At 46.2% G+C, this 144,179-nt stretch overlaps 1 protein-coding gene across 3 annotated transcripts; it reads left to right on the top strand.

Moving 5' to 3' along the window:
* Nucleotides 1–45,669: 45,669 nt before the first annotated feature.
* On the top strand, nucleotides 45,670–126,781 carry RABL6 (RAB, member RAS oncogene family like 6). 3 transcript variants are annotated; one of them, XM_068248953.1, is made up of 16 exons: nucleotides 45,670–45,788; nucleotides 51,882–52,308; nucleotides 74,932–75,066; nucleotides 80,955–81,002; nucleotides 86,110–86,165; nucleotides 88,247–88,338; nucleotides 94,081–94,221; nucleotides 97,692–97,797; nucleotides 101,896–101,999; nucleotides 104,146–104,471; nucleotides 107,362–107,515; nucleotides 112,962–113,159; nucleotides 118,762–118,981; nucleotides 121,051–121,219; nucleotides 121,329–121,384; nucleotides 124,092–126,781. In XM_068248953.1, exons 2-16 carry the CDS (start codon nucleotides 52,179–52,181, stop codon nucleotides 124,287–124,289), a joined length of 2,133 nt encoding a protein of 710 aa, XP_068105054.1. In that variant the 5' UTR covers nucleotides 45,670–45,788; nucleotides 51,882–52,178; the 3' UTR covers nucleotides 124,290–126,781. The 3 variants fall into 3 exon arrangements, with proteins under 3 accessions (XP_068105054.1, XP_068105055.1, XP_068105053.1); XM_068248954.1 differs by lacking the exon at nucleotides 45,670–45,788 and adding an exon at nucleotides 46,414–46,517 and having other exon boundaries at nucleotides 107,365–107,515; XM_068248952.1 differs by lacking the exon at nucleotides 45,670–45,788 and adding an exon at nucleotides 46,414–46,517.
* The last annotated feature ends 17,398 nt before the right edge of the window (nucleotides 126,782–144,179 follow it).

Here is a 144,179-nt window from a genome sequence, read left to right as displayed (position 1 = left end):
TGTGTATGGATGTATTTTCTATGTGTGGACATACTGTACATCAACCTACTTCCTGTTTTGGTGGCCATTTTGTTTGTTTATAAACAAACTTTTCAAAACTGTTTTTAACCACTTTTAATGCGGCGGGGAGTGGCGAAATTGTGACAGAGGGTAATAGGAGATGTCCCCTAACGCACTGGTATGTTTACTTTTGTGCGGTTTTAACAATACAGATTCTCTTTAAGGCAAGTAGTGTGTAGAAAGCAGAAATAAGTTCTATATATGGTCTTTGCATCCATTTGCATCTGTTGTAACAAGCATTTTGGCAATGGACAGGAAGTAAACCTGATTTGGGAGGAGTCCTGAGGCTGGGGATGGATTTTTGATATTGTTGTCATGTTCAACTTCCATTGAAAGCACTAGTGAGAACGTATGTAGTCTGTCTTTATACATTTTCATTGTGTCTATTGGCATACAGTACGTAGTGTACGCTGTGTTCGCAAAAGTCATGCAAGACAGGAGTTTGCATTCCGTTACCACAATAGAGACAGACAATACACTGAAACATGTCTGAAGGAATCCTTTAGATCAGGGCTTTTCAATCACTTTTATCGCCTGCAAAATTGGCAAGTACCACCACTGTGCCTGCGCAGTAGATCTGAACCGATCAGGCTTGGCTGTTTCCGCTGGAGCCCAAGCAGAGAGCCGCTGCTGAGCATGTGCTGACGTCAACAAGGAGATCTTTGGGGGGCTCCAGCACTGGATTCCCTCTACTGAGGGAAAAGGGGAAGCCTATTTAAGATCCAGAGGTAAGTACCACCCAGGACCACTTTCTTCTTACAGGTACACTTTAGGAAAAGAGGAACATATGGGAGGGGAATATCAGACATCAGGAGGCATGGGGGGGGGGGGGGGGGGCAAAGGATTAAAATTAGATTGCTAGCCTACAGTTTTTCAATATAGGTAACTTTTCCAGTTCCTCCCTCCCCTGCTTCAGTATAGGTAGCCTCCCCCCACCCACCAGAGAGCTGGGCAGTGACTCGCCCCAAAATTTAGTTCCCTCACACTTGCTCCTCACTGTGCTGCCCTGCTGAGCATTTCAGACCTCAGATCAGTAGTAACCCGTCCACAGTAAAGAGATAGACAAGCGAATGGTGCAGTGACACCATGTATACGTGTAACGAGCAGTGCACACAGATTTGTACTGAATGCAGAATGTCACTTAATGTGGAAATACTGAAGACCAAAACCAGGGTAAATGTGAAATAAAGTAATGATTTATTTACAAGGACAGGATATATACACAAGTGATGCTGCAATTGGTGCATGAACATAAATACAAATGAATTGTACAACTAGCAATATGATTGCAGGCAATTGTCTTGCGATCAGACATACACAAACCAATAATAATATATACAGTGTGCACACAGTGAACCCCGAACCCTGTCTAACTAAGCTAACTAACTAATATATACACAGGATAATATACAACCAAGCGCAGGACATAAGCAGCAGGCAATAGGTTAGTCAACAAGCCGAGATCAGATACCAGGACATCAAGCAATACAATCAGTGAGCAGAAGAATAGTCAGACAAAGCCAATATCATAAACCAGGGAATCAAACAATCAGGTAACAGGCAGACAGGTTACAGGTAACAGGAAACAGGTATCAGGAAGCAGGTAACAGGAGCAATGACCAGAACACAGGCTCTAGGGCTATCCACATCAATGAACTAGCAACAGTGTTCTGTTGTAGCTGGACTTTTATACTCTGCAGGATGGTCATGTGACCTCTTCCAAGGCTGCAGAGACACAGTTCTTGAATACAGAGACCTCTGCTGGTGGGCAGAGGGAACTTCAGGAGGAATGTACAATGTTCTTGAAATGAGAGGGGACACCTGCTGGTGAACAGAGGAAGTCCATACAGTTCACAAACGTCACCAGCAGGAACAGATCGTGATAGTACCCCCCCCTTGAGGAGCGGCCTCAGGACGCTCCACCAGACTACCAATTCACATCCACCTGGGTCCCAAGAAACATTGGGCGAAAAGGCAGACAGCGGACTGGAGACCGCCAGGCAACAAGGCAAGATACACAGCAGTCTGAAGAACATCAGGAAGGACCAGGAATCAGATGTCATCAGGAACGGCAGCAGGCAGAACCAGGAACCAGATATCAGGAAAGGCAGCAGGCAGAACCAGGAAGCAGATGTCATCAAGCAGGGCAGCAGGCAGAACCAGGAACTGGATGTCATCAGGAAAGGCAGCAAGCAGAACCAGGAACCAAATGTCATCAGAAACGGAAGCAGGCAGGACCAGGAACCAGATATCAGGAAAGGCAGTTGGCAGAACCAGGTAGCAGATGTCATCAAGCAGGGCAGTGGACTAGACACCAGCAGGAAGGACAGCATGTAAACAAGTCTCCAGCCAAACAGTTCAATAGTATACCTCCACCAGGACAACCGATTTGGCTTTAGCAGAGGTCTGCAAAACTGGGCTTTGTTGTCAGAAGTCTGTAGGAGCTGAGGAACAACAAAAGTCTGAGGGTGGGCATCAACAAAAGTCTTTAGAGGGTGGGCATCAAACAAGGTAGCAACAGGCTGGCTAGCTTCAGGCAGGGTGGCAACAGGCTGGCTAGCTTCAGGCAGGGTGGCAACAGGCTGGCTAGCTTCAGGCAGGGTGGCAACAGGCTGGCTAGCTTCAGGCAGGGTGGCAACAGGCTGGCTAGCTTCAGGCAGGGTGGCAACAGGCTGGCTAGCTTCAGGCAGGGTGGCAACAGGCTGGCTAGCTTCAGGCAGGGTGGCAACAGGCTGGCTAGCTTCAGGCAGGGTGGCAACAGGCTGTTTGGCTTCAGGCAGGGTGGCAACAGGCTGTTTGGCTTCAGGCAGGGTGGCAACAGGCTGGCTGGCTTCAGGGGTCTGGACCATTAGCTGAGCGCTTGGCTGGGCCGTTGGCTGAGCACCTTGCTGGGCCGTTGGCTGAGCACCTGGCTGGACCGTTGGTAGACACCCCAATACAGTCTGTGCAAGCTGAAACATATCCTGTGCGGGCTGAAGCAAAGTCTGTGCGGGCTGAAGCAAAGTCTGTGCGGGCTGAAGCAAAGTCTGTGCGGGCTGAAGCAAAGTCTGTGCGGGCTGAAGCAAAGTCTGTGCGGGCTGAAGCAAAGTCTGTGCGGGCTGAAGCAAAGTCTGTGCGGGCTGAAGCAAAGTCTGTGCGGGCTGAAGCAAAACCTGTGCGGGCTGAAGCAAAACTTCCGCTGTACCTGTTGGCAGAGATGCAGCTGGACAGGATGGCTGAGATGCAGCTGGACAGGAGGGCAGAGATGCAGCTGGACAGGAGGGCAAAGATGCACCTGGACAGGCTGGTAAACTGGTTGGCAGTGGCTGGAGCGAAGTGCTGTCCCTTGCAGACTTGGCAGGAGCTGTAGGCTGTGTAGACATGTCAGAAATTGTAGTTTGCAAAGATCTGGCAGGAAGAGATGAAGTTAACCACTGCTGTACCGAAAGTAAGAAGACTGTGAGCTGAATACAGGTTTCTGCAAGCTGGATGCAAAGTTCTGCTGGCAGGATGCAAGAGTCTGCAGGCAGCTGGAGACAAGGTTCTGCAGATGGCTGTATGCAAAGTTCATCAGGCGGCTGGGTGCAACAGTCTGCAGGAGGCTGGATGAGAGGTTCTGCAAGCGGCTGGATGAGAGTTTCTGCAGGCGGCTGGATGAGAGTTTCTGCAGGCGGCTGGAAGCAAGAGTCTGCAGGCGGCTGGAAGCAAGAGTCTGCAGGCGGCTGGAAGCAAGAGTCTGCAGGAAGCTGGAGACAAGGTTCTGCAGATGGCTGTATGCAAAGTTCATCAGGAGGCTGGGTGCAACAGTCTGCAGGAGGCTGGATGAGAGGTTCTGCAGGTGGCTTGATGAAAGGTTCTGCAGGCGGTTGGGTGCAAGAGTCTGCAGGCGGCTGGGTGCAAGAGTCTGCAGGCGGCTGGAAGCAAGAGTCTGCAGGCGGCTGGAAGCAAGAGTCTGCAGGCGGCTGGAAGCAAGAGTCTGCAGGCGGCTGGAAGCAAGAGTCTGCAGGCGGCTGGAAGCAAGAGTCTGCAGGCGGCTGGAAGCAAGAGTCTGCAGGCGGCTGGAAGCAAGAGTCTGCAGGCGGCTGGAAGCAAGAGTCTGCAGGTGGCTGGAAGCAAGGTTCTGCAGGCTTTGGTGTCAAAGTTTGTAAGGTGATTCCACCTGGATCTGGTGCAACAGGTAGTGAATGGTGAATAGATGAAGTTGGGAAGTATTTCCGTTTATGCTTTGCTTTCTTGACAGTTCTCAAAGCGAGAACAGGCTCTTGGTATGTAACTGGATACTGCTTTAACCAAGGTGTAGATCTTTTTGCAGTCTGAAGGGGAACTGACTTGTGATTAGAAGCAGGTTTAGCCACTGAGCACTGTGTGAGCTGGTCATTAGAAATATTAGCAGAAGGAAAGTAAGTGGACAGAACTCTCTCCCATGCATCAATTAAAGGAGAAACAGACCTTTGCATGCACACACCCAAATCAACCAAAGTTTTTGCAGATTTTATACATGCGGAAACAAATTGTTCATCTTTTTGAGCATAATAGCTAATAAAAGACCTCCAATCATCATTCAAATCATTAAACAGACACTCAATTTCCCATTTTCCAAACGGAGGGTCCCAGTCACTTTTAATGGGAGCAGATAGATTACTCTGAACATAGCTTAAAGGGTTAATTGGCTTAATCTGTTGATTAGGCTGATAATAGGTTGTTGTAGCTGGATTTTTAGCTACCAAGATACTTTGCAGAATTTGCAGCAGGGCTTGTACATCAGACACTGAAAAAATATTTTGCTGCACAAAATAATTAATTTGTGAAATTAATTGCTGCAATTCATCATAAGAGTAATCTAAAAACTCTTTATAACAGTGTTTTCTATCCTCCTCTGCAAATATGGCAAAGTAATCTATATCCTGCGGAGTCCAGTTTAACCCCATGGCTGGAACAAATGAACCTTCAGTATTTCCTAGTGACTGTTTTGGCTAGTTCATTCTGTAACGAGCAGTGCACACAGATTTGTACTGAATGCAGAATGTCACTTAATGTGGAAATACTGAAGACCAAAACCAGGGTAAATGTGAAATAAAGTAATGATTTATTTACAAGGACAGGATATATACACAAGTGATGCTGCAATTGGTGCATGAACATAAATACAAATGAATTGTACAACTAGCAATATGATTGCAGGCAATTGTCTTGCGATCAGACATACACAAACCAATAATAATAATATATACAGTGTGCACACAGTGAACCCCGAACCCTGTCTAACTAAGCTAACTAACTAATATATACACAGGATAATATACAACCAAGCGCAGGACATAAGCAGCAGGCAATAGGTTAGTCAACAAGCCGAGATCAGATACCAGGACATCAAGCAATACAATCAGTGAGCAGAAGAATAGTCAGACAAAGCCAATATCATAAACCAGGGAATCAAACAATCAGGTAACAGGCAGACAGGTTACAGGTAACAGGAAACAGGTATCAGGAAGCAGGTAACAGGAGCAATGACCAGAACACAGGCTCTAGGGCTATCCACATCAATGAACTAGCAACAGTGTTCTGTTGTAGCTGGACTTTTATACTCTGCAGGATGGTCATGTGACCTCTTCCAAGGCTGCAGAGACACAGTTCTTGAATACAGAGACCTCTGCTGGTGGGCAGAGGGAACTTCAGGAGGAATGTACAATGTTCTTGAAATGAGAGGGGACACCTGCTGGTGAACAGAGGAAGTCCATACAGTTCACAAACGTCACCAGCAGGAACAGATCGTGATAATACGTCAATTACAAGAACTAAGCAGTTGTGTCACTTCCTGTATTTGAAGTATACCCGCCGTCACTGTGCACCATTCGCCGCCTGGCTCTCTCCTCACTGCTGATCTGAGGTCTGAATTATGCTGCAGGGCAGCACAGTGAGGAGCGAGCAAAGGATAGTCAAACTTTGTGGAGGCAGGACTGGACCTGGACAAGCAGCAGGCAGGCAATTAAGTGGCAGACAAACTTGGAGTGTACCACCTGGCCAACAGCAAAGTTCCACTGCTTTAAGCCCTGCTTTAGATAACATAGAATCCTTCCAAATGTCCATTTATCTGCTTTTTTTTTTATCTCTATTGTTAACATATTATTATTTATATATTGCTGTCAACTTCTGCAGTATATAGTTATGTCACTGACTGTCCTCAGAGGAGCTCACAATCTAATCCTTACCATAGTCATAGTCTGTCCTACTATATTATTATTATGTATTTATATAGCACTGACATCTTTTGCAGCACATTACAGAGTACATAGTCATGTCACTGACTGTCCTCAGGGGACCTCACATTCTAATTTCTACCATATTATTGATGCATAAATGATATAGTGCTGACATCTTCTGTAGCAAAATCGCCAGATGTATGCGCTCCTTTACAGAGTAAAGCAAAAAAAGATATTTAGCGACAGGAAAAACCTGTAAGGTAGGTTAATCATGACTAGTGTCTTTAAGAATGGGAATAACATTTCTCTATGAGTAGTCCAAGACCAGCTCCAGGCTTTTTATTGCCTGAAGGACATTTTCAGTATGCAGTTACCACTCCCCCCCCCCCCCCCCCCCCTTAAGGTCATGTTTCTCCATTCCTCTCTGTCTACATTCAGGAAGACCCGCAAATAAAAAAAACACTACATACAGTATGACTGTGGTAGGGATTAGATTGTGGGCCCCTCTGAGGGACAGTTAAGTGGCGATATATACTCTGTACAGCACTGCGGAAGATGTTGGCGCTATATAATAATAATAATCTGAACATTTGTATAGCGCTTTTCTCCTGTTGGACTCAAAGCGCTCAAGAGCTGCAGCCACTGGGACGCGCTCAGGAGGCCACCCTGCAGTGTTAGGGAGTCTTGCCTTGAACTCCTTACTGAATAGGTACTTGACCTAGCCAGGATCGAACCCTGGTCTCCCATGTCAAAGGCAGAGCCCTTAACCAGTACTCTATTCAGCCACTTATATAAATACTAAATAATAATGAAACATCTGCTGCAACGACTGTGCAGACTTAATTGTTCTATTTATCATGTGCTACTACAGCGCAATTAAATATCTAAACAGACAATACAGCAAAGTCCACGTTATCAGAACTCAGGCAACCGGGAGACACAACTAGCCGGCATTCCTGAGGGGATAGTGGGGACTGTGGTTTGGGAGGTTTTTGTTGGTTTTTTAGGCCCTAAAATACTCGCTGAGTGTTCAGAAACATCCTTTAACTTTGCTGTCCCTCCTAGAGGTTTTCCAGTGTCCGTGCACGGCTCCCGGCATGTCATGTGACCCGACACGGGTCAAGTGACACGCGGGGGTCGTGCGTGGAGGACACCAGAAAGCCGCAACAAGTGACAGGAGACTTAGAAGATGGCGCTTTACACTCTGAAAATAAGCAATTCTTAACGCTACTATGCCACAAAAAATTGATAGCAGAACATCATTGAAACAGTTAAATACAGCACTTTGTCCTGTCATGGAAAGGCTATTCAGCTTGAGATCCACATCCAGACTGGAGATAACAGTATCTTTGTTTACATTCCCATGTTGTAACATTTGTGTGTAAAGAACTGAAAACACTCTCTGAGAAGCTCAATGTGCTTCAGGCACACACACAGCTCAGAACAGCTCACTAGAAAATGTTAATATATAATAAAAAGCAGCTGGAATAAAATGCAATGGCAGCTTTCAGGGCAAGATAAACTACACTTTGGAAACTTGTAATTTGTAGACAGACAATATTACTTGTGCACAAAAACAAGTTTTAGTGCTTTTTGCGGTCGGTTGCTTAGAAGACAACTGTAATGAGAGGGATATAGAGGCTGCCATATTTATTTCCTTTTAAGCAATAACAGTTGCCTGGCAGCCCTGCTGATTCTCTACCTTTAATACTTTTAGCCATAAACCCAGAACAAGCATGAGGCAGATCAGGTGTTTCTGACAATATTGTCAGATATGATTATCTGCATGCTTGTGTCTGGGTGATTCAGACATTACTGCAGCCAAATAGATCAGCAGGACTACCAGGCAGCTGGTATTGTTTAAAAGGAAATAAACATGGCAGCCTCTATATCCTTCTCGTTACAGTTGTCCTATAAGCCAATGTTCCGGAACCCTGTCCTCAAGGCCCACCAACACTGCATGTTTTGTGGAAACCCACAGAGGTAGTTAATCAGCTCATGCGGAGACACTAATTACCTCACATGTGCAGGTTTGTGGTTTCCTGCAAAACATGTACATGGTGGGCCTTGAGGACAGGGTTGGGGAACTATGCATAAGCAACTGCCAAGCACATATATCCAACACCAGGCGTTCCACATACCGAGGACTTTTCTGTATAATCCTGAATATAAGATGTTACTATTTATGTTATTTGCAGACATGAATAGCTCTAGTTAGTAAAGTAGTATCTTAACGTATGATGGAAGAAGGAATGTGTCTGTATATATATCTCTCCCCTTTTGTGTCTTGGAAATCATTATACATTATATTTACAATGTTACTTTTATCACTTTCATTACCAATTCTGTATTTTGTATTCTGTATCATTTTTTGTATCTTGTCACTAATTATGTATCTGGTATATTAGTGTACACCATTGTCTGTGTATTATGTACCCCATGTTTGTTTCCTGCTTTGTACAACGCCATGGAATATGTTGGCGCTTTATAAATCAATAATAATAATAATAATAATACTGTACATACTTGCAGCCATCCCTGTGGCGCTCCGGTTTGACGTATTGGTTTGTGTGTTCATGTGCTTCTTCTGCCTGGTTGAAGTGTATTGAAAAGAAAAAGGTGAAGTTCTCACAGTGGTCTTAGTCACCTGCCACCCGGGTTATAGGTGTAGGAGGCCAGCAGCAGCCAATGGTAGTGGTGGAGGTGGGGTAGCCACAGCCAGAGGCGAGGAGGTCCCTGCCGAAGAAGCGGCAATCGCTGTTTCGTTCCCGGGTGTAGTTGTAGGAAGAGGATGCGGCGCTGCGCCACTCACCTGCAATTAGTGGTTTAGCTATGGGATCACCAGCTACACATCCTTCTTCATCTCTGACTACAGCGACACCTCACGTGACCCGGCAGCACGTACTAACAGGTCACATGATTCACAGCTGTAGCATTGGATACGGGCGGCTAGACGGGTGGCTGGAGATCCCATCGCTGGAACGCTGAGAGCAGGTGAGTCATGTGGCGCTGCATATAGGCTATATTGTATTCAGGAGAGGCACATTTGGGGAGGGCAACCGCCGACCTCTAATTTTTACCACCTGAAGCCTGTGATGCACATTGCTTCATGGAGGACCGGCCCTGCGAGTAGTGCATCAACTATTGCCTTGCCTAGTAGTGTTGGCTGGGTATCCGTGCAGCGTATCCGCCTCCGTAGACACCACAATGAATATTTATATTCCAAACAATGATACTTTCTGGGTATTGGTCAGTCAGGAAGGGAGCGTTTGGTGTCTGCTGATATCTGGGAAACTCCACAGGAAACAATTTCACACTGGGAGCAGTCTCATTCCATTCCTACAAACACATACAGTAGCTACATCATTTTTCCCACTTCCTATCTCTTGTATAATGAACAATCTAAAGGCTTGTACACATATATTGGTCTGTTGGACAACAATCAGGCATGTGTATTCTGTAATAAATATTTGTTGGTTGCTATGGACAACAACACTACACCTTTGTTTGGCACCATATCACAGAACTTGTGATAACTTGACACTCATCACAGCAACAGCAAAGGAGATAGAACTGTTAGACGTCTTCAAAGTTTAAGGAGGTTTTTCGGCAAAACAGATATACAGGTGTGTTAATCAGCAAACTTCGTTAGATGTTCATTACCCCAGCAAAGAAATCAATCTGTAGTAAGTCATCTTAAGCGTTTCATGCTCTTGGTCCATTCCTTGTGAATAGACAAGGCTTTATCGTACGAACATCTATGCTACGTTGTGCTAAGACAGCACTTGGCCTATATACAGCATACAGATTGTAACGATTGGTGTCAGCAACTCAGATTTTTTCTGATTATTGGTGATCTGCAGTATCACCAATAATACAGATGCTATACCCGATTATGTGTGATCTGCAGAATCACCAATAATACTAGTAGAGCTAGACACAGGACACCCAATTTGATATAGTGTTTGGCGCAACAGTAATCTGAGAAGTTATTGTTATAATTTAAGTAGGCCTCAGTTACTTGGCCTGAGTTTTATGTAAAAGGCTTGTCCGCAGTGTATGCCTTTAAAATAAATAGAGGTTTTGTGATGCAGGCAGAGGCATCTCAGGGTCTGCGTGTAGCAGAGGATACACGCAGATACTGAGAACATGTTCCTAAAAGAAGGCCATCGGACTACTCTGACCTTAACACTACACCACAGGAACAGGAAACATTGGCCATATTTACTAAACATCCACGTTCCTGCATATGGGTCAAATGCCTCATTGATTATTAATCAAGTAGGTGTGTATGATGACACCACGAGTGGGTCCACCAATAATCTGGTCTAGGGGGTGGCGAAGATGATGTCATATTTAACTCTTTCCTAGTCGGTATTAAAGGCTGAGGGAGCTATGAGAGCTCTTCTGCTTCTTCCTTCCGCACTAGCTCGCAAGGCCGACTGGGACTTCTAAGCATGTTCTTCCTTTCTGTAATCTGATATAATGTATGCTGTACATAGGTAGTTTAGTGTAACGTAGTTAGGAAGAAGGTACCTGATAGACTTCAGCAGGGAGTCTAATCACGAGCTTGTAACGCAACATGAAGATTGGCATGGCTAGGATATGATGAATGCATCTATCTGTATTCCTGTTTCCTGAATAAATAACGTAAACATTGAAGAAGCCTGAGAAAGTCTAAATCCTGTTTGCGGTGTGGAGAGTCAAGTGATCTCACAGTCTGTGAGACGGTGGTGTCGAAGCAAGGTGATAAAGAACAGTTTATAACAGTGGTGCTGAAACCCTTCCCTGCCTAGCAAAACAGGCAGACAGGGGCCGGGGCCGAAGAAGAAGATTAAAGATATTCCACAGCAAAACAAGCGGAATAGACGGACGCGGACTGTTAAGCTTATCAAGCTGAGACTGATAAGCTGGTGTGAGTGTGTGGGAGCCGAGCACACGGTCTGCAATTCGAGGAAACCAGCGGCGAAACTCGTGGATGTTGAACTTTGACTGTAAGTGCACGCAGTCATAGCCTAAACCGGATCGCAGGTGACTGGAAGGCTCCGAGGCCGGCTGGCAGCTGCCGCTGGAGATCGATCCGCCAGTGTGGGTACACAGAGATGACGCTCAGTAGTTCCAGGGATCTACTCAGTTTCGTGGAGTTGCCACAAGCTGGTCGAATTGGCAGGCGTACGAAGTCCTCTCAGGCAAGTTTGATTTACGTGTTATATGGCGTTATCTGTGTTGTATTTGGTGTTATAACAAGGAGAGGATAATGTGGTCATATGTACATTCTCTGTTAATTGCAGCATGGAGGCTGCGTGCTTTATTTTTTTTTTTTTGTTCCTTCTTCTAGGTTGGTTTTGTTTTTTTTTCTCCCCGTCCAGAGACTGGGAGTGATGCCAGCTGTGTTTTAGCCTAGCAGAGAGCGCCCCACGGAAGAGATAGGGGGGGGGGGGGCGGCTGTCGAGCAGGTGGAGGGGAGAGAAGAAAGAGAGAGATAGCTGAGTAGACAGGAGAGGGGAGTTGAGACAGTTGTAAAACTTAGAAGTAAGTTTTTCTTCGGTGAGCTGGTTTTTTTTCTAAGTAAGTTATAGTTGCAGCTGAGATAATGGGTGAGGTTTTTGTTTGTTTTTCCTCTGTGCGTTTCCAGTCAGAGCTGCTAACATGCTTGTAAATATCTGTATCGGTTATGTTGTTTAGCCAGTTTGTCTGTTGTGCGTTTCAGCAGTACTAGCTGTTAATATGGTTTAGAGTTACGCTGCGCGTTTGAGTAGGTTTGAGTTATGGCAGAGATAAGCTGCAGATGATTTGTGAGGAGAGAGAGGTTTCTACGTTCCTGGGTGATGCTAAGATGTAATATATTTAGCATTGCAGCTGTGACGCGGTTGGTCTCAAGTTTGGCAAGCATCCCAGAGAGTATAGGTAGCGGAAGGCTGACTCTCGGTAAAATGTATCGATGCTGTGTGTAACTATGCATAAAAATGTTTGTTCTGTGTGTATTTTGTTTTCTCTCCTAAGATATAGGAAACGAGAGGCTGCTATGGGAGCAGCCATCTTAGCTGGCAGTCCAGGACTCAAAATGGCGGCAGTGGAGAGAACCCGCCCCCGAGAGTCATGGCCCCCACACGTCATGGCAGGGGGGAGGAGGGGCTGGGGGATCCACGTCACGTCAGGCTGTGCTCGCGGCTCCGGGCAGAGCAGCTGAAAGGGAGGGGGGTAGAAATACAGAGACATGCTACTGTGTGTCTCGGGTCTCAAAGTATTTCCCCAGAGTTTTTCCCTGAGTCCATGGAAAGGAATGCCAGGATACGTGCACCAAGCTATTACTGTCAGATTAGCAGGAGCACAGATAGGAAGAGTGTCCCAGCTAGGTGCAGGGACACACGTAGCAGTGCAGGTCAGGAAAGTGTCTGTACTGAGTTGCTTACGGGATTATTCCTGTAAGTGGGGCACCTTAATGGGTGGTGCAGCATGAGTTCCCAATAGCGTATAGGGGGGGACAGTGCATCAGGGGGGTGCCGGAGGTGGAAAAAAGGGAGTTGACCAATCCGGGTTTCCGTCGCCGCTGCTGCAGAGCGGTAACGTTTTTTTCCGGTTTTTGTCGTGGACAGGGCCAGAGCTTGACTGAGAGGTCTATGCTGGGCTGGGGCTGGTTTTTTTGTGCGTTTTTTTTTTCGTCCACTGATTGGTCAAATATGTTTTTTTCAGCTCCTATCAATTGTAGCACAAAGAACAAAAACTGACCGCAGATCATGGGGCGATTATACAGATGATAGAATTGCCATGTACAGAGTGACAGTGTATCAGTACGGTGTTTGCCATGTGACTACCTACCAAGTGGGCATTCAGGGATCTGCATACAGGCATGTGACGCTGGTATGCTTAGCCCTGCACCCTGTGTAGTTTAAGTGTAAAGTGCCCCTTCCTACAGGGAGGCAGCCATTTTTTTTGGGTAGTCTAGGTAGTGGCACGGCAAACATTGATCAGAGGGTACAACACACAGAACTTCTAGCAGAGCTGGTATCGCGATGAAGTTCTAGATAAGTAGATGCGATAATGAGTAAGAGCATTGCAGGCTCACCTGCAAAGCAGCAACAGGTGTGGCATCCGAAATCTGTGCATGCGACGGCCGCGCATGGACAGATAGGGGGGGATGTGGAGTGAGCTGCAATGGGGTGAGAGCTTCCAAAGGTGAAGCGAGCTTCCAAAGGTGAAGTTCGCGGGAGCATATTTTAAACAGGTAAGTACTGAGGATAGTACTGAGGTAGGGGGGTGAAGTTTAACTCCAATCTACCAATAAGAGTAAACAGAGTTCATGAGAACCATAAAACAACGAGATCAATTACGGTATATATTGATCATTTTAAAGGGTAAAGAGTACAAGCCGCAGGGCAAATCCCAAATCATTAATAAGAATTGATTTGTTTGTATTTCGATTTCAGGTGTTTGGCAATATGGAATTGAGACAGCTGCAGTGCTGGCAGCAAAGATGGAGATGTCAGTCGGATAAGCGAAAGGTTCCAGATGCCAATCTCAGCTTGGAGGAACACGAGATTCCTGAAATCGGAAAGAGACTAAAACACGAGATTCCTGAAATTGGAAAGAGACTAAAACACGAGATTCCTGAAATTGGAAAGAGACTAAAACACGAGATTTCGGAGATCGGAAAGAGACTAACAAAACTGTCTGAGAAAAGCATAATGCAAAGTGCTAATGTTTTTCTTTCCCAAGGTGGTGCTTTTATAATGAAGAGTACTGTGCTGATGGTGATCCTAGGTTGCCATTCCGTCCTAGGAGAACGAAGAGAGGACATTCTCATGTATAATAAGGGGTTAATGAGAATGCAAGGCCCAAACATGTTGATGTTGGGTGACAAAGGTACTGATCCTTTCACACCTCCCTCTGATTGGCACAGATGGACTAAGCAGGGATGGAGGGAAAGAGCACTTGTGCCAGGAGAAAACAAATTTCATGGCACAATGTGGGTGAAAGGTCTGAAGGGTCAGGTGTGCGGGCAGTGGGGATTGAATGGCAGTGTAAATCTGCTATTTAATACCACACTCCCAGAATCGATGCACCGATCCAAAGGTTTGTTAAAAGGTACATTGCAGTACAATGGGTACATGCAAAAGGTGGAGTGTGTGATTCAGGGGTACCTTGTCTTGGTTATGCAGAGTGAGATGGTTCCAGAGTGGAGAGGAACGAGCAGGAGGCGTCAATTCTCTTACCAGAGAGACGCAGGGGACAACATCACACTCTGGAGCTACCAACAGAGAGTGCCTCTGAAACAACTATACACACGTAAAAGCTGGAAAGCCGAGGGTGGGTGGTTCTCGAAACAAGAAGTAAAAATCGAGATCAAGCCACATTTCCAGGTGACAAAGAGGGTGGGGAGAGCGGTCCCGGGGGAGGGAAAGCCCACACAGGGAACCCCATTCACACCACACGGGTCACAACAGGGGACGATATTACACAGTCCATATGCAGCAGCTTATCCTCATGATAGTTGGGTAAGTGAAGAGGTACTCTTAATCGAACGATTGCAGAGAGTACAGTCTTCCCGACCTCAGGTACATAGTGTGCCTCAGGACATAAGGGGGGAAGAGATCCAATCAAGACAGCTGGGGACATATTTTGTCAGCGAGAGATTGGACAAGGGGAGGTATATTACTTTTCCTGGAGAAGGATCTTTTGCATGGCAGCTTCGAGATGTTTGGGTGAACAAATGGAAACGGTGCAACATTCCTTTAGGCACCGCTGCTTCCTTAGTTCCCACCTTAACCCGTGTCTTACACCAGGACCTGAGAGGTCAACCTTTTTTGGTGCTAGACGGGGAGGTGAAGCAAGTAGAGTTGTCCTTATGCGGGCAATTCTTGCAGAAGTACCTGCGTTGGCCGGGGCAAGTCAAATTTAGTGAAGAAGCCTGCAGGCTCAATAACGCAGAATGCGAGACTACCATTCAAAAGATCCACCCTGAAGCCCAACCGATAGTTCCGGTGGCTGAAGGAAAGGTTTGGTTTTTTAACATAAGTTCTAATGATACATTCAAGGTATATTCTCATAATTGTTCCGATAAGGGGGAGTTTCCAAGGGGAACATATTGGGTGAGTGGAGATCCCATATGGATCCTGTCATCCAGGTTGGATGACGTTGTTTTTCAAATTGGTAAGAAAAATCTAAAATTCAAAGTTTCACGGGTAGTTCCCGTCCTGAAAGAGAACACGACATGGGACAAAGGGGAACAGGTTTTGATCCAAGACGACCACATTTTGTTACAAAGGTTAAACAAACAGTACACTAAGTTAGAGGTAAGATTTCACCATGATACAGGTGATCTTCACGAGGTAGAACACAAAAATGAGCAGGTGAGTTCCAGTCTGACCTGGTGGACAAAGGTTCCGGTGATGTTCCAGGGACACTCGGACTGGGCCTCTGCAGTTCCAAAGTTCTTTCTACACCCACTGGTCGTCTGGATGGGGATGACAACGTTAGGCATCATTATCCAGGTGAGGTTGCGGGTTAAAATTACGTAAAAAACACATGAACCTGGTCCAGAGATTGGTGCCTCATAAACAATCTCCTGAACCAATAGTTTAAATTAAGGGATATACAGGGTTACGGGTATAGGTTTAGTAGTACCTGTGATGGAGCTGATTGTATAAAGGCGCTCTTTTAGAAGGCACCTGGCACTGCTCCGTTTTGTAACAACCAAACGAGTTTCACTTTTCTGTGGTCATGCAAGTTTGTGAGTGATACGTAAGTGACGCAAATACTGAGCATGTGGTATAGAGGGACTTAGAAGTAGGGCCTCCCCAGAGAGCCTGGTTACAGGAAGACCAAGAGGTCTTGCTCTCTCTCTTCCAGGGGTAATCGCCTAGAGCAGAGAAGTTGTGTGAGCACGAACATCGAAAAGTGAAACATAAAAGAAAAGAAACCAGGTACTGGGAGGTTCAGACGCGGGGATCTGCGGGTCAAGCCGTTTTAGGGGGGATTGTTATAATTTAAGTAGGCCTCAGTTACTTGGCCTGAGTTTTATGTAAAAGGCTTGTCCGCAGTGTATGCCTTTAAAATAAATAGAGGTTTTGTGATGCAGGCAGAGGCATCTCAGGGTCTGCGTGTAGCAGAGGATACACGCAGATACTGAGAACATGTTCCTAAAAGAAGGCCATCGGACTACTCTGACCTTAACACTACACCACAGGAACAGAAAACATTGGCCATATTTGCTAAACATCCACGTTCCTGCATATGGGTCAAATGCCTCATTGATTATTAATCAAGTAGGTGTAGGTGTGTATGATGACACCACGAGTGGGTCCACCAATAATCTGGTCTAGGGGGTGGCGAAGATGATGTCATATTTAACTCTTTCCTAGTCGGTATTAAAGGCTGAGGGAGCTATGAGAGCTCTTCTGCTTCTTCCTTCCGCACTAGCTCGCAAGGCCGACTGGGACTTCTAAGCATGTTCTTCCTTTCTGTAATCTGATATAATGTATGCTGTACATAGGTAGTTTAGTGTAACGTAGTTAGGAAGAAGGTACCTGATAGACTTCAGCAGGGAGTCTAATCACGAGCTTGTAATGCAACATGAAGATTGGCATGGCTAGGATATGATGAATGTATCTATCTGTATTCCTGTTTCCTGAATAAATAACGTAAACATTGAAGAAGCCTGAGAAAGTCTATATCCTGTTTGCGGTGTGGAGAGTCAAGTGATCTCACAGTCTGTGAGACGGTGGTGTCGAAGCAAGGTGATAAAGAACAGTTTATAACAGTTATCTCCCATGGGGCGGGAGATACAGACACTACTGCAGCCAAGGATTCCCTGAGGAGCAGGGAACCAGACTGCACTGTAGCCAGTGGACCCCTGAGGGGCAGGGTCCCATTGACTGGGCTGCAAAAAGGACAGTTGGTGGAATGAGTGATTATGATGGAACTGCAGCCAAGGATTCCCTGGGGAACAGGGAATCGGATGGTATTGCAGCCAGTGGACACCTGAGGAGCAGGAACCACTGACAGGACTGCCGGAGTTATAACTGGTTGAATGAGAGATATGATTAGACTGCAGCCAGGGACTTCCCGAGGAGTAGGGAATCAGACTGTACTGCAGCCAAGGATTCCCTGAGGGCAGGGAATCAGACTGTACTGCAGCCAGTGGACTCCTTACTGATAGAGACCACTGGCTGAGCTGCAAGATGGTCTCCTGAGGAGCAGGTGACCCTAAACCTGTGCTTGCAGCTGGTGAACACCTGAATAGCAAGTGTCACAGATAGTGCAGTAAGGCTGACCACCCAAGGGTTGGGTGACAGCCAGAAAGGTCAGACAAGCAGAGTCGGCAACACACGGACAGATAAAATACAGAGACGGAAGACTGATTCGATATCCGGGTACAGGCAATGTCGGCAACAGGTAATCAGATAGGCGGAGGTACCGAATCAGTGAGAAGGAGAGTGGTCAGGAAAGCCAGAGATCATAACAAGTAACAGAATATATATCAAAGCTAGTCTTAGGTGTGAGGTCCTTGGTCTCAACACCTGGGAACTAGTCTAACAGATAAACAGTAGCAATGTAGCAATCTCCTAGTCTTAGGTGTAAGGTCCTTGGTCTCAACACCTGGGAACTAGTCTTAACAGCTAATAATACTTTAAAGGTAACACCGGAATCTGACTAAGTGTGAATTCCCAGCACCGGCTGGTTCTAACACACTGTAAGATCTGACTGGGGTCTGAGTGCTCACACGTAAGTTTTCGCAACAGCAGACAACTTGCAACTGACAGGCAAGTCCTATATGTACCTAGAGCGCTCCGCAGCGCCGCCCCAGTCACTCAGCCAATCCGGAACCTAGCTGGAGTCAGCTGATCGGCATGATCAGCTGACTCCCCCTCTACTAGCATAAATGTCCTGTCGCCTGGCGCACGCGCTTAGCTCTCAATCTGTGTACACTAGAAGGACCAGGCGAACTAGCAGCATGTTGCTGCGTGGCAGAAGCCGCCGGCTTGGACGTGGAGATAGCCACTATGCCACTTGTCCACGCGGCGGCATCTCCGCTATTCATTACACAGATAAATGACGTTACAAGATGTTAGAAAGTGAATAGAAGTAGGAGTAACTATAAGAAAGTGAAAGTGAGCTCTGAAGCTCTAGCCTAGATTTATATACTAGCCTCTAAAGAGTTAAATGTGACATCACCCCGCAGGGACGGACCAGTCCCTGCGGGGTGGTGCAATTAGCTAATAAGAGCATGCGATGGATGACGCTGTCCGCGCCTGCTCAGATGGGAAAAGCTAAATATGGCGTTTCTGCCCCAATACCTCGAAAATGAGGTAATATGTCCCAAGACCATTGTTTAATGTATTGTGAGAGTGTTTTCATAACAGTGGCTCATGTTTTCTGGTGCTTGCCGTCAGCTAGTCTGGCATATGCACTGGGTATCTCTTCTACGGCCTTGTAGAAGACACACAGAAAGTTCTACATTGTGCTTCTGTAAATGCCTCTATTTCTCTCCAAGAGAAATCCTCCTTAAAGAGAAACTCTGCAGAGTAATTCATTTTACTAAGACCAGTTATCTAAAGTAACGGATGGCTCCAAATTCAAGCATATCATAATTAAATTCAATTCCAACATATGCGTGGCAACTAGACAAGCAACTGCCCGCTCTGTTACTGACCTTTGCCTGTCTGAGGACCTACCCTGTTGTCGAACCCTTGCTTGTACAAGAACCACCTCTGTTTCCGACCAGGATCTGTCTGAGGATCCGCTCTGTTACCAAACCATTGCTTGTCTACGGAACTGTCTGGCCGTTGGGTTATTGCAGTACCAGACCTGACCTGTGGGAGTGCTCCGGAACCTTCTTGGTCACGTGCCTAGTCATCACGCCATTGGTCCTGCGAGCGCTCGTGTCCCTTGTTCACTGGAGATTCCTGTTCCTAGTCCAGGAACTCCAGTTGATAAGTTGCAAGAGTTGCTGCCCTCAGCACACCGGTCTCCAGCATCTGAGGTGTGTGACAGGGGGGCCCAGTGATTTCTAGCCACACACACACGCACGCACGCACGCACGCACGCACGCACTCACACACACACACACACACACACACACACACACACACACACACACACACACACACACACACACACACTTCAGACCGCTCTTGTAGATTTGCCCATTTTAAAGCTTCAAACACACATAAGGGGACAGTTCAGGAGGGACAGAGTTCAGTACAAAAATGAGAAATATTTTTTAAAATGTGTTTTTTTCTCATAAGAATAAAGGGGTGTCCTTTGGGGTGTGTGGCAGGAGCATTCTGTGCATGCAGTTCAGAAACGGCCACGGGAAGGCGACAGAGGAGGCGAGTGGCACGGACAGCCCAAGCTCACTAGACTGCAACTGAGCCAGTTGCAGACTTTGTAGAGGGTGTGGTACCAATGGAGGCCGAGGAGCTTTCAAAGGAGACAAAAAACCGAGACGGACACAAGGAACCCCTGATAGTGTAGCACGTTGAGGGTATGGGACACTCAACAACAGTATGCGCAGAATACTTACAAGAATAGGTTGCAAGGTCTTCAACAATGTAGGTCACTCTCCAGGAAAAGAATAAGGGGCGTAAGGGCTCCAAGGAACCAACATACACAGCCAACACACCAAGCTGAGGGGCTGATGTTGGATATTACTGGGAAGAAGTAGGCGCCCCAAGATTTGATGTGTGGAAGAGATGATGTCAACTGGATTAAACATAAATAAATAAATAGGCTTACTTCTCAAAGAAGGGGGTAGCCCATATAAGTTAATACATTTTTTTAATAGAAGCCAGACACTTGAATGATAACACATTTTGCGGTGAACAGTCCGCTTCTCCAGATCAAGTATGTCCATAACCGTGAAAATTTACGGGAAATTTTACGTAATCTTAATTAGCAGATTATGATCAACGCCAATTCCAAGTAATTCATCGAACATGCACAACAAAGAAGAGACCCCACAAATAAGAGAAAGAAATCAGCTGGGAAAGGACAGGAGCCCCTTTGGAAATGTCCTCGGTCCTCATAGCTTTACTTGTATCCTGATAAAGAACGTATTACTATACTATGATAAAGGATCCCCTTCTTCCTCCATCTGGGACTTAATGGCAAGGAAGCAGGGATGGTTGTAGTCAGCCAACTTCGCTACGCTGGAAATACGTGTAGTTTTAAGCAACTACGCTTTGCCAAACTACGGCTTCGAAAACAAATATTCGTTTTGTATGCATTTCGTAGAATACGCGTTAAAATACGCAATTACGCGTAGTGCGAAGCATAGTGTATGCGGATACTTATGCCTGTATGCAGAAAATTGTACGCATTCATTTCTGTATAAATGCATATACTGGGAACCCTTCTATGCGTACATTCCCCTTTCCAATGCGTAAATTTGTATGCATACAATCGTATGCGGAAAAGTAGACGCGAGTAACGCATTCGTAGTTCACTACGCAATACACATGTTAACTACGCATAGTGGGCGTAAGCTACGCGTAGCGGTACTTCGCTACGCGTAAATTCGTAAGCGTAGGTTTGAAAATTCGCCTATGAGCTACGATGCGTAGATGCGAACTACGATGCGTAAATTCGCACTGGCGTAGTTTCTGCTCATCCCTGCAAGCAAGAGATCCCAAGCACAGGGGATCCACCATCACCAAGAACATCTCTCCTCCATGAGGACTCCACCTAGCAGCCAGGGGACCGGTGTGCACCTAGGGACTATCACAAGCTGGTTTCTTGGAGGTCCCTTTCCAGCACCACCAGCCATTGTATCCGATGCTCATCCAATGCTCACACGCTGGAAAACTCATCTCTTCATTTCCTTTTACCCTTTACTTCAGTTATAAAATTCATCTTGAGAACTGCAGTGCCATCTAGAGTCTAAATAAAACTATAGCATGCAAGAGATGCAAGATTTGGTATAGGGCAGTGATCTGCAAACTTGTCTCTCCAGCCGTTAAAGGATACCCGAGGTGACATGTGACATGATGAGATAGACGTGTATGTACAGTGCCTAGCACACAAATAACTATGTCATCAAAAACAATGTCCTCACATGGGCACCAGCTGGAGTTTAATTGCCATATTTAATAGCAAGCTTCGCATTCAAGAGACAACATAGTGCAGTAAATGTATCAGCAATACATCACCATTCCAACGGATCGTACCACCCACAGAGACCTGTCGGGTCGACAATTGTTTCGCTAAAGTAGCTTCCTCGTGGACCGCTGCTCTCCGCGGCGGGGATAAGGCAAATAACTATGCTGTGTTCCTTTTTTTTCCTTTCTCTGCCTAAAAGAGTTAAATATCAGGTATGCAAGTGGCTGACTCAGTCCTGACTCAGACAGGAAGTGACTACAGTGTGACCCTCACTGATAAGAAATTCCCCTTTTTACCTCTTTCTTGCTCTCAGAAGCCATTTTCTGCTAGGAAAGTGTTTTATAGTTCGAATTTCTTATCAGTAAGGGGTCACACTGTCGTCACTTCCTGTCTGAATCAGGACTGAGTCAGCCACTTACATACCTGATATTTAACTCTTTCACATAGAGAAAGAAAAAAAAGGAACACAGCATAGTTATTTGTGTGCTAGGCACTGTACATACACATGTCTATCTCATCATGTCACATGTCACCTATGGTATCCTTTAAGGAACTACAAGTCCCACAATGCATTGCTGGAGTCTGACAGCCACAGTCATGATTCATTAAGGCAAATGCACTGTAGGACTTGTAGTTCCTTAACAGCTGGAGAGCCAAGTTTGCAGATCACTGGTATAGGCAGGGCCGGTTCAAGTAACAATTGGGCCCTAGGGCAAAATTAGCCTGGGGGGCCCCCAACAGACACCCCCACCCGACCAAAAAGCGTCATTTGAGACCCTTTGATGCAGCCAAATTTTCCTCCTGGGCCCAAGAGCTTGCTGCTGACCCTCCCCCAATCACCTCCCAACTTAAAGAGAACCCGAGGTGGGGTTCTCACCCCTGCACACAGCCAGACCCCATAAATTACAGCCGCGCTGCCGACACGCAGCGTGTCAGCAGTGGCTGTGTTTAGCTTCCGAACGTCAGTCTCCGCTCTCCCCGCCTCCTGTATCGCTCTGGTCCCCGCCCACGTCCCTCCCCTCCACGCTGATTGGAGGGAAGGGATGCGGGCGGGGGCCGGAGCTCTGCAGGAGGCGGGGAAAGAGCGGAGACTGACGTTCGGAAGGTAAACACAGACGCACAGCGCGGCTGTGATTTATGGGGTCTGGCTGAATGCAGGGGGGATTTAGGGGGGATCTGATTAGCAACAGAGGCTGTGCTTGATAGGCAGAGCCAGCCTCTGTATGGGGATTTTGTTGTGAGAACCCCGCCTCGGGTTTTCTTTAACAGACTCTGCAGAGTGCCTGGGGAGCAACAGTTAAGATGGGGAGGGACACCTTGGGGTCCCCTACAGGCTCTGGGGCAACTGCCCATTTTTTCCTATGGTAGCTCCGGCCCTGGGTATAGGGCAATGTTTCTCAATATTATTATAGCAAGCACCCTTTAATTACAGAGTACTCAGAGAGCTCATCATTGGTGACCCATAAAAACTAGGAAAAGAACCCCTAGGAAAGTATAAAGGGCTAAATGAGACCGAAACGCTCTCTCGCTGAAAAGCAACGCTGAATATAAATATATGCAAGAGAAAAAAAAAACAATCAGCACCAACAAGTTTTTAAAGAGACTGAAGTGAACAAAAATTGCTATTTTACCTGGTAATTTGCTTCAGTACTCTCAGTAGGGGTAAACCGCCGTATCCCTGAGCCAAAACGAGGGCTTTAGATGCCCCAATTCCCTGGGGGACAATGCGGGCAGCGCTTCCTGAAAGAGGCAGAGCTTTCTGCTGTAGCTCTGCCTCTACTGATGTCAATCGCCTCTCCCCTCCCCTCTAAGTCTTCCTTCACAGAGAGGGGCGGGGAGAGGCGGAGACCCGTATGGCGATTGACGTCAGTAGAGGCAGAGCTACAGCTCAAAGCTCCGCCTCCCCGGGCAGCAAAATCCACAACCAAGAAAGTCGTGGATGTTTTCCGTGGGATTTGGGGGGTATAAAGCCCTCGTTTTGGCTCGGGGATGCGGTGGTTTACCTCTACTGAGAGTACTGAAGCGAACTATGAGGGGAAAATAGCAATTTTTGTTCGCTTCAGAGTCTCTTTAATACTATGGAGTCAGCAGACAATGTCCCAAAATATAAACCTAAAAGGCAGAAGGCAGTTCCAAGTGTAAACTGCTTTTATTCAATAAAAACTGTAGTAGAATAGTATTAAACACATAAAACAAGCACTGAGGTACAGGGTTCAAAACAATGGGTACTCCTGGTAGTAGTTTATGCGTGTGTGTTGGCCAAAACATGGGATTCATTGATGACGTGTTCGCGGTGTGGAATGGGTCTTTAGGCTCACTCATGGCTTTTCATGAAGCACTTAATGCGTCCTATCCAAACATTCGATTCGAAATCGTACACGAACAATTGGATATAACATTTCTCGATACCGTTATTAACCTATTTTGGTTCTTGGACGTAGAAACTACGTCCAGGAACCATGCACGCTACCGCGCGCTCCCGGCCCGCAGTTCGTTAGCCAGGCAATCAGTCAATCGGGCTATGGTGCCCGATCACTGATTGCTCTCCCCCGCTGAAAAAGCAACAGCTTCTCTCGGAAGCTGCGCCTTTTCTGGCTGTTACCTCCCCCATGCGTCGCTCTAAGCGTGTGTTACGCTTAGAGTGACGTCATGTAAACAAACTCATGGCCGCCATCTTGTGGCCAAAAAGTAATACTACAACTAAAAGTAAAAAAAAAAATGAAAATAACACACATTTACATTATAAACCTATTGTTTACCTCCCACCCTCCCAAAACTACCCAAATAAAATGTTTACTATAAAAAAATTAAAAAACATTCTGGGGTTGACAATAAGAAAGAGAAGGGATTGCTACTGCCATTTGTATGCCAGTACCATGGGCTTTCAAATAAAATCATGGCGTGTATTAAAAGACACTGGCATATTCTTGGCAGCACGTACCCTGAGATACAGGAATTCCACTCACCTCCGAATCCAGCATATAGGCGTAATGAAACCATTGGGATGAGGTTGGTGCGAGACAACTTTTTGCCTACAGCAAAGCATAGAGAAACATTTCTGGGTACTAAACGCATGGGGTCATACCAATGCTTAACATGCAGTGAGTGCCAACATATGGTTAAGGGTTCCACCTTCCTTGAGAAATACCAGATCCGACACTTCTTGACCTGCCAGAGCTCCTATGTTGTTTATTTACTTTTTTGCCCTTGTGGCTTTTCATACGTGGGAGAAACCACACAAAAGGTACGCGATCGCATCGCACAGCATAGGAGCAGGTCTAAAACTTTGAATCTTCCAGTGCCACGACACTGGAGATCATTGGGACATAGGGACAGTGACCTTAAATTCATGGTCATTGACCATGTGCCTAAGCAACACAGGGGAGGGGACAGAGTTCTCCTACTCAAAAAACGTGAAGTAATGTGGATCCACAAACTTGGGACATTGTCCCCTGATGGATTGAATAAAGATTTCGACTTACATTTGTTTTTATAATTCCCCCTCTAGGTGTACACATATCGCTTGATCACCACTGAATCTGGACACATGGATCTGTATCGATATTGATGTTGAACTTTATACATATGAGATAAGTGTGAAATCAACACTATTTGCATTGATCTATTGGATAGTGGGTTTATCCCACATGTTATGATGTAATTTCCTGCCATTCATGATATGATCGGGGCTTTTGGGTATATATACTACCTGTCTTTCACTTGTATTTTGACATTGATAAAGGCTGGGGACAGCCGAAACTGTTTGCCGTGTATGTTATCACGTTTGCTCAAATAAAAAGAAGAGCGGTGTGCAGCAACTCCACATCTGTTGATTATATATATATATATATATATATATATATATATATATATATATATATACGCACACAAAATATACATACAAATATACAACAGGAAGTAGTACAGGAGGGAACAAACAAGCTCAAGTTCAGGACGAAATACAAGGTTCAGCAGCCAATTATCAGATACACACTTAGTATAAGGCAGTGATCGTAAACAAAGTCAAGCAAGATATAGGTTCAGCAACAAGGTAATCAGATCAGGTACAAGTAACAGGAGTGTCCAGAATACTTAGGCCTGGGAGCAGCGAAGTTCTGGAAACTGGCTGAAGCAAAGAGCAGCCTTTATATAGTCCAAGTAATCAGTGTGATTGGCAAACACAGGATGCAGCTGGTGGACTAAGGGCTGGTTCACTTCACACTTGTTTTAAGATCGTATCCATGGGATACGTTTCTAAAGCTCTGCAGAAACGCTGGAAGTGGATCCTACGTTAAAAATAGGACCCACTCGTGCATAAACACGGATCCGTTTTGCACGGAAGGAAACGTTGTGGAGAGTCCGTTTTTGACACTTTTCCCTGGACTGGACTGGAAAACGTGTCCAATGCAAGCCTATGAGAATGGACTCAGTAGACCGACAACCTCCACCACACCCTAGCGAGAAACACTCACCGTGTGGAAAGACCTACTGGCAGGTCAGATGAAGCCTCGGGACCGTTCCCTGGTCATCCCCCACCACTATGGCAATATGTGGTATCCTTCCCGATGTGCAGCCCTCTTCCTTAGCAACAGTTAGAGGCCTCTAATGAGTCACGTATGACAAAACGTAGCGCAGAGCCTAGACTTGGAAGAGACTAGCACAATGCACGTGGGAGGCGCCGTGTCCCTGAGCGAAGGAGGAGGTGGATGACTGAGCACGCGGCGGTCACCGGACTCCACCAGTATAGAGGGTTTGTTTCTGCCAACCTGCACACATAACGGGGGAGAGCCTGCTGATAAAACTCTATGCCTATGTTTTTAACTTGGAATTTGCAAGTGCAATCTATATATATATAATAGACTAAGTGCCTCAACCTTCAAACAAGAAGAAGAAGTACTTTGCATGAGAAAATGTATGCGTGCTCAAACATAGTGTTGGGCGAACACCTAGATGTTCGGGTTCGCGAACGTTCGCCGAACATCGCCGCGATGTTCGGGTGTTCGCGCCGAACTCCGAACATAATGGAAGTTAATGGGGACCCGAACTTTCGTGCTTTGTAAAGCTTCCTTACATGCTACATACCCCAAATTAGCAGGGTATGTGCACCTTGGGAGTGGGTACAAGAGGAAAAAAAATATTTGAAAAAGAGCTTATAGTTTTTGAGAAAATTGATTGTAAAGTTTCAAAGGAAAAACTGTCTTTTAAATGTGGAAAATGTCATGTTTCTTTGCACAGGTAACATGCTTTTTGTTGCCATGCAGTCATAAATGTAATACAGAGAAGAGGTTCCAGGAAAAGGGACCGGTAACGCTAACCCAGCAGCAGCAGCACACGTGATGGAACAGGAGCAGGCGCAGGAGGAGAAGGCCATGCTTTTTGAGACACAACAACCCAGGCCTTGCATGAGGACAAGAAGCGTGCGGATAGCATGCTTTTTACCGCCATGCAGTCATAAATGTAATAAAGATAAGAGGTTCAATAAACAGGGACCGGGCGTCAACGCTAACCCAGCAGCAGCAGACGTGATGGAACAGGAGGAGGCGCAGGAGGAGAAGGCCACGCTTTCAGGTGCAACTCAGGCCTTGCATGAGGACAAAAAAATGTGTGCGCAAAGCAATGCAATGAGTAGTTTTCAGGACACAATGGGCTATTCGGAGGAGCTATTCCCACCCCCACAATCTTCTACCTGTGAAAGGTCAATGGAACAGCCACAAATGTTGTGCCCGGATTCACAACCTTTTTCTGTGGAAAATGCACCTCGCACTGAAATGCAAGGCGAGGCCGAGGATGAACATGACGTCAACAACTCAACATGACGCAAAATGGGGGCGGAACAGAAAGCTGCTTTCAATGTTTTGAAGGCCTTAATTGCCTCCGGTGGCCAGTTAGATGCATCATTCATCACACCCAAATCCCAGAGCAATGTGTGCAGGAATTTGAATCGCAGGAGGTGTACCGAGATCATCTGGACAAGTGACAAGTGACCAAGTGACAAGTGACAAAGTGAAAAGTGACAAAGTGACCAGTGACAAAGTGACAAAATGACAAAGTGACAAAATGACAAAGTGACAAGTGACAAAATGACAAAGTGACAAGTGACAAAGTGACAAGTGACAAAGTGACAAGTGACAAAATGACAAAGTGACCAGTGACAAAGTGACAACTGAGAGGTTGTTCTGGGGAGCTCCACTGCACTCAGTCGCATATGAGGAGAGGTCTCGTCGGGACTGCTGATCCTCCTCAGCTTGCTCAAAGCCTTGAGGGTTCCTGAAGATCCTCTGCTTGGAGTTCGCCGGGGTTCAGCTTGGTGTCGGGGTCGGCGGCGTCCTCCTCACTCCAACGTGGCAGATCTTCTGTTGAAGGAAAAAAAAAAACCATTGTTAAAAGTCCAGTACCGCTTCTGAAGGACTCACCAAGAGATGCAGGAGCGCTTCAATCTAGCGCACCATCGCTCGCTGGGTGATGTCCCTCCCTACGCGCTGGAATTCTACGCTGCACATGCTAGCACGCTTTTGCGCAGTGCCGAGGCGCATTCCAGCAGCTAGCTACCAAGCTTCTGTGGATCTGATTGGGCCACCATGTTGGATCTCTGCCAAGTCCTCCAAAATTTTGAGCAATCCACGTTGCGTGACTGAGCAGTGACAACTCTACAGTCAGCATTACAATACCACTGCTGTGTTTACTGAAGAAATCAATGTTGAAGATGGAAACCGCTGGCATGATGCAAGTGGGGGATTCTGAAGATGAAAACGATCAGCGTGATGATACCAACATCAGGCAACCTGCCTCAGGAAACGCTGGTCCCAGCTATGACAAAGAACAGGACGAGGAACAGCTGGAGTTGGAGCAGGAATTGGATGCCCCCACTGCCGAGGGACAGAGCGGTGCACGTTGGACTTCCACAATTTAGCGGGAATGGACAGCAGAAGAGGAAGAAAGTGATGCTGGTGACGAATATGGTGCATCACAACAATCACAACGCTCACAAGAACATGAAGACAGAGGAGTCTGGCAGGACTCTCTGACACACATGGCTCAATTCATGCTAGACTGCATTGAACGCGGCCCGCGCATTATTCACTATTCATTATTATTCATTACTCTGGAATCTGGACAACACCAATTACTGGGTTTATACCCAGTTTATACAAACACAATGTTGAAAAACTGATTGAAGAAAGTGTCAGACAGGTCAAAAATGGAACAATTCCAGCAGGCCCTTGAGGATGGAGACTTTAGAGAGGAGATTGACATCCTCCTCCTCCTCTAGCCAGTTGTACGCCGACAGACTGACTTCAGCAAACCCAGGAGGACCAGGAGGGCAGCAAAGAACACAAGCTGCTGCTAGTGCCCAAAAGGGAATGGTATTGGCAGTGTCCTTGGAGTGGGAACATTTTCTGACACCCATGCAGCAGCCCACAGAACAGCAATCGGGCAGTTCCACGTCCTCCAACACCAATCGCCTGGAGAAGATGGTCAAGGTCCAGGACTACATGTCAGATGGCGTAGCTGTGTTGAACAATCCATCTGCAGACAGACGGTGAGTGTGACAGGCAGCACAGAAGGACCATGGCAACTCACTCATAGTACCACAGTTAGTGCTGCCCAAAAAATTATATGGATCCGTGGACCCGGGCACTGCGGGCAGTACTGGGAAGTGGGAACGCAGATTTTAGTACCTAAACACACGATACAACATGTTTTCCGGGGTCGGACTCTGAGGCACATACAGATGGTCCCGATCATCATCCTCATCATACAACTCTTCTCCTGAGTCTGACCCACCCACCACCTCTGCCACCCCAACATCCCCAGACACAGACCCCTCATCGTCCTCAACATTAACTTGGGATGCTGGCCTGAGCCAGACCTCCTCCTCCACATCAGGCCCCATCATCTCCTCAATGGCAGCCCTCATTAATCGCTCTGGCGACGGACCGATGGACACAACGTTCTCCTCCGGGGAGGGCTGCTGCTGACCACTGGCTGCTGGGGTGGATGTTATAGCTTGCGTGGGGCGTTGGCTGTTGCTGTTGTTGGGAGTGCTGCTCACAGCGGAGGTCTCTGAGGAACTCATGGTGAGCTCATATAGTGGTTGGCGGTGAGTGGAGTATTACTGATCCCAGCAATATACACACTGACTGGCAGAGTACGCAATGCTATATAGTCTGGCTGAGCGGTGTACACAGAGTGGCAGTACACACAATGCTATATAGTCTGGCTGAGCGGTGTACACAGAGTGGCAGTACACACAATGCTATATAGTCTGGCTGAGCGGTGTACACAGAGTGGCAGTACACACAATGCTATATAGTCTGGCTGAGCGGTGTACACAGAGTGGCAGTACACACAATGCTATATAGTCTGGCTGAGCCGTGTACACAGAGTGGCAGTACACACAATGCTATATAGTCTGGCTGAGCGGTGTACACAGAGTGGCAGTACACACAATGCTATATAGTCTGGCTGAGCGGTGTACACAGAGTGGCAGTACACACAATGCTATATAGTCTGGCTGAGCGGTGTACACAGAGTGGCAGTACACACAATGCTATATAGTCTGGCTGAGCGGTGTACACAGAGTGGCAGTACACACAATGCTATATAGTCTGGCTGAGCGGTGTACACAGAGTGGCAGTACACACAATGTTATATAGTCTGGCTGAGCCGTGTACACAGAGTGGCAGTACACACAATGCTATATAGTCTGGCTGAGCGGTGTACACAGAGTGGCAGTAAACAATGCTATATAGTCTGGCTGAGCGGTATACACAGAGTGGCAGTACACACAATGCTATATAGTCTGGCTGAGCCGTGTACACAGAGTGGCAGTACACACAATGCTATATAGTCTGGCTGAGCGGTGTACACAGAGTGGCAGTACACACAATGCTATATAGTCTGGCTGAGCGGTGTACACAGAGTGGCAGTACACACAATGCTATATAGTCTGGCTGAGCGGTGTACACAGAGTGGCAGTACACACAATGCTATATAGTCTGGCTGAGCCGTGTACACAGAGTGGCAGTAAACAATGCTATATAGTCTGGCTGAGCGGTATACACAGAGTGGCAGTACACACAATGCTATATAGTCTGGCTGAGCCGTGTACACAGAGTGGCAGTACACACAATGCTATATAGTCTGGCTGAGCGGTGTACACAGAGTGGCAGTAAACACAATGCTATATATAGCGTGGCTGAGCGAGGTACACAGTGGCATTACACACAATGCTATATAGTCTGGCTGAGCGGTGTACACAGAGTGGCAGTAAACACAATGCTATATATAGTGTGGCTGAGCGAGGTACACAGTGGCAGTAAACAATGGTATATATAGTGTGGCTGAGCGAGCGGTGTACTACTGTTCCCAGCAGCGACACACAATGACTGGGGGGGACCCTGGCTAGCGTGGCTGGAGAGCGAACTACCCTGCCTGCCTATCCAAAGCTAAACCCACAGACAAATGGCGGAGATATGACGTGGTTCGGGTATTTATTTACCCGAACCACGTGACCCGTTCGGCCAATCAGAGCGCGTTCGGGGTCCGAACCACGTGACCCGTTCGGCCAATCACAGCGCTAGCCGAACGTTCGGGGAACGTTCGGCCATGTGCTCTTAGTTCGGCCATGTGGCTGAACGGTTTGGCCGAGCACCATCAGGTGTTCGGCCGAACTCGAACATCACCCGAACAGGGTGATGTTCTGCAGAACCCGAACAGTGGCGAACACCGTTCGCCCAACACTACTCAAACACCAAGTTTAAGGCCTCTTTTCCACGGACTGTTGAGCTGTGTGCTCAGCAAGCAGTTACCAGGCAGCAGTGAGCAGATACCAGGCAGCAACAAGCAGTTACCAGGCAGCAGCAAGCAGTTATCAGGCAGCAGTGAGCAGATACCAGGCAGCAACAAGCAGTTACCAGGCAGCAGCAAGCAGTTACCAGGCAGCAGTGAGCAGATACCAGGCAGCAACAAGCAGTTACCAGGCAGCAGCAAGCAGATACCAGGCAGCAGCAAGCAGATACCAGGCAGCAGCAAGCAGTTACCAGGCAGCAGTGAGCAGATACCAGGCAGCAACAAGCAGTTACCAGGCAGCAGTGAGCAGTTACCAGGCAGCAGCAAGCAGTTACCAGGCAGCAGCAAGCAGTTACCAGGCAGCAGCAAGCAGTTGTGAGAGTTTGAGAGCCATTTCACTGCCTATTCACAGTCCATGGAAAAGTCCTTACCCTAGCAAGTCTGACATTGCAAATCTGGCCTAATTGGCTATTCATGAGGCAATGCTCATGCAAATGCATGCACAAACCAATACCACAAAGCAGTCACCCTGCTACATGCTACATTAGCACTATCCGGCTTAGTGCACACCAGAGCGGTTCGGCAGCGTTTTGCGATCCACTTGCGGCTGCGGATACGCTTGGGTAATGTATTTCAATGGGCTGGTGCACACCAGAGCGGGAAGCGTTTTGCTGAAACGCATACTCCCGAGGTGAGGCATTTTTTGGATTGCGGAGGCGTTTCTGCCTCCAATGTAAAGTATAGGAAAAACGCAAACCGCTCTGAAAAACGGCAGTTCAGAGCGGTTTTGCAGGCGTTTTTGTTACAGAAGCTGTTCAGTAACAGCTTTACTGTAACAATATATGAAATCTACTACACCAAAAACGCTTTACAAAACCGCAAAATGCTAGGTGAAATGCTACAGAAAAATAAGAAAAAGCGTTTCAAAATCTGCTAGCATTTTGCGGATCTGCTAGCAATTTTTGGTGTGCTCCAGGCCTCCAGGAGTGCCACGGGGAGGATTCCCAATGCCCCCTTTTTATACAACTGGGGGGACCGCAGGGTCCCAGGCTCTCTCACTGCCAAGTGTGGCCAGCGCCGGGGAGAGCCGTCTGCACCCACCTCCCAATATTAAAAACAGGCACTTACCTTAACGTCCATTGCGTTCTGCTACATGCGCATTAATTTGGGGGCACCACATGAGAAAGGAGAGAAGCATGGGTCACCCCGAGCTTTAGAGCTCAGGGCTGGCTCACATACAGCACTCCAGAGGGGGGGGGGGGGGGGGGAGGACAGGCGCACTCACTCCAGGGTTCACACCACCGGAGCAAGCCATCCACCACCTGCCTTCAAAGGATACAAACTGCACAAAATGCTTTCCATGAGAAAATTAATGCGCATGTAGCAGAACCCAATGGACGTTAAGGTAAGTGGCTGTTTTTAATATTAGGAGGTGGGTGCGGACGGCTCTCCCCAGCGCTGGCCACGCTTGGGGGGGGGAAGAGGGGGCGGCTGCGCCACCCAGCCTCCCACTCCGGGGTGCCGCTGTGGTTCCCAGGCAGCGAGAGAGCACTTTGCAGGATTGGTTTTTTGACGCTGCATAGTTTGGCATGCGAAAGCAAATGCATATTTGCATGAGCATTGCCTCATGAATAGCCAATTAGGCCAGATTTGGAAAGCCAGACTTGCTAGGGTTAAACTTGGTGTTTGAGCACGCAAAATTTTTCTCATGGAAAGCATTTTTTGCAGTTGTATCCTTTGGAGGCAGGTGGTGGATGGCTTGCTCTGGTGGTGTGAGCCCTGGAGTGAGTTGTCTGCGCCTGTCCTCCCCCCACCCCGGAGTGTTGTATGTGAGCCAGCCCTGAGCTCTAAAGCTCGGGGTGACCCATGCTTCACTCCTTTCTCATGTGGTGCCCCCAAGTTAATGTGCATGTTGCAGAACGCAATGGACGTTAAGGTAAGTGCCTGTTTTTAATATTGGGAGGTGGGTGCGGATGGCTCTCCCCGGCGCTGACCACAGTTGGGGGGGGGGGGGTGCAGCTGCGTCACCCAGCCTCCCCCTCCGGGGTGCCGCTGTGGTTCCCAGGCAGTAAGAGAGCCTGGGACCCCGCAGTCCCCCGGTTGTATGGGGGCATTCGGAATCCTCCCCGTGGCGCTCCTGGATAGTGCTAATGTAGCATGAACTAATACCCGCAGGGCGATCGCTTTGCGGTATTGGTTTTTGGACCCTGCATAGTTTGGCATGCGAAAGCAAATGCATATTGCATGAGCATTGCCTCATGAATAGCCAATTAGGCCGGATTTGCAAAGCCAGACTTGCTAGGGTTAAACTTGGTGTTTGAGCACGCATACATTTTCTCATGGAAAGCCTACTTCTTCTTGCTTCAAGGTTGAGGCACGTACTCTATTAGATAGATAGATGCGGCGTATGCTACGACGCGGGTTGGCTAGTAGAATTTTAATTTTTTAATTAAAGTAACAGTAGTACACTATTATGAGGCCTTTTTATTGAGGTATTGCTGCTAAGGAAGAGGTCTGCACACTGGGAAGGATACCACATATTGCCATAGTGGTGGGGGACAACCAGGGAACGGTCCCAAGGCTTTATCTGACCAGCCAGCAGGTCTTTCCATACGGTGAGTGTTTCTCCCTAGGGTGTGGTGGAGACTGTGGGCTTGATTCACAAAGCCGAGCTAACTGTTTAGCATGGGTGTGCTAAACAGTTAGCATGTGAAGTGCCGTTCACGGACTTTTGCGCGCACAAAGTGCAACAATTTGCATGCACAAAAGTCCGTGATCGCGCAAATCGCGGCACTTTGCGCACGCAAAAGTCCGCGAACGGCACTTCACGTGCTAACTGTTTAGCACACCCATGCTAAACAGTTAGCGCGGCTTTGTGAATCAAGCCCTGTCTGTCTACGGAACCCAGGCCTGTTCACACTGCACGCGTTTCCAGCCGCGTTTTGGAAACGCGTGCAGGAGGCCGACACGCATGACATCAGACAGTGCATAGAGTGCACTGTCTGATGTTCACACTGCATGCGTTCCGGACCTGTGCAGTCCGGGAACGCATGCTGCACGCAGATTTTGACAAAACGCGTGGCTGTCCCATTCACTTTTCAGTGATGGGATCAGCCACGCAACGCACACAAACGCGGATGGCCATGCGTTCGTACGCGTTGCGGTCCGCACGCGTTCCGCATGCATGGCCATCCGCATTTGTGATCTGAACGGGCCGGGGCTATGAATGTGGCATATGCTGGAATTGTTGAAAAGCAGTTGTGAACACTATGGGCCTGATTCACAAAGCGGTGCTAACAGTTAGCCCGCTTGTGAAAAGCCCTTTATCACGCCTAAACTCAGTTTAGGCATAAGTTTAGGTGTGATAAGTTTAGGTGTGATAAGTTTAGGCATGATAAGTTTAAGCACCAACTGGGTTAGCACCGCAGTGCACAGCTTATCAAATGTTTTGCGCTAGCAAAGTCTGGTGCACTTCGCATAGAGTTTAATGGCGCTGCTTTGCGTGCGGGACTTTGCACGCGATCTAAACTTATCTAACCTTATCATGCCTAAACTTATCACGCCTAAACTGGCTTTTCACCAGCGTGGTGCAATGGTTATCACGCCTAAAGTCTCTAACTGGGTTAGCACCGCTTTGTGAATCGAGTCCTATCTGTGGCGGAGTAGAAATATTTGAATTTATGAACTGGACTTTACTATATATTTGACTTGAACTGTATTGCACATGTATGGGTATATTGATATATGTGCAGATAATTTGTGTATTTTTGATGCATATTGTTTGTATGCGCACTAAGATTGTATAAGGTGGAAGCGTGAAATTTGGCACCTGACTACCATCTGGTGGCAGGAGTTGGTACTGTGAGTGCCAACCTCTGACATACATTTTATTCCTAAAGCAGAGGCGGCGATCCAGTACAGTTATCCCCACTAAGGCCTCGATTGATCATTGTCTTTGAGATAACTTTTTCTAGTTTGTTAAATTACCGAATTCGAATTTTATCGATTTCTAGTTGTATTCATCAAGGTTTTTTTGCATTCGGTGTGAATTCGATAACCATTCGGTAACGTGTCGATATTTCCATTTTAGAGCGGTAATTTAACACAAGGCCATAAGATTCCCATGGAATTGTGGGTAAAAAGGCAGTCCTTTGAACACTACATAGCAACATTCTGAATAGGGCGTAACACCTGGACCAGGATTCTGGAAGTGGTTTGGGACAATCCCACAATTTCACCAGCTGCGGCTTAAAGGAACCTTTTCTGAAAAAATATATAGTGCAGCTAGCAAATCAGTTAACCCTGACACTGCCTGTGTTCTCTTACAAGATGATTCAAGAGAAATGCAGATGTCCTGTTATAGCAAATAAATCCATTATCTTGCAAATTGATATGGTTCTAGACCTTATTCTTGCCCTTCTGCGCCTTTGAATCACTCTCAGATGATATATAACCACTTCAAATGGCTCCATCTTCTCTGTCAGCAATGATTTGACAGGAATAACGACAGAGCAGTGAAGGAGATAACTAATCCTAACTGTAACGCTAAACCACGCCCACTTTCATTTTTACGAATTGCACTTTCTTCCGTTTTAACGCATCACTACCGAATGATTACCGAATGATTACCGAATGCTCGCTAACAGCTGTAGATAAATTTGATGAATTCTGAAATCAACTTAACGAATTCGGTATTTTACCGAACTGTCGTTAACCAATTCGATAAGTCTTGATGAATCGAGGCCTTAATACCAGAGTGCAGTGTGCCATTGTATACTATGAGAACAGACACTGTCCGCTCTCACTAGGCTAATTGCTGCCTCCACATCGCCCGTTTTGGCCGCATCCCGTCGCTATCATGAAGTCATACTCATGCGTCTCGCCGTCCATCACCGCCGCTCGGTCCATTCTGAAGAGCCTGGAGGTTGATAGAAGCATGGGGATCTCCATTGGGCTGCAACAGACCAATGGGAATCCTCAGCAACAGAGAGAATTCTCATTGGTTCATGCTGAACAAATGAAAATTCTCCCTGTTGCTAGGCAGAATTGGCTTGTTGGGAGTGCTACGCTTCTGCTGGCCTCCAGGCTGTGGAAAGGACCGAGCAACGGGACCAACAGCGGGACGAGCGGTGGCGGTGAGCAGCGACGTGATTGACGCGTGTGCGGACCAGAACGTGCCCTACCATCCAGATCACATCCGTGTCAGATTTTCAGAAAAACTGATCCGTTTGACACGGATCCAAACTGGAAAGGGAGAAGCGTGGACCGATCCTGAGTGTGAATCCGCAGACAGTGCTCCTGAAGCACCCGCAGGCCAGAATGGGAACTGCAAGTCCTTGAGTACAATAGTAACAGGCCACCTGCTGGTGGATGGTGGAAGTCCAGAGTATTCCATCTCAATACTACCACCAGCAGTTAAAAAATTATAGTACATTATTATTATTATTATTATTTATTGTATTTATAAAGCGCCAACATATTACGAAGCGCTGAACATTAATTTAGGTTACAGACAATATTTAGGGGTGACATACAGCAATATGACAATACAGGAATACAAGAAAACCAGATCACACACCATAGCATGAGTACCAGGTAATGCTTAGTCAGTCACTGGATGAAGCATGGAGATTAGGCAAGTTAGGTTCACTCAGATGCATATCATGGGTTCACAGTAATGGAGGTGCAAGATCAGGTAGGACACAAAAGGAGGAGGACCCTGCCCAAAGGCTTACAATCTAGAGGGAGAGGTAAGGACACGAATGGTAGGGGACCAGAGTTCAGCTGTAGGTTTAGAGCACTTGTGAGGGGTGGTAGGCCAGAGTGAAAAGGTGAGTTTTGAGGGCTTTCTTGAAGATGTTGAAGGAGGGGGCTGCCCTAATGGGTGGAGGTAGGGAGTTCCATAGTGTTGGAGCAGCTCTTGAGAAGTCCTGGAGGCGTGCATGGGACTGGGTGATTCAGGGGGCGGTTAGGCGAAGTTCATTGGAAGAGCGGAGTGAGCGGCTAGGTGTGTACCTCTGAGTAAGATCGGAAATGTAGGTTGGACAGGTTTTGTGGACAGATTTGTAGGTCAGACACAGTATCTTGAATCTGATTCTGGACTGGATAGGAAGCCAGTGGAGGGATTCTAGGAGGGGATCCGCCGTGGTGGAGCGATGGGAGCAGTGGATAATTCTGGCTGCCGCATTCATGATGGACTGCAGTGGGGCAGTTCGGGTCATAGGGAGACCAGACAGCAGGGCATTGCAGTAGTCAAGGCGGGAAATTATGAGGGCATGGATGAGGAGTTTGGTGGTGGCAGAGGTCAGGAAAGGGCGAATCTTACAGATGTTACGAAGGTGGAAGTTGCAGGACTTAGTGAGGTTTTGGATGTGGGAAGTGAAGGAGAGTGCGGAGTCCAGGGTGACACCCAGACAGCGGGCTTGAGAGGTAGGGCAAATGGTAGTGTGGTTAACAGTGACATGCACATCTGGGAGGTTCGTGGATGGCTGGGGTGGGAAGATCATAAATTCCGTTTTGTCTAGATTTAGTTTCAGGAACCTAGCGGACATCCAGGAGGAGATGGCTGATAGGCAGGAGGAGACCTTGTCCATGGTAGTGGTGGATATGTCAGGGGTGTGGAGGTAGATCTGGGTGTCATCTGCATACAGATGATAGTTAAAACCCATGGAGGAGATAACCTTGCCAATGGAGGATGTGTATAGGGTGAACAGTAGGGGGCCAAGGACCGAACCTTGGGGGACTCCCACCGAGAGGTGGTTGGGGGTGGAAGAGGACTCATTGAAGACGGTCGTGAAGGTTGGAGAGGTAGGATGAAAGCCAGGACAGGGCGAGATCATGAATGCCCAAGGACTGGAGGGACTGGAGGAGTAGGGGATGATCTACTGTGTCAAAAGCTGCTGACAGGTCAAGGAGGAGGAGAATGGAGTATTTACCTTCAGCTTTAGCTAAGGCAAGGTCGTTGACCACTTTGGTGAGAGCAGTTTCGGTTGAGTGGGCAGGCCGAAATCCAGATTGGAGTGGGTCTAGCAGTGAGTTGGCATTGAGGTACTGGGTCAAGCGTTTGTGAACCAGGCGCTCAAGGAGTTTTGAGGCAAAGGGGAGGAGGGAGATAGGACGGTAGTTGGAGGGTAGCGAAGGGTCGAGGGAGGGTTTCTTGAGCAGGGGTAGTACAGTGGCCTGCTTGAAGTCTGAGGGGAAGGTGCCTGTGGATAGGGAGAGGTTGAACAGGGTAGTGAGGACTGGGGCCAATTCCGTGAAGTGAGGCTGGAGTAAATCGGAAGGGATGGGGTCAAGGGGGGAAGTAGTGGTATGGGAAGTCTGCAGTAGGTGGTTGACTTCCTCGGTCGTAGTAGGAGGGAAGGATGTGAGGGGAGGATAGGGTGGAGGAGGAGCTGGGTGGGAGGGGGTTGGAGGTGAAGATTGAAGATTGGATATTTCCTGGCGGATGGAGACAATTTTGTTGGTGAAGTGGGTGGCTAAATCTGTGGCAGAGAGGGAGGAAACTCCTAACACAACCTATATGGGCTGAGTAGGACATGTGGATCTCCCTCTCTCCATTTTAAGGGAACCTAAACTGAGAAGGATATGGATTTTTCCTCTTAAAATAATACCAGTTGCCTGACTCTCCTGCTGATCCTGTGTCTCTAATACTTTTAGCCACAGCCCCTGAACAAGCATGCAGATCAGGTGCTCTGACTGAAGTCAGACTGGATTAGCTGCATGCTTGTTTCAGGCGTGTAATTCAGCCACTACGGCAGCCAAAGAGATCAGTAGGACTGCCAGGCAACCAGTATTGTTTAATAGGAAACAGCCATATCCCTCTCAATTTAGGTTCCCTTTAGACTACTTACACACCAAGACGTTGCGTTTTAGGGGACGTTATGGTCGCATAACGTGCCCCTAACGCAAAGCATTGTGGTGCGGGAGAGGACGGTAGAGTGAGCCGCGTTAGGCGGCTCTATCCGCATAAGGTCTCCCAGAGTGGCGCTGATTGGCCGGCAGGACCACGTGATGCGGAGCGAGACACTCCGCATCACGTGGTCCCGCCGGCCATTCAGCGGCCGCCAGTGCAGTGCATTTTAAGTAGCCATGTGTGCGGCTACTGTAGCGGCATCTCCCCGCCTCCTCTCCGCCCCCCACTGAGCATGTGCAAACAGTCTAACGCGGCTTTAAGCCGCTAGAACGCACAGCATGCTGCACTTTCACTACAACGTGCAGCGTTACATGTAACGCAACGTGGGCAGTGTGAACAGCCCACTTGTGTTACATTGCTGTTCATTGGGGGAGCGTTACAGGCTGCACTAACGTGCCCCTGTAACGTCCCTGTGTGGAAGCAGCCTTAGGCCTCTTGCACACTGCAAGCAATTCAGATTCAGATTCCGCTTTTGGGTGCGGGTTGCTCACGTATCCAGTCCAGTGAGTCATTTCTTTCTTCCTTTTTCACCTTTACATCTTGATTGAAGAGTCCCCTGGCTGCTCGTCCCTGACACTCACCCGATGTCTGCACTGCATGTCAGTGGCGGGACCTGCTGTGACCGTCACCTCTGCTGTCCTTCGCAGAAGCATCTTTGAAACTCCCACTGGGGCTCTCAATTCGTCTGCTAGGATGGAGCTCCAGCGCCATCTTCAAAGATACTTTTGCAGGGGCTCTAACGAAGACAAAGAAGAGGGCGGGTTGCGGTTAGGGTTGAGCTTTCTGATCGGAACAGTTCCAAGTTCTGATGATCCGCATCGGATTTCGGCCGTTTTGAGTCAAATCACGAAACTCTGAATTTTCATTGTTCCGAATACCGCGTTTCGCAGAAAATTGGCATCAGCAACAGGAATTTTCAGCAAAAATATGCTTAAGACGATGGCCTCTGACGGGAAGTAGCACTTAAAGAGACACTGAAGCGGAAAAAAAATTATGATATTATGATTTGTATGTGTAGTACAGCTAAGAAATAAAACATTAAGATCAGATACATCAGTCTAATTGTTTCCAGTACTGGAAGATTTAAGAAACTCCAGTTGTTATCTCTATACAAAAAAGCCATTAAGCTCTACGACTTTCAAAGTCGTGGAGAGGGCTGTTTTCTGACTTTTATTATCTCAACTGTTAGTTAATTTTTTACTTTTCCTCTGCCAGAGGAGAGGTCATTAGTTCACAGACTGCTCTGAAAGAATCATTTTGAATGCTGAGTGTTGTGTAATCTGCACATATTAGAGAATGATGCAATGTTAGAAAAACACTATATACCTGAAAATAAAAATATGAGAATATTTTCTTTGCTGCTAATCTTCTAGTAATTATTCATAGTACACAACCGATTCATTATATCATATATTTTTTTTCGCTTCAGTGTCTCTTTAACATGGTAAATGAAAATTGGTTACAAAACCAAGAATTTTCGGAGTAAAGTGATGTCTACAAAATGGCCTTAGGGTAATCCCTGGTCTCTGGAGGCCACAGTAAAGTTGCAAAATTAGCGTTTTTCATTCATGAATGGTGGGATAACTGCATCCCCAGCACTGCTCCCCTCGACTCCAGATCCATGTGAGAAGTCACTCCCTCTGTAATTCTAGCGTGGCGTCCGCAGCCTGGGGATTACCCTGCGGCCATTTTGTTGACATTACTGTGTGCTGAAAATTCTTGTTTTTGAAGCCAATTTTCGGGTTTTCAGCCAATGCAATACAAATTACAGCAGCTGTCTAAGGCTATTCAGTGCTAGTATCCTCTGAGGAGCACCCGGCAAACTCCCTTCGCTGAATGGCCATGGACAGCCTCTGCAATCTGGATTGCATTGGCTGGAAACCTGAAATTTGGCTTCCAAAAAAAGAATTTTCGGCACACAGTGACGTCAACCAAATGGCCAATGGGTAATCCCACAGTACAGTAGCAGAATGAGGGGTTTAATAGAAAATGATTGCGGTACATAAAACTTGGGAACTTGGAATTTGCCTGCGGAACACCAAGTTCCAACGGAATGGGAATTTGGCAGTTCCGATCAACCCTAGTGGCGGTCACGGCCGGTCCAGCAGGCAGCGAGCACCCGGAAGCGACGTGCAAGCAGTGCTTGGCATACAGCCTAGTAAGCGGCACAAATGTCTTGCTCCACATCGCAAAGGACGCTGGAGCATCGCTGACTTAGGGACCGTTTCGACTAGCCACAAATTCGCATTGCATTTGGAGCAAACCTGATGCCGATGCAATGCAATGGAGTAGTTTCCATTGCATGCAAATTTTGCAATGCGACCTGGGTAAAGAAACAGATGCATGCTGCAGATATCCGCAGCAGGCATCCGATTCCCATCGGTAGTAACAGACGGCCGGACTTCCAGAAGAAGACAACCGGAAGTCACCCGCGGCTATTTGCGGCGTGATGCGATCGCATCCGGGCAGTGGGAACGGGCCTTTATGCTCTTAACGCGCGGGCATCGCTCAGGTGAAGCAGGCAATTGAATCTGTTGGTAAATCCTGAGTGATGCGAGGTGATAAGAAGCTTACAGTTTTGAGCTTATTATCATTTCGAATTGCATATGGCCCTATGTATCCAACAGGATTTCAGCTTCAGTTTTAGTTTTCCTGCTCCCAAAGAACAGTCAGGGTTATTTTATTTTAAGTGAACCCAAGAAAATAAGATGATGAGATAAACAATTATATTTATCCTCCTACTCCTAAAAATGACGTTTTAAAGTGTCCCAGGTTTTCTTTTATATTTAAACATTTATAAAGTAGGTTGAATGCTTTACTGTCTCTAATTAGTGGCAGCCTATTAAGTGTCCCAGAGTTAGAAAAAGGTCAATAGTTTATGTATTTTATCTCTCCCTGCCCTCAGAAGTTGTATTCTGCCAGGAAAACCTTTATGGCTGTAATTAGCCTATGAGTGATGTTTACTATATTCCTGACAAGATACTGACAAGACAGAAGCTGTCGCTTCCAAGCCTAGAAATTAACGCTTTCAGGCAGCAAAATAAATCAATTAAAACAGCCTGGCTGAAGCTCAGGTACACAAAATCAGATACTTACCTCAAGAGAGGAAAGCCTCAGGATCCTATTGACTTATTTATTTAGGGAAAACTACAGTCCTTCAGAAAAAAGCACTATGGCACAGTCTTGTAGTACAAAGTTGTAGACAGATTTTTTTTTATTGGCACGATACAAAATTCAAAAAATAATTACAAACTTTTTCATTTGTGTGAATAATCTTAATGAACAACAACACAGGAAACTTTCATGAAACCAATAAATATCGTGGTCTGGCTTGACTTTGATGAGCATTGAAAATTTTAGGTTAGGCAACGACACACGTTCGTTTCGTGCTTTTCTTTAAAACCCTTCATCAGGCCACCATATATACAGAAATAATTCTACTAGGCCCAGTCTGTATAGCTGCATGGAGACTGCACTCCCTGTATAGCTGCATGGCTTATTTTTTCAGCTGGCCAAGGGGATAGTGACTTGTGCGTCTGGTTGGTACAGATGGCTCCATTATTCGTGTAATTCTGGCTTTTGCTATAGACTGGGCCTAGTAGAGTTATTTCTGTATATATGGTGGCCTGATGAAGGGCTTAAAGAAAAGTCCGAAACGAACGTGTGTCGTTGCCTAAACTAACATTTTCAGTGCTCATCAAAGTCAAGCCAGACCACGATATTTATTGGTTTCATGAAAGTTTCCTGTGTTATTGTTCACAAGGACTATTCACACGAATGAAAAGGTTTTTAATTATTTTTTGAATTTTGTATCGTGCCAAGAAAAATTTTGTCTACAACTTTGTACTGCAAGACTGTACCATGGTGCTTTTTTCTGACGGACTGTAGTTCTCCCTAAAGAAATAAGTGTATACAGTGGGTGTGGTGGATCACCCATAGGAGGATTTTTATATTTTTTTGCTCTTTCTTTTAAAAGGGCATTCCCAAATATATATTATCAGGATCCTATTGAGGCTTCTCTCTGTATGTTCTAATGTTCCCCGTCACTTAGCATGGTCCCCCGGAAGATTAGCGACAATGCATCGTCACTAATCAGATTGGGGCAGAGCAGCTCCTCTTCCTTATTCCTGCTTCCGTCTTCTTCCGCGTCATGTGACTAGTCGTCACATGACGCGCTGTGTAGTCACAGCGGAAGAAGTGGAAGCCTCTACCGCCGGCTGCAACAGATCATTAGGTATGTATTTGCTCGCGAAAGTGAGTAAAAATTGATCCGAACAATCGTTGATCAGATCCGTTTTTCACTTCCATTTGGCAGTGTGCACAGAGCCATCCGGATCCGGTGAAGCGCAGAGCAGATCCGCTCACCGGATCCGTTTGGCTCAAAAAGCAGATGTGACCTGGGCCTAAGACTTCCCTCTCTTCAGTGTAAGATCTTGTTTTGAACCCAAGCTTCTGCTCGGGTATCCTTTAGTATGGTTTGCACTGTACATACACGTTTATCTCATCATGACACGTCACCTCGGGTACACTTAAAGGATTAACTGATTAGATCTTCATGCAGTCCGAGGGACTCTCAGGCTGGGAGCATAGTAAGCAGAATTTCATGCGTTTTTTTAGGAGTGAACTATTGAAAAACGCATGCAATTCTGCTTAGTGTGCGCCCAGCTTCAGAAGTCTTCTCCAGTGCCACAACTTGAAGGGATCGATTCTTTGGCACACAGCCTTCCTTATAGTCAAACTCTCACAACCAAATGTTACTACTGGAAAAACCATGGCTTTGACCATAAGGACCTTGATTAACAAGGTGACATCTCTACTTTTTGTTACATTGGCCTAAATTCACTAAGATCATGCTGGAGATAATAAGGCAAGAGAAAACTTACCACCACACATCCATCTTGCTTTATTAAGATGTAGAGATGTTGAGATTTTTACACTTCGGTCCTTAAGTTACCTCCTCTGTAGTTATTTTCACATGCAGCCTGTCTTCAGCTTTGGAATTCTGGAGTTATTTTAAGGATTGAAGAGTTAACTTTAGAGATCTCACCTTAACTTATGCCTAATACACACGGTACCATTTTCCGTGCAAGATTGATTGATAAAATCTGTCATGTCCAATATTGCTCCCGATTGTTTCCGCGCTCGATTTCTCATAGCAGTGAATGGAAAAAGATAAGAAAAACAAATGAAGATAAGAGAATTGAGCGCAGAATCGAGTGCAGAATCGTGCCGCAAAAACGATCGGGTCGCAAAATCGCACGGAAAATCTTACCGTGTGTACCCAGCATTAAAGCCAGAAGAGTTAACTTTAGGTTTGCCTGAGGTAAAATGTTTCCTGAAAACTACATGCCTCATCACCATGGTGATCACTCGAGAAACGTTATTAAAGACAGGAGATACGCTTAGTGAATTGAGGCTATTGTCCAAGTTTGTTAGCATTGCCTAAAAATTGTCTGTAAACCGAGTAGGGTTTTCTTTTTATTTTACATATATTTTGTTTGTCTATAGCTGCCCACTGACAATGTACTTTTACCAAATTTCTTCTTACCAAATTAAACTTCTGATCAATTGGATGGTGTTGATGGTGCCAATCGACTACAAACTATTGATTCGACTGTCGTTTTATCCAACCATTTTGTAGTTTCATTTCATCCAAAACGATGAGATTTGTTATTAAATGTATGGGCCCAATTGATGCTTTCGATCTTACTGGAAGGTCAATTGTGCAGTAAAATTGTACCGTTAATGTGCCTCTCTATACTGTTGAAGAGGAGGTAACTCTAGTCTCAGAAATTTTCCAATACAGTGTTAGATGGCTAGTTGCCGTGGAGAAGATGGTATCAGTGTTAGCCAGATAGTTGCCATGGAAACGTTGGTATCAGTGTAGGGTCTGAGCCAACAGCTACGTTTATAAAAATGCACTGAAACACATGCGTTTGAATGTGTTTTAATGCGTTATAACGCATTTAAACGTGCTTCAAAATGCTTAAAAACTAAGCAGTGGGCTCAGGCTTGCCACATAGTTGCCGTGGCGATGATGGTATCAATGTTTGCTAGATAGTTGCCCTGGCAATGATGGTATCGGTGTTAGCCAGATAGTTACCGTGGAGATGATGGTATCAGCGTTAGCCACATAGTTACCGTGGAGATGATGGTATCAGTGTTAGCCAGACAGTCGCCATGGAAATATTTTCTGAAGTACCCCTTTAAGGAAGCCTGAATGTGTGAACATACAGGATGAGCTGGGATTTGTAGTCCCACCTCAGCTGTATATGTCATGGCTGCCTCGGTGTGATGTACATAGAGGCTTCTCATGTATGGGGAATACACATAAGGAAGACATTACCTCTCCTCCATTCATCTTACTGGAGCGTCTGCAGGGAATGCAGAGCTGGGCGGAGCCTCATCACAGCCCCGCCCACATCCAAGGAAGACGTTCCCTCTGATCCATTCATCCTACAGGAGAATCTGCAGGTGAGCGGAGCCTCCGCGCAGCCCCGCCCATGCCGCATAGACGCTGCCCGGGAACATCTGCGCGGCGCATGCGCATATCCCCCGCCAGCTTTGCTCCCGGAGAAGTTCTGTCCTTCCCGGCCTCTGTAGCAGCTGCAGCGGCTCCGCCTCCCTGATAGAGATGGGAAGTTCGGATCTTTTCAATGATCCGGATGATTCGAATCGGATCATTGAAAAGATCCGGATCTTTGATCCGAATCTCGGATCATTTTACTACCGAAGCATTCGGGGTGAGATGACTAGCAGGACAGGAGAAGGGGAGGGGGGTGGACACACAGAGAGAAGGGGAGAAGATGGACAGAGGGCAGGGAATGGACAGAGAAGGGAGGAGGGACGAGCAGAGAGCAGAAATGTTTGTGCACACAATACCCACATGCAGCAATCATATGCTTTACAAGTATTTATTTCACCTATATGCTCATCTGTGTACTTTCCATGCAAACGTCACACAGTGAAGGAAAGCATTCCCAGAAGATAAGTGCAGCTGTGCCGAGTGCAGGAGGATTATATTACGCTGCAATCACACTGTCTGCAAAGTTACTGAGCTGTGCTGAGCCAAAAGCTTCCAATGTGATCACTGTGCAGCACTACGGAACAGACAGCCTATAATGAGCAGCACGTTTCAGCCAGTGTGTGTGCTCTACACATATCTGGCAGTGGCACCCATGTCCCCTCTCTCTCATCTACCTGCTGTCCCTGCAAGGCTGCCTCCCATCCAACAGAGCGATCCCTGCTTCCAGGACCCCGCTGCCCGCTGAGAGGGGGCGTGTCGCTCCTGGCCCCGCCCCTTTTGCGATCCGAATCGTTCATTTTGATGATTCGGATGATCGACTCATTAAATAGATTCGGATCAAAGATCCGAATCGTTCATGATCCGGACAACACTACTCCCTGATGCTCTGGCGATGGGGAAGGAAGATGGCTGTGCAGGGGCTGCGGATGAAGAACAGAGGGACAGAGTAAGAGAGAGGGCTGGGGGAGGGGGCAGGTTACCCGACACGGGTGTGTGGAGAGAGGGAGGCAGTGCGCAGGCGGCAGCAGCTGCATCACGTGACCCAACACCCAGCTGTCACATGTCCCCCCCTCCTCACTGTCACCCCATATTCCCCCCCTCCACGTCACCCCATATACACAGCATCACTTGTGCCATTTACATATATACGTGTCACCCCCATATACACAGCATCAGCTGCCACATGCCACCCCTAGCCTCCTCACTGTCACCCCATATACATAACATCAGCTGTCACATGCCTAGCCTCCTCACTGTCACCCCATGTACATAGCACCAGCTGTTACATGTCACCCCCCCTCCCTCCAGCCTCCTCACTGTCACCCCATATACACAGCATCAGCTGTCACATGTCACCCCCCCAGCCTCCTCACTGTCACCCCATGTAGCTGTCACATGTCACCCCCCCAGCGTCCTCACTGTCACCCCATATACATAGCATCAGCTGCCACATGCCACCCCTAGCCTCCTCACTGTCACCCTATGTACATAACATCAGCTGTCACATGCCTAGCCTCCTCACTGTCACCCCATGTACATAGCATCAGCTGTTACATGTCACCCCCCCCCCCAGCTTCCTCACTGTCACCCCATGTAGCTGTCACATGTCACCCCCAGCTTCCTCACTGTCACCCCATATACATAGCATCAGCTGTCACATGTCACCCCCCTCCCTCCAGCCTCCTCACTGTCACCCGATGTAGGGTTGCAGCGGTATACCGCGGTAATCATACCATGCTCCTGACTCCAGGAGCATGGTATGATTACCATGCACAATGATACCACGGTATACCGCTGCAACCCTAACCCCATGTACATAGCATCAGCTGTTACATGTCACCCCCCTCCCTCCAGCCTCCTCACTGTCACCCCATATACACAGCATCAGCTGTCACATGTCACCCCCCCCTAGCCTCCTCACTGTCACCCCATGTAGCTGTCACATGTCACCCCCCCAGCTTCCTCACTGTCACCCCATATACATAGCATCAGCTGCCACATGCCACCCCTAGCCTCCTCACTGTCACCCTATGTACATAACATCAGCTGTCACATGCCTAGCCTCCTCACTGTCACCCTATGTACATAACATCAGCTGTCACATGCCTAGCCTCCTCACTGTCACCCCATGTACATAGCATCAGCTGTTACATGTCACCCCCCCCCCCCCAGCTTCCTCACTGTCACCCCATGTAGCTGTCACATGTCACCCCCAGCTTCCTCACTGTCACCCCATATACATAGCATCAGCTGTCACATGTCACCCCCCTCCCTCCAGCCTCCTCACTGTCACCCGATGTAGGGTTGCAGCGGTATACCGCGGTAATCATACCATGCTTACCATGCACAATGATACCACGGTATACCGCTGCAACCCTAACCCCATGTACATAGCATCAGCTGTTACATGTCACCCCCCTCCCTCCAGCCTCCTCACTGTCACCCCATATACACAGCATCAGCTATCACATGTCACCACCCCCCCCCCCCCCCCCAGCCTCCTCACTGTCACCCCATATACATAGCATCAGCTGTCACATGCCACACCTAGCCTCCTCACTGTCACCCCATGTACATAGCATCAGCTGTCACATGCCACCCCTAGCCTCCTCACTGTCACCCCATGTACATAGCATCAGCTGTCACATGCCACCCCCTAGCCTCCTCACTGTCACCCCATGTACATAGCATCAGCTGTCACATGTCACCCCCCCCCCCCCCCCCAGCCTCCTCACTGTCACCCCATGTAGCTGTCACATGTCAACCCCCCCCCCCCCCAGCTTCCTCACTGTCACTGCATATACATAGCATCAGCTGTCACATGCCACCCCTAGCCTCCTCACTGTCACCCCATGTACATAGCATCAGCTGTCATGTCACCCCCCAGCCTCCTCACTGTCACCCCATATACACAGCATCAGCTATCACATGTCAGCCCCCCCCCCCCCAGCCTCCTCACTGTCACCCCATGTACATAGCATCAGCTGTCACATGCCACCCCTAGCCTCCTCACTGTCACCCCATGTACATAGCATCAGCTGTCACATGCTACCCCCCTAGCCTCCTCACTGTCACCCCATGTAGCTGTCACATGTCAACCCCCCCCCCCCAGCTTCCTCACTGTCACCCCATATACATAGCATCAGCTGTCACATGTCACCCTCCAGCCTCCTTACTGTCACCCCATGTAGCTGTCAAATGTCACCCCCCCCCCGGCCTCCTCACTGTCACCCCATATACACCGCATCAGCTGTCACATGTCACCCCCCCCTAGCCTCCTCACTGTCACCCCATGTACATAGCATCAGCTGTCATGTCACCCCCCAGCCTCCTTACTGTCACCCCATATACACAGCATCAGTTGTCACATGCCACCCCCCTAGCCTCCTCACTGTCACCCCATATACATAGCATCAGCTGTCACATGCCACCACCCCCCCCCAGCCTCCTCACTGTCACCCCATATACACAACATCACCTCTGCCATTTACTTGTATACGTGTCACCCCATATACACAGCATCCGCTCTCAATGTCACCCCCTTAGTCTCCTCACTGTCACCCCATATACACAGCATCACATGTGCCCTTTACTTGTATACGTGTCACCCCATATACACAGCATCAGCTGTCACATGCCTAGCCTCCTCACTGTCACCCCATGTACACAACATCACCTCCGCTACAACCCACTAGAGCGTTTAGGGAGCGGTTCAAAACGCTAGCGATGTTCCTGAAAGCTCAGCTAATGTTAATGGATAGGCTAAATTCCACTGGAACGTTAGCATTTCTGCAATGTAAAGTATATAAACGCTGCCATAATCGCTCATGAATTGCTTTAAGGCCCCATTCACACCTAAAACCGCAAAACGCCGCGATTAACGCTAGCGTTTTGCGGGAGTTCTTTTTCTGCGGTTAAAGCGGAAAAATCACTGGACACTGCAGCGTTTTGGGAGCGATTGCGATTAGCGGTGCTATGCATGCTAATTGCGATTGCGAATCGCCTGCAAAACGCTGCATGTTACGCAATTACGGTTAACGCTTACCGCAAATGCGGCAGTGAGAACATTGCCATAGACTTACATGGTTTAGCGTTTTTTAAAAACCACTAGCGTTTTGCTCTGTGCAGGAGTCGTGCAATTCCCGCTCAAGTGTGAATGGGGCTTACAGAGTGATTTGCTAGCGTTTTTAAATTACTGCACACTGTAAAAAAAAAAATTACAATTAATTGAAAGGACCAATCGGCATTAGGCCTCTTGCACACTGCATGCATTTCCGATTCAGATTCCACTTTTTAATCGGTTTTTACATCCGATTCAGATTTTTAATCTTTACTGATCCGTTTTTCTGTTAAATGTATTCAGGGAAAATCGGAATTGAAAATCGGAAACGGAATCTGAATCAGAATCGGAAAACGGATTTGCAGTGTGCAGGGAGCCTTAAAAACGCTAATCGCAAAACGTTACACAGTTGCTGGCAAAAAGCATACACTTTTTAAAATCTCTACCAAAATTGGCAGAAAATGAAATCGCTTACACAACGCTCATTAAAAGCGCTAGCGATTGCGATTTGCAGTGGGTTCCAGGCCTCATAGATCTTTGCTTGAGGATGCTCCCAAGGTTCTCAGTAGGACTGAGGTCAGGGGAGGATGGGGGCCATACCATGAGTTTCTCTCCTTTTAAAGAGAACCCGAGGTGTGTTTAAAGAATGTTACCTGCATACAGAGGCTGGATCTGCCTATACAGCCCAGCCTATGTTGCTATCACAAACCCCCCTAAGGTCCCCCTGCACTCTGCAATCCCTCATAAATCACAGCAGTACTGTGAGGCTGTGTTTACATCTGTAGTGTCAGTCTCAGCTGCTCCCCCGCCTCCTGCATAGCTTCGGTCCCTGCCCCCGTCCCTTCCCTCCAATCAGCAGGGAGGGAAGGGATGCAGGCGGGAACTGGAGTTCTGCAGGAGGCGGGGAGAGCAGCAGACTGACACTATAGAGATAAACACAGCCAGCTCTGACAAGCTGTTTGTCAGCAGTGTGGCTGTGATTTATGAGGGATTGCAGAGTGCAGGGGGACCTTAGGGGGGTTTGGGATAGCAACAGAGGCTGGGCAGTATAGGCAGATCCAGCCTCTGTATGCAGATAACATTCTTCAAACCCACCTCGGGTTCTCTTTAAGCTGATAGCAGCCAGTGGTGCAGAGCTATTCCTTGCAGCATGAGATGGTGCATTGTCATGTATGAAGATGAATTTGTCACTGAAAGCAGGGAGTGTCATTCTTTTATATTCAAATTAGAGCAACACTAACATTATTGCATTGCTATTGATTCTATAAGGTTTGCTCCTGCAAGCAATTTGCAGTAATTGTGTTGTATTTATAGGAGTTGTGTCTCCTTATTTATGCTTATACAGGTTTAAATTAAAGTGATAGTTTTGGGGCTCTGAAAAACACTAATAACTAAAAAAAAAAGCTAAATTGCCAAGAGATCTTCTTTAAAGGGATACTGTAGGGGGGAAAATGAGTTGAAGTTACCCGGGGCTTCTAATGGTCCCCCACAGACATCCTGTGCCCGGGCAGCCACTCCCCAATGCCCTGGCCCCGCCTCCGGTTTACTTCTGGAATTTCAGACTTTAAAGTCTGAAAATCACTGCGCCTGCGTTGCCGTGTCCTCGATCCCGCTGATGGTACCAAGAGCGTACTGCGCAGGCACAATATGGTCTGTGCCTCCGCCGTGTGCTCCAGGTGACATCGGGACACGGCAACGCAGGCGTAGTGGTTTTCAGACTTTAAAGTCAGAAATTCCAGAAGTGAACCGGAGGCGGGGCCGGAGCATCGGTGAGTGGCTGCGCGGGCACAGGATGCCTGCGGGGGACCATTAGAAGCCCCGGGTAAGTTCAACTCCTTTTCCCCCGACTCCCCTACAGTATCCCTTTAAGGTGTGTGATAAGGGTACAATTTTTCACTAAATGCGATCGTTCGATGCAATTTGAATGATCGTAAGTAATCTGAAGGCAATTATCGATTTTTTTTTTTTATTTTTTTTTTCACATTTACTGAACGATTCTTTCTTCAAATTCGATCATAGAATCCAACTTTCAGATTGGTTTTATCCTATTTAGCAATCGACCAAAGAATCGTTCCTCATAGATTGTGTTAAAAAATGTTGAATTTTCTATACAATTCGATTGTAAAAATTGCATCGAAAGATCGCATTTGGTGAAAAAAAAATTATACCGTTAATGGGCACATTTAATAAGCTGCTCTTCTATATCGCTATTAATAACAGCTTATTGTTCTTCTGTGATGACTTTTACAGGATCTCAGAGTCAAGCATGAATAAAGATAGTGGAATCTTATGACCACCTCCTGGCCGCTGACGGGTTACTCTCACACGCTTACATAACCTTTCTCTGCTGTGTACTGGAAGCTGGGATACTGGGACTGATCTGTAGAGAAACATGGCTGCCTGCACTGCGACCGATTAGCTGTAAGGCGTTCCCTTTCCTCTCCCTCCTGATATCTCAGCGATCGGAAGTGACGTCTCTCCGGACGTCTCGTGGCAAGCCGTAAGTCTCTGCTGTTGGTTGCGTTGGGACCTTGACCTGAGGCGAAGATGTTTTCGGCGTTGAAGAAATTGGTTGGGTCGGATGTGGCGATCATCAAAGACAAGAACATCCCTGCCGGACTGCAGTCCATGAACCAGGCGCTGCAAAGGCGATTCGCCAAAGGAGTACAGTACAATAGTGAGTACTGCCTGCCTCCTGAGGCTCAGATTCCACTTTTCACTTGTTTTTAGTGCTGAGGCCTCTTCTGTATTGTTCTTAAAGAGGAACTGTCGTGAAAATCTTAAAATTTAAAACACATACAAATAAAAAGTACACTTCTTCCTGAGTAAAATGAGCCGTAAGTTACTTTTCTCCTATGTTGCTGCCACTTACAGTAGGGAGTAGAAATCTGACATTACAGACAGGTTTTGGGCTAGTCCATCTCTCTATAGGGGATTCTCAGCATGGCCTGTATTCTTTATAAAGACACTCCCTGAAAAAGATTTATACAGGTAGTCCCTGGGTTACGAACGACCCACTGATATGAACGCCCGACACGATGACCTCACACAGCCCGGGGACTACCTCTTGTACCCACGTTCCTAATTCAGAGTATGCGCAGCGGAAGGTGCAACAAGTCTCATCTGCTTCCAGGGCGGCTCCGGGCCAATCAGCGGCGTCCTCTCACCCCTCTCACCCCTACGGGCCAATCAGCGGCTTCACTAGCGTCGCGTAATGACGCAATCAGAAGGAGCCGCGGGGGTCTCCTTCTGATTGTGTCATTACGCAACGCTAGTGAAGCCGCCAGGAGGGGTGAGAGGACGCCGCTGATTGGCCCGGAGCCGCCCTGGAAGCAGGTGAGACTTGTTGCGCCTTCTGCTGCGCATACTCTGCATTAGGGGACTCACAAGGGACACAGAGGGGGGCACAAGGGACACAGAGGGGGGCACAAGGGACACAGAGGGGGGCACGAGAGAAACAGTGGGGACACTGGAAGCACAGGGCACAGAGATAGCACAGCGTCCCGACTTAAGGACGGATTCAGGTTAAGAACGAGCCTCCAGTCCCTATCTCGTTCATTAACCGGGGACTACCTGTACAAAGATGATGACCAGCCTCCCTGCTCACTGTACACTTTTTTGGCAGATGGACGGAGCAACTGCCATTCACTAAGTGCATTTTAAAAAATAAAAAAATCCCTGGGAACCCCCCATGAGGAGATGGGCTAGTCTAACACCTGTCGGTTCTGTCAGATTTCTACTACCTTCTGTAAGTGACAGCAACATAGGAGAGAAGTACTTTATGGCTCATTTTACTGTGGAAAAAAATGTACTTCTTAATTGTATATGTTTACATATATTTTAAATTTTAAGATTTTTGTGACAGAGTAACCCAGGATTGAGCTTCATCCCAATCAGTAGCTGATACCCCCTTTTCCATGAGCAATATTTACCTTTTATTAAATAGATCATCGGGGAAGGGAAGGGGGGGCTTGTATGGGTGATATTGCAATGAAACCCCTCCTACAATGTGATGTCATGACCAGGGTCCTGTCTGTTTGCTATCTGTGAACCATGTTGCATTGTAGTAAATAGCAGCTGTTTTCCCCTGCTTAGCAAGCAGTATCTCCCTCTGTACATATGTAAATCTATAAAAAAAGCAACCTTTTTAGCCTATCACATTGTTAGTGGGTGTGGTTATAGATTAGGACAGTTGGTGCTGTCTAGTTTTTGTCCTTGTCAGTAGTAAAGATGATTACCCACAGGCTCATTGTGGATGGAACAATCTGAACAAATTACATGGCGCGAATATCAATCATTTTTTGATGTCTCTTCTATATTTTTAACTTCTCACTTTGCAATGTATTGATTTATTTTTTTCCCCTTTTAATTAAAGGGAACTTTAACTGAGAGGGATATGGAAGTTTCCTTTTAAACGATACATATTGCCTGGCAGTCCTGCTGATCTCTTTGGCTGCAGTAGTGGCTGAATCACACACCTGAAACAAGCATGCAGCTAATCCAGTGTGACTTCAGTCAGAGCACCTGATCTGCATGCTTGTTCAGGGGCTGTGGCTAAAGTATTAAAGCGGTATTGTCACCATAAAAATCAAATTTCAACAGCAACTGGTCTGTGTATTAAGTGATGAAGATGCTAATCCTGCGTTCAAAACTTTTTCTGCTGTTATGGTTTGGAGTTATCACATACATTAGGAGCACTAGCCCTTTAATAGCCATTGCTAAACAGTTGTATGCTGGGGGGTCTTTTTATCTATAATATATTCTTCCTCTTCCCTTTATTTCCCTGCCTAGCTGCCTTGCTGAAACACAATCCTTTGCTCACTTGTGTTTACAAGCAAGGCTGAGGTGACTCAGGGATTGGAGGAGAAAAGAAAAAAAAAGTTAGAGACTCTGTAACAAAAATGTCAGCCTTATTTCTAGCCTACAAGTTCCTATACCTGTTCTAATGTGGTCTGTCTTACTGCAGCCTTTCCTAGTTGCACAGTGGCTGTATTAGCTCTGTTATATAATCTAATCTTCTTTCCTATTACGTCTTTGTTGGCTCAGGCAGGAATGTGCTGCTCTGCTTGTGATAGGATAGAAGCTATACACACCCTCTCCACACCCCCTCCAGGCTCTGTAAGAGTCACACACTGAGCTCCTCTCAGCCTATCACATGCTGGTTAGCAGCCATGTTTTTGATTGTAAACACTGCCTAAAACTGGCAATTACAAGCCAGGATTGCAGCAGGGAGAGACAGAAACAGCGCAGAGGGGCCCAGGAGAACATAATGTATAGAATGGTAAGCTTTTTATTGTAAGAATTTTAGAGTACAGATTCTCTTTAAGGTGTTAAATCCACAATGGATGGATGGATGGATTGATCAGAGAGCAATTTGCTTTTCAGTTACAATTTGTAAGTTTTTTAACCCTTTAATCCTCTATTTAGAACTGGGTTATAATTCTTGATTAAAAACAAACAAACCTGCAAACGATTGCTGGTATTTTGTGTTTCCCCCTGTGTTTCCCCCTGTGTTTCCCCCTGTGTTTCCCCCTGTGTTTCCCCCTGTGTTTCCCCCTGTGTTTCCCCCTGTGTTGCCCCCTGTGTTGCCCCCTGTGTTGCCCCCTGTGTTGCCCCCTGTGTTGCCCCCTGTGTTGCCCCCTGTGTTGCCCCCTGTGTTGCCCCCTGTGTTGCCCCCTGTGTTGCCCCCTGTGTTGCCCCCTGTGTTTCCCCCTGTGTTTCCCCCTGTGTTGCCCCCTGTGTTGCCCCCTGTGTTGCCCCCTGTGGAGTGGAAAGCATCGTGTCTGTTAAATGTTGCATTGGCTGAGGCTGTCATATGAGCCTCATGTGACTGCAGCCATTGAATGCTTTTAGCCTCACGCAAAACTTTGTTCTGGTAGGAAAACACTGCAGCCTTGTTATTTATAAACCATGGAAAATAGGTTTCGCTTCTTCCTGGAAACATCTGCTGATATCTGATCAACATCTGCTGCAAAACTTCAGTTTCAGAGTTTTATTTGTGAAGAGTTTAGACCTGCTGCCTAAAGGTGGCCATGCATCTAGCGAGTGAGCGGCCGATCGACCATCCGATTGCAAAATCACGAACAGGATGAAAATCGATGCCACCACAAGCGTGCCCGATCTATGATTCAATTTTGGGCCAAAATTGATCGATTGTATCAATCAGATATGCCGGGCTGCCGTGGTCTATCAGGTGTGCGGCAGTAAAAGCGTGCAATACTGCAAATAATGAATCCCCCACCCGCTGTCTCTACCAAATGTAATATGTACCCCCCCCCCCCCCCCCCCCACAGTGCTATAAGGCCAGCAGCCACGTTGGGCTCCAGTAATATAGTATGGCACACAGGTTAAGTATCTTAAAGGACAACTGAAGTGGGAAAGATATGGTGGCTGCCATATTTATTTCCTTTTAAACAATACCAGTTGCCTGGCAGCCCTGCTGATCTATTTGGATGCAGTAGTGTTTGAATCGCACCAGAAAAAAGCATGTGGCTAATATGGTCAAATTTGACAATGTCAGAGCACCTGATCGGCTGCATGCTTGTTCAGGGGCTGTGGCTAAAAATATTAGAGGGAGAGGATCAGCAGGACAGCTGGGCAACTGGCTTTGAAAGGTAATAAATATGGCAGCCTCCATAACACTCTTGTTTCAGTTGTCCTTTAAAGAGAACCCGAGATGGGATTTCATTATGTTAGTGGGGCACAGAGGCTGGTTGTGCACACTGAGACCAGCCTCTGTTGCCCCATGGTGTGCCTCCAAGTCCCCCCTGCACGCCGCTATACCCCCCGCAGTGCTGGTGACACACAGCGTGTCGCCAGCACAATGTTTACCTAAGTGCTGTCAGTCAGCGCCTCTCCCCGCCTCCTCCGCATCGGCGCTACCCGCCCGCGTCCCTTCCCTCCCGCTGATAGGAGGGAAGTGACGCGGGCGGGTAGCGCTGATGCGGAGGAGGCGGTGGAGAGGCGCTGACGGACAGCGCTTAGGTAAACATTGTGCTGGTGACGCGCTGCATGTCGCCAGCACCGCGGGGGGTATAGCGGCGTGCAGGGGGGACATGGAGGCACACCATGGGGCAACGGAGGCTGGTCTCAGTGTGCACAACCAGCCTCTGTGCCCCACTAACATAATGAAATCCCACCTCGGGTTCTCTTTAATGCATGGACACCGGGAGGGGGGAGATGCAGCAAGGGGGCAACACAAGGCAGATTCCCAAAAAATTTCATGTTGGAATCAATCGGGAATCGGCCTGCGGTTTTTTGTAGCAAACTGATCTGTCTCTTGATCGATCGACTGCCAAAATTGCTTGAATTTTCTCTATCTTCAGCTAAGGCAGCCTTTTATTATGTATTTACATAGCACTGACATCTTCTGCAGCATGTTACAGAGTACATAGTCATGTCACTAACTGTCCTCAGAGGAGCTCACAATCTAATCCTACCATAGTCATAGTCTAATGTCCTACCATATTATTATTATTATGTATTTACATAGCACTGACATCTTCTGCAGCACGTTATAGAGTACATAGTCATGTTACTGACTGTCTTCAGAGGAGCTCACAATCTCATCCTACCATAGCCATAGTCTAATGTCCTACCATATTATTATTATTATTATTATTATTATTATTATTATTATTATTATGTATTTGTATAGCACTGACATCTTCTGCAGCACATTACAGAGTACATAGTCATGTCACTGACTGTCCTCAGAGGAGATCACAATCGAATCCTACCATAGTCATAGTCTAATGTCCTACCATATTATTATTATTATTATACACTTATATAGCGCTGACATCTTTTGCAGCACATTACAGAGTACATAGTCATGTCACTGACTGTCCTCAGAGGAGCTCACACTCTAATCCTACCATAGCCATAGTCTAATGTCCTACCATATTATTATTATGTATTTATATAGCGCTGGCATCTTTTGCAGCACATTACAGAGTACATAGTCACGTCACTGACTGTCCTCAGAGGAGATCACAATTGAATCCCTACCATAGTCATAGTCTGTCCTATAATGTGAGCGTTGTGGTAAAAAATTGTCATGGCAGTGCACTACGTGAACGCTGTATGCTGCTATGCACTATACTTGCGCTGTATACTTGAATTATGTACGGTTACCTGCTTAACATTACTGTCTGTTATGATTGTTATATTGACTGTGTTTTTTGAGCAACTGCCAAGCCAAATTCCTCACATGTGTAAACTTACTTGGCCAGATAAAATCTGCTGCTTAGTGTATGTGTAAAATGCGACATGCTTGTGTGAGTGGCCCGGAGGCCAGTATTGGAGTGGAACCATTTAACTATTCAGAAGGCCTGGAGGAAATCTAGGCAAACTGCAGACAGACTTGTCCCAGCCCAGTGCTGCTTGCTAATTTTCTCTAAAGTCATTTTCACATCGAAAATTTGATTTTCAATTTCAAAAATATATTTATAAAAATACATTGGGATTGATTCACAAAGGTTACTTATTTTTCACCTTAACTGTAAGGCGTGCTAATGCAGGAGATTAACAAATGAGAGATAATTCATGAGATAAATAGATAAGGAGAGCTAAACCATGATTTAAGTCAGTTAAGGAGAGTTATACAATGAATTATGTCAGTTAACCTCCCCAGGTCTGCCTCACGCCGGTGGGCGTGGCCACGGTGGCAGCCCCAGGACCGCCTTTAACGATCATTGGCGTCAAGTCCTGGGGCTGCAGTTTGCAGGAGATCATGTGCAGGCTGCATGCGCATCTCCTGCTTGGGGGGCGGAGCTCCGCCCCGCCTTCAGTCTCCGTCTAATTAACATGTACAGCGCTGCGATCAGCAGCAGCGCTGTACTGGGGACAGCCGTGTGACTCGGCTATCCCCTCCTGAGGCTGGGGAGTGATCGGCTGTCATAGGCTGATCACGCTGATTGGCTGGCGGGGGGGGGGGGGGGGGAGGGAGGGAGCAGGGTAGACAACATAAAAAATAGGCATTTTTTTTTTTTAAAAGTACTATAAATATTGATAAAAAATAAACAAACACAGGGGCGGTGGTCAGATTCCACCAACAGACAGCTCTGTTGGTGGGGAGAAAAGAGGGGGCGGAATCACTAGTGTGCTATGTTGTGTGGCCCTGCAGCTTGGTCTTAAAGCTGCAGTCGCCAATTTTAACTAAACCTAGCCTTTAGGGGGGGGGGGGGGGGGTCTAGCACTGTGGTCCTGAAGTGGTTAAGGAGAACTAAACCATGATTTAAGTGGCGTGCATGAAGAATGGGCGCCAGGAAAAAAAAAGAACCCAGCTGGATAACAAAATAGCGCTAGTAGATAACGAAATCTTAATAACAATAAATATGGTTGTCAAACTTGGTTAATGATAAACCATGAGTTAAATTAGATAAGGAGAGCTAAGCAATGAGTTAAGTCAGTTAAGGATAGATAAATGATGAGTAAAAGGGAACCTAAACTGGGAAGGATATGGATTTTTCCTTTTAAAATAATACCAGTTGCCTGACTCTCCTGCTGATCCTGTGTCTCTAATGCTTTCAGCCACAGCCCCTGAACAAGCATGCAGATCAGGTGCTCTGACTGAAGTCAGACTGGATTAGCTGCATGCTTGTTTCAGGTCTGTGATTCAGCCACTACTACAGCCAAAAAGATCAGCAGGACTGCCAGGCAACTAGTATTGTTTAAAAGGAAACAGCCATATCCCTCTCAATGTAGGCTCCCATTAATGGGTGCAGGTTGCTCACGTATCCTTCCAGTCCAGTGAGTAATTTATTTCTTCCTTTTTCACCACCAGGCAACTAGTATTGTTTAAAAGAAAACATTTATATCCCTCTCAGTTAAGGTTCCCTTTAAGTCATTTAAGGAGAGATAAATTGTGAGTTAATAAGTAAGGTGAGAGAATTCAACAGAAACACTTTGTGAATCAGGCCTATTGTATTTTTGCAATATGGGCAAAGAAAGTTTTGTTTCCGATGCGGAAATTCACAAAAAACGCAAAATAAAAAAAAATCACAAACGAATTACACAATTATTTTCAAAGGCACTTTTGCTGGAATTTTACATTACTTTCGGGAACATGAATATGCAAAAAGAGTGTCGGCATTTTCACTCATCGCTGTCCCAGCCAAGATTTTAACCTGGGACTCTTCCAAGGAATCGGCTGTGCAAGAAGAGATTCAAAACCAAAAAATAAAGGGAAGAGAAAACATATCTAGAAAAATACAAAATTAATTTTATTTATCAATCTCCACAATATATAAAATGGTTAAAAGACCAAGATCTGGCACACATGAGATTAGCACAAATGAGAAGGCTCTCCCTCCCCTATGACATCAGCATAGTGCCTTTATATATATATATATCTCTATATATATATATATATATATATATATATATATATATATATATATATATATATATATCTCTACATCTCTACATCTCTACATCTCTACATCTCTACATCTCTACATCTCTACATCTCTACATCTCTACATCTCTACATCTCTACATCTCTACATCTCTACATCTCTACATCTCTACATCTCTACATCTCTACATCTCTACATCTCTACATCTCTACATCTCTACATCTCTACATCTCTACATACATACATACATACATACATACATACATACATACATACATATCACACAGTCCAGCTCACGGTCACCTCAGCTCAAATGCACAGTACGCACAGTACACACTCGCAACACACACACACACACACCCCAAATTTTGGTTCTACTCCTGCCAGGCTTAATAACTGGCCAAAGCCTGCCCTGCGGAGTGCAGAGCTAAGGAAGGACTCTACTGTTCACGCAAACTGATACTTGTGGCTGGGCTCAGGACAGTGCACAGCGGGTGAAGGACTGTCACTGGATTGCTACTGGCTGCGCATAGCGGCAAAGTGCCGTAATATCTTCAAAACTGCTGCATTGACGATCACGTGACAGGATCGTCTTTTCCGAATTCGTGAGGCCGTGAGCCGTTACTGTATCTGCACAGCAGTTTCAGGAGAAGCACTGGACTGACCTGCAAGCTGCCCTCTCACCTCACTGACCCATGATCTGTTGTGTTAGGGCGTGCCACCTGGAGTCTTGCGGCAAACAGTTGGTGATCACGCGTTCCTTAGTCTCCAACTTTTTCTCTAGTCTCTCACCTAAATTGACATAATGCAGTAAGGTTTACAAACATGACAGACAATGAATGGCATCATGCTAAAGCTGGATTTGAAGAAAATCGGGAATTGAAATTGCAGTTTCTGACAGAAATCGTGCGATTCAATCTTTTCCTAAAATCGTTCAGGCCTATAGATGCCCATTCGTGGATCGCAATCTATGAACCGACTAGCCGAGCGGAACCTTCTGACTTCAAAGGATTCTCCACACAGATACAATTTCAAATGCTTGCCACCACGTGCGAGTCAGCGCATGATCGTATCTATCATAATGCACTGAGAACACTGCAACTTAACCCTTAGATGTATGTAGGGGTCGAAGCCAGATCTGTCTATCTGTGCCCGATTCAAGCATACGTGTTATAGATGCAAAATGCTATAGAACACCAGGTAACGGTTTTTCAAGTACAATTGTATATGTTGAGGAACAGGTCATAACCGTTAAAATGGAGTGAAAGAGGATCCGCAAGCACAGTGAAGTGATAAAAGCTGGTATTCTTTATTGAAAAAAGCCACAGAAAATGACACAGAAAAGGCCACAAAATGACTGACGCATATCGGGCTCAAAGTTCGCCCTTAATCATAGTCATGCAATTTCTGTAAAGAGGCGGGGACTTTATAGCCGGAGGAGAGGGGAGGGAGACAAAACTCACACCCACTCCACCAGCAAAAGCCGCACACCTCTTAAAGAAACAGAGTACATCTTATAATAAAAATTACTGAATAGAATTATAGAATTATTACAAAAATGCAAAAGCTGTAACAGAGTTATTTTAAAACCGTTACAATGCTTTTTAAACGTTTTAATAACAAATGTATTACACACATTTACATAAACTAACATATAACACAAAGCATAAAAAAAAGGGAGTAAATGAGGTTTTTTACTTAATGTATATTCTGGCGTATTAGACTACTTTTTAACCCTTGAAAATCTTCTGAAAAGGGGTCGTCTTATACGCTGGGTGTCATTGATGCCGGGTGATACGCCCATTCCTGTTACCGCCTCTCAGATCTCGCTGCTGAGGACTGTAGTGAAGCGGCGCAGGTGCACATGTGTGAGATCTGAGAGGCAGAGAAGGAGGCAAATAGGATACAAGGGTAGGCCAGATGGGTGAAAGAGGCGTGTTTTATGGGCACAGCACAATCTTTTCTTCTATACAGGTAGACAAGGAGAGCTGACCAATCCACTTAGAAAGAGTTGACCAATCCAATCAGTCAATCGGCTATATACTGTTATATACTGGGTACCACATACAGTACAGCACCAGTATCTGTTCATACATAGCATCAGTATATGATGTTTTTTTATTTTTTATTTGGTGTGCGTTGGAAGAGCGGTAGTCTTATACGGCGAGTATATCCCAAACTCTATATTTTAAATGGAAAAGTTGGGGGAGTCGTCTTATACGCCCAGTCGTATAGCAGGCATTGCTATCATAGTCCTTGAAACAAAGCATGTGTTCGGTCCTCCCAGGAACGCATGCCTGGAGAAAGTTCCTTGTTGATGGAATTTTGGAAGACCATGTTCGTTGAGAGACCAGACTTTTATAGAATCTGACTTTGTGGGCTGTCTTTCCCTAAAAACTGGGTGTGTATACCCCCTGGTGAAGGTAGGCAAAACTTTTTACAGGCAAAAAAATGAGTTTATCAATAACCTTCGCCATTTCTTTATGGATTGGCCTACAGTGAATCCTAGAGCAGATTTGTAGCCTGCGACCAATGCTTAATAAAATGGCACTAAATATCGATAGGTTAACGTGTGGTCAGAAAACGCTGAATAACTCAGTTTCCATAGCAGCTAGAATGCTAAAATTTAGACGAGTTATAATCCGGTTTTGTGAAACCCGTGGCTATCTTTGTCTTGTGTCTGAGATAATACCTTCTCTAGATATTAAGAACTGAGATTTTCCTATTGTCAAATTAAAAATTTTGGAGGGAGGCTTTGAGAGGGAGGTTATCCGATGCTGCTGGCTCCCAAGAGCACTATTTGCCAGTAACACCTCTATGTGAAATGCTTCCTATTCAGAGTGGGTGATGAGGAGAGAATACAATACAATAACATTTCTATAGCGCTTTTCTCCCATAGGACTCAAAGCGCTCAGGCTCTCTCAGATTCAGTAATTGGTAGTAGGATGAAGTATTCACACAACAAAAGTTATATTTCTGCAAATGCCAAACTGAACAGGTGGGTTTTCAGTCTGGATTTAAACACGTCCAGGGATGGAGCTGTCCTGATCTGTTGAGGTAAGGAGTTCCAAAACAGAGGGGAAGCATGCAAAGAAGGGAGAAAAAAATTGCTTCTTGTACATTAAAAGGTGAAACTGACGGTAGGTTTGCTGGACCATACGGAAATCGGTGGCGAATACGCACGAAGTTCCGTAGTGTTCATCACCGTTAACCCTATGTCTGCTTTCATAAAAGCTGGCAGTAGACACACTACACATTTATTGCAGGATTTCTATTAGCTGTAACAAATGTTTTTCTTCGACCAACCCCTGCAGCCACCCTGTGCCTGCGGCGTCAAACCGATCCTCCGGTCCCTCGCCGCAGCTAAGTTTCATTTTTGCCGATTGATCAGTTGGCGGGCCACTGCGCCTGCGCATCCTTGTACGCGTTCACGTTGGTGAAAGCATCTTGAAAAGGCACAGCTTAAAGGTTATGCTGTTGCTGATTTTTTTGCTGTGCTGTGCAGTGAGCCATGATTCATACAGGCCCTGCCCCCCTCAGAGGTAAACAGAGATAGTGTACACAGCAGGAGATTAAATGTGGAGGTGGAAAACCTTTTCCTGCTACGAATGACATGAGTGACGTCCGCAGTCTGATGCACACACCCTGCAGAGCAAATACCGATACAGTCCACCACACTTTGAGCCCATTCACCTGGCAAGAGCCCATTCACTTGGCAAGCGTCACTAAGTACAGACAGTGTGACACTGGGGGGGATGGGGGGAGTGGCCTTATCGCAGCCTGCAGATGGTAAATAGGAAATACCTCCTATATATATTGCTGAACCTTCTATGATTGGACACATATAAAGGTGCCTTCACACTCCTCTTTTTTTTTTTTTTGTCCGTTTTTGCATGTTTTTTTTTTCATTGCGCCTTCACCGCCGATCTAAGGTCTGAATTATGCACAGAGTTAGCTGCAGGGGGTTCCGCCTTTCTGGGGAATGGGGGCAGAAGCAGGAGAGGTAAATTGTCCGCAACAGCGATGGGGGGGGGGGGGGCGAGCAGCGAGCGCTCCCAGCTCTTATTTTCAGGGATGTCTTATTTCAGGGGAAAAACGGTATGCAAATTCTTGCATTTGATATGCGAACATCTGCTGGCGGGTACTTACCTTGAGAGGGGGAAGCCTCAGGGTCCCAATGAGGCTTTCCCCATCCCTGTAGCTGCAGGCAGTCCAGCGCTGGCTCCCCCGAAGTCTCCGGCAATCCTGGCTCGACAAGGCTTGCTATATTTACCTTCCCTGGCTCCAGCGGGGGCGCTATAGTGGCTCTCAGCACGGAGATGGGCGGAAATAGCTGATCTCTGTCGGGTCCGCTCTATTATGAAGGCGCAGGAGACTTGCGGCTATCTCCACCTATCTCCCAGCGGAGAGTCGATACGGTGCCTGTGCTGGAGACGGGACTGTAAATATTTACATCCCCGCTGTTCAGAGAGGCACAGCGAGACTGCCGTGGGACACAGGAGGACGGGGAAGCCTCGATAGGATCCGGAGGCTTCTCCCACCTGAGGTGAGTACCCCCTAGGGGAACTTTTTTTTAGTTACAGGTTCTCTTTAAAGTAAACCTTAACCCTGGTACATTAAAAAGTTTCACTTACCCGGGGCTTCCCCAAGCCCCCTGCAGCCAGCCGATCCTTGTGTGTCCTAAGCCGCGGTGAGGATCGGAGGACACTCGAGGATCGGCGTGGGCACAGGATGGCTGCAGGGGCTCGGGGAAGCCCCGGAAAAGTGTAACTTTATGTACCAGGGTTAAGGTTCACTTTAATGTTGACTTGCAACTTACGTGATTCATGTGTCCGTTCCCAAAAAAAGCACATGTAGGCAATTTTTTTTCTGCAAAAATCTTTTATGTGAAGTGCGATGCCATTGACTTGCATCAGATGTGTGACAAAAACGAATTTCGGAAACGCGCAGTTTGCATATACTATACATTTTGTCATGTGTGAAGAGGGTCAAAGGAGTATGGTGTTCCCTGCTTTGTTGCCCTCCCTGTAGTATGTTTCCAGCTCTGTTGACCACCCCCTGTTGTATGTTCCCAGCTTTACTTGGGGCCTCCTGTAGTATGTTCCCAGCTTTACTTGGGGCCTCCTGTAGTATGTTCCCAGCTTTGTTTGGGGCCTCCTGTAGTATGTTCCCAGCTTTGTTTGGGGCCTCCTTTAGCTTTGTCTGGGGCCTCCTTTAGCTTTGTCTGGGGCCTCCTGTAGTATGTTCCCAGCTTTGTCTGGGGCCTCCTGTAGTATGTTCCCAACTTTGTCTGGGGCCTCCTGTAGTATGTTCCCAGCTTTGTTTTGGTCCTCCTGTAGTATGATCCCAGCTTTGTTTGGGGCCTCCTGTAGCTTTGTCTGGGGCCTCCTGTAGTATGTTCCCAGCTTTGTTTTGGTCCTCCTGTAGTATGATCCCAGCTTTTTTTTCGGGGCCTCCTGTAGCTTTGTCTGGGGCCTCTTGTAGTATGTTCCCAGCTTTGTTTGGGGCCTCCTGTAGTATGTTCCCAGCTTTGTTTTGGTCCTCCTGTAGTATGATCCCAGCTTTTTTTTCGGGGCCTCCTGTAGCTTTGTCTGGGGCCTCTTGTAGTATGTTCCCAGCTTTGTTTGGGGCCTCCTGTAGTATGTTCCCAGCTTTGTTTTGGTCCTCCTGTAGTATGATCCCAGCTTTTTTTTCGGGGCCTCCTGTAGCTTTGTCTGGGGCCTCTTGTAGTATGTTCCCAGCTTTGTTTGGGGCCTCCTGTAGTATGTTCCCAGCTTTGTCTGGGGCCTCCTGTAGTATGTTCCCAGCTTTGTTTTGGTCCTCCTGTAGTATGATCCCAGCTTTGTTTGGGGCCTCCTGTAGCTTTGTCTGGGGCCTCCTGTAGTATGTTCCCAACTTTGTTTGGGGCCTCCTTTAGCTTTGTCTGGGGCCTCCTGTAGTATGTTCCCAGCTTTGTTTTGGTCCTCCTGTAGTATGATCCCAGCTTTGTTTGGGGCCTCCTTTAGCGTTGTCTGGGGCCTCCTGTAGTATGTTCCCAGCTTTGTTTTGGTCCTCCTGTAGTATGATCCCAGCTTTGTTTGGGGCCTCCTTTAGCTTTGTCTGGGGCCTCCTGTAGTATGTTCCCAGCTTTGTTTTGGTCCTCCTGTAGTATGTTCCCAGCTTTGTTTTGGTCCTCCTGTAGTATGATCCCAGCTTTGTTTGGGGCCTCCTTTAGCTTTGTCTGGGGCCTCCTGTAGTATGTTCCCAGCTTTGTTTTGGTCCTCCTGTAGTATGTTCCCAGCTTTGTTTGGGGCCTCCTTTAGCTTTGTCTGGGGCCTCCTGTAGTATGTTCCCAGCTTTGTTTTGGTCCTCCTGTAGTATGATCCCAGCTTTGTTTGGGGCCTCCTGCAGCTTTGTCTGGGGCCTCCTGTAGTATGTTCCCAGCTTTGTTTGTGGCCTCCTGTAACTTTGTCTGGGGCCTCCTGTAGCTTTTGTCTGGGGCCTCCTGTAGTATGTTCCCAGCTATGTTTGGGGCCTCCTGTAGCTTTGTTGGGCGCTGAGTATTGCAATCCCAGCTTGCTTAAAAACCATAAACAGAGTATGAGACTACTTGTGATTGCTGACAGTTTGGCGTCTGCATTGTGACTGGTAGATCATCAGCAACTTCTGAAGGCAAATGCAAGAGATGACAAACTAGCTGGTTATAGCTGTACACATACGTAGGTATAACATTTTTCTACATCGACTCCCAGAGACCTGGAGTAGCAACGTCCGTGTAACCAGATCCGAGTCTCTGTGAAGGTTCCCACTTATCCAGGCCACAGAGTCTACAGAGGAAGGCTGCATTATTCTCCTTTGGACAGACCTGAATTACTAGTTTTCATGTTAACTGGCCTCTTATCTTTACAGAATGTCATTCAGCACTCAGGATGTGATATTATTACAATTGTTAAATCCTGCTATTGCTTTTTTCTTAAAACACTGCTGGATAAATAGAACACATCAATGGCTTTGTCAACAGCTGTAAAACTGAATGTAGCGGTTTGTCTGATGACTGTCAGTGGCAATGAAGCGGAATTCACCACACTGGTACCTCCGCAATGGACATCAGTGCTGGAAGAGGAACTTTCACCCAGGACTGAACTTCATCCCAGTCAGTAGCTGATACCCCCTTTCCCATGACAAATCTTTACCTTTTCTCAAATAGATCATCAGGGGAGTCTGTATGGCTGATAATGTGGTGAAACCCCTCCCACAGTGTGATGTCATGGCCACGGTCCTGACAGTTTCCTGTCTGTGAACCTTATTGCAATTTGGTAAATGACGCCGGCTTCCAACTTACAAGCAAGCAGTACCTTCCTCTATACGCTCACCACATGAACTAATTACATGGCGAATATCAATCATTCCTTCATCTTCTGTTTTTTAACTTCTGATTTTGGGATGTATCAATTGTTTTCCCCCCTTCTGCTATCTTTCAGTAAAGTTCCTCTTTAACCCCTTCCCGACTGCCTAAGGCAGATAGGCGTTGTGAAAGTTGCAATGTCAAGAGCGTTGGGCGGAGACTAGCGGGGATCGCACGCACTTCCCCGCTTTAGTTGTGGAGCAGCCTGCTAGCTCGCGATTGAAAGGGGGGGGGGGGCTGTAAGTAGAAGAAAAATAACAAAATTTTATAAAAAGAAAAATTTACTTTGCAGCAGCAATCAGATGCCACCTACAGAAAGCTTTGTTGGTGGCAACAAAAGGGAGGCAGATCCATTTCTGTGCTGAGTTGTATGGCTCTGCAGCGTGCTGTTAAAGGGAACCTGAAGCAAGTAAAATGATTTAAAACAAACACATGACGTAGCTGCAAATAAATATAACATACTACCTCGCCGTCAGTTCCTATCAGAGGCTCACCATTTGCTTCTTAAAGCGGATCCGAGATGAAAAACTAACTATAACAAGTAACTTGTCTATATATCTTATCTAAAGTTTAGATCGTTTACACAGCAAATCTAGCTGCAAACAGCTTCAATAGAATATGATTATTTTTTTCCTGTGATACAATGACAGCAGCCATGTTGTTTGTAAACATTACACAGAGGCAGGCTTATCTGCGTCTTCAGCACTCAGCCTGTGAAAAAAACCTAATACCCCTCCTCCTCCCTCCTCCCCTCTGCCTCTGAAATCTCTGGCTGGTAATACCTCCCCCTCCTCCTGCCCAGACTGAGCTCCCATAAGCCCTTGCTACTGTCTGAAAATGCCAAGGCTCTCTGAAAAACTGTGGGTGAGGCTTGTTTAGTTTATAGGGAATTAGAGTGTTAAAACAAAAACAAAAAAGTATTTGGCTTTAGGCCTTATAAACTATATGAAAGGAACACAATTATACAATGAGTAAAAGTTCATCTTGGATCCACTTTAAGGGGCCCATACACTGGGTCGATTTCAGCCATCGATCGATATATAGAATCGACAGATCAGAAATCGATTTTATCAAATACCCCATTCAATGGATTTGATCTATCTGACAGGATGGAAGATCTAGATCGGTCTGCTGGTAGCAGATCAATGGCCCATAGAGTTGCATTGTATCTAATGGTCCAATAATGCATTTAGATCGATTTCCAATAATTTCATTCTGAAAATCTGTTCCTAGTGTGTGGCACACATCAGATAGATTCCTGTCAGATTGGACTTGACAGGCATCTGACAGAAATCTAGCTAATGGTCAGATCTGCTGCAAATCTATAAGTGTATGGCCACCTTTACAGCAGGACTGTGGAGTCGGAGCAATTTTGGGTGCCTGGAGTCGGGAAAAAATGCTCCGACTCCTAATGAATTTGTAACTGTAATTAAAATAGAAAATATGATAAAATGTTCCATTTCTCAGATAATAGTCATTAAAAATACAGTATATACAGTAATAGCTGTGCTTAGTCCACAAAAATGAAATAAACCAATTAAAATTAGTTACTTGTGCTGCTTCAATAAAGCAGTCCCCGTATTTTTAAAGTCAGATATACATATCTGATTGTGACTGTATATATGATGTGTACACAGTAATCTCTTATATATACTAAATAACATCTATGCTGTAAGAATAAAGCCTGATGTGTAGCTGTGTCACTAATAGAGATGGTCAATGAGATGGAAATAATTCTGCACTGATGCTGATTTATGCAAATGTATGCACTCCTTTGCTGATGAAATCAAATAATTTGATATGTTAAAATTTGGTTTGGTGACTATGAATTAAAGGGTACCTGAGGCGAATTAAACGAAAAGCTTTATACATACCTGGGGCTTCCTCCAGCCCCCTTCAGGCCATTCAGTCCCTCGCTGTCCTCCTCCGCCACCTGGATCTTCTGCTATGAGTCCTGGTACTTGAGCCAGTCAGAGCAGTCTGGCTACGTGCCACTTCCACAGCCTGGAGCGTTCTGCACCTGCACAATAGTGCTGCACAGGTGTAGTACGCTCCTGGCGGCGGAGTGTGTGCATGCGCACTACACCAGACTGGCTCAAGTACCTGGACTCATAGCAGAAGATCCAGGTGGCGGAGGAGGACAGCGAGGGACTGATTTGCCTGAAGGGGGCTGGAGGAAGCCCCAGGTATGTATAAAACTTTAATTTCATCTGTCTCAGGTTTACTTTATTACATAGTAGTACTATACTCTACATATGCACTTCCCACAGAGCTGCAGGGAATCCACTGAGAATGTTGTGCACATTGAACAGAGAGGTGTTGTCTGTCACCCATAAACCTTGTTCAGATTGTGCATGAAGAATGTGTAATAGAGGAAGAATCTCCTCATTCCCCTGCAGAGTATCTGCACATCACTCTTACATGTACCCACAGTTTCATTGCCTAGGGCCTGATAGATGTTCTTTGTTCCGGTCTGTACCTTTTACAAGTACTCTTACCAAGGACTAGTTTTAGTCTAAAGGGAATAAATATAGTAGTCTACATATCCTTCTCACTTCAGTTGTCTTGTAAAATTCCTAAGCGTTGGCAGTTAAGAGACAAATTTCACGTTACATACTGTTAATCAACAAAATTGTAATATGCAAATTAGGAGTCGGAGTCGGAGGAATCCTAAACTGAGTAGTCGGAGTCAGGTGGTGGATTTTTGGACCGACTCCACAGCCCTGCTTTACAGTGATCCCTTCCAATTCTGACAATATTTTGTCAGACTTGAAATATAGCAGTTGCTGTCAGTTATATATCAACTGTTGTCAGTTACAAATGAATGTGCAAGGCAATGTCCATGTTTCCCTATGGCTCAAGTAGGCGATATAACAGTTGAACAGTGTGCTGACCAGGAAGCTGTTAGGGGGTAATGGCCATTTTCAAAATGGAGGACAGAAAATTCAGTTGATTACAGTGGACAAATGGGACGCAGGAGAGGAGAAAGAGATTGATGAGGAGACTACACAGGAGGCAAATATGATATGTTTAGGTTTATTTTGACTTTTCAGTTCAGGTTCTCTTTAAAGCTGCAGAGCACTCAATTGTAAAAAAATTGCCTGGTCACTAGCGGGGTGTAAGCCTGTGGTCCTTAACCTCCCTAGCGTTCTGGACGAGCTGAGCTTCATTTTCAGTTATACAGGTTTTTTTTTTTTTTTTTTTTTTTAATAACATTGCATCGTTCTGTGACATTTGCAGTTTAGAAACCACACTCTGTATGTTAAGCTATAAAACAAGGCAGAAATAATAAGCCTTTGAACTTTCCTGCTGTAAAACCTTCTCATAGTTGTCTCTCACGTTTTATTGGTTATGTAAGTGCTTTAAAAATCAGGACTGTATTAGCGGGTCGAAGAGCTCAGAGACGCTTTTTTGCATAGATTTTTTTTTTTTACTTTTTTAAAGGTTTATTTTAACTCTTCTTGTACTGGCAAACAACACAAGACTTTTTTTTAATTTGCTACTAATGTTCTATTTCTTAAAGGGACACTATCGATTGACAGGTTTTTTTTTTTTTTTCAATTGAGATAGGAAATGTTTGGGAAGTGCTGCTAAGTGTTGTTGTAAACATCTGAATCCTGTTTACTGTTATCTAATCCCTTTCACACTTTTCTGAGGGCAGTCTGCTGAAATTCTGACCACAGACTCAGCCATGAGGGGAGGGGAGATTCCCTTCACGGTGCACCATTAACCCTATGTGTGCAGAGAGCTCAGTCAGAGACAGGCAGCGCTTTCTCTCACAGAGAGCAGAGGAAATGTATCTTATGTGCAACATAAATATTTGTAATACTGTAGTGTGTGAAACCTGATACCTGTTTTCAAATCTGCTTCAATAATACACCGTTCTTAGCATGTCAGACTGCAGAGATTCATACCTCTGCAAATGAGACATTCCAAACTTAGCTAAGATCTGCACATAATGAATTACAGCTTTTGCCTCTGATATTTAACATGAAAAGTAGGACAATGTTTACACAGCTACTTAGACATTATTTGTACACTGTCATTTTAGAACACATGGTTTGATAGAGTTCCTTTAAAGAGGAGCTGTCAGCCATACTATCTCTGGAAAAAAAAACAAATATAGAAGAAGATAAATACGGTACTTGCTCTACTTACATAACATATGTATTGCACTGTCCACGTTATGATTCCTGTGAATTTTTTTAAAGGAAAAGTAGAGAATCCTATTCTAGACAGTTTTCATATTTACTGTGGCTATTTTGAAGCCAGTCGTGATGTAATATCTGCCCTTAGTCTCCTCTGCCTGATTTGCCCGCCCTTTACTATATAATGTGCATTGTTTCAGCCTGAGAAATTTTGGCCAATCAGAGAGGAACAGAGGTGTGGTAGGGGAAACCAGGAGGGAAAGAGGCTTCAGCCAATCAGGCTGCATTAGTTAAGTCTGAGGGGAAGTAGAGAAGCAAAAAAAGACAATCCAGCATGCCCTGCATCTTCTCTTTTGTGTACCAAATTTTCTGCGTACCAAATAAGAGTCAGGTAAACTGGAGAATAATTTATCAACAAGAAAGGTAATAGAGATTTTAACTTTTGGATTGCCTGGTTAGCATCCTTATTACGTGTTTACCAGACAAAAATAAAGAATTGATTTTTGATTTTATGCCCGACAGTTACTCTTTAACTGTGCTACTCATACAATTCACTGGGCCAGATTTATCAAGAGTGTCTGAGACAAAATATTAGTAGGTTTTTAGAAATCCGTGCAGAACTGTCTCAGACATCCTAAGAAATCACTAGCTAGTGCAGATTCCTTCTTAAACCGTAAGGAATAGAAGGGGCTAGGAAGGTCTCTCAGGCAGTGCAGTGTGTGAGTGCAATTGCTGTTGCTGAGGTAACCAACACACCTGCTGTCAGCAGGCTCTGAGTGAGGGGGGAGGAGCCCTCCACAAATCACATCTAGCCTGCACTATCTGAAGAACTGCTAATGAGCACTTCTTAATCTGCAGCAGTTAAGGAATGGATTTGTACTTTTCTTAACTGTGCACTTTTCTTAACTGTGCAGCTCTAGAAATCCACACTAAACTGCCGCTATTACATAGGCTTTGGGAAGTTTCTTACTATCATTCAGAACTGTTCTTCTGCTGGTTAGAACCGTTTTAGAAGAAAAAACTGTCGGTAATGCGTAGATAAATCTCACCCACTATCTCATCAGTTTATTATCGCTTCAGGTTTGCTTTAAGCCAGTGATAACAGATACCCACGCTTATGTCATCGCCATACTGCTAGCTTTCAGACAGGTCAGACAGTTTTCCCTTTAGCTGTGTAGCTTGGAGATTTAAAGCGTATGTGACATGACGAGATAAACACGGGTACATAGAGTACTAAGTCTACTGTCCTTAGAACGTGCATATGTTGTAAGAGTTAAAGCGGATCCGAGATGAAAAACTAAATATAACAAGTGACTTGTCTATATATCTTATCTAAAGTTTAGATAGTTTACACAGCAAATCTATCTTCAAACAGCTTCAACAGTATATTAATATTTTTTCCTGTGATACAATGGGAGCAGACATGTTTTCTGCTTGTCACTATTACACAATTACACACACAGGCAAGCTTATCCGTATCTAGGCATGCTAATCTGCATATTCTGTGAAAACTCCACTCTTATCTCCTCCATTACACAGGCAACTGATCTGTATCTGCACTGCAGCTCTCAGATTGTGAAAACTCTGCCTCTGAAATCTATAGCTAGTAACACCTTTTTCACCTGCCCAGACTGAAATCCCACAATCCCTTGCAAGCGCCAAGGCACTCCGGAGAAGCTGTGGGTGTGGTTTGTTTAGTTTATAGGAAATTAGGGTATTAAAACAAAACAAGTATTTGGCTTGAGGAATGCCCTATAAACTATATGTAAGGAACACAATTATGCAAGGAGTAAAAGTTCATCTCGGATCCACTTTAATACACCAGGGTTTCATATATGCAAATGTGTACACTGAATGGCAGTGGAATGCAGCCATGGCTCTCCTGGTTGAGCAAACCATTCCTGTGAACAACCAGAGTGCTAAAATCCTCAAAGCTACTTACAGTATTTATTTTTGTTGAAAGCTGAATGAACCAGATCTTGCATCACACTGTGACTGCTGTATCAACTTCAGAGATCATATTTAACCCTGAAAATAAGAGTACAGGAAAGTGCTATATACTATTCCCACTGCACATACCAATTATGCATTATTATTAAAGGAATCATCAGCTAAAATAACAAAAAAAATCTGCTTTACTCGCCTGGGGCTTTCTCCAGCCCCTCGCAGTCGACTGTCCCACGCTGACTGCTCTCCGCCACCATCCCGGTCTCCGCACACGGTGCAGTGGCCGACCTCAAAGTCGTCCTTACTGCGCCTGCGTGAAGCGCTGCTGTCTATCAAGCCCACGTTGTCCACGGCTTACTGTGTAGGCGCAGTAAGGATGACCTCGAGGTTGGCCTCTGCCCCTGTGCGGGGAGCCTGGGACAGCGGCGGAGAGGGGAGCGGTCAGCGTGGGACAGTCGGCTGCAAGGGGCTGGAGAAAGCTCCAGGTGAGTAAAGTAAATTTTTTTTTTTTTAATTTTAGCTGATAATTCCTTTAAGAGGCCCTGTAGTGATGTAGTAGAACGCAGTAAATTATTCAGAATACTCACTTTTATGGTAATTTTCCTGGTTTCAGCAACAGAAACACTTCCTATATCTATATATTCTGTTTATTGTATGTAGCCCAGCCCACCCAGTGATGCTTAGCCTAGGCTTTTAGCTATGCAGAGTTCTCTCAGAGCGTTCTAGGAGAGGAGGCATTATTTTCATTAGCTTTGGTACTTTCAGTAAACAAACGTTCTGTCCCCCATGCAGAGGTAGATGGAGTGGAGTGAGTTTAGTGAATTACATGCATGTCATTAATTAGGAGCCAGAGGGGGCAGCATAGAGCAAGTGGCTACTGGGAGGAGGAGGAGGAGACCACATGCATGTCATGTAATTAGGAGCCAGAGGGGGCAGCATAGAGCAAGTGGCTACTGGGAGGAGGAGGAGGAGACCACATGCATGTCATGTAATTAGGAGCCAGAGGGGGCAGCATAGAGCAAGTGGCTACTGGGAGGAGGAGGGGGAGACCACATGCATGTCATGTAATTAGGAGCCAGAGGGGGCAGAATAGAGCAAGTGGCTGCTGGGAGGAGTCACAATGAGACTAGGTAAGTACTGGTATATTTACGCAGAGCTCAGCTGTGCCACTCTGCATGTGATTGGGAAGAGGGAGGAGGAACTGGCCTGCACAGCCCCTCCCCCCTTATTTCCGCACAATAGTAGGAGCTATTGTTAGGCCCCTGGGCATGTGTCTTGTTACACACTTATATGTACTTTGTAGCTTATTTTGTGTGCCTCTAGCTTCTTCTGTACATCACTGAAGGGGGACACTTAACCGTCCCAGAACCTAACCTCCTAGTGAACCCAGAGAAGTTGGAGATGCATTGGTACGTATGTCTGAGCTGTGCCTGATGTCTTTGATGTCTTCTGTTTTCCAGTGAAGATAGTCATTCGAGGGGACAGGAACACGGGGAAGACCACTCTTTGGCATCGGCTGCAGGGGAAGAAGTTTGTAGAGGAGTACATCCCCACTCAGGAGATCCAGGTCACCAGCATACACTGGAACTACAAGAGTAAGAGAGCCTCCTATCCCTGGCTGCAGTGTGCTAGTGTGTGTCCCCGCTACCCATCATTCTGCCTCTCTCCGCTATTGGGCCTTCAATAAAGACGTGTTCACTTTAACTGACTTCTCATAATATGTCCAATCCTCTTTAAGAGAATTACAAAAAAATTAAATGTGAGCTAATGTGACTGTTAAATGTACTGTCTGTCCCTCTCCCATTACATGTCGTCTCTCACTGACATCATGGCTTCACTTCTTTCTCTTTCCTAATACTGTATCGCATAGTTGTTTTATTTTTCCTTCATCTCTATGCTTTCCCCATACTTTCCCTTCCCTAGCCCTTTACCTACCTTCCCCTTGTCTCTCCTTCTGCTTCCCTTTGCCTTAATTGCTCTTTCCCACACCTTATCTCTCTTCCTTCCCCTTATCTCCTCTTTCCTTCCTTCCCCTTACATCATCTTCCCTTCCTTCCCCTTACATCCTCTTCCCTTCCTTCCCCTTACATCCTCTTCATTTCCTTCTCCTTACATCCTCTTCCCTTACTTCCCCTTACATCCTCTTCCCTTACTTCCCCTTACATCCTCTTCCCTTCCTCCCCCTACATCCTCTTCCCTTCCTTCCACTTACATCCTCTTCCCTCCTTCCCCTTACATCCTCTTCTCTTCTTCCCCTTACACCCTCTTCCTTTCCTTCTCCTTACATCCTCTTCCCTTACATCCTCTTCCCTTCCTTCCCCTTACATCCTCTTCCCTTCCTTCCCCTTACATCCTCTTCCCTTCCTTCCCCTTACATCCTCTTCTCTTCCTTCCCCTTACATCCTCTTCCCTTCCTTCCCCTTACATCCTCTTCCCTTCCTTCCCCTTACATCCTCTTCCCTTCCTTCCTCCTTCCTTCCCCTTACATCCTCTTCCCTTCCTTCCCCTTACATCCTCTTCCCTTCCTTCCCCTTACATCCTCTTCCCTTCCTTCCCCTTACATCCTCTTCCCTTCCTTCTCCTTACATCCTCTTCCCTTCCTTCCCTTACATCCTCTTCCCTTCCTTCCCCTTACATCCTCTTCCCTTACATCCTCTTCCCTTCCTCCCCATACATCCTCTTCCCTTCCTTCCCCTTACATCCTCTTCCCTTCCTCCCCCTTACACCCTCTTCCTTTCCTTCTCCTTACACCCTCTTCCTTTCCTTCTCCTTACATCCTCTTCCCTTCCTTCCCCTTACATCCTCTTCCCTTCCTTCCCCTTACATCCTCTTCCCTTACATCCTCTTCCCTTCCTCCCCATACATCCTCTTCCCTTCCTTCCACTTACATCCTCTTCCCTTCTTCCCCTTACACCCTCTTCCTTTCCTTCTCCTTACATCCTCTTCCCTTACATCCTCTTCCCTTCCTTCCCCTTACATCCTCTTCCCTTACTTCCCCTTACATCCTCTTCCCTTACTTCCCCTTACATCCTCTTCCCTTACTTCCCCTTACATCCTCTTCCCTTACCTCCCCCTACATCCTCTTCCCTTACCTCCCCCTACATCATCTTCCCTTACCTCCCCCTACATCATCTTCCCTTCCTTCCACTTACATCCTCTTCCCTCCTTCCCCTTACATCCTCTTCCCTTCTTCCCCTTACACCCTCTTCCTTTCCTTCTCCTTACATCCTCTTCCCTTCCTTCCCTTTACATCCTCTTTCTTCCCCTTACATCCTCTTCCCTTACATCCCCTTACATCCTCTTCCCTTCTTTCCCCTTACATCCTCTTTCCTTCCTTCCCCTTACATCCTCTTCCCTTACAACCTCTTTCCTTCCTTACCCTTACAACCTCTTTCCTTCCTTACCCTTACAGCCTCTTCCCTTCCTTACTCTTACAGCCTCTTCCCTTCCTTCCCCTTACATCCTCTTCCCTTCCTTCCCCTTACATCCTCTTCCCTTCCTCCCCCTTACATCCTCTTTCCTTCCTTCCCCTTACATCCTCTTCCCTTCCTTCCCCTTACATCCTCTTTCCTTCCTTCCCCTTACATCCTCTTCCCTTCCTTCCCCTTACATCCTCTTTCCTTCCTTCCCCTTACATCCTCTTTCCTTCCTTCCCCTTACATCCTCTTTCCTTCCTTCCCCTTACATCCTCTTCCCTTCCTTCCCCTTACATCCTCTTCCCTTCCTTCCCCTTATCTCCCCCTCCCTTTCTTCCCCTTATCTCCCATTCCATTCCTTCCCCTTATCTCCCCTTCCCTTTCTTCCCCTTATCTCCCATTCCATTCCTTCCCCTTATCTCCCCTTCCCTTTCTTCCCCTTCCCTTCCTTCACCTTATTTCCTCTTCCCTTCCTTCCCCTTCCTTCCCCTTATATCCCTTTCTGGTTCCTTCATTTTATCCTCTATTGACTTTTCTTCTTTCCCATAATCTCACCTTCTGCTTCCCTTTGCCTTAAGTGCTCCTTCCTTCCCTTTCATCCCCTTATCTCCTCTTCCTTTCCTTTCCCTTATTTCCCTTATTTACTCGTCCCTTTCTCCCCCTTATATTCATTTTCCTTCCTGCCTCTTATCTCCTCTTTCTTCTTTCTAATGCTTTCTTATTCTATCTTTGTATATGTGTATATATGTATTTGTTTATATCTTTCCCTTTTTCCCTGAATGCCTGTATACTGTCTGTGCAGAACATAAACCAGGCTGTCTTTTCACTCTCGCACTTTCTTTGTCTCTCTCTCTCTCTTTCTTGCTCTTTGCCTGCTTTTTTTTTCTCTCTCTCCTTTTTGTGTTTGCTGCCTTTTGTACTGTTGCTGACTCTTCTGCCTGTCTTCCAGTTCTCATTCCTGGTGTTGCTGTCTCTGGCTTATCATACTGTGGCCAGAGGCTGGAGATGTCATTCCTTTTCTCTGCCCTCATTGTCCTCATATAGTTTATAGCTGCACACGCACACACCCCTCCCTTTCTCTGTGTATCCCGCTCTCCTCCTGTCCTGTGACACACACACACACACACACACACACACACACACACACACACACACACACACACACACACACACACACACACACACACACACACACACACACACACACACACACACACACACACACACACACACACACACACACACACACACACACACACACACACACACACACACACACACACTCCCCCATCGTCCCGCTTACTTGCTGCATGATATGACAGCACTTATTCAGGCATGGCTGTGTCCCACAGCTGCCGAGTCCCTGGCAGGGCTGTGGAGTCAGTACAAAAATCATCCAACTCTGACGCCTCAGTTTAGGAAAGCACCGACTCCAACTCCAGGTACCCAAAATTGCCTCGACTCCACAGCCCTGGTCCCTGGTGCCCTAACATGTGGGAGAGAAGGAAGATGCTATAGAACTGCTTCTCTGAGTGTCTCCATCTTTTCAGTTGTTTTCCCCTCCTCACCTCAGGTTTAGCTTTTTGTCATGCTTGTAGCCCTCTATAACCAGCCAACACTTCCTGCAGCAATCACTGCGGTATAGGCTTTACAGCTGAACTTCAACAGACAGCTGCGACAAACATAAAAATACACTACATGTGACCTGTTTTACCTGATTAAAAACTTCTGAATGTTTTCAGCCAGTTCTGTCATTCAGCAAGCCTGGGCACACAGCATAGCTGTCTAAGCAGGTGCCTGAGCAGCACACAGCTTATCCTGCGCAAAGCCCCACCTCCCACCAGCTGATTGGTCAGTGCAGTTTGGCAGCGCATAAGTTCAAATTGGCTAAATCCAGAAAAAGTGTTTTGGCACTTGGTTCGGTGTTTAGAGCAAGCATGTCCAAAGTCTGGCCCAGGGGCCAAATGCTGCCCGCCGAGCCTTTTCTGGTGGCTCCCAAAGCTCTCTACAGTTGTTAGTTCCATTTGGCCCGCAGGCCGTAGTGCCAGTGCCGCATGCAGGGGCCACCTTGTGTCGCCTCTCTAATTCCCTCTTTGTTTCCCTGTAGATTATCAGCCACCACTGTAGCAGTAGCAGCCACTGCTTAGCAGCCACCATAGTAGCAGTAGCAGCCATTGATTATCAGCCACCACTGTAGCAGTAGCAGCCATTGATTATCAGCCACCACTGTAGCAGTAGCAGTAGCAGCCACTGATTAGCAGCTGCCACTATGTCAGCAGCTGTAACAGCCACTGATTAGCAGCCACCACTGTAGCGGTAGCAGCCACTGGTTATTTCCCATGGAAATGTTTTCTTTGACAAAATGTCACAGGCCTAGTGTACCTAATGGCAATCAGCAAAATTTGTTTTCAATTTCGCTAGTTTGGGCCCCCTAGCACTCCGAATAACCGCGATATGGCTCTTGGCCTAAAAAGTTTGAACAAACCTGGTTTAGAGCAACACAGCTTCACCAAAACTACTGAAACGTTGAAGTGACAGTGCAAGATCACCCCGTTGTCACACCAGCTGATCCTAAGGAGCTCTGGTTAGGTGCTTGGGGTAGATTGTTTAGACATGGAGGGGAATATTGTATTTTAGGGAGATGTGGGGGATGTTGCTAGGATATAAAGGTGAAATATAATTTTATATGGTGGGGAGAGTATGGGAGAGATCGCTAGGGCATATAGGTGAAATAGTATTTTACATTAGGAAAAAAAATATTTGGTGGGGAGGTAATTGTTAGGACATGGAGAGGTATATAACTTTACATTAGCGGCAGGCTTTATCCCCAGGGTGGGGTGCAAAGTAATTATACACCACTCACTTCCCATTATGCTTTCCCGTTATAGGAAATAAGACTGCTATTGCGAAAAATTTTAAAATATATGTGTGCACATACTTATATGTACATTTCTTCAGAGTACAATGCAATATAAATTACTTTTTTCCTATGTTGCTGTCACTTACAGTAGGTAGTAAAAAGCTGACTGATTTTGGACTAGCCCGTCTCCTCATGGGGAATTCTCGGTATTGCTTTTATTCTTTATAAAAAGCACTCCCTGGAAAGGATCTATACAAAGATGCTGGATGGCCTTCCCACTCATTTGCACATTATTCTGGCAGTTGCAACTGCAGTTCAGTAAGTGCTTTTGTAAATAAAGCTGTGGGAATCTGCCATGAGGAGATGGACTAGTCCTAAACCTGTCAGATCTGTCAGATTTTCACTACTAACTGTAAATGACAGTGATAGGACATTTCTACTCTGGAACAAATGTACATTGATTGTCCCGGTATGCATTTAGAATATATTACCATAGTGATCCTTAAAGAGAAACCGTAACCAAGAACTGAACTTCCTCCCAATCAGTAGCTGATACCCCCTTTCCCATGAGAAATCTTTTCCTTTTCACAAACAGATCATCAGGGGGCTCTGTATGGCTGATATTGTGGTGAAACCCCTCCCACAGTGTGATGTCAGAACAGTGTGATGTCAGAACCATGGTTCTGACATCACACTGTGTGAGCCTTGTTGCATTGTGGGAAATAACAGCTGTTTCTAACTGCCAAAAAAGCAAGCAGCAGCTACTTCCACTGACATAACCTGCCAGCAGTAAAAATGTCACCATGTGATAATTGTCAGAATGTAAATCAGGGAGATAATTATTATTGTAAAAATAAAGCACTTTTTTATTGCATTATTTTCACTGGAATTCCTCTTTAAATCAGGGTTCTGCAGTAAAGGATGCACGTGTGCCTGAATTAACTAAAGAGGAATCTGCTCCTTCTCTCCTCTAGAAGGCAGTTTAGAAACTCTGTCCACTTTCCACTTGATTTTACATTTCAGCTGGAATGTAGAGGATGGGGACATTTTAAAGGAAAAATCCAAGTTGTGAAACCTTTTTCCATGTTTCTTCCACGGTATAGTCAGCTACTTCTATGCTTAAATTAGGACTGTGATAACTGTTGCTTCTGATGCCGTCCCTCAGCTCTTGTAATAGTAACACTGTGCACATTTCTCTGCCCTGCAGCCACTGATGACATTGTGAAGGTGGAAGTGTGGGACGTGGTTGACAAAGGTGAGTTGTATTGGATTTTCTGAATGGTTCATGTTTATCATTCAAAATCTTTTTTTGTACTTCCATTTCTCTCTTATTAGAAACTAGTAGACCTAAGCCCGTTTAAAAACGGGCTCTAGATCTAACTCACCGCCGCATGTCTGTGTGTGCGCAACCGCCCGCCCCCCCCCTGGCCCCATCCTCCCTGGCCCCCCTCCCTGGCCCCGTCCTCCTGCTGTCCCAATGGCTGCACATGCGCAGTAGCCAAAACATACGGGACACAGGGACAGGAGGATGACGCTGGGACAAGTAGGGTTTTATTATATAGGATATCATGTGTAATAATGCCTCTTTAAAGTAAACCTGTAGGGGGAAAAAACTGCCCCTGGGGGTTACTTAAAGAGAATCTGTACTCTAAAATTCTTACAATAAAAAGCATACCATTCTATTCATTATGTTCTTCTGCCCCCCCCCCGTGCTGTTTCTGCCACTCCCTGCTGCAATCCCGGCTTGTAATTGCCAGTTTTATGCAGTGTTTACAAACAAAAGACATGGCTGCTAACCAGAGTGTGATAGGCTGAGAGGAGCTCAGTCTGTGACTCATACCGAGCCTGCAGGGGGCCTGGAGAGGGTGTGTATAGCTTCTATCCTATCACAAGCAGAGCAGCAGATTCCAGCCTGAGTGCCTGAGCTCGACAAAGCCGTCAGAGGAAAGAAGATTAGATTATATAACAGAGATAATACAGCCACTGTGCAACTATGAAAGGCTGCAGTAATCCAGACCACATTAGATCAGGCATAGGAAATTATAGGATAGAAGAAATAAGGCTGAACATTTTGTTACAGAGTCTCTTTAACTCGGTAGGGGGAAAGCCTCTGGATCCTAATGGCGATTCCCCCGTCCTTCTCAGCAGCCCTGATTGCTGCGATTAGCGGCTACAAGTGGAAATTTGTCCGGCAAGGAGTAGGGTGGGTGTGGCTAGTGTTGAGTATCGGTTGCAGGGGTGAGTTGGGCATCAGTTGGGGGGTCGGATAGGCATTTTATAGAGGGGATCGGTTAGGAGTAGGCATCGGTAGAGTGAGGGCTCATGTGAGAACAGGGTTAGATAAAAAGTACCAATATTTTACAACCAGAATTTAATAGAATACAGGTTATTCCACTAGAGGATTTATTTGGTGCCCTTTTTAAATGTTTGCGGTGGTGACGCCCATCAACGCAAATCGGTGAGTTTTAAGAGTGCTGTTATGCTAGGATCACAGTGGTGCGTTGCATATTGCACGCGTTCTAGTGCGTTATGAGTGTGGAATGCAATGAAGACTGGACATAGACTTTACAATAATGCGATCAGTTACAACGCAGTACTGTGAACAACCCCACAGATCTGTATGGGCAGTGAGTTGACGTGCAAAATTATTCTGCAACTCAGCTGAGCAAGGCCTTAAAATGAACCAGAGACGAAGCACCCTCATGTGTTTTACCATATATATCAGTGGGAACATTAGAGAAAACACCTACCCTGCTCTCTGTTTCATCCTTCACTGCTCAGCCTGCTTGTTACCAGCCCTGATGAAATCCCAGACTGAGCATTCAGTCTGGCTTTGCTCAGGAATCATTATAGCTGAGTCTGTCTTCTCTGATATCTTTTCAAGCCCAAGCCTGCCCCCTTCTGGCTCTGCTATAATAACTCCGCTATAATGATTCCTGAGCAAAGCCAGACTGAATGCTTAGTCAGGGATTTTATCAGGGCTGATAACAAGGTGGCTGAGCAGTGAAGGATGAAGCAGAGAGCAGGGTAGGTGTTTTCTCTAATGTTCCCACTGATATACTGTATATGGTAAAATACATGGGCGTGCTTTGTCTCTGGTTCACTTAAAAGGGACACTTAAGCCAAAAAAAAAAAAATGTTTTACTCACCTGGGGCTTCTACCAGCCCCCTGCAGCAGTCCTGTGCCCTCGCAGCCACTCACTAATCCTCTGGTCCCCCGCTGCCAGCTAGCTTCGTTTTTGCCGACAGGCCCGACAGGACTGTCGGCAAAAATTAGCGCTATTGCGGGCCGCAACGCGTACAAAAATACGCGTTGCCGCATATCTATGCGTAGGTAATGCGGCAACGCGTATCTTTGTACGCGTTGCGGCACGCAATAGCGCTAATTACAGACGGGAATGCGGAGAAAGCTACACGTGGCCAGTCCTGACGGGCCTGTCGGCAAAAACGAAACTAGCTAGCAGCGGGGGACCAGAGGATTAGTGAGTGACTGCGAGGGCACAGGACTGCTGCAGGGGGCTGGTAGAAGCCCCAGGTGAGTAAAACTAATTTTTTTTCTGGCTTAAGTGTCACTTTAAAGGACACATGTAAGGTCTTGTAAAGTTTAGACAAGAAATAGAGCGCACTCAGTGAACCAGTGGTAGGAAAGGCAGGGATGCCTGGAGTAATCTCACCTTAGAAAGTTGCTATCAAGCCTGTACAGGTTTGTCCACTGGCTGCGCATGCATCCTTCTGGCCGGGGACCAGGCTTAGCAGTGTCCAGATTCTCCTTTGTAGGAAGGCAGGGCTGGAATCCGTGGTTGTATCTTTGCAGGTCTCTTCCTGGACTGTGTGCAAGTTCCGCACTATGCGGTCACCCCACAGGCTATTGCAGGCTGCACTACTGCAAAGTGTTATGCAGTAATGGGGGATGTCCAAAGCTCCATGTTGCTCTGCATGACTGTATAAACAGCTCGCTAGCAATTGGGAGTAGTGATTAACACTTGTCAATGTAGCAATGCATATAAGAAAGGCTATGGCGGCTGCCGTGTGGTATAACCAGGTTTATCTGCTACACAAGTTTCAGGAGGCAAGAGACCTCCTTTCATCAGGCGAGGCCACTGCGCCCGTGTCCTCGCTCCCTCTCGCATCGCAGGGAGCGTTCTGCACAGGCGCAGTATGAGAAAACCTGGCCCGCCGACTGAGAAAATGAAAGTGAGCTGTGGCAGTGGACCGGATGATCGTGTTGTCTCGGCGAGGGCACAGGACATCTGCAGGGGGCCAGTAGAGGCCCCCCAGGTAAGTGAAACTCTCTCTGTTTTTTTTTTTTATTTGTTTTTGTTTTTTAAAAGAGCTTACAGGGGTCCCTTAAACTTAAAGGAATACTATCGATCTATGCATTTATTTTTATATGCTGTATGTTGTAGCACACATTAGGACAAGTACCAGGAGCAATTTGATTCCTCACACAGCTTTTCCTCTCAGCTGTAACAGTTTTGGATACAAAATGTATCTAAATACTGACCGCTCCCAGAGAGCTAGACCATATCTCTGCACAGGGGAGTTGCTATCAACTCCTCAGTTTATAGTTTATTTATCACCTTGCTGAAACAATCTTATTGATATGGTGGTAAGGGGTTAAAGATTCTAGCAATGTGTGTTTATTATCTTTGCTTCTCTTGACTGATAAAGATACTAATAATGCTAATTGTAGACAGTGGTCTGCCCCTCTCAGCAGCTTGTAAAGTGGATGCAGCTTGGAGTGAATCATCACAAGCAGGCAGCCAGGCAAACCAGTCTGAGTGTAAACACAGACTAGTGTTATAGCTACGGTAGTTATATTCCAGCAATATTACAGCTCATTTAGTTGCCTGTTACCACCTCTCCTGCATGCTGTGAGTGACACAGTGAAATATATTTGTGAGCTGTGTGAGAAATGAATTTTTAAGCAGAAATAGAGGGAGAGAGACCTGGGTGAATAAATAAAGTGCCCCTAGCACTAGTGGTAATGTGTACACTAATATAGAGTATTAAAAAAAAAGTCGTTTCGATCGATAGTATTCCTTTAAAGGATACCCGAAGTGACAGGATGAGATAGACATGTGTATGTACAGTGCCTAGCACACAAATAACTAAGCTGTGTCCTTTTTTCTTTCTCTCCCTGAAAGAGTTAAACATAATGTATGCAAGTGACAGTTTCTGTCCGGGTTGGACTGGGTCAGGCTATAGCATAACCCCCACTGATAAGTAATTACAGCTATATAACACTTTCCTGTTAGTAAATGGATCCTGGAGCAGGAATGAGATAATAATGGTCAATAGTTCATAGATTTGAGTTCTGGCATACTTCAATGAAGGTGTCATTGAGCAGAGACAATGAAACAGTAAAAACTTTAACACTAGATTTAACCACCTTATGACCACCTAATGCCAATTGGTGGCCGCAAGGTACCTCCCCCTGGATCGCCTAACGCCGAAAGGCGTCAAGTCCTGGGAGGAGTGTTTTGCAGGGGATCTCTAATCCCCGCGTGAGTCTGCCAGCCGTGATTGTTGCTGGCAGACTGAAACGAAAGCATATGGCCTTTTCTACTGCTGCGCTGTACTGGGGACAGCCCTGTCACTTGGCTGTCCCCTGGAGGGGAAAGAAAAAGGATCATTCTCATAGGCTCATGCCTATGAGAGACTATCTCACTGATTGGATCAGCAATCAGAGCCCACCAACAGAAATCTCTATTGGTGGGCAGAAAAGGGGAACTGATTTGTTTGGGTTATAAGTTGTATGGCCCTGTAGCACACAGGTAAAGCTGCAATGGCCTGAATTGTAAAAAATAGCCTGGTCACTAGGGGGGTGTAAGTCTGAGGTCCTTAAGTGGTTAAATATAAAATAAAATGTGGTATATCGAAAGAAAAAGTCATTTTTAGCAGGAGGAGGATAGATGCAATTGTTTTTCTCATCAGTTTATTTTCACCTCTGATAACCCTTTACACCTAAAACCGCCGGCGATTACCGCTAGCGTTTTGCGGCATGATTTTTCCGCGATTAACACAGAAAAATCACTGGACACTGCAGTGTTTTGGGAGCGATTGCGATTAGCGGTGCTATGAATGCTATTCGCGAATCGCTGGTAAAACGCTGCATGAGAACACTGCCATAGGCTTACATGGGCTAGCAGTTTTTAAAAACCGCTAGCGCTTTGCGCTGAGCGGGGATTTCACGATTCCCGCTCAAGTATGAACGAGCTCCTAGAGTTTGAAGGGTGAGCTACTGATGAATGTGTGTTGAAAGGGATTTCCAGAGCAATGGGGGCAGCTCATAAGAAGTCTTGTGTATTCCAATATGAGAACTCTTCACCTGAGTAAGGATTTATGGTAAAATCTTTCAGGTAAAGGCAAGAAGAGAGGAGAAGGAGGATTGAAGCTTGAAAATGAGCCTCAAGAGGTAAGAAAGCAAGTTATTTCCCTGTGGTTTTTTTATTTTACTTTTTTTACTGGTTAGTTTCAGAGGTAACTACAGAAACAGCTGCACTTTGTATTGGAGGGTCAGTAGATAGCACTGTAGCGATTGTAGAGTTACTAGCTAGAGTTCCTGTTGCTCGGGTGTAAATGTATTCTGCTGGTTCCAGTTTCCTTCTGTGTGTTGCTGGTTATGTGTACTTCCTGTCACAACAGAAAAGGGATCCCCCATCTCACTCCCTCCAAGTCAGCAAGAGTTCCTAAGCATATTCTGTTACTGTCATAGTCTAAAGGCAAGTACACGCTTCTGGCATACTCGGAAAATGGGGGCTGCCTCTGCTGAGAATGCAGTGTGGGTACAGCGCCCTGATATGTCCCCGAATGATCCAGTGTGGCAGATCATTGGTTTCCTCCCTGCCCCAATGACCCAAATCCCCTCTGTTTTACGCCGCACTGTTGTCCCTCCTTCCCCTTCCATAGCAATAGAACGTGTCGCAAAGCAGTAACCTAGCAGCGCGTTTGTACTACACTCTGCCCCGAACGGTTGCCCAAAGGATTGAATGCAAGTTCCTGCAGGCAACAATCAGTGTGAATGTACGCAAATTAGAGACACTGTAATGACTAAGTAGAATACAGTTAATTTTTCCAGATACCCACGTTTACGTTAATTATCCTGGTTTCAACATCAGAAACCCTCCTTGTATCTATATATTGCTATATATTGGTATGTAGCCCAGCCTTCCCAGTGATGTCACAGCCTAGGCTGTTTAAAGTGGATCCGAGATGATCTTTTACTCATTGCATCATTGTGTTCCTTTCCTATTGTTTATAGGGCATTCCTCAAGCCAAATACTTTTTTTGTTTTTAATACCCCAATTCCCTATAAACTACACAAGCCACGCCCACAGGTTTTCAGAGAGCCAAGGCACTTTCAGACAGTAGCAAGGGCTCATGGGAGCTCAGTCTGGGCAGGAGGAGGGGGAGGTATTACTAGCCAGAGATTTCAGAGGCAGAGGGGAGGAGGAGGGGGGATTAGGTTTATTTGCTCAAGATAAACCTGCCTCTCTGTAATGTTTACAAACAAGGCTGCTGTCATTGTATCACAGGAAGAAATAATCATTCTATTAAAGCTGTTTGCAGCTAGATATGCTGTGGAAACTATCTAAACTTTAGATAAGATACATAGACAAATTACTTGTTATAGTTAGTTTTTCTTCTCAGATCCGCTTTAACTATGCAAAATTCTCCCTCCTTTCCCCCCAGATTAGTCTGGGAAAACCATACATTATTTCTACTGACTTCAGAACACAGTACACAAACCACAATTACCACAATCCTCTCAAAAACACATACAAAAGCAACCCTTAGCAGAGTATACAAAATTGCTGTGTTAAAACCATTAAAAAACGCTAACCATAACATAGCGTTTCAAAATGCTATACTGCAGCGGCTAGACAGTCAGGGCTTGTTCACACTATGAGCGATTTCGTGTTTTTTTTGTTAGCTTATGTGAGTATTCTCAGATAAGCGATGGGCTTTCTAAACAATCGCAAACGCAGCCCCTGCACCATTTTCTGAGCGTTTGTGATTCAGTAGCGATAACGGCAGTTGGTGCTGTCTGGTTTTTTTTCATGTCTGCCAGTAGTAAAGATGATGACCTCCAGGATGATTGTGGATTAAACAACATGAAGAAATTACATGGGGAATATCAACCTTTTCTTGATCTCTCCTGTATTATTTTTGAACTTATCACTTTGTAATGTATTGATATATTTTTTTCCCCTACTACCCTTTTTTGGGAAACTAAGTCCATGAATTAGTTTTATATTATATGAATATAATTGGTTAAGTTGCAGTTAGTATATTTTACACAGGGTATTGATGATGTAGCGCTCTGTTCAAAAAAAAAAATGTGATTTGGACTTTCCAAGGAGTGTTTTTGTACCTATAAAGCAGACATGGAAGACACTTTGGTATCCTTGTCTGACACAATAAATCATGTGATAATCTTGCTCCTGTGTGTGTGATACGCTCCCGATATGTAATGTTTCCTCTTTGTCTCCCCAGGGGGATGGCGACCTGGCACTGGACGCTGAGTTCTTAGATGTTTACAAGAACTGCAATGGGGTGATCATGATGTTTGACATCACCAAGCAGTGGTACGTATGTCCGGCAGTAAGCTGGTGTCCTGTCCATTCACCCTCTGTATGCTGACAGCATGTGCACTGATAGGTTTGCTGATTACCCATAGTGATATGGAGGCTGCCATATATATTTCCTTTAGGACAATGCTAGTTGCCTGGCAGTCCTGTTGTCTTGTGGCATCAAAAGTTTGAGTCACAACCCTAAAACAAGCATTTGGCTAATTCAGACTTTAGTCAGGGCATATGATATGCTGCATGCTTGTTCAGGGTGTATGGCTAAAAATATTAGGCAGAGGATCCGCAGGAAAGCCAGGCAATCTGCACTGTTTAAAGGAATACTGTAGGGGGGTCGGGGGAAAATGAGTTGAAGTTACCCGAGGCTTCTAATGGTCCCCCGCAGACATCCTGTGCCCGCGCAGCCACTCACCGATGCTCCGGCCCCGCCTCCAGTTCACTTCTGGAATTTCAGACTTTAAAGTCTGAAAACCACTGCTCCTGCGTGGCCGTGTCATTGCTCCCACTGATGTCACCAGGAGCGTACTGCGCAGGCCCAATATGGTCTGTGTCTGCGCAGTACGCTCCTGGTGACATCAGCGGGATTGAGGACATGGTAACGCAGGCGCAGTGGTTTTCAGACTTTAAAGTCTGAAATTCCAGAAGTGAACCGGAGGCGGGGCCGGAGCATCGGGGAGTGGCTGCGCGGGCACAGGATGTCTGCGGGGGACCGTTAGAAGCCTCGGGTAAGTTCAACTCATTTTCCCCCGACCCCCCCCTACAGTATCCCTTTAAAAGGAAATGAATATGGCAGTGTCCAAATCACTTTCACCCTAGGTTCTCTTTAAAGGACTATTACGGCAAAAAACTGACGTTTTGGACTAGTCCATCTCCTCCAGGGGAGTACTCAGTGTTTCCTTTATTTTCAAAAGTGCTTACTGAGTAGCAGTTGCTCATTACAAATATGAAAATGGCGTGCAATTGAACATGGAATAGCTAACAGTCGCTCATCGATATTTTCTTGTATTAATGACTCCCTCTTGAGATGAGTTCTGTCTGCCTGTGTAGTGCAAACATATTTAGGCTTTGTGTCTGGAGTGCTGCATAATGCTACTGAGAGGCATCAATTATATCATCCGTCATACAGATCTTATTGTGAATGATTCAAGACACACTATAACACCAATGTAGTCAGAGGCCATCCAAATGGAGATGCCCCCCCTCCCCCCCCCAATCACCGCCTTATTAAAGTGGACCTGAACTCAGAACTTCCTCTCTGCTATAAAAGATACACAACAGCATAATAACCTTTACAGAAAAACATTTCTTTGTTACAGCCGATACAAATCCTGCAATAAATCTGCAGTGTTACTACTTCCTGCTTTCATGGAAGCGGACATATTGTTAAGATCCTGTGTTTCCAAACGAGCTCTCTGCTGTGGCAGACGTGATTCCTGAGCTGACACAGCTGAGGGATCAAATTACAGCTTGTGATTAGTCACAGATGAGGGGGAATTAGACGGGTTAAACTCTCTAAATACATACAGGGGGCATTTCTCTTTTTTCCTTCTGTCCTGTGCAAGAGTTCAGGTCCATTTTAAAAGCTTCTCGGTGAAAAATCCACGCTGAGACCATGCATATGCAGCGAATGCAACCCATACATCCACGTGGCCTCATGGTGGCGGCACCTCCTATCTGTCCTCACACACCTGCTCAGTGGTTCTAGCCTATCCATAACCGTTGCACGCAAACCCACGGAAGAGCCACCATGTTCCGCCTGAAACGTGCAGCTAGTGATGACCTTGGCTCACCACTAATTATATCACCTACGTGCTCCAATAGGCGTCTTTTACCGGTAAATGCCCGAGTTGTCATGCTAACATAATACATCCCGCATGGGCATGTAATTAACTTGTAGAGGACCGCCTCACGCTGATGGGCGATCGCCGCTGGGAGACTGTTAGACGGCGAAACCACTGTCTATTTACTGTGTACAGCGATGCACGGCAGTGCTGTACTGGGGACAGCTGTGTGACACGACTATCCCCCTGGGGGAGACAGGAGCAATCCGCCGTCAGGGGAATGGACGGAGGGATAGGAAAGAAATTTAAAAAATAGGTTTATTTATTAAAAAACAAAAAATATTTGTAAAAAATAAACAAACTACTGGGAGCGATCAGATCCCCCCAACAGAGAGCTCTGTTGGTGGGGAGAAAAAAGTGGGGGGATCACTTGTGTGCTGAGTTGTACGGTCCTGCAGCGAGGCCTTAAAGCTACAGTGGCCTTAATTGAAAAAAATAACCTGGTCACTGGGGGGGGTGGGGGGGTGGGGGGGGGGCGGGATGTTGTAAGCCTACACGGTCCTCAAGTAGTTAATGGATACCCGAGGTGACATGTGACACGTGTATGTACAGTGCCTAGCACACAAATAAGTAGGCTGTTCCTTTTTTTTTTCTTTGCCTGAAAGAGTTAAATATCAGGTATGTAAGTGGCTGATTCAGTCCTGACTCAGACATGAAGTGACTGCAGTGTGACCCTCACTGATGAGAAATTCCAACTATAAAACACTTTCCTAGCAGAAAATGGCTTTTGAGAGCAGGAAAGAGATAAAAGGGTCAATAGTTCATCGATTTTAGCTCTGGCATACTTCAATGAATGTCATTGAGCAAAAACAATAGAACAGTTACAACATAAAAAGTAGAATTAAACATAAAATAAAACTGGAATACCTGATAAAGTCATTTTTAGGAGAAGATAAATACAATCGTTTATTTCATTCGTTTATTTTTGCTTCGGGTGTCCTTTAAACAATCCATGGGGAATCAGCCTGGTACACACTTTCAATTATGATTGGCCAATTACTCACCAATTTTACCACCTCCATGTAGTAGGTCAACAGATATTGAATACTATGAGCATATTGTTTAGCTAAACCTTCATACTACATGGAGGTAATAAAATTGGTCAGTGATTGGCCAATAGTAATTGAAAGTGTGTACCAGGCTTTACAGTTAGAGAATTTAGGAATCCTTTAAGGACCACTATAGCGAAAAAAGTAAGCAGTTAAAATCTGACAGAACCGGTGGGTTTTGGACTAGTTCATCTCCTCCGGGTGGGATTCTCAGGGTTCTCTTTGTTTTCAAAAGCATTTCCTGAACAGCAGTTGCAAAGTGTAACTGCAAAAATAGTAAGATACCAGCCAGCCTGCCTACTTACTTGCACACAATTTTGGCGGTTAAACTTAGCAACAGCTGTTCAGGGACTGCTTTACAAAACAAAATAAACCCTGTCGGTTCTGTCAGATTTTAACCTATTTTGGTTCCTGGACGTAGAAACTACGTCCAGGAACCATGCACGCTACCGCGGCCGATCGCGCGCGTGCACGCGCACGCCCGGCCCGCGGTTCGTTAGCCAGGCAATCAGTGAATCGGGCTACGGTGCCCGATCACTGATTGCTCTCCCCCGCTGAAAAAGCGACAGCTTCTCTCGGAAGCTGTGCTTTTTCTGGCTGTTCCCTCCCCGATGCATCACTCTAAGCGTGTGTTACGCTTAGAGTGACGTCATGTAAACAAACTCATGGCCGCCATCTTGTGGCCAAAAAGTAATACTACAACTGAAAGTAAAAAAAAAAAAAAAATTAACACACATTTACATTATAAATCTATTGTTTACCTCCCACCCTCCCAAAACTACCCAAATAAAATGTTTACTATAAAAAAACAAAAACATTACAATAAAAAAAAAACATGTAAATATTTACCTAAGGCTCTAAACTTTTTAAATATCAATGTAAAGATGAAATATTTCTATATTTTTTTTTTATTTTAAACTTGTAAATAGTGATAGATGCAAAATGGAAAAAATGCACCTTTATTTCCAAATAAAATATTGTCGCCATACATTGTGATAGGGACATAATTTTAACGGTGTAATAACCGGGACATATGGGCAAATACAATACGTGAGTTTTAATTATGGAGGCATGTATTATTTTAAAACTATAATGGCTGAAAACTGAGAAATAATGATTTTTTCCGTTTTTTTCCTTATTCTTCCTCTTCCTAATTCACACTGGGGCTCTTTTTAGGACCCTTTTGGCGCTTTGATTGCTGATAGACAGTAAAGCACTGTAACAATGCATCCCTAATACACGCTCCATGCAGCATTTCGGCCACGATTGCGATGCAATTCTCCTTTGCCCCAATGAGAATTGCAAAACACAATCAGCAAATCAGCAAAAACTTACAACGTGCTGAGGGGAGTGGTCAGATTACATACAAACATTCACAACAAGCTAGAACTCTAGTAATGATAAAAACAACTTGAATGCAAGTTTTATTTGGTCGCACTTAATGGAGGATATTTCCTGCTCTACCCACACCAGTCAGCAAACAAGAGTGCAGAGGGTTAAAGATTGTGTATAAATTGACCACTCCCCTTAGCACCTCCTTCCCCATTTAAACCCTGGGTCCTGGAAAGGATGAGCACAGCTCTCCTTGCTTGTGTGTATATTTCAGCAGCCATTGTAGTCTGGCTGCAGACTTCCTGCCCTTATGTCAGTGCAGCCCATTTATATGATGGTGTAAAGAACACATCTCATCTCTCCTGAAAGGGGCACTACAGCGAAAAAATGTAAAATTTAAAATATGTGCAAACATACAAATAAGAAGTACATTTTTTTTCCAGAGTAAAATGAGCCATAAATTACCTTTCTCCTATGTTGCTGTCACTTACAGTAGGCAGTAGTAGTAAAAATGTTTCTGTACCGTGTTAGCCAAACAAATTATGTAGGTAGAAAAAAAGCTCTCCATCCTCGTCCAGCCGCGTATTCGCTCCCAGCGTCGTCCTAGTCTTACAGAGGGCAAGCTCACATCTCTGCGAGAACGCGGCTGGACGAGGGCGGAGGGCTGCGCAGCCGCACTTGCCTCCATAAGTACTGCGCAGCCGCGGCTCTGCTTGGCGGCCATCTTTAGTGTGGAATAGGAGACGACCCGTGCAGTGGGGTTGGGCCCCGACCTGGGGGCAATAAAAAGAATACATTTGCGGCGGAACTGAATGGAGGGCGCGGAGGAACTCCCCCATGGATTCTAAAACTAAACAGGTACTGATCCAAATTTTGATTTCTGGCCTCGGAAGTCCTTTAAACAATGATGCTGGCCAGCTTCCCTGCTCCCTACACAGTTTTTTGGCAGTTGGACAGAGCAACTACCATTCACTAAGTGCTTTTGAAAATAAATAATTCCCTGAGAATTCCCTATAAAGAGATGGACTAGTCCAAAACCTGTCGTTTCTGTCAGATTTCTACAGCCTACTGTACGTGACAGCAACATAGGAGAACAGTCATTTATGGCTCATTTTACTTTGGAAAAAATGTACTTCTTATTTGTATATGTTTGCACATATTTTAAATTTTACAGTTTTTCGCTGTAGTGCCCCTTTAAATACTTTAGATTTATGTGCATGCATATGTTCCCTAGACTGGTAGAACCAGAGAGGCCTCAGCGTGAATATGGGGGAATATGAGCATGAATTGTTTGTTTGCTTGCTGACTGGTGTGGGTACAGTAGGGGGACCCTTTCTACTTGGAGGAAACCTCAACGCTGGTGAAAGGGTTTAGTACGGCGTGCTTTTGTAGGCAAACCATTTTGTGCAACCGAATACAGCTTGCATTTATGTGGTTTTTAGCAGCCCGTAGTCTGTCTTCCTCGTCATGCGTCCTTTGAGTGCCTGAGGACTGACACTCTGCCTGCTTGTCGCTTTCAGGACATTTAACTACATCATGCGGGAGCTGCCGAAGGTGCCCAGCCACGTGCCGGTGTGCGTTCTTGGCAATTATCGCGACATGGGAGAGCACCGCGTCATCCTCCCGGACGATGTGCGAGATTGTATCCAAAACCTGAACCGGTGAGTGATGTGATGGGTTCTGCGAGCTCGTATAATCCCACCCTCTGATTTCTATTCCTGCCGAGCACACCTATTTCATATTTAAAGTGGACCTAAATTAAAAATACAAGATTTCAGAAATAAAGTCTATTTTCTAAATTATAATAATAAATAGCAGCCTTTTTTCAGCTGCATGATGACAAATATAAAATATTTTACATTTATTGGAGGAACCCCTCCCTTCCTTTCATATACCGGGACAGAATCCGGCAGACTGGTGGAGGAAATAAAAAACAAAACACAGGCTGCTACTGATGATGTCACAGGGGAGGTGATCTCAGCTTGTGTGAGATTTTACATAGACTACGCCCCTGTGAGGGAGGGTAGCTGATGACAAACACGCCCATGATCTAAAACCTCCTACTAAGCTCAGAAGTAATGGCTGCCACCTGTATAACCCTAGTTATGAAAAGAAAAGGGTGAAAAGCATGCACTGAAATGCTCATAGGCTTGAAGGAGTGTTTATTTATCTTTGTGTGTGTCAGAGTGGTGCAACTAAATATTTTGAATTAAAAAAATGTTTGGTTTGGGTCCGCTTTAACTGAAATCGTTACAGCTGATTCCCGGCACAGTTTTGTCTCAGAATCTGGTCAATAGATTGTGCTTGGTCTGATGTGAAAGAAAAAAAATAGAAATATTAAATAAGTCCTTCTAGATGGTTTGGATTACATAAGCTGTTGAGCAGGTGCATTCAGGATGCTAAAATGTGAGGGGAATCGGCAGAACAGGTCAGGTATGGTTGTTGCTTATTTCCCACATCTGCACAAACTAAATGACTGTCAGCTTATCAGATTCTTCAAGGTTTAAAGGGAACTTGAAGGGAGGCAAATATGAAGGCTGACCTATTTCTTTCCTTTTTTTAAACCATGCACATTGCCTGGTTTAGCCATAGACCCTAAAAAGGACTGCAGATCAGGTGATCCTGGCTGAAGTCTGACTGGATTAGCCACATGCTTGTTTCAGGCTTTTCAGACACTACTGCAGCCAAGGAGATCAGCAGTACTGCCAGATAATTGTTAATATGTAAAAGGAAATAAATATGGCAGCCTCCACAGGCTTCTCACTTCAGGCTCACTTAGGGCCCATTCACACTTAGAAACGCTAAACGCTAGTGATTTGCGTTAGCGGTTTCCGCAGGTGATTTTTCCGCGATTGAAAGTGGTCTGAAACTCTGACATAAGATTAAAAAAAAATGTGGTGTTCTACTTTTTATTACTCATACAGAAGTGTACTTTTTTTGTTTGTTTTGTTTTCTTTATTTTAAATTAAACAATTTTTTTGTGATAATGGTCCTTTAACCCTTGGACTTCCACGGACGTCTATTGGCGTTTGTGTTTTTGTATCCATACGTCATGAACTCCTTAAAGAGGAACTCCAGTGAACATTTTACTGTTGGCAGGTGATGTAGCTGCTGCTTGCTGTTTTGGCAGTTGGAAACAGCTGTAAACAGCTATTTCCCACAATGCAACAAGGTTCACAGACAGGAAACTGACAAAACTTTGAACTTTTCTTGTGGGAGGGGTTTCTTGTTGGAGGGGTTTCACCACAATATCAGCCCTACAGAGCCCCCTGATGGTCTGTTTGTGAAAAGGAATAGATTTCTCATGTAAAAGGGGGTATCAGCTACTGATTAAGATAAAGTTCAATTTTTGGTCTGAGTTTCTCTTTAAGGCGGTTTAGTACAAAACTATTTCTGTCTGCGGCGGATGTCTATAGGCATTTTTGTGTCCCTGTATTCTTGTGCCATGGACATCTAAAGGGCATTTAGTACAACGTTTTGGCTCAGTGCCAACTTTCTACTTTAAATATGCAAATAATTCTAAAATTATGCAACAATATAAAACTGTTACCACAAATATGTGCGGCTTCAAAATGGGCCAATCGCATGCTTTCACGGCAAGATTTGATTAATCTATCTTATATAATAGATTTTTATAATTGGCATAATTATTAATTATCTTAATGACCTCCCTACTGACTAATGTGAACTTTGGTAAATGTAGATTTGAGGAACACATTTTAAGAGGAACTGTAACCAACGGATTGAACTTCATCACAATTAGTAGCTGATACCACCTTTCCCATGAAAAATCTTTACTTTTCCTCGATTAGATCATCGTGGGGGACTGTATGGCTGATATTGTGGAGAAACCCCTCCCACAGTGTGATGTCATGACCAAGGTCATGACGGTTTCCTGTCTGAACCTTGTTGCATTGTGGGAAATAACAGCTGTTTCCAACTGCCAAGCAAGCAGCATCTCCCTCATATGTGCATAGAACTCTCAGCAACAAACTTTCCGTACAGATCACCTGGCAGGACTAAAGATGACACCACCAGTGATACTTCAGGGAGAGGGAATATTTTAAAATGGGCAAACACTGACTGAATAATCTATAAATGAAAATTGTAAACCATAAGCAATTTTATTAATTATGCAATTTTCACTACAGGTCCTCTTTAATAACCACAATTCAAACATAGATGGCATCGGTGTAGCTTTAAAAAATAAATAGCTGGCAGCCTAAGGGTTAAAACACCCCAAAATGAATGGAAAGTGAATTGATTGGATATGTTGAGGGCAACAGATGTCTGACAGATCGGATCGTGACCAGATCATCAGAAGTACAGTAGTTGAGTTGTGTGATTTGTGTATGCCTGGGTTTAGGAAATGCCATTCGGTTATCTGAGCATTGATTAAAGTGGTCTGAAACGCTGACATAACATTCAATAAAAATGTGTTTTCCTGCTTTTTATTACCTATACAGTTATTATATTTGCTTTTGTGCACAAGTAATATTGTCCGTGTACAAATTACAAGTTCCCAAAGTACAGTTTATGTGCTCTGAAAGCTGCCATTGCATTTTCTTCAAGCTGCTTTTTATTATATATTAAAATATATATTCAAATCTTCTAGTGAGCTGTTTTGAACTGTGTGCATGCTTGTAGCAGATGGAGCTTCACAGAAAGCTCCTTTTACACACAGTGTAACAACTGAAGAATGTAAACAAAAGATACTGTTATCTCCACTTCAGATCGGATGCAATGCTGAAGGGGATTTCCATGGCAGGACAAAGTGCTGTGTTTAACTGTTTGAATGCTGTACTGCTACAATTTTGTTATGTGATATTAGATTTAAAGCTGTAAGGAACCTTTTAGAGCAAAGAAGAAAATGCTGAGTTTCAGACCACTTTAATCTGCTGCTTGTTAATGGATCGGCAGTTCACCAGTTAGCCCCGTCTGAAGCTATATTTAGTTTGGTCCAGGTTTCGGTGTTGGGGAAAAGGCAGTTGTTACATCTTGTGTTGTGCCCGTGTGTGCGCTCCTGGTTATGTGCCCGGCGCCCGTGCTTTTCTGCCATGTTTGTGCCACCCCGTGGTGATCGCTGCCGTAGATGACCATCATCTCCCTTCTCCTCTGCTTCTCCCTACAGACGTCCCGGCTCCTCCTACATCCGCTATGCTGAGTCTTCCATGAAGAACAGCTTTGGGCTGAAATATTTGCACAAATTCTTTAACATCCCTTTCCTCCAACTCCAGGTGAGACCCTCTGCTGAACCCCTTTCCTCCCTCTGGCTGTCCTCTCCTGCATTGTCCTTCCCTGCGTAGCAGACCAGATAGGCCATAGGATAGCAGAATTCACAGATGCTCATGTATAAAATGCAGAGCTATGAGGAGAGTTCACACTGGTGCAGTTCAGCAGCGTTTTCCCGAAGTGTAAAAATCGCATGTGAAGTGGCGAGTAATGCTTTCCTGTGAGGCTGCTGGGTATAGAGGAGCCATCTGTGATTCTGCATGGTGTTTATATAAAAAGATGCAACCTGCAGTACTGTCCACACAGCACGTTATTCCTCATTGAAATCACTGGCTACTCTAAGAAGCATGTGGTAAAATGCATGTGTTTCCTGTAGAAACAAGTGTGCTCCCTCCCTGCTTGCAGGTGTGCTCATCTTCCTTCATGCAGATGTGCTACCTCCTTGCATGCAGATGTGCTCCCTCCTTGCATGCAGATGTGCTCCCCTCCCTGCTGAATGAAGGTGCGATCCCCTCCCTGCATGCAGGTGCGTTCCCTTCCCTGCATGCAGGTGCGTTCCCTTCCCTGCATGCAGGTGCGATCCCTTCCCTGCATGCAGGTGCGATCCCTTCCCTGCATGCAGGTGCGTTCCCTTCCCTGCATGCAGGTGCGATCCCTTCCCGGCATGCAGGTGCGATCCCTTCCCGGCATGCAGGTGCGATCCCTTCCCGGCATGCAGGTGCGATCCCTTCCCGGCATGCAGGTGCGATCCCTTCCCGGCATGCAGGTGCGATCCCTTCCCGGCATGCAGGTGCGATCCCTTCCCTGCATGCAGGTGCGATCCCTTCCCTGCATGCAGGTGCGATCCCTTCCCGGCATGCAGGTGCGATCCCTTCCCGGCATGCAGGTGCGATCCCTTCCCTGCATGCAGGCGCGATCCCTTCCCTGCATGCAGGCGCGATCCCTTCCCTGCATGCAGGCGCGATCCCTTCCCTGCATGCAGGTGCGATCCCTTCCCTGCATGCAGGTGCGATCCCTTCCCTGCATGCAGGTGCGATCCCTTCCCTGCATGCAGGTGCGATCCCTTCCCTGCATGCAGGTGCGATCCCTTCCCTGCATGCAGGTGCGATCCCTTCCCTGCATGCAGGTGCGATCCCCCTCCCTGCATGCAGGTGCGAATCCCCTCCCTGCATGCAGGTGCGAATCCCCTCCCTGCATGCAGGTGCGAATCCCCTCCCTGCATGCAGGTGCGAATCCCCTCCCTGCATGCAGTTGCGAATCCCCTCCCTGCATGCAGTTGCGAATCCCCTCCCTGCATGCAGTTGCGAATCCCCTCCCTGCATGCAGTTGCGAATCCCCTCCCTGCATGCAGGTGCGAATCCCCTCCCTGCATGCAGGTGCCGATCCCTTTCCTGCATGCAGGTGCGAATCCCCTCCCTGCATACAGTTGTGTTAATGTACTGAGGATGATCATTTCCTGTATACAGTTGTGCAGAGACTCCTCCCTCCCCCAGTGCTATGGACAGAACTGTGTATATCGCTATGTATATCATTATGGTTTTTATTTTTACAGCCTTTTTCTCTCCGGTTTCCTTTATTTCCCCTTCCCAACTTTCCTACCCTGTCCTTTTGCAATACCATAGCTTTACCTTTTACCCTTCTGTACTTATTTTTCTCCTCTTACTTCTCTTTTCTTTTCTCACTTTTTAATTTTTGAAAATTACTTTTCCATTGTTTTCTATAGTTTCTCTCCAGCCTACCCCTTTCTCTCTCCTCCCCCCCCCTTTCTCTCTCCTCCCCCCCTTTCTCTCTCCTCCCCCCTCCCTCTTTCTTACTTTCTCTTTCCCCCTCTGTCTTCCCCCACACCCTTCTCTTTTCTCAATTTTCCTTCTGCTTACCCTTCTCTATCCTTTACCCTTCTGTCTCTCGCTCTTTTTTTTTTTTTTTCTTCACTCGTGTCCTCTCCTTACTTCTGTTCGCTCTCTTTACTATACTTTCACTCTATTTCCTCTTTTTCCCTCCGTCTTTCTTACTCTATTTATTTTATCTCAATACCACCTTTCTCTTATGCTGGGGATACACGGTGCTTTTTGTTCTTCTCAATCGAGCCGCTGATGTCTCGATTGATAATTTCCAACAGGTCCGATGACCTGCCGGATCGATTCCCCGCGGGCGGACAATAGCGGGGAATCGAGCAGAAGATAAGGAGCGCCCACGGGGACGAGTGGGGACGCGGCGGGAGTCGATTAGCCGCCGGGTCGACTCGTGTATCCCCAGCATTAGTCTCTGTTCCAGTCTGTAACTTTCCTCCCCGCCTCTCCCCACTCTCTCCCCTGTCCTTCCCTTTTCCCTGCTTCCACTCCTCTCCGTTCCATACCCACCCCCTCCCTACCCTTCCTTCCCACCCCCTCCCTACCCTTCCTTGCCCCCCCCTTAACTCCCCCCCCCCCCCACACACACACACACACTGTCTCTCTCCTCCCCCCCCCCCCCCCTCATACCTACCCTGCCCAACCCTTTTACTCCGCCTCAATACCCCCCTCCCCCCTGCTTCTCCCTCTTTTCCCTCCCCCTTATCTTTCTTTGTTCCCTCCACTATTCTCTCCCACTTTTCTATTTCTTACTTTTCCGCTTTGCACTGATCATCTATACTGATCAAAACGCAGCCAGTACTTGTTTTGTAATAACTGATGCAGTGCAACGCTATGCAGGCGCCCATCGCATGCAGCTTCCACCTTCAGACCCGCTATGGGCTTCTGCTGTTCCTGATTACATACAGAACAACTTTTTTCACTCATTGTTTTATAGCTAAAAGGACTGAATATTGATCAAAAGGGGCTTTTTCTTTATAGATTAGGACATTTTTTTTTTTTTTTATTTTAATTGCATTAGTTAATTGGAAGTCTTAAGATGCCCTTACATCTAGCAATGTGTGGGCAGATCGACCATGAGACAGATCTCTCTGGAATCTCATCACAGAGGGATCTGTTGCCTGCCCATACACCGCAGACCAGTTCTTCGATAGAATTCAGCATTCATTCCAGTGTTCTCCCCAGAATTTTTTTTCCAGCTGGGTGGCATGAAAAAGTAACCGGGTGGGGCGAGATGAGAGAATGCAGGGTCAGCGCTTCTCTGCACAACTCTCCTCACAGCAGAGGAGAAGTAGGTGAGCCGATGACAGACGGGTGCTGATGAAAACTAGCCGGGTGGAACACCCAGCTAAAAGATCCTGGGGAGAACACTGCATTCACCACTCTTCCCCCAGTGCCCGTGCTCCCTAAAATCCCACCTGTCCACCGTTGCGATTCCTGGCCTACTCCTCCCTCCCCACAAGCACCTGTTGCCACGTGGTACAGGCGCTTGTGGTAAATGCAGACATGGTGGTGGTGGGAGGCCAGGAATTGTGTCGGCGGACACTTGAGATTTTAACTGCACACGGGCCTGGGGGATGGGGGGGAACACTTTACACTTGGGGAGACATCGGTCGGGGCTACGTTGGTCTTTGCAATTTCAAACGATGGTACCACCTGCCACCGAACGACCATGCCAAACCAAGGTCTCCCAGTATGCTCGATCGATGCATTTCACCGATTTCAGACCAAAATTGATCGAATCATCAATCAGGCATGCCTGTTGCAGTACCAATTTCCATTCAATAAAATTATTGAACTAGATTGTTGATTGGGCTGCAAAATTGCCTTATGTATGAGCACCTTCAATCTGTGAAAGGAAATGTACATAGCGTATGGTTATACCTGTACAGCGAGCTCCCGTGCGGCTGAGTAATACGTGGGGTTTCCTGTGCAGTCTCCCGTCGTACACCTGAGCCCCGAGTGTTGGGTGTCACGCATCTCATGGCTGCGGCAGTATGTGGCGGTGTAACGCGACCCGACTGAGAAGTGATACAGCTGCTCAGTCTTACTTATTCATATGTGCTCAGAATCCGACACCCTTAACCTTCGTATTGCCCGGACTCCACCGCTGCGCCTTCATTGTCCTACTTCCTGTCCTCCTGGAAAGGAAGAGGTTAATGGTGAGCTCGCAATGTTTACGTGGAGTGGGTCAGCCCTGCGGGGGAAGCCATCTTGTATCGGGTTCTGACTGTGCCGCTTGCATCCTCACAGCGGGAAACTCTGCTACGGCAACTGGAGACCAACCAGCTGGACATCGATGCCACCTTAGAGGAGCTGTCGGTGCAGCAAGAGACGGAGGACCAGAACTACGAAATGTAGGTGACACCTTCATAGAAAAGTCTTGTTATTGGAAGGTAGATTGGAAAAGAGAGGATTTTCCTTGTTCAGCTCTTGTAGGGGGTACACTGTGGCCATACATTGGGCAACTTGGCGGACGATCGACCATCCGATTCGATCATTATAATCGGATCGGATGAAAATGGGTGCCGTCAAGAGCATGCCCGATCGGCGATGCAACCAATTTCGGGCCGAAATGCTGCAAGACGTAGGGCTGACATGCTTGATCAGGTGCGCAGCGGTAACAGCGTGTGTTATCGGGACGAGCGACGTACACAACGGAACCCCCTGGGCCCCTAGTGTAAAATGTGCCCTGTGCAGTAACTTTGACCTGTCAGTGTCTGCCGCTGGCTCCAGGTTCTGTCCTCATACATGAGCCACACGTGGTCGCCGGTATATATGTGGGCATGTGTGTGATGTCACCTGCATCCACGTGGCGCACATGTATTTGCTTGAAAGACAGAGCGTGGAGCCAGTGGCAGACAGGTAAAAGATATTTCACCAGCAGGAGGGCACATTTTACACTAGGGGTGGAAAGGGGGCAGCGGAAGTGGCGTCACAAGGCCGATTCCTGAGACTGCTAAAATCGGGGATCGGCCTGCAGTGTGTGGGCGGGAAAAAGATCGCTCTCCGATCAGATTCATTCAGAGAGCGATTTTTATCTTGGTCGATCTGCCCGTACATTGTCTAATGTATGGGCATCGTTAGTGTAATGTATTTGAGCACATGGGAATGGACACATAGTTTGTGAGGGTGACCAGCACTGTATTGCAAATCAGCTGCTTTTCCATTGCTGAGATTCTGACGATTTCTGAACTGGGTGGGGGGAAGAGATGGCGAATGTGACGTTATTTAGGCTCATTTTACAGTAAGTCGAAAACGGGACCCACTGGGTCATTAAATGAGAAGAATATGGAGGCTGCCATATTTATTTACTTTTAAAGTGGACCTGAACATAGAACTTCCTCTCTGCTCTAAAAGATACACAACAGCATAATGACCTGTAAACAGAAAACATTTCTTTGTTACAGCTGATACAAATCCTAAAATAAATCTTCTACTTCCTGATTCATGGAAGCAGACCTATTGTTTACAGCCAATGGGCTTATCTGCCATAGGCAGTCATGTGACACAGGGGGGAGATCAAATTACAACTAGTGATTAGACACAAATGAGGGGGAATTACACAGGCTAAACTCTTTAAATACATACAGGGTGCATTTGTTATGCTTTCCTTGTATCCTGTGCTAGAGTTCGGGTCCATTTTAAATAATACCAGTTACCTGGCAGCCCTACTGAGCTATTTGGCTGCAGTAGTGTCTGAAGCATGCCAGAAACAAGTATGGAGCTAATCTTGTCAGATTTGACAATGTCAGAAACACTTGAATCTACTGCATGCTTGTTCAGGGTCTAAAGTATTAGAGGCAGAGGATCAGCAGAATAGCCAGGCAACTGGTATTGCTTAAAAGGAAATAAATATGGCAGCCTCCGTATACCGCTTACTTCAGTTGTCCTTTAAAATAGGGAAGAAAACCAAAACCCTGAATTGCAAACGCTGTACAATTTCAGGCTGTAGATTGTACAGTGCTTGCAATCACATCTGAAAATCGTTAGGGAAGATGATGTAAAAGACGCTACACAAATGGCTTGTGCTTTACCAGGCACAAATGCTGCAATCAGTGGGATCTTGCCCTGAAGGGAAGAAAAACCCTTGCTAATCTTTTATCACACTAGTAAAACAATTTCATTACTGTTATTGGAGTTTATCATCACTGCCTGTGTGTGACTGGTACTCTTTGCATTTGGTTCAGTTTATTTTTGATGGTCCTGGACATCTGGGAGTGCGTGGCTGCCATGCTCCCCCTTCTGGTGTCTGGTGTTTATGGCACCTAATTATCTTAGATGCACATAAATGTTCTGTATTTTTACTGCACATCGGTGTATTTCGTGCCAGCTTGGCGCTCGAGGCACACACACCGCCCTCCTACTCACACCAGGCTCATTAGCGAGATGATCTTCTCATCCATCCACTCTGTACCGTTCCTGAGCATCTGATGACGTCTGTAAGATCAGCACAATCTGTCTGCTACGTGTTTGTTCATAGTTCCCGTATGTTCCCCGCAGATTCCTGGAGATGTTGGAGAATAATACGCGTCTGGCATCTCCGGTGGCAACTAATGGGCAGAGTCCAACTTTCGGATCACCGTCTCCGGTGGTTCCGATAAACTCTGGTTCTCCTGACAGTTCCACAACTGGCACTCCTCTTCAGATACCTGCACCCATCCCGGCAGCTCCTCCACCACTTCCAGTATCTGATGTTCCTGAGGTCTCTGGCACATCACCCTCTACAGTAGCCTCACCACCGTTGTCCCAGCAGTCTCAGCAGAAGCGTGGCTTCATGTCGCGGCTCTTTGGATCTTCCACAACAGAAAGTCCTCCAACAAAACCAGGTATGATCCCATTTGCAGATAAGTTGTGTTTTGAAGATGTATGATCTTGAAGCAAGAAACCTGGGTCCATAAGAGAAAGTCCTCCACCCAAGCCAAGTATGGTCACATTTGCAGATAAGTTGTGTTTTGTCAATATATGATCTTGAAGCAAGAAACCTGGGTCCATAAGAGAAAGTCCTCCAACAAAAAGTATGGATCTATTTGCAGATAAGTTGTGTTTTGACAACGTATGATCTTGAAGCAAGAAACATGGGCCCATAAGAGAAAGTCCTCCTCCCAAACCATGTATGGTCACATTTGCAGATAAGTTGTGTTTTGACATAAGAGAAAATCCTCCACTGAAACTGGTTGTGGCCTCAAATCCCGTTACACTGTTTTGGCATTGTATAATCATAAAAGCAAAATATCAAGGTCTATGACAGAAGGTCATCCACCCAAAGCAGGTGGACTCCCATATCCTGGTAAGCTTTGCTTTGGCACTGCATATCCTTTTAGCAAGATATCAGCTTCCTCCACCAAAACTGTAGGTGTAGGACCTATGTAGAAATGCAGTCTTTTGCAACTGTGTGATTTTGGAGCGTTGTATTGGGTTGTAAGATGAAAAATCCTCCATCTGAGCAGGAGTGGCTCCATATCCCTATACGCCTTTTTGGCACGGTATATTCTTGGTGCACAGTATCGGGGTCCATGACCAGTTCTTCCACTCAAACAAAGTGTGGCCTCATATCTTGGTACACTGAGTTTTGACAACGTACAATCTGTTTTGGTCTCATGCAATCTTGGAACAAGATATTATGACTAAAGGTAGCCATACACTGGTCGATGTGCCATTAGATCGACCAGCTGACAGATCCCTATCTGATCGAATCTGATCAGAGAGGGATCGTATGGCTGCCTTTACTGCAAACAGATTGTGAATCGATTTCAGCCTGAAACCGATTCACCATCTGCTGAGCTGCTCCTGCCGCCTGTCCCCCCCCCCGTATACATTACCTGACGCTGGCTCCCGGGCATCTTCTCCGCATTGCACGGCTCTGTTCCGGATCCATTACGGCGCTTCCTGTGTTACTCCGTGACCAGGAAGTTCAAATAGAGCGCCCTCTATTAGAACTTCCTGGTCACTGCAGTGACACAGGAAGCGCCGGGATGGATGGAGCCGGAACAGAGCCGTGCAGCACGGAGAAGACGCCCGGGAGCCAGCCTCAGGTAATGTATACCTGATCGGATCGGCCGCCGCTAGCGACGCGCACTTTACCCGCGGGCGATCGAGGGTAATTTCCCGCCCGGCGCGATCGACGGACCGATCCGATTTCGGGAGGGAATCGGATCGGCGGCTGCGTTTACCGCGAACGATTGGCAGCAGATTCGATCCCAGGATCGAATCTGCTGTCGAAACGGCCGGGAATCGAGCCAGTGTATGGCTACCTTTAGTCATCCAGGCAAACTGGATGTGGTCCTATATCCAGAGACAGTGATTTGTCAAGGTATAATCCTCATGCAAGATATCAGGAAATCAATTTACACCCACGATATGCTTTTATCCCATTACAGCTTCAATAGAGTTATCTTGTTTGAGATAAGTGAACTGCTTTTGACCTTGGTAGGCAGAACTCGTGCTGTAATTATCTTGGAATGCTTTGATCTCTCCCTGCTTACATATAATACATAAACTGAAAGCAGAAGTCCTCTGTTATTATCTCACACTGCCCCCTAGTGACAAGTGGCCATAAATACACATTACAGTAGTACTAATTAGAAGCAGGGAAATGTAACAGAATAAATAAAGTGCTAAAATGAATTCACCTGGAGTACTTGCAAGCCTCGTAATAAGTGGTCTGCTAAAGGTTTAATGGGCTCTTCCAACTTCCCTCTTAGGTAAGTATCTATTTTATTTTTTTTCACCTCAGGTTTGCTTTAAAGAAAACCTAAACTGAAAATTAAAAGTCAAAATACACATACACAGGTCATACTTGCCTTCCATGTAGTCTACTCCTCAATCTCTTTTTCCTCTCCTGCGTCCTGTTTGTCCACTGTGATCAAGGGAATTCTCCGTCCTCCATTTTGAAAATGGCCATTACCTCATAACAGCTTTCTGGTCAGCACACTGTTAAACTGTAACATCGCCCACTTGAGCCATAGGGAAACATGGACATTACCGGCCACATCAGTTGTCCACTCAGCTATAACTGATATATAACTGACAGCAACTGATATATTTCAGTTCTGACAAAATGTTGTCAGAACTGCAAGGGATGATTGTCAGAAGAAAATGGTGAGCTTCTGAGAGGAACTGATGGCAAGGTAACTATTTAATGTTCATTTGAAGTTACCTCATGTGTTTATTTTAAATAATTTTACTCAGTACAGATTCTCTTTAAAGGGAACCATAGATGAAATAAAGATTTTATACATACCTGGGGCTTCCTCCAGCCCCATACGCTCTGATCGATCCCACGCCGCCATCCTACGCTGCCCACAGCTACGAGAACCGGCTCCCCGCTGTTCCGTCAGTCGAGCCAATCTAAGCGTAAGAGAAGTGCGCTGTTTGTGTATCTCTGCAGCAGCGGCTGGAGAGATAAGTAGAGGGCGCACTTCTCCTGTGTAGCGCGGCTCGGATGACGTCCGTGACGGGAGCCGGTTCTTGTAGCTGCGGGCAGCGGAGGACGGCGGCGTGGGATCGATCAGAGTGTATGGGGCTGGAGGAAGCCCCAGGTATGTATAAAATCTCTCATTTTCCCGTCTAGGTTCATTTCTGGTTCCCTTTAATGACATTATGTAAAAGTAGACGGCCAATGTAATTACAGGGGTGGCATTAGTAAAGGATTATGTAATCTGGAACTGATGTTGGATCTGCCGTTTCATTACCCATAATGCTTTTCTTGTTCTCCAGCAGAGACTCCAACGCATGCTGAGCAGCCAATAAAAGTGCAGAGCGTGGAGGACTTTGTTCCTGAAGAGAGCCTGGACCGCAGCTTCCTGGAGGACAGCTCCGCCCAGAAAGATGTGGAGAGACCGCCCCCTCGAGACAGGAGAGATAGTGACAGGTGGGCAGCTGCTGGAGAGAAATACGAAGGCTGCTCTTTCCTTTTTTTTTTACCAGCTAATGATGACATTTTCATGGCTCTCAGGCTGAGCCTCTGGCTTCAGCTGTAACAGGGCTGTCCCTGGCCATTTTGGCGCCCAAGACCAAGGCAACTGTTGCCTTCCCCAACCCCCTAAACTTATGAATATGAAGTCTGTATCCTACATCAACTGGCTTTGCAGACAGCAATGGTACATTAATAAGTAAGAAACAAAAACATTGTTTCTCAAAACAAGTCTATAAAGAATTCACGCTAGGCCAGATTCACCTCACTGGCTTTCCGCTCACCCAACCCACATAACATGTCCTTTCTATAAAAGTTGAGAGCTGTGTAGCCACTATATACAAATAAATATACTGTTTATGTGAAGCCTGGGTCTTTACAGAGAATGTATTGAATTTGAAAGGTCTGAAGAAAAAAGTACCTTGAGTTGGGGGACACATTTATGTCAATCTATCGTGTTTTCTCGCACACGGCTAAACACACACTGCCCATTTGTAGTAAATTGCTCACTCCGGAATCGCGAGTCATTTTTTCTCATGATGTTGAATCTGACAGGTTTCTGCTTTTTTTTTTTTTTTCACAACATGCACTTTCCGGATTTCACCAGATCCAAAAAAATCTCAAGCGAATGTGGAAAATGCAATGGCAGAGCACAGCAAGCCCTGCAATATCGTGACAAGTGTGCTCACCTTTTCACCACCTTCATGTAGTGTGAGGGTCAACAGAATGTGAATACTATGACCACAATGGCCCCTCAATTCTGGTAGTGATGTGAGGTAAATATTTTTTTGTAGGTAAAATACCTCATGAGGTATTTTCCTCCTTTTTTTTTTTTTTTTTTTTTTTTAAGTAAATAAATTAATAAATAAGTTTTATTTCTATTGTTCTTTTCTATAACACAGCCTGAATAGGAACTCCACTAAAAACTGCAAAATGCATACAAATCGACTTTACAGGCAGGTCTTGAACTGATGGGTAAATGATGTGCTAACATGCCCCCTAATTCCCATGAAAATAGCTATTTTCTGTAAAATTAGTGCAAATTACCTCATAATTTACCACATGAGGTAAAACATGACTAAAACCTACCAGAATTGCTAAATGTCATTACCTCATGAGGTAAATTACCGTACATGAGGTAATTATCATCATACTACATGGAGGTGGTAAAATTGGTCAGTGATTGTCCAATCAAAGTTGAAAGTGTGTACCAGGCTTTAGGGGCATGTTTGGGGCGGGGGAGGTTTAACCTCAATTATGTCTGAGAACTTTTTTCAGTGATGTGTTTAAGCAGTTATCAGCCCTGTGGGGGATAATTTATGTGTGAACCGTGACTCTGTATTATAAGGTAAGGAATGTAGATCTATATGGCAGCTTCATGTTGGGTGAGGCAGCTGTGCATTTTTTCATTGCTTATGTTGTCAGTGGTTTTTATTGATGTCTGTGTCACTGCTAGGGAGGAGCTTCCAAATATGCTTTTTCATTTCATTTGAAATTAAAGCTTTACACCTGCAGACCATGGCGGGGGGAGGGTCACCCACGCTTGTCGCCACCTTTGGCCGTTGCGTTTCACGTGACGTTACAATACTCTGCTTCCTCCTTAAAGGACTTACGAGGTGAATAAGGTAAACAAAGTTAAATACCTATTCTGTTTTATGACCCTTAGGGGACGCCATCCGCAGCCCGCTTTCATTCAGCGGCATATCTATTTCAATGTCCAGGCTCTGAGTGGTCCCGACCCGATCCCTCAGGTCGTCCTTAGCTTCCCCGCGGATGCACAGTTCTCATAGCCGCGAGTGAGGCTGCGCAGCTCTGTCCTCCCCAGCTCTGACCTCTTTCCCGGCAGTCTCGCATACATATAACACGCGAGACTGCCGGTAGAGAGGTAGGGAGGACGTAGAGCAGCGCAGCCGCACTTGCGGCAATGAGAACCGCGCGGCCGGACCTGGCGGCCATCTTTAGTGGGGAAGCTGAGGACGACCTGAGGGATAAGGTCGGGACCCGCCCCCCCCCCAGCCTGGACATTGAAATAGACGTGCCGACGAATGAAAGGGGGCTGCGGATGCCGTCCTGTAAGGGTCATAAAACAGAATAGGTATTTAACTTTTTTTTTACCTTATTCGCCTCGTAAGTCCTTTAATGCTAGGTACACACCAAACAATTTTGTGTTCGTTAAATGGTTCGATAGATAATTTCTGACATGTCCGATCTCATTTTCGATCGTTTTTTTGATCGATCTCTCAGAGAAGTTAATGGAAATACATGAGAAAAGATAACAGAATCAAATCGGAAATCTCTCTAAGGGCCCTTTTCCACCAGCGCAAAACCGCAAACCGCTAGCGATTTTACAATCGCTACGGTTTGCTTTTTAACATAGGAATCGCGGTAGGTCATTTCCACTACCGCGATTCGCTTTTGTCGGGGACGCGAACGCGCGGCGGAGCGATAATTGCCGCGATTTTGCTATGCAGTGCATAGCATAGCAAAATCGCGGCCGCAAACGTCGGGGGAATCGCCGGTTTTGCGATTCAGCAATCGCTAGCGTTCAGCGTGAACGCTAGCGATTGCAGGTGGAAAAGGGCCCTAAAAGATAAGGAACAGCATAATAACCTTTAAAGAAAACCGTCTATTGTTACAGCTGATACAAATCCTGCAATAAATCTGCAGTGTGTGTACTTCCTGCTTTCATTTAAGCAGACATAGTGCTAACATCCCGTGTTTACAGATTAGCTGCTCTGCCAGGAGTGACGAGATTCCTGAGCTGACAAAGCTGAGAGATCAAATTACAGTTGTGATTAGTCACAGATTATGAGGGGGAATTAGGCTAAACTCTAAATACATACAGGGCGCATTTCTGTATGTTTCCCTTCAGTCTTGTACAAGAGTTCAGGTCCGCTTTAAAGCTGTGAGGAGGAAGCATTGATTGGAGTGATGTGAAATGCAATGGCCAGAGGTGGCGACAAAGGTGAGTTAACCCTCCCAGTCATGGCCTGGAATGCACACCTGGGAGCTCATCCCTGGCTACTGCTAAGCAGTTATATGGGGTATATGTGTCGTGGCTTTGTGATGTAATGCTTGTCTTATCAGGTAAACAAGAAGTGTGCATGTGGCCGGCACTGTTAGTGCTTTTTGTTGCTGTCTGTGCCACTGCAATGCTGTGTTCCATACTTGTACCTTGCGATGTAATGCATGTGGGTTTGTTGGGTCAGACAGACAGCTGGTGGTGCTTTATTTTTTTTCTCACACATAGCAGGTGGCTGGAGAACAGGTCTGGATGTGAGTTCCTGTTTGCCTGTGCTTGTTGTGAGGGTGATTTGTCACTGGTGTGTGGGAGGGAATGGGGATGACTTCCATTGCAGCCACACCCAGGATGGGAAACTCCCCCCTCTTCAGCCACGCCCTTCTGACATCATCTTCCACCGCTCTCCAGTGACCAGGAAGTGGCCCACTGAAGATTTAGGGCTTTAAATATATGCTTTTAATTAAGCAGGCCATACACTGGTCGATTTTAGCCATCTATCGACGGCCGAATCGACCGTTTTGATCGAATCGGCTAGAAATCGATGCAGCAGAAAGCATGATCGATCGGGAGAGCGATCGATTTCAGGCCGATTTCGATCAATTTGCTCAATCGGTCCGGATGGAAAATCTGGGTCGATCGGCTACTGGCAGCCAATTGATGGCCCATGGGGCTGCATTGGATCGAATGGTGCAACACTGCATTTTGATCGAATTTCAATAGATTTCATTCTGAAATCTATTAAAATTTGACTCCTACTGTGTGGCACACATCAGATACATCCCTGTCAGATTCGACCTGACAGGCATCTGACAGAAATCTATCTGATGGTCGAATCTGCTGCAAATCTATAAGTGTATTGCCACCTTTACTGGTTTAACATTGTGGGTATTGTAAAGGATTATAGTACAGTATTAGTTAAAGAGAAACCGTAACCAAGGATTGAGCTTCATCCCAATCAGTAGCCGATACCCCCTTTTACATGAGAAATCTATTCCTTTTATCAAACGGATCATCAGGGGACTCTGCATGGCTGATATTGTGGTGAAACCCCTCCCACAGTGCGATGTCAGGACCATGGTTCTGACATCACACTGTGGGAGCCTTGTTGCATGGTGGGAAATAACAGCTGTTAATTTATACATAATTATTGTAAAAATTAAGCACTTTTTTATTATATTATTTTCACTGGAGTTCCTTTTTAAGCCTATAATTAATAACAACTCTCAAGCTACCTGCAGGAGAACAGAGGCGCCAAAAGGATAAAAGGAAGCTAAATGAGCTTAAAAACCAAATTTTTGGTAAATAGAGGAGGTAGTGGTGGACTTACCTTCTCCAAGTGGACACACAACGACTGTAGTAAAGACAGTCAATATATTTTATTTATGAACTCCAAATATGCAACGCGTTTCGCAGGTTTGAGCCCGCTTCATCAGGCAATAACAACGGAGCAATAGCATATGTGGTCAGTAGAAGAGCCAGGCACCTCTGTGTCTCTGTGGCTCTTCTACTGACCACATATGCTATTGCTCCGTTGTTGTTGCCTGATGAAGCGGAATCAAACCTGCGAAACGCGTTGCATATTTGGAGTTCATAAATAAACTATATTGACTATCTTTACTACGGTCGTTGTGTGTCTACTTGGAGGAGGTAAGTCCACCACTACCTCCTCTATTTACCAAGAATTTGGTTTTTAAGCTCATTTAGCTTCCTTTTATCCTTTTGGTGCCTCTGTTCTCCTGCATAATATTGAGTCCACCCTGGGTGGAGGGTTGAACCCCCTTTTTCTCATCTACAGAGAGTGACTTCTTATTCCTGAGTGGGGTCAGGAAAATTTCCCCACCTGCCTTTACAGTGGTTGCCTAATGGTAACCCTGGTTTGTGAGTATTAATATTTACTCTATCTAGTAACCATTTACCAGTACATATTACACTATTGGGGCTCTTGGTGTTCCTTGTTTTTATCTCAAGCAACCTGAAACTACATTTATTCTGCATCCCGGTAGGTGGCCAGTATTAGGTATGAGCTTCGCAGTCCGGAATCTTCCATTTGAATTAAATAGAGCCTTTAGGCTTGCGGCCATGGCAGGGGGGATACTTTGCTCTTGTCACCGCCTATAGCCGATGCACTACACGCCGCATTCCGCATCACTCCAATACTTTTTGTTCCGGGTTTGGAGGAGGAAGTATTGGAGAGGCTGAACGTAACGTGGAGAGCATTGGCTGTAGGCGGTGACAATTCCCCCACCATGGCCTCAAGTTTCAAGACTCCCGTTTCCTGCAGAGCTCGTATGTGCCCAATATATTAATGACTAAAATAGCTTTCACAGTCCACCAACTTCCTCTCTATTTAATGAAGCGTTGACCTTGCTTTTCTCCCTACAGCGATGGTGACGTGGCGGGGTCCAATCCCATGGTCGCAGGCTTCCAGGACGATCTAGATCCCGACGATCGGATAGCCCCAAAATCTACTCTGACCATCGTACCCAGCAAGAACATCGCTCTGTCCAGCGACGAGGAAGGGTCCCATCCCTCTGTGCAGATAGCTGCAGATGAGGACATCGATTCTGAGCCATACACCTGGTGAGTCCTCTGAAATATGTCTGTCAGACAGAAACCTAACCATTACAGGTTCTTCCCACTTTATGGATCAGAACAATTTTCACCTTTCAGCGCTCCTCCCATTCATTCACCAATAAATTTAGCACTACTTATTGCACAGAAATGATCTATATCTTGTTTTGGTACTTATCCACTAGCCGGGCGCATCCGGCAGGTGGCGCTTATTCCATTCATATTTTACTCAGTGAGTAAATTGAATTAAAAATCAAGCCGCTGGCTTCAGCTCTCGCTTTCCTCCCCCTGCCTCTCTCCTATACAATACTGGCAGCCGGCGGGGACATGTGTGTCCCCCCCAGAGTCGTTCGCCGCGGCAGGGAATCCTGGTTGTTTTATTGCGACGAAAGACTCTGGGGGGACACGCCCGTATTGTATAGGGGAGAGGGCAAGGGGGGGGGGAGGAGAGCGAGAGCCGAAGCCGGCGGCATGATTTTTAATTCAATTCACTCACTGAGTGAAGTATGTATGGAATTAGCGCCACCTGCCGGATGCGCCCAGCTAATGGATAAGTACCCTTGTTTTTTTCACGGGAGGGATATGGAGGCTGCCATATATATTTCCTTTTAAGCAATACCAGTTGCCTAGCAGTCTTGCTGATCCTCTGTCTCCAATACTTTTAACCATAGCCCCTGAACAAGCATGCAGATCAGATGTGTCTAACTGGATAAGCTGCATGCTTGTTTCTGGTGAGATTCAGACACTACTGATGGCAAATAGATCAGCGGGGCTGCCAGGCAACTGGCATCGTTTGAAAGGAAATTAGCATGGCAGCCTCCATATGCTTCAGGTTCACTTTAAAGGAAACATATAGCTAACGGGTGGGGGGAGTTTCATACTCGCCTAAGAGGAGGAAAGGTTCTGGATCCCTTACAGTCTTCCCAGTTCCCTCGTTCCACTGCCAGGCCCTTTTTCAAATGTCCACCCGGCTGCGTCTGCAAGTCTCCTCGGAAGGCTATGGACGTTCTTTGGTCTCGGGGTACTTCTGAAGATGAGTGGCTCCTTGGTAAGCCTATAAGCTTAAAGAGACTCTGTAACAATTTTTTCAGCCTTAGTTCTTCTGTCCTATGAGTTCCTATGCCTGTTCTAATCTGCTCTGGCTTACTGCAGCTCTTCCTAATTACACTGTCTCTGTAATAAATCAATGTATCTTTCCTCTGTCCTGTTTGTCGGGCTAAGGCTTTGACTGTGTGGAATGTGCAGGGCTGCTTGTGATTGGTAGAAGCGATACACACCCTCTGCAGGCCCCCTGCATACTCACACACTATGCTTAGCTGAGCCTATTAGAAGCTGGTTAGTTTGTTTGTAAACATTGCCTAAAACTGTTAATTACAAGCCAGGATTGCAGCAGAGAGTGGCAGAAACAGCACAGAGGGGCACAGGAGAAAATAAGGAATAGAATGGTATGCTTTTTAGTGTAAGAATATTAGAGTACAGATTCTCTTTAAGCCTATGACGGCCGATCTCGCTGATTGGCTGGCGGGGGAGGGACACAAAAATAAACCATACAAAAATGCACAGATTTAATAAAAGTAATAAATATTTATAATAAAATAAATAAACGTCCTTGAAGCGATCACAGCCCACCAACAGAGAGCTCTGTTTGTGGCAGAAAATGCGGGAAATCACTTGTGTGCTGAGTTGTACGGCCCTGCAGCGAGCCCTTAAAGCTGCAGTGGCCTATTTTGTAAAAAATGGCCTGGTCACTAGGGGGGTTTCAGACCGCGGTCCTTAAAGTGAACCAGAGACAGAGCACCCTCATGTATTTTTCCATATTACCATGCTTTCTGTTTAATTCTTCACTGCACAGCTTGTTTCTTATCAGACCTGATAAAATCCCCAACTGAGCATTCAGTCTGGCTTTGCTATAATGACTCAGCTATAATGATTCCTGAGCAGAGCCAGCAGGGGGCAGGCTTGGACTTGAAAAGACATGAGAGAACACAGACTGAGCTATAATCATTCCTGAACAAAGCCAGACTGAATGCTCAGTCGGAGATTTTATCAGGGCTGATTAGAAGCAGGCTGAGCAGTGAAGAATGAAACAGAAAGCAAGGTAGGTGTTTTCTCTAATGTTCCCACTGATATATATGGTAAAATACATGAGGGTGCTTCGTCTCTGGTTCACTTTAAGTGGTTAAAGCAAAGAAGAAATGAGGAGTTTCATACCAAATTAGCTCTGACAATGACAGCTGGAAGTGTACAGAGTCTTTCTCCCGCAGGAAGTAAAACTCTCAAAGAAAATGTAATGAATTACAAAACATGCAAATACCAGGCCAACAAACCGCAGACAGACGACCGATAACGTGTTTTGACACAGGCATTACTGCAAACACACTGAGGCCTGGTTTCCACTTGGGCGTTTTGTGTCAGATTTTTCTCTCAGAATATTCGCATTGATTTTGCAACTAATGGTAGTGAATGGGGCTGTTTCCATTCAATGCGAATTTTCGTTGGCGTTCGTACGCGCGTAAAAATCTGAGGTCCTGTATCATTTTTTCGGACATCACTTACGATTCCCGTACAATGCTTTGTATAGGCAATGCGAATTTTGGCATTATTTGCCCGCAAATTCGCATTAGATCCATGGTTACAGGAATTTTTCAGCAGTCATGACTAAGCTGTTACTAGGCAGATTGTTATATTGATCTTTTTTTTTTTTTTTTGTACGAAAATTCGCATAAAACCGCGTGAAAATTTACATGCGAATTTTCACCAATCAGAAAAATCTTATACGATTTTTTGCAGGCGAAAATGTAACGCTATAGTAGAAACGTATCCCAACACTTAACCTTTGCGTATATTGAGTTTTAGTGTCTCCTATAACTGTAGCCAGATCTTCGGGAAGCCGTGCGAGGCAGCCTTAATGAACGTATTGATTAGCCGTCTCTTGCTGAATTATTGCTTCTCTTGTGCTCAATACCAATGAGCAGAGTTTTAGATTACTAGCGTTTGCTTGCTTAGGCGGTGGCGGGGATGACAGGTTCCCTTTAGAGAATCGGCTAAGAACGCTAAACTGGCCGCAGCTGAACCGCTGGGGAAAAGAAACAGCAAAAGTACATTCTCAGTATAAAGCTGCATACAGGGCAGAGAATCGCAAACTATGATGCAAATATAAATCCAGCAATAAAGAGCACTGAGGAAGCCAAGATCTAAGCTGGGGCAAGACTTAAAGGGAACCAGAGACGAAGCACCCTCATGTATTTCCCCATATATATCAGTGGGAACATTAGAGAAAACACCTACCTTGCTTTCTGTTTCATCCTTCACTGCTCAGCCTGCTTGTTACCAGCTCTGATAAAATCCCCGACTGAGCACTCAGTCTGGATTTGCTCAGGAATCATTATAGCTGAATCATTATAGCAGAGCCAGAAGGGGGCAGGCTTGGGCTTGAAAAGACATCAGAAAAGACAGTCTCAGCTATAATGATTCCTGAGCAAAGCCAGACTGAATGCTCAGTCGGGGATTTTATCAGGGCTTAGAAGTGAAGCAGGCTTAGCAGTGAAGGATGAAACAGAGAGCAGGGTAGGTGTTTTTCTCTAATGTTCTGGGCATGGCCTGGGGCCTACACTGCCCCACTTTCACTTTTGTGACCTCTGGGTCACGACGCTGGAAGAAGAGGGATCTCTCTCTCAACGTGCAAGGGGGGGGGGGGGGAGCAGCAGGGGGTGAAACCAGGAAGAGAGAGCTGCCCAATAGCAGCTCTGGAAAGCCTGCAGGAATGCCCTCAGTGGGCGTTTTGAGCAGGGAATCGCTCTCCTCCCATAACCTTCTGAGATGGCGACAAATATTGTTGCTAATTTCGAGGGGCTCCCCCTAGTGTTTCCTTTTTCTGTCGATCTTTATTTAATGAAAATGTACTAATATTGGTACAGTCAGTTACAAACAACACATCTATGAATGTACTTGTATTGCTGGATGTCCTAATTGTACAGAGTCTTGATCCTCTCCTATATCTATGCTCTATGTTTTACTCCATGTACAGTGCTACGGAAGTGCTATATAAATAAAATAATAATCGCTCTCCTCCTGCAATGAATGGTGCACCCAATCATTGCAGGAGGATTAATAATGCTGGATATGCAGATAGCGCAGCCTGACGCACTGACTGCAGGTTTCTCTAGGACAACCTCCGGGTCGGCTATCTTTAATGTAGTAGAATATTGATCTGTGTAATTCACTTACTGAATTTATGGACGCCTGTGTCCAGCCTGCTGGTATTATCTTGTTCAGCTGCACCTCCATCTCATCAGCTCTTAAATCTCCACAGGAAATGGCAGTAATGGTATGTTCCATAAATCTCAATCAATCCACAATCACATCTTATGGAGGAAGAGTAATATATATATATATATATATATATATATATATATATATATATATATATATATATATATATATAGTGTATTGGCCATCAAGCTCTGCTGTATATTCTTCAGTCTCTGTATCCTCGTCCCTTCCTTTATCAGGTCCTCCTCCTTGCCTCTGTCTACTCCCCCCCCCCCCTTCTTTCTCTCCACTTCTCTGTCCCCCACCCACCTTCATTGTCTCCCCTTTTTTTCCTCTATGCCTCACAAACTTTTTTACCCCCTCTTTTTATTTGGTTTACGCGGTTTCCGCTCTCGCTCAATCGCCTTCTTCTGTCAATCATCCATTTTTCTATCTGTCCCCTGTCCTGTCGTTCTGTGACTACAGCCCCCCCTTCACTTTCTCTGTGTGCCTCCCACATTTTTCTATTTTGCCTTCTCCCCTTTTTATCTCTACACTCTCTCTCAAGTTGCTCTTGCCTCCCCTTCCTTGCTCTTGCCTCCCCTTCCTTGCTCTTGCCTCCCCTTCCTCGCTTTCGCCTCCCCTTCCTCGCTTTCGCCTCCCCTTCCTCGCTTTCGCCTCCCCTTCCTCGCTTTCGCCTCCCCTTCCTCGCTTTCGCCTCCCCTTCCTCGCTTTCGCCTCCCCTTCCTCGCTTTCGCCTCCCCTGCCTCGCTTTCGCCTCCCCTGCCTCGCTTTCGCCTCCCCTGCCTCGCTTTCGCCTCCCCTGCCTCGCTTTCGCCTCCCCTGCCTCGCTTTCGCCTCCCCTGCCTCGCTTTCGCCTCCCCTTCCTTGCTCTCGCCTCCCCTTCCTCGCTCTCACCTTCCCTACCTCACACTCGCTTCCCCCTCTTCGCTCTCACCTCCCCTTCCACGCTCTCACCTCCCCTTCCACGCTCTCACCTCCCCTTCCACGTTCTCACCTCCCCTTCCATGCTCTCGCTTCCCCCTCTTCGCTCTCGTCTCCCCTTCCTCGCTCTCTCCTCCTCTTCCTCGCTCTCGCTTCCCCTTAGCCTCCCCTTCCTCGCTCTCACTCTCGCTCTCCCTTCCTCGTTCTCGTTTCCTCTTCCTCGCTCTCGCTCTCCCTTCCTCGTTCTCGCTCTCCCTTCCTCGTTCTCGCTCTCCCTTCCTCGCTCTCCCTTTCCTTGTTCTCGCTCCCCCCCACACGTTTGGGTACAGTGTTTCTTTTTTTTGCATTTTGGGTGCAGTTGGTTAAAAGCTGGCAAATGCTCTTTATTCTATTGGGTTATGCTGTCTTATTTCAGGAAACCCTCAAAGCCGGCGGCACCACAGAGCCGTCCTGAGAAAAAAGACCCCACCCCCACACTGGCACCAACTTCCGGCAAGCCCAAGAAACCAAAGGCTAAAGTCCAGGAGGACTCGGACAGCGACCAGGAGGGGCCAATCGCTACGCAGATGCTCTCCTTCGTTATGGATGACCCAGATTTCGATAGCGAGGATTCAAACCGCGTTCCCAAGTCGCAGGTGAGACGTAGATACTGCTGTACATAAAATATTAGGAGGCATAGAACAGCCTGGATAAATGATCTTGGCGACACAATTCTCTATCATAAAGCCTTGTATACATGTTTGAGGACTGCCGCCTGGCCCAGATCGGGACTCAAGGCTGTACGGCCAGGTTACTAGCCTGTAGTATAGCGATGTGTTCTATTGCTATTTGGAGGGGGGGAGGCAATGAAGCGGCACTCTAATAGCTTGCGCCGGATATGCATGTACCCAGTAGTCATTAACATCTACTTTACAACTTTATCCTGCTGGAGGCTCATCCGGGTTGGTCAGTGAGACGCCTACTGATGTGGGCGGGGTTTCCTTAGTTTGAAAAGCAGCTCTGAAAACTTAAGGGAACACGATCGATTTACATGGTTTTTTTTTATTGAGATAGGAAATGTTTGGGAAGTGCTGCTAAGTACTGGTGTATACATTTCACTGGCAACCTCTTTGTTTACGGTTATCAAAATACTTTCACACTTTACTGATGCCAAAACTGATGGCAGAATGAGCCATGACGGGAGGGGGAATTGCCCTCACACTTCATCTGTTAACCCTGTGTGTAACTGTGTGTGAGAGAAAGCTCTCTGCAGCTGCTGTGTCCTGTGTCTCTGACTGAATTGTCTGAAGAGAGCAGAGGAAATGTACCTTATTATAAACATTTGTAATTGTCTGTGACACCACAGCTTTTCATACTTTTTTTGCTCTCAGAGAAAAATACTCTGTAGTCTGACATGCAACACTGGCTGTGCATTGAAGCAGACACCCATTCTGCAATTGATTTGTTCCAAATAAAGCTAAATTGTACACACAATGAATTAAAGCTTTTGCCTGTGATATGTAACATGAAAAGTAGGAAAATGTTTACTCAGCTACTTAGACATTATTTGTACATTGTCATTTTAGAACACGTGGATATTGATCGTGTTCCTTTAAGTAAAGCAGCATTGTAGACAGGAGAGAGCAGACAGAGCTTTGCTGCCACTGAATGAGGAACCGAGGGATCTTGTTGCTAGGCTACTTTAGGGGACTCATCAGGAAATCTCATAGGGAAGTTCTGCTAACATGAGTGGGTGGACAGCATCCTCTCTAACTGCTAGATTTCAGATAGGTTGTAGTATACCACGCCCACATTATTCGACCAATCACAATGCTTCATGCTAGAAAGGGTGCATTGGTTGGAGAACTATTCCTTATGAGGTTTCCTGCTGGGCTCCTAAAGTAGTCTAGAGCTCAGATCTCTGCTGAAACCTCTTATCTGTTTTGTTGTTTGCCGTTATGTCATGGTTTAATAATGAATTATTATTGGGAGGAGTGAAAAAATGCAACCAAAATGGCTTTTCCACTCACCGTTGCAACAAAATGCAGAACGGGTGATCACCACACAGTGAGAGGCTGCTACACACACCTAACCACTCCCTAGTCCTGCCTATTGCACTGATTCAGATGCACAGCATGAAGAAAGGATGGAGCTGGGAAAGCGATGTCACAGGGAACGCAAGCCCCACCCACACAGGTACACCATTGCAGCTGATTAAAGGACAACTGAAGTGAGAAGAATATGGAGGCTGACCTATTTATTTCCTTTTAAACAATACCAGTTGCCTGGCTATCCTGCTGAACTATTTGGCTGCAGTCGTGTCTGAATAACACCAGAAACAAGCATGCAGCTAATCCAGTCAGATCTGACAATGATGTCACCTAATCTGCTGCATACAGGGTCTAAGGCTAAAAGTATTAGAGGCAGGGGATCAGCAGGGCAGCCAGGCAACTGGTATTGCTTAAAAGCAAATAAATATGGTTGCAGCCATATCCCTTTACATCTGAGGATAGATCATGTGACTACTATGCTTTTTATCTCATTCTGCAATGCTGCTTCAAAACCTTTTCTCCATGACTTTAACTTTTGTACACATTTAATGCAAATTGTATGCAGTTTGAAATTGGACCAATCAAATGCACTTCTTGCCAGTTTTGATTGGCCCATTCCATAAAATTTGCCGGAATTATCCTATTGACCTCCCTCTACTCATATGTTCCCACAGGACTCCTTCCCAGTGCTGAATAACATGTCGGACAGCTCCAGTGAAGAGACCCTGTCCTCTCGTCCCCCTGAGCCAGCAAAGGCCCCGGTAACCACCTTCAAAATAAGGGAAGACAACGATCTGTTTGGTTTGGGGATGGAAGAGAAGGCCCAGAAGGACAGCGAGGAAGGTGAGGAGCTCTTCCATGAGAAGCCATTTCATACGTCATACAGAGCAGTGGCTCTGGCCCTGCTGGTTGATCTCTTCATAGCTGATCCATTTGCCATTGTCCCTTCTAGATAAAGACAGCAAGGCGGGCAAGGAGAGGAAGAAAAAGAAGAAGAAAACTAAAGAGGTGAGCAGATCTGTAGCTGCATAGAGGTGGCTTATAAATCACCAAACATGACCAGCAGAAACCTCCTGACAGTTATGTAGCCTTGCAGACGGTTAAAGGACAACTGAAGTGAGTGGGATATGGAGGCTGCTATATTTATTTCTTTTAAAAGGGGCTCTGTTGACCTTTCAAAAAACAAAAACTGCCACTTGCCTGGTGCTTCTATCGGCCCCCTGCTGCTGGAATGTTCCATGCCCTCCTATTCCAATGCGCCGTTCCCCGCCGCCGATCCTGGTATAATTATTCGTCTAACTAGACGGACAGAAGTGCGGCCGTGGCCGAGCGCGTGCTCGCTCCCGCGCGCGTCAGCTTACTGAGCAGGCGCAGTACGAAGTTTTCCTGTTTTGCACCTGCGCAGTAAGCTCTCGCTGACTCGTGCTGGAGCAAGCATGCGTATGGCAGTGCAGCCGCACTTCTATTCGTCTAGTTAGCTGTCACATTCATGCTGCCGTAAATGTGTAAACAGCAGGGTGACTTATTTTTTAACTAATTCTTAACCCTTCACTATCCTTTCTACTAACATTCCTTCCAGAATAAATCTGTTTTTAGTTTTATTTTTTAGAAATTTCGCGACAACTGTAGTGAGAGGGATATGGAGGGTGCCATATTTATTTCCTTTCAAACAATACCAGTTGCCTGGCAGTCCTCCTTAGCTGCAGTAGTGTCTGCATCACACACCTTAAACAAGTATACGACTAATCTTGTCCGATCAGACAATGTCAGAAACATTTGTTTGGCAAATGTTTGTTCTAGATTTATTGCTAAAAGTATTAAGAATTCAAGGATCAGCAATATAGCCAGGGAACTGGTATTGGTTTAATAGGAAATAAATATGGCAGCCTCCATATCCCTCTCAGTTCAGTTGTCCTTTAAGTGGATGAAAACATTGATTTTGCATACCTGGGGCTTCTTCCTATTATTCCCTGGTTTTTATCCTCTAAATCTGGGTGTGTCTTATGGTCATAAAAAAGTGTACCGTATTTTGGCTCCGCCTTATGGTCTGAAAAATACGGTACACTTTTTTTATGGTTCTTTTTTTGCTTCAGTTACACTTGAATAAAAGACTGTTGAATTTTTAACTTTCATCAGTAGAAAGAGGAAAGCTGGCATTGCTGCAAATTGCAAACTTTTTATTGGATACAGTGGTGCATCAAAAGTGCAGTGAAAACATCACCAAAACTAGAGGCAGGTAACATACCATGAAGATGATCAGAGGCACATGGTGGAACGGTGGGTGCAGTTTCATGGTATGTTACCTGCCTCTATTTTTGGTGATGTTTTCACTGCACTTTTGATGCACCACTGTATCCAATAAAAAGTTTGCAATTTGCAGCAGTGCCAGCTTTCCTCTTCCTACTGATGCCAGTTCACAAGACTTTCTTGCTAGAGCACGCTGTTGGCATTTGCTCAAGAGGGCACATGTTTATGGACCAGTCAATAGTGCACAGCTCAATATGAATGTTCCACAACTGTAGTGCCAACCTTATGCTACCTTTTGTGAATTTTTAACTTTGTTCAAACAGCAGTGTCCGCAGGCTTGCTGAAAGAATAACTCAAGCTTGTTCAGTGGGAACCTCGAGGTGACAAAGAATTGTCCATCACAGTGTATAATCCTAGAGACAAACAATAGCACGAGTAATAACAGCAATAGACTGGCACAATGTTTCGTGCTCCTGCCCTTTATCAAGTTCTAAAGGGCATGAGCCTGAAACGTTGTGATGGAAGATGCACAGTAACATTTAACTTAAATGGATACTGTAGGGGGGTCGGGGGAAAATGAGTTGAACTTACCCAGGGCTTCTAATGGTCCCCCGCAGACATCCTATGCCCGCGCAGCCACTCACAGATGCTCCGGCCCCGCCTCCGCTTCACTTCTGGAATTTCAGACTTAAAAGTCTGAAAACCACTGCGCCTGCATTGCCATGTCCTCGAACCCGCTGATGTCACCAGGAGTGTACTGCACAGTTCCAGTATGGTCTGTGTCTGCGCAGTACACTCCTGGTGACATCAGCGGGATTGAGGACATGGCAACGCAGGCGCAGTGGTTTTCAGACTTTAAAGTCTGAAATTCCAGAAGTGAAGCGGAGGCGGGGCCGGAGCATCGGTGAGTGGCTGCGCGGGCACAGGATGTCTGCGGGGGACCGTTAGGAGCCCCGGGTAAGTTCAACTCATTTTCCCCCGACCCCCCTACAGTATCCCTTTTAAGGGGTTCTGTGGATCATTATAAAAAAAAACCAAAACTGACTCTTACCTGTGGCTTCTATCGCCCCCCTGCAGCTGTCATGTTCCGCGCCGTCCTCCTACGAGCCTCCATTCTCCGGCACTGGTCTATTATTCGTCTAACTAGACAAATAATGCTCACTCCCGCTCTTGTCTCTGGAAGCTTACTGCGCAGATGCAGTACGAGGTTTTCTTGTACTGCGCCTGCGCAGTAAGCTCCGTATGACACAACGGGAGCGAGCACGCGCTCAGCCGCAGTTGATCGTCTGGATCAATTGGATCGGCGGCGGGGAATGGATCATCATAGGAAGACGGCGCGGGACATGACAGCTGCAGGGGGCCGATAGAAGCCCCGGGTAAGTGTCAGTTTTTGTTTTGTTTTTTTTATGATCCACAGAACCTCTTTAATGCAGGTTAATTTTCTTATTTCTTTTGGTCGTCCCCACAGGCTCCAGAAGATGAAAAAACAAATAAAAAGAAGAGTAAACACAAGAAAACCAAGGATAAAGAAGAGGTGGGCAAAGAGGAGAAGAAGAAAAAGTCTAAGAAGACTAAGGAGAAGAATGAGTTTGATGAACTAGAGGCATTTCTTGGTGGTGCTGCTCCGAGTCGACCTCGCTCAGGTGAGGAATATGAGGAGCTGTAGTCTGTCCATAGAAATGTGGCGTCACGCTTCTTTCTGGATCCTGATCTCTGCCTCCCTTACCACATACTTAATCGAGAGCAAGCACAACCTTGTTCTTTTGTATGGAGGCCTCCCAGCGTGGAGCTCATGGTGGAGTCCAACCAGACACCTCCATCTTCTCCTCATCCTTCTTCACGGATCACGTCTCCTCACCCAGAGCTTGGCTAGGAGAACAATGTGTGTTTGGGTGGCAGTCACACTCAGGAGGAATCTATTCATATTCACTCAGATAAGTCCCATGATCTTGTTCTTTCCTTCATGGACCAAACTAACAAAAACATTGTCTTGATTCACTACGGTCACCACCAACGGGGAGAAGATTCCTATTGCAAACGACTGGATAGTTGTCCATGATCACATGACTGAAGAAACCAAAAAAACAAAAACACAATGGCCGCGCTGCACTATACCACATGCTGCTTGATAAGTCTTCGCACTTCCACGGTACATTGCGGTGTCCCTAATGAACTCATCCAGTCTGGAATGGACCAGCTCAAACCTTCGGTGGTCCTCAAGAGGAACAAAAAGTCACTTTTTATCAGCATGGGTCTGACCGCGGCAACTTCTCAATAGCAGCCATCAGCCATGCTAAGAGTTCATTTATATTGCTGCACGTTGGTTTCTAAAGACCACACCCGTCTTTTTCAGACCATAGATCTAAACTCCCTTATTTAAGCGTATCGCTTTACGTTCTCGTCTTTCCCCCAGGAAAGAGCGTAAAATTCAGGAGCAAACGTTACAACAGGAGAAGTTTTTTCTGCAGACAGTACCTGCTGACTCTCCTGGACATCAGGGCAGACTTTTTTTTTTTTTGATTTACCACCAATATATCCAGGTTCCTCCCCAGTTGGATGAAGTATTCAAGGGGTAGGCAGAGAATTATTGGTTTAACATATTTACAAAGTGGCTGGATAACCGTTCGATTTAAGACTGTGTTTTTCTTTTCTTTTTTTTTCTCATTGTTTTTGTGGTGTGGTTCTGTGGTTGTTTTTTTGTTTTGGATTTTTTTTTTTACCGGTTACGTCTGAATGTCTTCACCACCTACGTGTTTGGAGTGATAAACAACTGTTTTGACTGGTGACCAAATTTAAAAATGTGTTCAAACCCACCACATATCCAGATCCAAGAATTTCATTCCAAACTTGTTAGCCATTGGGTATCCTTATTCCTCAACTTGGAATTCCTGTCGATACTCCTTCTTACCCCCACATGGCGGAGCCACTGACTTGTCTGCAAGGTGTGTTCCGAGGTGTGCTCTGCCCCACCAGAGCACTCAATTCTGAGACCACTAAGTACTTACCTACACTCCAGAAATGGATTTATTGGGATCTGCATTTCTTTAAGGTGATACCTAAGGTTCTTCCCCCACTACCACCACCTTTTTTTTTTCTTTTATAAAGTAGGTGCACAAATGAAAAATATTGATGAACAAATTTTTTGCCTATCAGGCTCTTTAGCTCGGCCCAGGAAATGGAAGTTGTGGCTAGGAAATCACAAAGTAATTAACACAGCTTCTGGCTAAACTGGACCATTACTTAACCAAGAAACAAGGTTGTTTTTAGAGGTCTCTTAGGTTGATCCATGTGACTTTAAAGTAAACCTGTAATGTTAAACAAAGCAAAAGATAAATACTTACCTGAGTAGATCCTCCAGAGGCCTCCCATGTCCTCCTCCCGAACACTGATCCGGACCTGGGACCCTCTGGAGGTTCGTGGCTGCACTCTTGTCCATGAATGAGCACGGCGTTCCTGAGCAGTAGCACAAAGCCAAGCCCACGCCATTGCACAGGCATGAGGCACCCTGTGCGGTTGCGCTCATTCATGAATGGGAAGCACTCGTTGAACAAGGGCTTGGACAGGAGGTTTTGGTTGTCCCAGCGCTGGATTGGTGGAGGCAAGGGGGGGGGGGGGGATGTGTAAAGTCTCTGCATTGCATAGAGGGCTTCCCTCTACTGAGGTAAGTACCCATCTGGGGCACTTTTTCCCTTCAGGTTTCCTTTAAAAGGGAACAGTAGTGATAAAGGGAAAAACGTTACATGTATTTACTCAAACTGATTGAAAATTTGAATCAATAAATGTGAAAATTTAACATTAGCTCCTCCCCCTAGACCCTCTGACCCAAGTCTGACCTGATTGGCTGCATGCTTGTTCCTGGTGGGTGGTTCAGATACTACTGCAGCCAAAGAGATCAGCAGCATAGCCAGGTAACTGGTATTGTTTATTGGGAAATACATATGGAAGCCTCCATATTCCTCTCACTTTATATTCTTCTTCAAGTTTCATTGTTGGTCCTTTGTACTTTGTGGAAGCTTCCACCAGCTTGTCCTAATATAGGACCGCTGAAAATGCCAGAGTTCGGATCTGTAAACGCCCCTTTCTTCACTCTAATTTGTGGTCCCAACGTAAAGATTAAAAGAAAAAAAAAAACAGACAGTTTACCTTAAGGGCCCTTTTCCACTAGCGCAATTGCATTTGCTGAATCGTAAAAGCGCAAATCGCTAGGGTTTGCTAAATAAATCGCCACTACCGCGATTCGATTTTTACACAAACGTGATCGCGCGGCAGAGCGATGATTGCCGCGATTTTGCTATGCCCTGCAGTGCATAGCAAAATCGCAAACGGTATCGCCGGGTAAAAAAAGGATTTTTCTGAATCGCTAGCATTTAGCGCTAACGCTAGCGATTGCGAGTGGAAAAGGGCCCTTAAAGAGAACCTGTACTGAGTAAAATTATTTAAAATAAACACGAGGTAACTTCAAATGAACATTACATAGTTACCTTGCCATCAGTTCCTCTCAGAAGCTCACCATTTTCTTCTTACAGTGATCCCTTCCAGTTCTGACAACATTTTGTCAGAACTGAAATCTATCAGTTGCTGTCAGTTATGTATCAGTTGCTGTCAGTTACAGCTGAGAGGAGAACTGATGTGTGCATGTTTCCCTATGGCTCAAGTGGGCGATGTTACAGTTTAACAGTGTGCTGACCAGAAAGCTGTTATAGTAAAAAGTTCACCTCGGATCCACTTTAACGAACGAGATGGGGGACTGTAGGTTGGTTTGTTAACCTGAATCCGTTCTTAAGTCTGGACACTGTGCCATCTCTGTCCTTTGTGCCTCCAGTGCCCCCTCTGTCTCATCTATGTCCCCTTGTGTCCCCTTGGTCTTCCTTGCGTGTCACTTGTGCCACCTTTGCCCCCATTCCTTAAGCAGAGTAGGCGCAGCGGAAGCCACATCAGGGACATCTCACCTGTTCCACAGCAGTGTAACGTCCCATCGTGCTGCCCGGAAGCTGTGCGGCCCATCCTCTCTCCGTTCACGGTTCCCCTGGCGGCTTCTTATGCGACGCGTAATGACGCAGTCAGGAGGAGCCGCCACTAGGGGGCAGCGAAGAGGTAGTACTCACTCTGTGACGTCATTGCGGCTCATCGACGTGGCTTTCGTGAGTCGGGCGTTTGTAAGTCGGGGACTACCTGTACTAAAAATAAACACATGCTAAAGGTGAGTACACATGCAAACTCACTGACCTGCTGCTAGCCCAGAAGCTAGCGACACTTTCTGTTGCCATGGGGAGAGGAGCACACCAAGGCACATTACGCCGAGTGGGAGGGGGAAGGAGCCTCAGCCTGCACTCAGATCAGGAGTGAATATATGTAGAAAGCATATCTGCACTTCTCATGAATGACAGGTGTGCCAGACACAGGACTATATGCAAGACAAGAAAGGAAGAGAGAGAACCCGGCCAATATAGCTGCTCAACCGATGATGTAAAAAATGTGTGTATTTTATTGGTATTAAAAAAGTCTACACATGTACAAGTAACATGAAAACCAATTAAAATTGCTATGGCACATAAACAACTATGGGTCCTATAAAGGAGGCTATGCAATGAGTAAGTGCCACAAATGAGAGTGCTTAAAGAGGAACTGTCACGAAAATCTTAAAATTTAAAACACATACAAATAAGAAGTATGTTTCTTCCAGAGTAAAATGAGTCATAAATGACTTTTCTCCTATGTTGCTGTCACTTACAGTAGGTAATCTGACATTACTAACAGATTTTGGACTAGCCTATCTTCTCATAGGGGGGTTCTCAGGGTTTTCTTTATTTTTAAAAGCACTTAGTGAAGGGCAGTTGCTCAGTCCAACTGCCAAAATAGTGTACAGCGAGGGAAGCTGGCCAGCATCTTTGTATTAATAGTTTTCAGGGAGTGTCTTTATAAAGAATAAAGGCCATGCTGAGAATCCCCTATAGAGAGATGGACTAACCCAAAACCTGTCGGTAATGTCAGATTTCTACTACTTACTGTAAGTGACAGCAACATGGGAGAAAAGTCATTTATGGCTCATTTTACTCAGGAAAAAACATACTTCTTACTTGTATGTGTTTTAAATTTTAAGATTTTCACGACAGTTCCTCTTAATGCAATAGTAAATATAACCAGTGACCGTGCATGAAAAAATATGCTTATTAAAGTGACAATCAAATGAAACCTATATTACGAAGCAAAACAAATAGGCGCTGGGAAATTTGGCTGCGATGCCATAGCTCGTACAGATGCTGGATTCTTGGCAGAGGTACCCTGAAGCATCTAGTGTGTGTACAGGGCTGTATACTAGCAGTGAAGGAATGGGGTCACACCAATGACTGGGCTTCTGTGGGGGAGGGGGGGGATTTTTGTTTTAGGGACACTTAAAGAGAAACTCCGACCAAAAATTGAACTTTATCCCAATCAGTAGCTGATACCCCCTTTTACTTGAGAAATCTATTCCTTTTCACAAACAGACCATCAGGGGGCGCTGTATGACTAATATTGTGGTGAAACCCCTCTCACAAGAAACAAGAAAAGTACGTACTCTTGGCAGTTTCCTGTCTGAACCTTGCTGCAGTGTGGGAAATAGCTGTTTCCAACTGCCAAAACAGCAAGCAGCAGCTACATCACCTGCCAGCAGTAAAAATGTCACCATGTAATGTCAGAATGTAAATCAGGGATTTAAAATATTTTACAATGGGCAAACACTGACTAAATCATTTATACATAATTATTGTAAAAATGAAGCACTTTTTTATTACAGTATTTTCACTGGAGTTCCTCTTTAAGCCAGGAAAAAAAAATAGTTTTACTTGCTTGGGGCTTCTACCAGCCCCTGCAGCTGTCCTGTGTCCCCGCAGTCACTCATGGAGCCTCCGGTTCCCCGCTGCCTGCTAGTTTCGTTTTCGCTGACAGGCCTAGCCGCGCATATTTTTCTGCACGTTCCTGTCCGTGATAGCTTCCTGTGCCTGTGCAGGACGCTATTGAGGAAGGGAACATGAAGAAGGATATGCATGGCCAGGTCTGCGCAGTTGCAGAAAGCCCACCGACTCCCTGTCAGCGAAAATGGAACTAGCTGGCGTTGGGGGACCGGAGGATCTGCAAGTGACTGCAAGGGCTCGGGATAACTGCAGGGGCTGGTAGAAGCCCCAGGTGAGTAAAACTGTTTTTTTTTTTTTTTTTTTTTATTCCTGGCTTAAAGGGATTGTCCAGCAAAAAAAAAAAAGTGTTTCACTTACCTGGGGCTTCTACCAGCGCCATGCAGCCATCCTGTGCCCTTGTAGTCACTTACTGCTGCTCCGGTCCCCCTCTGTCAGCTAGTTTTGTTTTTGCTGACCTCGGGGTCGGCGGACCGCATTGTGTACATTTTTACACATTTACGCTGGTGCAGTAATGCATAGAAATGTATGGGTTTGTTCCTGCACCAGCGTGAATGCGCAAAAATATATGCAATGCAGCCCGCCGAACTAGCAGTAAGTGACTACAAGGGCACAGGATGGCTGCATGGGGCTGGTAGAAGCCCCAGGTAAGGACTTCTACCAGCCCCATGCCTTTAAGTGTCCCTTTAAGCCAGTGCTGGTCGTAATGGAGAAAGCTACGCTTACGGATCATTACGCGTAATTTTACGCTATTACGCATTACGTAATGGGTAAGGGGTACTACAAGTACCTCTATACTCATTTCTCCTGGGAGGGGGGTGGGCATCTGGGGGACCCCTTTTTAAAGGGGACTCCCAGATGCCACCATGAACCCCTCCCCAGGAAATCGCGGCCTCCACCTCCACCGCCCATCGGAGGTGGAGAAGAGCCCCTTGTCCTTGGATTGGACAAGGGCTCGGAGGGGGAGGGGAAAGCTTGGCTGCCCCTCCCCTTCCGAGACCCCCCAATCCATGGACCATGCGGGCTGGTATAGTCAGGGTGCGGAGCCCCACGGGGCCGGTGCTCCGCATTCTGGCTATCCCAGTCTGCATGGGGGACAAGGGGTTAAAGAGGTCTGGGAGGGGGGACCCCATGTCGTTTTTTTTTATATTTCCCACACTCAGAACGAAGTAAGTAAAACTCTTCCCACTTGGGGGAATCTATGAAAATAAAACACTATTGTTACCTGTGCAAAAAAAACTGACATTTTCCGCATTTAAAAGACATTTTCGCCCTTGAAACTTAAAAATCGATTTTCTCAAAAACTATAAGGTCTTTTTGAAAAAAATTTTTTTCCTCTTATTCCCACTGATCCCCTTAATATACCCTGTGAATTTGGTGTTCCTAAATTTTAAGCAGGCTTTGCTATTAACCGTTAAAGTCGGCGGGTTTTTAAATGTATATATTTTTCCTTTGAAACTTTAACATCGATTTTCTCAAAAACTATAAGGTCTTTTTGAAAAAAATGTTTTTCCTCTTATTCCTTCTGATCTCCTTAAAGGGACTCCGAGCAGTGCAGAAACTATGGAAAGATGCATATCATTTTAAAGCTCTCTTTCTCCTCTTTCCAATGATATATAAACCGCCACCCTACGCCTTTTAGTTTTCGCTATTTTCGCGATTGAAATTGCCGCCGTCGCAATTTCGATCACGAAAATAGAGAAAACTAAAAGGTGTAGGGCAACGATTTAGGTGTCGCCAGAAAGAGGAGAAAGAGAGCTTTAAAATGATATCCATCTTTCCATAGTTATATTGTATTATACAGGGCGACTTTTTGTCAAAGTCAGCAGCTGCATTCAGCATAATGGAGCTGCTGACACTGGGGAAAGTGTCGTCCTGTGTAATACAATATAACTATGGCTTGATGGATATCATTTTAAAGCTCTCTTTCTCCTCTTTCTAACGACACCTAAATCGTTGCCCTACACCTTTTAGTTTTCTCTATTTTCGCGATCGAAATCGCGGCCGCAGCAATTTCAATCGCGAAAATAGCAAAAACTAAAAGACGTAGGGTGGCGGTTTATATATCATTGGAAAGAGGAGAAAGAGAGCTTTAAAATGATATGCATCTTTCCATAGTTTCTGCACTGCTCGGAGTCCCTTTAATATATTCTCCAAATTTGAGGCTTTTAGCACTTAAGGGGGCTTTGCTATTAACCCTTAAAGTCGGCGGCTTTTTTATATTATACGGGAGCGTAATATTACGCGATTACGGCAGACTGTGTAATTTCAATGGGAGTTTACTGTCTTACGCGTAATTTGTTACGCGTAAAACGTAACCCTACGGTCTACGCGTAATTAATTACGCGTAATACCGTAACCTTACACGTAACGCTTACGGTGCATTTGTAGTGAATTACGATGCGTAATTACGCTAATGCGTAATTTCGGCCCAGCACTGCTTTAAGCTGCTAATGGGGTTATAATGGGTTGCTCAATGAGATGTAGATAGTCCTGAGTTGATGCAGACTTTATGCAACTTGAAAATGGGCATGTTAAATGCGGCTGCTGCAGCATTAGATTGGTCCATTTCCATGACTCATTAACCATCTCTGATGCAAAAATGCCCACATTGAGGCAGCTGCTGCATTAGTGCTGGGAGCCGCTACAAATCGCAAAGCGCTATTGCAATCGCTAGAGTTTTGTGGTCGCGCTTTGCAAGGGATTTCAGAAGTGATTTCCCTGCTCCTATACCATACATTAGAGTGGAAACGCTCACAAAGCGGCTTCGCCACCATTCACTTTCATTGGCAAAGCGGTTTTTGAAATCGCTGGCGATTGTCAGCGGCTCAAAAGCGCTCTAGTGAGTCTCAGCACTTAGATTGGGTTACTTCTAATCTGCACAAAATTTGTTTAAAATTTGCATAATCACGATTGCGATAGCTCTATGCAGTGGGTCCCGGGCCTCACTGATCAGCCACCAGTGATAATGTGGTAATGAATATCACTAGGGATGGTCAGTGAGAGAAATAATTTCAAGTTGATGTAGCATTATGTACATTTTGTATGTAAATGTAAACAGCTTGAAAATGAACCAATCAAATTCTGCTGAGGAAAAATTTGATTGAAACATTTTCACGCTGCATAAACATGCATACAAAATGTGCATAATCATGCATCAACTCGAAATTAATTGCATCTCATTGACCATCCCTAATTGTCACACGTGGCACATGAGGAGCGACATGGGATGCATAGAGTGTGTTGAACAATGCCCTTGGACAAGTTAGATCGGCAGGAAGATTGCTTGCTGAGGGAGGTTGCTGTACACACACTAGTTGTAATTGGCTGACTACAGGGGCGTTGCTACCCCCAAAGGTCAGTGGCACGTGCCACGGATCTATTCTAGGGTGCCCTGGATATCCCCCAGACAGAGTCAGGCAGCAGGCGACAGTACTCACATTTGGCCGCTTGGTCTCCAGATTCTGCAGACTTCTTCTGTTCTGGGCTTCTCCTCTAGTGTCTGAGAAAGAATCCGACGCTAGAGCTCCCAGCATCTGATTCTCACTGCCTATTTATGTCATATGCTGCATTTTTTGTATGAATAGAAAGAGGGGCTTCATCCAAAATGTTGCTGGGCAAGCCTAGTTAGACTGCTGTTAAGTTCATGTAAATTTTGCTCCACCCATAACCACACCCACTTTCTGGTACGTAGCCACACCCATTTTTCGGCTGGAGTTCCCAAAAGTGCCCCGGATCTCTTAGGATCCTAGCAACGCCCCTGGCCAGGGGAGGACTGGGACCTTTTGGCCTGGAGGGAAAACACAAACTAGAGGCCCATTTTCATGGCAGCCCGGGCCCAAATTACATCACACACGTGCCCCATGTGCTATATGCCAAAAGTCACATGGGAAATACAGCAAGGACACATGAGGAACAGCGTGACAGGTAATGTATAATGCAGTGGGGGGGGGGAGGGGGGGCACATAAAACATTTTGATTTATAACGGCCAGGGTTTTCTGTCGCGTTCATCGTTTGTGATTATCGCACTGGATCGACCACATCAGCCCGAGATTTCCCAGCATCTCAGATCGATACTTTCAACCAATTTCCACCTGAAATCAGACAGATATTTTCCCACGGTCCCTGCAGGCAAGCCTCTGCTCTGCATCGTGCTGTTTATATTTACCAACTTGCCCACCCTCTAATTACTCTGTAATTAGGCATTGATTTCCCTCGGCCGGCCTAGTGGTTCACATTGCCTTATACAAAAACATGTACCAGGCACTGTACCAGCCCTAAATCATTAAATGAGGCAGCCTGGGGGGAAATCCGGCCAGTCCTCCCCTGGCCGACTGTAATGTGTAACTTGTGTACGCAGCTTTAGTGTACTTCCACTTTGCATTTTTATTGTCTGTGGGAAGTTGGAGATAACACAAGGAATCCTTGTCGAATCATCTGTATATTAGTATTTGGCAGGCATGCCTGTGATTACTCTGATGTTTCCCACGTCACGGTTCAGTAGCCCTGCATGTTATGCTGTGAAAGCTGTCTGGAGTTTGGTATCAGCTAGTGGTAGTGAGGTGTCAGAGATGCAATTATGTGGAAGCGGTTCATCCTCGGATGTGTAAAATCGCTCCTCACTGTGGGGTGAATCGGTCATTGCAGTGAACCCAGGAAAGGTTTGGGGGTACGACAAATTCCTGCATTGTGCAGACTTTTGAACCAATGTGGCAAGTGGAGAGAGGAGAATTCTGGGTACCCTGCACATATTCATATGCTGTTAGCACGTTTCTTCAAGGCTAGGTTCACAGGACATTGCATTGTAAAGTTGCAACATCACAATGCAACTCAACAAAAAGGTGGTAATGCAGATGAATGCTGTTACTGTCCCATACAGTAAGTACAGGAAAGCATACAGGCAATGAAAAGTATGCTTTCCTGTACTTGGTAGCGTGTGCTTTTAGAGGTAACGCACTGCAGCAGTGAGTTACCATAACGCATCGTTACCATGCAATGCTAATGTCGCACTGTGAATATTGCTTAGACTTTTAACTGTATTGCGGTAAGCTGTGGTATAAGACTTCATAATGCAGCACCGCAGAGTCCCACAGTGACCCTAGCCTAAGAGTCTACAGTTTACTGTACAGCGCTTCCAAGTGTCAGGAAATCGCAAACGCCCTAGGAATCACTGCAAACAGTTCTGCAGTGATTCCTAGTGTGTTCCAGGCCTGGGAGTTCTAACGCCAGTACAAAATATCTCTGGTCTCCCAGAATGCTTGGGGATGGGCAGGGCCACATACGGCAATATATAGCTATAGATATATAAAGTCAGCGCAGGTCTATAGTAATACAGCTTTCATCATTTTTTGGTATACAGGATCTTCGAACAAAAGGGTAAAGAAGCAAGGCTTACCAGATTCCAACAACCCACATTATAAGGTTGTAAACAAGTTTGATAGGTGGTCCGCAGAGCTTTCAAATGGTGTCGTTTCACCAGCGATGTTGCACACTACAGATTCCTCCGGAATATAGTAGATATCCTGAGATCGCAGAGACTCACCAAAGGGGAGTCCAGTAGGATAGTGACATGAAAGAGATGTACGGCACATTTAAGTGTAAACTGTCTTTATTACATAACAAGTAAAACAATTAAAAACAAGGATAAAGGAAAACTCACATACGGGGCCCGTGCACTGGGAACCCCGAAAAAGTAGCGCGCATAAAATGGTCAATAGAAGACCTCAAATAAAATGGTGCCGCCTGTCGCCTTCCCAGGCGGCACCATTTTATTTGAGGTCTTCTATTGACCATTTTATGCGCGCTACTTTTTCGGGGTTCCCAGTGCACGGGCCCCGTATGTGAGTTTTCCTTTATCCTTGTTTTTAATTGTTTTACTTGTTATGTAATAAAGACGGTTTACACTTAGATGTGCCGTACATCTCTTTCATGTCACTATCTTACTGGACTCCCCTTTGGTGAGTCTCTGCGACCTCAGGATATCTACTATATTCCGGAGGAATCTGTAGTGTGCAACATCGCTGGTGAAACGACACCATTTGAAAGTTCTGCGGACCACCTATCAAACTCGTTTACAACCTTATAATGTGGGTTGTTGGAATCTGGTAAGCCTTGCTTCTTTACCCTTTTGTTCGAAGATCCTGTATACCAAAAAATGATGAAAGCTGTATTACTATAGACCTGCGCTGACTTTATATATTCATTGCTTGTGTGGACTTTTGGACATTGTCCTTCTCGGCTGCGGTCGCCTTCTGCCTTGGCGCTGACACTTGTTTTTTATTTTAATATATAGCTATAGGAAGTGTGTCTAATGCTGAAGCCAGGGTAATTAACATAAATGTGGGTATCCTGAATAATGTACTACATTGTACTATATGTCACTGCTGTGCCTCTTTTTAAAGGACACCTCAAGTGAGGGGGACATGAAGGCTGCCATTTTTATTCCTTTATAAACAATGTCAGTTGCCTGGTTGTCTTGCTGATCCTCTGACTCTTACGGCTCTTTTCTACGGGGAGTCGAACTGTGTGCTCAGCACCAGGCAGCAGCGAGCAGTCACCAGGCCGCAGCGAGCAGGCAGCAATAAGCAGTTACCAGGCAGCAGCGAGCAGTCACCAGGCCGCAGCGAGCAGGCAGCAATAAGCAGTTACCAGGCAGCAGCGAGCAGTCACCAGGCAGCAGCAAGCAGTCGCCATTCGAACAGTCACCAGGCAGCAGTGAGCAGTTACCAGGTAGCAGCAAGCAGTCACCAGGCAGCAGCGAACAGTCACCAGGCAGCAGTGAGCAGTTACCAGGTAGTAGCAAGCAGTCACCAGGCAGCAGCGAACAGTCACCAGGCAGCAGCAAGCAGTCACCAGGCAGCAGCGGGTAGTCACCAGGCAGCAGTGAGCAGTTACCAGGTAGCAGCGAACAGTCACTAGGCAGCAGCGAACAGTTACCAGGCAGCAGCGGCCAGCGGGCAGTCACCAGGCAGCAGCGAACAGTTACCAGGTAGCAGCAAGCAGTTACCAGGCGGCAGCGAACAGTTACCAGGCAGCAGCAAGCAGTCACCAGGCAGCAGCGAACAGTTACCAGGCAGCAGCGGGCAGTCACCAGGTAGCAGCAAGCAGTCACCAGGCAGCAGCGAACAGTTACTAGGCAGCAGCGGCCAGCGGGCAGTCACCAGGCAGCAGCGAACAGTTACCAGGTAGCAGCAAGCAGTCACCAGGCGGCAGCGAACAGTTACCAGGCAGCAGCGGGCAGTCACCAGGCAGCAGCAAGCAGTCACCAGGTAGCAGCGAACAGTTACCAGGTAGCAGCAAGCAGTCACCAGGCGGCAGCGAACAGTTACCAGGCAGCAGCGGGCAGTCACCAGGCAGCAGCGAACAGTTACCAGGCAGCAGCGGGCAGTCACCAGGCGGCAGTGAACAGTTACCAGGCAGCAGCGGGCAGTCATCAGGCAGCAGCGACCAGCGGGCAGTCACCAGGCAGCAGCGAACAGTTACCAGGTAGCTGCCAGCAGTCACCAGGCAGCAGCGAACAGTTACCAGGCAGCAGCGAACAGTTACCAGGTAGCAGCAAGCAGTCACCAGGCAGCAGCAAGCAGTCACCAGGCAGCAGCAAGCAGTCACCAGGCAGCAGCAAGCAGTCACCAGGCAGCAGCAAGCAGTCACCAGGCCGCAGCAAGCAGTCACCAGGTAGCAGCGAACAGTTACCAGGTAGCAGCAAGCAGTCACCAGGCGGCAGCGAACAGTTACCAGGCAGCAGCGGGCAGTCACCAGGCAGCAGCAAGCAGTTACCAGGTAGCAGCAAGCAGTCACCAGGCAGCAGCGGGCAGTCACCAGGCAGCAGTTAGCAGGTTTGAGAGGCTTTTTACTGCCTATCAACTACTCATGGAAAAAGAGCCTTACAGTTTTAGCCACAGCCCCTGAAGAAGCCTGCAGATCAGGTGTATCTGACTGAAGTGTGACCGGATTCGCTGCATGCTTGTTTCTGGTGTGTGATTCAGACACTACTGCAGCCACAGAGATCAGCAGGACTGCCAGGCAACTGCTATTGTTTAACAGGAAATAAATATGGCAGCCTCCATGTACGTCTTATTTCAGGTGTATTTTAAAGATAGTGTGGAATGAGGGCTAGGGAGGTTCAATGAGAAATCGCCATGCAACAAACGGCGATCTCGCTAGAGGGACTGAGAGCCTCCGAGGTCCGGAAGAAGACCGGCTGCCAGCTTCTGTATCCCAAGGGAGGTGAATAATAAAGTGCGCAGGCTCTGTATGTACCTCCCGAGTCAGGCCCGGGGTTACTGCTGAGCTGCAGATTTCCAGCCTGAGCCTGACTCGGGGTTACCGCTAAGGAAGTTAACTGAGAGTTCTGAAGCCAGTGCAAAATACACCTAGTCTCCCAGAATGCTCCGGGGTGGAGAATTCTGCATAGCTAAACAGCCTAAGCTAAGCATCACAGGGAGGGTGGGGCTACATACTAAAATACAGCAATATATAGTTATAGAAAGTGTTTGTTTGTGCTGGGGAAAAATACCGAAAAGGTGGGTATGCTGAATCATGTTTGTATTCTACTATATGTCACTACAGTGCCTCTTTAATTTTTAAATTCTTAGGTAATTCCACTGGTGACTGGTTCTCTTTAAACTCAAACCGCATCGAAATGATGTATAATTTGGTGTAAAACTCAGTCTATCCTCACATGCTGGGCTGCTTATTAGCTGCGGTGAGTCACCTTATAGGCTTGTCACAGTACATTATCCTTAATCAGCAGTGTTACAGCAGCACGCAGGTATGAAGGACATCTCCCAGCATCCTTTGCTGCGCCCCTCCACACCGGCCCTAAAATGGAGTCCGTGCTGCCTCAGAGCCGGCTCTGGCAGGCCAGGACCCCGTGCTCCTACATTCCTCTCATAAATAGGCATATTTTTGCTGGATGTATTTGTGCGGCAGCCTGGAGGAACCTGTTGCTATGGAAACGTTGGATTCTCTCTCGCTTGGTCTGGGAACACCCCCTCCTTCTACTGGCTCTAAATTTAGTTGCGCTGGAAAATACTCGTTGTACACAATATCGGCAATTCCACCGAGCCCCCCGGACGGATACTGATTCAATAGCTCTGAGCGTCACTCTGAGGCCAGCAATGAGTCAAAGAGTTTCCCCGTGACTTTCGTTAGTCGCTGGCTGTAAGCGAAGCGATGAAACAACACCGCTTCTAATTAAACTGTAAAAGCCCCATTGCTGTGCAAACCATTCTGTAATTTATAGTAATTGTGTACTTAACGGACCACTCTGAAAAAATTAAACAGTTAACATCTGACCGAACCAACAAGTTTTGCCGTAGTCCATCTCCTCATGGGGGATTCTCAGGGTTTTCTTTGTTTTTGAAAAGCATTTCCTGAATGGCAGTTGTTAAAAGGAACCCGAGGTGTGAGACCTATGGAAGCTTCCATACTTTTTCCTTTTAAACAAAACCAGTTGCCTGGCAGTCCTGACGATCTTTCTGGTCAGTAGTGTCTGTATCACACACAGAACAAGCATGCAGCTAGTCTTGTCAGATTTGTCATAGACATGTGATCAGCATATGCTTGTTCAGGGTCTTTGGCTTAAAGTATTAGAGGCAGAGGATCAGCAGGGCTGCCAGGCAATGTGCATTATTAACTGTATTTCCCTACCGTATAAGACAGACTTTTCTCCTTAAAAAAGGGGCAAAAAGTCTCTGTATCTTCTATGGCGAATGCAGGGAATCCCGACTTACAAATGCTCGCCGATACAAACCACTGATCCACTGCCACGTCGGGGATTCCCTGCCCGCCGTGTGGTCCAGTCGGCTCCACCCTCCCACGGTTTAATTAGCAGTGTATTGGTATCGGCAGTATATTGGCATGTCTTACCTAATCTAGCGGCTCCCACGGGGATCGCAGACCTCTCTTCTCTCTCACGGCTCCCCCTAGTGATGGCTCCTGCTGATGATGCAATCAGCAGAAGCGGTTACTAGGGGGAGCTGTGCGGAAGAGAAGAGATCTGTGTGGCTTCAAGACCATCTGTGTGTAGTCTGAGGTCTGTGTGGGAGCTACTGGAGTAGGTAAGACATGCCGATACACCGTTAATTACACGAGGGGGAGCGGACATACGCGAGGGATTAGGGAAGACATGCTGATACACTGGAAATTACACAAGGGGGGAAGGAGCGAACCACACAGGTGGAGACACACAGGGAGCACACTGGGGACACCAATGGGGGAGAATATCTTCAAGACGCTCCTGGATTATGGATGCACCAGGTTTAGTATATATTTTTATTCCCTTGGTTTTTGCCCTCTAAACCCGTACCTGGGTAATATTCTCGAGCATCTTATATGGCGGCAAATACGGTAAAAATAAATAAACATGTCAGCCTCCATATCCCTCTCATGTCGGGTTCAATTAAGTATAACTGCCAAGCGAGTAGGGAGGCTGGCTGGTATCTGGCAAAAACCTGAGAATCCCCCATGAGGAGATGGACTAGTCCAAAACCTTTTCGGTTCTGTCAGATTTTAACTGCTTACTTTTTTTCGCTGAAGTGGTCTTTTAAAGTATACCTGAAGTCAAAAAAATATGTACCTTAGTAATGGTCCAGAGTATTCCCCATTGTCCTTGACCCCACCGATCCAGCGTTGGGATCCTCTAATCTGACCAGGGCTTGTTGGATAGGCTCCCCTCCATGTACTGCCACTGCGTGAGAATGGTCCGCCTCCATGCACTTCCCCTGTGTGAGAATGGTCCGCCTCCATGCACTGCCCCTGCGTGAGAATGGTCCGCCTCCATGCACTACCCCTGTGTGAGAATGGTCCGCCTTCATGTACTGCTCCTGCGTGAAAATGGACCACCTCCATGTACTGCTCCTGCGTGAGAATGGTCCGCCTCCATGTACTGCCCCTGCGTGAGAATGGTCCGCCTCCATGTACTGCCCCTGCGTGAGAATGGCCCGCCTCCATGTACTGCCCCTGCGTGAGAATGGCCTGCCTCCATGCACTACCCCTGTGTGAGAATGGTCCGCCTTCATGTACTGCTCCTGCGTGAAAATGGACCACCTCCATGTACTGCTCCTGCGTGAGAATGGTCCGCCTCCATGTACTGCCCCTGCGTGAGAATGGACCGCCTCCATGTACTGCCCCTGCGTGAGAATGGCCCGCCTCCATGTACTGCCCCTACGTGAGAATGGTCCCCGTGTATAGCAGGAAGCTGCTTGTGCAAGGCTTTTTCCCCCCGAGCGTAGCTTCGTACAGAGAAGGATTCTCATTAATTGGTGCCTAGGCAAGGAAGTAACTTTGGCTACCCTTTTTGATCATTTTGGTAAGCTGAGGTAAGAGATGGGCCGGAGAAGCTAGCATTTGGGCTCCTTGACATCCATGAGGCCCCAGGCACTTGCCTAGGTTTGCCTTATGTATGATCCTGTTCTGGCTTGGTGCTACTGCTCAGGCATGGACAGGACTTGCACAGGCACACGGCGACCATGCTCGCACACAGAAGGGAACACGGCCGTGAAGAAGACGGTCCTGGTGAGCAGCGGAGGAGTGGTGGAAGATACCGGAGGCCTCTGGATCATCCGCACTATAATGAGTTTGGGCGCCGCTCCAGCCCAGATGCGTACAGTGGTGGGAGGTGCGGTCTACCCAGAGCCAGAGATGGATTAGGGTGAAATTGGGCCCTAGGCAAGTAACTACTTTGGGCCCACCATTGATGGCCACTTGGCTTTTTGGTAAGTTTTGGTGGGGGCCAGCCAGGCCCCTAGTCTCACTCCAGGCCCTAGGCAGCTGCCCATGTTTCCTTGTGGGTGATCCGGCTCTGCCCGGAGCAGACGCAGAGGCGACTGGATGGACGGAGTTTTGCCAGTTACCAGAATCTGATGATTTGCAGGAATTGGGGGACGTCAGGGCCGGATTTACCATAAGGCACTGTAGGCACGTGCCGACAGGAGCTTGATGATGGAAAGGCGGCTCACTTCCCTATGCAGAGTCTCGAGCAGAGTGTTAATGAGAGGTTACTCACCCTGCTTTCGCCATTCCACTGATAAGATCTCCCTTCACTCAGGGGCACCTCTAGCTATATAATACTGAGGTTCCTCTAGCTACCGAATACTTGGGGGCACCTACTTAATATTGAAGGCACTTCTGGCTACCTAATACCAAGGGACACCTATAGCTACCTATGACGAACAAGTAAAGTAAGGGAACAGTGACAGCTGGGTCAGCCAGCACACGTGCGGTGCAGTTCGGTGGGGTTTGTAAGTTCATAGAGGGCGAAGTCTAAGGTGCCAGGACATCTGTGCCTATAGGCTCCTGTGATGTAAATCTCGGCCTGGGGGGCGTATAATGTTCCGGCCTCCCTGGCACACATACATCAGTGCGATATGAATCCTGGCACAGCCGGCGGCACTACAGTGTGGCCTGTACATACACTCGTATTTCAGGCCAGCGTTATTCCACAAGCTCTGCAGCCGCTCAAGGCCCTGGCCTTTGTGGTCCTTCCAGAAATCTGGCCCTGGAGATGCGGTGTACCAGCAGTGGATGCAGAGGTGGCTGGATGGATGGCCAGTTACCGGAATCTGATGATTTGTAGGAATTGGGGGCCGTATAATGTGCCGGCCGCCCTGGCACACATACATCAGTGTGATATGACTCCTGGCACAGCCAGCAGCACTACAGCAAGGCCTGTACGCACTCATATTTCAGGCCGCTCACACTGGGAGGGCCTCTGTTTCTCCTCCTGGCTTATTCACTATTCAAGCAGCACTCAGAATACAGGACAGAGAGCAACGGGGAGAATTCTTATATTAATCTTTCATTTCTTGATGTACTTCAACCCCCCTGATGAGGTGGGGCCTGCAGGGGTCAGACTTGCTGTTCCATCACATCCCACAGAAGTGTGATGCAGATCTGGGGAATTTGGAGACCAAAGAAAATGTGATTTATCATTAGACCAAGCCTTCTTCCTTCATTGCTTCGTGGTCCAGTGCTGATGCACGTGGCAGGCACTAACACTGTCATATGGGCGGCACTCTAACTGGTCTGTTGCATCCAGTGCTGGGACAAGTTTCTCCAGATGCCAAAGTGTCCTTCCCACCTCCTGAATTGCGTCTGCCCCAGAATAGGTGGCAGATGTGCATCCAGCATTAGGTAGGTCCCCCTCTCCAATATAGGTAGCCTTATGCACCCCCCAGTAGAGGAAGCCAGAGTCCCCCTTAAGTATAGGTAGGTAGCTAGATTGCCACCTAAATGTAAGTAGCCAGAATCCCCCATTAGGCTGGATTTGCACTTGTCTATCAGTTTTCTGAGTTTTTTCTGCATGAGTTGCCTGTCAGTACTACTGCATTGCTGTCAATTGTTTTTCTGCATGTAAAAAGCACATTCAAGTATGAACTAGCCCATAGCTCCCAACTGTCCCTCTTTCGGAGCCCTGTCCCTCTTTCCTCCTCATTTGTCCCTCTTTCCTCCTCATTTGTGCCTCTTTCTATGTAAATATATATGTTTCTCTACTAAAAGATGTGCTTGATTGACTCTAAATTTTTATTCCCATCCTTTAAATTGATATACAGTATTACTAATTTTAAATGCTAATATGATGGAAAATGATCCAGGATAGAAAGGACCAGTGTGGTTTGAACTATATAACAACATATTTTTCTTATGAAATCTTTATGGTATGCGTGACTAGGGTTGTGATGTGGGGTGTGATCAGGAGTGTGGCAGGGGCGTGGCCAAAGTGTCCCTCTTTCTCATCTCAAAAAGCTGGGAGGTATGCTAGCCTATTGATTTGGTGATTATCACGAGTGGAAAAAACAAGCCAGGAGCGGTAACCCAGAGCGTGACTCTTGGTAGCCGCCGGGAGCCTTGTGTAGAGCAAAGCTATACAGGTTTTTGCACTCACCGCCCGGGGGATCCAGACATCGGCAGCCGTTCTCCTTCCTGTCCTCTGAGTCTCTGCAGCCCTCGGGTGAGATTGCCATTTGTCGTCATGATAATAGAGGGCGATCTCACTACATGGTTACAGCCCCACCCAGTAGACAGAGGGAGAACTGCAGCACTGGATTCCAGAAAGGTGAGTAAGTGCAGCAGGGGCAAACGCAGGATTTTTAAGGGGGGGGGGTTCCTGAAAGGTCCAGAAGCACGTATGTCCCCGAGTGCTTCCGAATACAGGTGGCTCCATACTGCCCATGCACAAAAGTGCGCTGGCGTATTACAGAGCTGCCTATCTTTGGAAGTATTTAAGGACACGAGTGTTTCTGAGGGCTTCTGGTAGCAGCAAATTTGAACAGGGGACAGCACTGGAACAACTCCCCAAGAGAGGAACAGGAGATAGACTTAGTTTGAACAATTCAGTGGAATATGCTACATAGTGTCACATAGCGCAAGCGATACCCATATGATGCAGGGATATATGCATCTGCGGAAGATGGCGGCGCTATATAAATACTAAATAATAATATTTTGCCTCACCAGGATTGCACTTTTATTTAGCTTTCCTGTATGACAAGAACACACAGCCAGCTCTAGGGGAAGAGGGAAACAAAGGTGAATGAGGGAGGGCTGGTGCACACCAAGAGGGCTTCTGAGCGTTTTTCAAACAGTGATTTGAAAAGCACTTGGCTAATGTTACCCTATGAGGGTGTTCCCACAGCGGCGTTGTGATTTTTTCAAAATCGCAGGT

The sequence above is a fragment of the Hyperolius riggenbachi genome, chromosome 8, assembly GCF_040937935.1.
Source record: "Hyperolius riggenbachi isolate aHypRig1 chromosome 8, aHypRig1.pri, whole genome shotgun sequence".
Lineage (NCBI taxonomy): Eukaryota > Metazoa > Chordata > Amphibia > Anura > Hyperoliidae > Hyperolius > Hyperolius riggenbachi.
This window is presented reverse-complemented; position numbering and strand designations above follow the sequence as displayed.

What these genes read in the sequence shown, in the direction of transcription:
- RABL6 (XM_068248953.1), top strand. Translation starts at nt 52,179, where the DNA reads ATGTTTTCGGCGTTGAAGAAATTGGTTGGGTCGGATGTGGCGATCATC. An exon ending in GTGGGACGTGGTTGACAAAG is followed by an intron (nt 81,003 to 86,109) that starts GTGAGTTGTATT and finishes AAAATCTTTCAG; the next exon opens with GTAAAGGCAAGAAGAGAGGA. An exon ending in GACAGGAGAGATAGTGACAG is followed by an intron (nt 107,516 to 112,961) that starts GTGGGCAGCTGC and finishes TTCTCCCTACAG; the next exon opens with CGATGGTGACGTGGCGGGGT.